Here is a 144,179-nt window from a genome sequence, read left to right as displayed (position 1 = left end):
CTAGGGTAAAACCACAGCCCGAGAGATGGCGTCGTTTCAAGAGGAGGTCAAGAATGCATCTGTCTTTCAGTGGAACGCAAGAGGGCTTAAGTCACGCATGGCCGACTTTAGACAGTTTATCTTTACGCACCAATTCACCATTATCGTGATATGCGAGCCAAACTTGTCAGCTCCCATCAGACTGTCCGGGTATGAGTGCTTTATGTCCTCTACCCACAGAGAGTGCAGCAAGATTGTTGTGTTTATACGCCGTGACTTGACTTATGTGCATCACCCAGTGCCTCCTGACGAAGTGAATCAATATGTTTGCTTGACAGTGAAGCAGAAAAAGCTCACGTTTACAATTCTTGGCGCCTACTTATGTCCAACAAGTCGCCTGGATTGTGAGCGCTTACAGGGAATTTTGACATCGACTCCATAGCCGTGGGTGATCATTGGCGACTTTAATGCCCACCATTACCTATGGGGAAGCTCCAAAGTGAACTCTAGAGGCAGAACATTGGTGTCCTTTGCCTCTGAACGCAAACTTTGCCTGTCAAATGATGGAAGCCCCACTTATCTGCGTGGATCAGTGTATAGTAGCTGCTTGGACCTTACCTTCGTTTCACGTTCGTTTTCGAGAAGAGTGCACTGGTTTTCGGATTTAGAAACGCGAGGTAGCGACCACATCCCAACTTATTTGAAGATTGAAGGTCTGGCTAGCTCCAGGTCCCCCAGAGCCGTCCAGTGCACCGATTGGCCTAAATACAAAATAATCATGGAAGACTGCTGTCGGGACGGTACCTCCTGCAACCTAGAAGGCGCGATAAAGGATGCCATAGAAACAACCACGCATTAGCCTTTGAAGAATTCTGCCCGCACCAATTTCGACATCGAACTCGAGAAACTTCGAGCAATTCGCCGTCGTGCGGAACGAAGATATAGACGCACGAAGTTCATTCATGACTTGAGATTGGCTAGACGAATACAAAAGAAAATACAGCGTCACATGAACAAGCTGGCTTCTCGACAATGGGTATCCTTTTGCGAGTCCCTGGATCCGCGAAAACCTTTATCTTTCTGCAGAAAGATAGCAATCTTTCTGCAGAAAGATTGCTGGCGAGGCAAATTCCGATGGAACGGGAACGGGGACGCTCGACCACCCACTGTTCTCACGCGATCCCCGCATGGAGTGCCCGTTTTCTATGGAAGAACTAGAAGCTGCGCTAGCTTTGTGCAGGCGTTCTTCAGCGCCAGGACCTGACGGCATTACGTACCGTGCCCTGTGTAACCTAGGAGACCAAGCTCGGAAGGCACTCTTGCTCCTATACAACGACTCCTGGCAGACGGGTACGGTTCCGCAGGAATAGAAGTCAAGTCGCCTCATTCCACTTCTCAAAGCTGGCAAGTCGCCTTTGGACATTTCCTCATACCGTCCTATCGCACTTGCAAGTTGCGTTGGAAAAACAATGGAAAGAATGATTTTAACACGTCTGGAATGGTACTTAGAGTACTATGAAATCTACCCAGACTCTATGACCGGATTCAGGTGTGGCCGTTCGTCTACAGACAACGTCGTTGACTTGGTAACATTTGCGCAACACCAGAAGGCCTGTAAACGATTATCTGCTGCTCTGTTTCTAGACGTTAAAGGGGCTTACGATAATGTCACCCATGAAGCCATCCTCGGCGCGTTAGAAGCAGTAGGACTTGGTGGTAAGATATATATGTGGGTGCGCAGCTACTTACAGAGAAGATCATTCTACGTGCACACTGAAAATGGCCCGACATCCGAGCATTACGGTAGCCGAGGAGTGCCTCAAGGCGGAGTGCTTAGCCCGACGCTTTTCAATCTAACCCTCATTGGATTAGTTGACAACCTGCCAAGCACTGTACAACTTTCCATCTATGCGGACGACATCTGCATTTGGGCATCAGGTGTAACACGACTTCAGCTTCGCGCTCGGCTTCAGAAGGCAGCCACAATGACATCTTGCTACCTTCGTCAACAAGGACTTCAAATTTCAAACCCAATCACGACGCACATTGCCGTTGAGACAATGCGTACGCATCTCAGACACTATGATAGGACCCCTTCCCACCACCTGGCGAGCCTCACTGCTGAAAGGACCTGCTCGACATTTAGCGCTACTGTCAGTGCACATCGTGCATCGTTTACTTCAGGGTACGCACCTGCGGCCAAGCCAGTGCTTCCTCCGTGGTGTTTGGGCCGTCCACAAGTACATATAACGATTCCAGGACTACAGAAGCAATCAGATGTATCGGCCCCTGCTCTAAAACAACTGAGCGTACTCCTCTTGCATGAAAAGTACAGAAACCACGTGCACATCTATACCGATGGATCGACTACGTCGTCCAGTTCTGGTGGTGCGGTGGCTATACCAACGCGAGGAATAACACTGCGATTCAAGACATCGCATGACACGACCTCAACGGCAGCAGAACTAACGGCTCTGCGTCACGCACTAGAATTCATTGACTCTGAAAGACCTACAAAATGGGCTTTGTTTTCAGACTCAAAACCGGCATTACAGTGCGTGCAGTCAGTTCTTCGACGCGGCTGTCATGAACAGTTGACATACGAAACAGTGAAACTTCACCATCACGTCCAACAAAAAAGCCACGAGGTTGTATTTCAATGGGTACCTGGTCATTGTGGAATCAGTGGCAATGATTCCGCAGACAACGCTGCTCGCACATCACACCAAGAAGAGCTCCGCGTTCCAATTCCACTTTCGAGGACAGACGCCGCAAGGCAGCTTCGACACCTGGCACGCAGTCTCTCACTGACCGAGTGGAACTCGCCAAACTTACGATTAACACGACTGCATCAATTAAACCCGTCACTGCAACTCCGACCTCCATTCGGACTTCCTCTACGTGAAGCTTCACTTCTCTGTCGCCTTTGGTTAGGAGTTGCCTTCACAAAGGCATACTCTACATTAATTGGAGTGACCGACAGTGCAGCATGCGAGGTCTGCGGCACCGACGAAACTATTGACCACCTGCTGTGCCACTGTCCACGATATGCTCAAGAAAGACAAGATCTTGCTAACGCGTTAAAAAAACTGGACGATCGGACGCTTTCCGTGCAGGTGCTGCTGGAACACTGCCCCCATCGCTCGTCGGCCCATAAAGCGGTGAAGGCACTTTTGTGCTTCTTGAGGACGACGGGCTTGTGTCAACGTCTGTGACTATTAGTGCACTAACACACGCGTCAGCGAACTAACCGCTCATTTCTCTTCTTTCCTTCCCTCCTCTCTCTCCCTGTCATCTTTGTGTTCCCTCTTCCCATTCCCCCGGTGTAGGGTAGCCAACCGGACGTTATCCTGGTTAACCTCCCTGCCTTCTGCCTTTCTCTTATTTCCTTCCTGCTGCAAGCCCAAAGAACTCCCCTAGTGGCGCCCTTTAGAATAACCTTTCTTTCGCCTGAGCCGTCGATGAGGCAATGCTGAAAAGCGCATCACACGGCTACCACATATTACTTTTGCGCATGCGTTGAAGCGCGAGCTGCCGCCGCTAGTGCACAGAGATGCAGTTCAGCCACCACTCGCGTGCTCCATTTATTTCTGGAACACCTGTACATCGTAAAGAAGCCTATTTTCAACATACTGACCTAGCTCAAACAGAAAACTCGACACACGGTATCCGCGGATATTTTGATGCTTCAGGAGACAGACCCACCGCGATTAGTTGACGACATGTCTGGCGCAACTGGGGTCAAGCCCAGCGCCGTCTCCTCGCCGTCGCAGGACTACAACGACGACGTAGGAACCATGTTGAAGCCGCGTCCGGTCGTCTTACTCAAAAACCGAAGGACTGAGACTCTCTACTCGACAACCATACACGCTAGGATGCAAGCCCTTTCCTCTCGCCTCGACGTGCGACTCGTTCCGGAGAACGCGGTATCGTACCACCGATGCACCCCAGCTGAAGCACACTGCAGGTACGCGACCACTGGGGAAGGCAGCGGTAGTGCACTTCACACACGTGAACACCGGGAAAGGCGACCGACGATGCTGCTGACAGATTCCAAGAAGAACCGCTGAATGCAACCGTTCCGCTGAAAGCTGGAATCTTGACTTGGCTGTGATCGATAGGCCGTGTTTGTGTGGAAATTTAAAGCGAAACTTTCTAGGCGAACACTCCCGCACCTTGCTCACAGTGGTTGCTGCTGATGCCTTACCGATATCTCGCACACAAATTAGAGTAACACAAATAAAAGACTGCATAAATATTTAAAAAAAAGAAATACTACCACCAAGGTGGGATCGAACCAATTTTCGGCACAATAGCTCGTTGTTTTACCCATTAAGCCATAGCCGAACTTTATTTTTGCGTTGAAAGGCACACGCATACTGCTTTCGTGCCAAAGCTAAGCAGCTGTTTCAGACAATTACCACGTGCGTCAAGTTGCACAGCACGTGTGCGTCCGCCAGTTTTTATTTTGGCCACAGGGGATAGCTTGAATTAGACGAGAATAAAAGATTCGTGGGGCCGCAACAGTCATATGGGGACAGATTACCAGCGAAGCTGTTAACTGCATAAAGTACGAAATCATACATTTTTTTTTTTCATACGGCACCACACTGCGCCGACACAAGCGCCGCCGCTGTCACCAGACTTCCCATGCATCTGCCGCAACCACTGCTGCAGCCGCGCCGGCACCTCCGAAGCGCGTGACGCTATAACGAGAGAAGCGCAGGCAACCCCCTCCCCCCCTACCCGCCTCTATTGCAACGCCATAAAGAATAGGCACTCATTTTGTAGTGAAAGGTTGAGATTAGATGAAAATAAATACAACAATGATTTTCACATACATACACTACATACATACATACATACATCATACATACATACATACATACATACATACATACATACATACATACATACATACATACATACATACATACATACATACATACATACATACATACATACATACATACATACATACATACATACATACATACATACATACATACATACATACATACATACATACATACATACATACATACATACATACATACATACATACATACATACATACATACATACATACATACATACATACATACATACATACATACATACATACATACATACATACATACATACATACATACATACATACATACATACATACATACATACATACATACATACATACATACATACATACATACATACATACATACATACACGTTCAGCTAATCGGGTAGTGCAGGGGGTCAGTGACATCAAAGTGTGGCCTGCCGTAGTTGGTGTCCTCACCTTTGCAGCATACCCCCCCCCCCCCCCCCACGTGCCTGCCGGACTACCACTGCCTAATATGCAGCTTCAAAACTGTTCAGAACCATGGTATACTCTGCGTCGTACAAAGCAGGCAACACTATGAAGGTTAGAGAGGCTTCCTTCAGCTGTCGCATTCGCCATCAAGAAATGGTGCGTCGCAGTTGAAAGTAAGATAGCGATCAATAAAACTTGTTGGACGAGTTCGTTCGTGATGCTGAAGCTACTGCGACAAAGACAGGCTATTATGAGACAGCATTGACACGTACGAGCGCATGTAAGATATAGGTATGCGTCATCTAATTCGATGTAACATTAAGTTTCACTTTCATATTGCGAAATATGATTAAGTCATTCACTACATTAAAGGCAATGCATATCTGACACTAAACTAGTCAGCAAGCAGATATGCATGTTTATGCGATACCTGTGGCGACAGCACACCGCTGGCGCCTAAGACCGGAAGCTTACCGGATTCTTACAGGAAGCACAAATGTGTATAAATTATAGATGGTTCGATGTACCCTTCGGTCCACAAGTTGTAGTTGTAATACACGAAGCAATTATTTAGTTGAAGGCACCGCACATAAAAAACAATTGTTCTGCTAAACACGCGGAGTGAGACTCATATGACTGCGCACTTGCATAGTGTCCGCAGCGTTGCCTGCGATGAAGATGAGAGCATAGTTTTATTTTCTACCAAGGCAGCAGCGCAGGAAAGACGAGGATGCAAGAAAGTAAACCAGATGGCACGAGCACTGAACTGAGCTTCATTGCTGATGAACCGACATTTATACGCACAATATGATGGGTTTTGTGAACAAAAGAAAAAAAATGTGTATGAAAAAGAGACAAATAAAGACATGTGATAGCATCTTTGGGCAGTCGTCGTCTAGCGTTGCACGCGTTGAAATTTCATTTGCTTGAGCTGCGCAGGAAATGAAGTTCTTTATCCATAAGCGCAGTGTGCCATTCACTGGGTGCACGTTAAAGATCCCCAAGTGGTCAAAATTTCCGGAGACTCCCACAGCGGCGTGCCTCATAATCATATCGTGGCTTCGGCAGGTAAAACCCCAGAATCAAATAAAATCCAAAATCGCAAGTGAAATGGTGTTGGTACAATTGTATCATAGCTTTAAGGTTTCTTCCTCTTCTAAAATTTCGCGCGTAGTTTTACTGTGGTTTCTGCTCACGATCGTTGATTTTTTTTTTCAAAATGTGGCACGCAGCCACAGTCCCTGCAGAGGATAAATGGCCTGGAGATAAATTTTTTCTCAATCTCTCAAGCTGCTTTGAGGTAGCTTTACTGCAGGCTGCCGCCATCATGTACACTTTGCTAGTAAAATAAAGCAATCCAATCCAAAGTGTGGTCTACGTTGTATTTGCACTTTCTGATGCGATCGTTGAGATAACAGCTTTTTTTTATCAAACGTGCACTTTTTTTACAAGACAGTGGGATGGAGTTACGAGATTTTTGCAGCAGCTGACAAACATCTGACGGTGTTGCCCGAGGTTGCACTAAGGAACACCGTGAGGTGTTTGTCAGATAGGAGGTGTGTCGCATTCCTGTCTGGTTTTTTAGCGCTCACATGTGCCGATAATTATGTGCGTAAAGTTAGGTTGATTAGTTATATTGATAATGCACACAGAGCACGTGCATATACCTTCTACGTATATTTGGCATTTTTTTCCTTTGTTTGAACTCCTGCAATGTATTTGTTCACATTTGCATGTTGTAGGAAACTCTGGAAGCAAGTTATGCAGCATTGTGACAGGCGCTTGCTAACATCTTCTCTCAACAAGAACGTGAAGTACATTAAGCCATGTTTTGGCTCACGCACTCGTACGTAAATTAATTTCTGCATGTGTTCGGTAATAAGAAATTGTCTATTAGTCCGTTTAACTATATGGTAAACGTGTTCTGTGTAGAGCTTGCATGTGCTATACGTCTATTTTTATCGTTAAAAGATGTTTATTTTTTTTAATCTCTCGGGGCATGTCGCCCACTTCTACTTTTTAATCTCGATTACTCTCAGAGGCGGACAATTACGTGCATTAAAATTAAAAATGAATGTATCACTTCAGAGCAGAATTTTGGTAATCATATTTTAAACTAATTAGTTCATGACATCAATTTGAGATAAACGTTCACAAAGCTTGCGATGAAGCGCATTTCTGCTCCGTACATTTTTGAGCTTGAATGCATAAAAAAGGCGTTTTGTTAGAAAAAAATGGCGGGAGGGGGGTCAACCTTGTGTCGATGGCAAAGAACAGGTCGACGTACATGGTAGTGCAACTTATGTGACGATTAAATGTTGATCTCTTGATATTCTATCTCGTTTTCATGTTCATTATTCACTCATTTCGTATATTATTCGCATTGTATTTCGCACGCAATTACGTCGCCCTTTTCTTCTTTAGTGTCGACACATGCTTGAGCCATTCATCCTTATTCGGACCAATACCCACCAGAAAGCGATATACGACAGCTTGCTGTTTTACCATTTGAAGAGCGAAACAATTCACCAATTCTAGGCACGTCGTCGAAAACACCACAGGTATTGCCTTTTATATAGAATATAGTTTTTTATTATTATTAACCGTTTTTTTTTCTTTCTTATTTTGAAAAAGAGGCCAAGTGGGCCGATCCCGGAGATACTAAAGACTATGGTGCAATGTGGTACGTTTTGTTTTTCGATACTAGAGCTAATTACGCCCGCACCGTTAATTTTATCTACTCTTCGACTAATTCTCCCTTCTTGCGGGCACTGGCGAAGCCGTTCTCTAGCCACCATTGCCTCGCGGGAACCCTGTTTAGCCAAAGCGAAGTCACTCCTTTTTTTTTTTTTCAATATGAGTTGTACGGCGGCTTCGCCTCAGCATACCTCTGTCTACGGCGGTGCACCCTTTACAGGAATAACTTCGACTATATTGGCGTTAATTATTACCGCACCACTTTTTAGTGCCACGAGCACCGAGCGACACTCTTTGTTTATTGCGCAGCAACTTCCGGTTAGGGACCGACTTCCGGTTTGTCACAGAGGTGGGAAGAAATTAAAAACAAATCATAGACAAATAAAAACAGGTAGATATCGATAGTTCTACCTATGGTTGATGATAGATATGACATCACAGCACAGGTTTAATGCAGTAAAGAGCTAATTAAGTGTCAGGAAAAATTAGAAACAATTAAGGGAACTCTAATTGCCGTACATCAAAGCACACAATCGTACACTTTAGATACCTACCGCATCAGTACAGGTTCCCGTGAAACTCCAAGACCAGAGGTGACGTCACGTTTAAAGCAGGGTTACCCGATCATTACTAATAAAAATAAAAACAAGCTAATTAGAGCTACACACACCCTGACACAGATTGAACGCCTGCCTAACACAGCGGAGGAGTGACGTCAGTCCCTCTTCACTCGTATCTCCTCTCCCGGCGCGCACTTGCTTCTTCGCTCACTCGTGCGCACCAGCTGCGCTCTGGCGCTCGTTACATGCTCTCACGTCAGCGGCGCAATGGCGCGTAAGGTGCGCTTCGTGCGCCGTCCGCTGGGGGGCTACGCGTCGCGCCCTCCTTCGCTCCCTCGCCCGCTCCTCTGTGTGCGTGGCGGTTTCCCGATCGTTCCGTTCACCTTGGAAGTAGACGACGAGGACGCCGAGCCTGGTGCAGTGTAGTGTAGTTTACATCTAACCCAAACACTACACCAGGGTACACCAACGCCGAGGTGCGAGTGCCACTAGCAGACACCTAAGTCAAGCATTATAGGGTCATTTCTCAATTTTGTTTTCTACTCTGCAAACTAATTACCGCTTCTTGTCTCTTTGACACCTCCGCTTTGATATTTTTTTGCGACTCGCTGCGAGGCCCTGGAGTATCGAAAGAGCCGTTTTTTTTTTCTGGAAGTGGTTACAACACATTGGGATCTCAGATACGCCAACCCGGACTGAGGTACCTTGTCTCCAAAAGGTAAATGAAACACTACATTTCTACTGCAAGTTTGATAGGGCTTATCTCAAAACGTCTGCTTCTTTCAAAATTAGTTCTAAGTGGAAGTGTCTAGTGAAATCACTGCCTTTATTTCGGGTATTGCAATATGTGCGCAAAAGTAACCACTCAGAAAGCTGATTAGTGATTGTTTATTAATTAGGCAATTATAAATTTCGATTTCGAGTGTAATTAACGTCCGCTGTGTTAAGAAATCCAGTTCAATGAGAGAAATTGTGTTATATGCATCTGCGATTTTTTTAATTCTGTTAACATTAGAAAATAAAACATTACGTGTTTTCTCTGCGGTTGCGTGGAAAGTACGTTCAAGAAATGTGATTACTGGAACGGCAATAATAATCGCTTCGCGGGTACTGTGGCTTACCTCGGTCATCAAACCTGCTGTGGAGCCTCAGCCACGGTTTGACCCTGAACGCAGTGGCTGGTTTCCCATAATGGCAGAATGCAAAAAAACAGCAAGAAAATGCTTCTCTACCGAATTTAGTCGCATGTTTAAAGACACTAAAGAGAGACACTGGGTCAGAATAAATTGATAAAGTGCTCTTGAAGACCTCTACTTTCATCAATTTCGTGGTAATAGGTTGATTATTTGAAGAGATACCCACGAAACATAAAACTTCCAGAAAACTTCTTGAAATGACTTGAAAGGCGTGTAGACATCTCGGTATATTATGAAATGTTGAATAAACATTTGTGGCAATAGGTTTTTGAAAGCGTTTTCAAAACGTCCACTTCGAAGAGCATATTTGGTTATTGTTGTTACAAATGGCTGTTGTTGTTAGTTCTCTTATAAATTATTGCGATTACTGATGTCGAAATCACTCACAAATGGAAATAAAGGTCTAAAAAAGTCCCAAGAACTTCCTTCAAGAAGTTTTCTAGACATTTATAACGTGGCGTTATAGCCCACAGGGTGTTATCTAGAAGTACACAGCTAAATAACGTTTCAACTGACACCTCCCTTAGACGTTTCGCTTATCCATTAAAAAAGTGTTTTAGACGTTCTTTAGCTGTTTCTGTGTTTCCTGGGAAAATGACAGTAAAAATTCAGAGCCCTTCCACTACTGTGAAGATGGAAGCCAGCGAAGCTGTGACTGGTCTCGAATAGTGAATATTGCCCCTACGATCAGAATGGGAGTATCGTCGTTGGGCATCACCCTACCGAACATGTCTATTATGAACGTTCCAGTTGCCCAAGCAAAAAATGAGCTTGGCAGGAAATCGGGCAGACGCTCATGGCCAGTTAAGGAGACGAAGGCCCGATCTCAGCCATCTCGGTCGGGCCGGGCTCGGTTCTTGCACGTGGTAAATTTTTTTGGCCGGCACTCGGCATTCGGCCAACGTCATGGACGGTGGTTATTTCATTGTGACCGTGGTTGGCCGCCATACGGGCCGCCGACTTCCACACGACGGTCACAATGTAACTTGTCCACGGCCAGCATTCTTTTTACGGTATCTATATGTAGGCTTTTTTTACTAATATGCACTGAGTGCTTTTTTTTCTTATTATGCCGATTTTTAAGGCCCCTGGCGCAGATACCAAATATACCGCTACTTCAACAGTTACCTCAACTGCAGACATTAAATTCTGGATAAGTTGCAAGTGCAGCAGCATTTTATTGAATGAGTCGCGCTAATTATATCTTTAATTATAATCGAGGCCATCAGCGCGCAGGACCTATTCAATCGGAACCAATTTTGTAACCAGCACCAATTTCGAGATATACGAAGTCAAAGTCAGCAAAATGAGTTGGTGTCCTCATTACCCTTTAGCATTGCATATATTCGCAGTCGGAGTCATGAGGGAGGTTCGAGAACAAAGAAGCTCGAGAACAAGTTAAGGACCGCACAAAGAGCGATGGAACGAAAAATCTTAGGACTAACGTTAAGAGACAGGAAGAGAGCGGTGTGGATCAGAGAACAAACGCGGATAGCCGATATTCTAGTTCACATTAAGCGGGAGAAATGGAGATGGGCAGGCCATGTAATGCGTAGGATGGATAACCGGTGGACCATTATGGTTACAGAATTGATACCAAGAGAAGGGAAGCGCAGTCGAGGACGGCAGAAAACCAGGTGGGATGATGAAGTTAGGAAATTCGCAGGCGCAAGTTGGAATACGCTAGCGCAAGACAGGGCTAATTGGAGATCGCAGGGAGAGGCCTTCGTCCTGCCGTGGACATAATATAGGCTGATGATGATGATGATGATGATGATGATGATGATGATGATGATGATGATGATGATGGTGGTGGTGGTGGTGGTGGTGGTGGTGGTGGTGGTGGTGGTGATGATGATTATATTCGCAGTGCAGCAAGAAAATGCAGATGACACCAAGGCATTTTTGCCCCATACTTTGACGTATATCTTGAAAGTTGTACTAGTTACAAAAGTGGTTTCAACTGAATAGACCCTGTATGTTAACGGGGTCATTTCTACCATTGCAACATGTGCACTAAAGTTAATGATTAAAAATATGATTAGCACGATTTTGTCAATTAGCAACTTATGCACTACTACTCATTTAGAAAGTAATGTCCACCTGTTAAATGCAACCCAGATGAAGAAACGGAATGCTGCTATCTTCAACAAGAGTTAAAAAGTTGTCACAGTTTCACCCGAAAGGCGAAGCATCAATTGCGATAGCAAATTAGTAGAGAGCTATACAGAGTAAGGATAGTAGTTTTATCAGCTGTATAAACTTAGACATGCAGCAGCACCAGCAACTCGCGGAACTGTTGTCGATGCCGTCGGCGTTTTGCCCGCGTTCGCACCGAACGCGCGCGGCGTTGGTGACTGTTGCCGGTGCCTCTGCGGGCGGCTCGGAGGTTTTCGACGAGATCAGAATGGGCACTCGTCGAGATGCGTCGGAAAACTTACCCACCTTCTCGCCTCGCAACGTTTTTTATATAAATACGCATTTGGTGCCGCAGCTAAACGTCGCCTCCCCTCCCTTTCTCCCTCCCGTCCCCCCACGGCCTTTCGCGCGACGGAAAAAGTCGCGTTTGCTCTCTATCTCTCTCTCTCTCTCTCTATATATATATATATATATATATATATATATATATATATATAGGTGATTGTAAAGGAGGAAAGAGACGCTGAATTCTGCAGCCCTTTAGGGAGCACGGCGCAGAACGCGCGTTTGCTCTCCGACGTGCGTTCGCTCCCCGTGAAAGCGCACGTCCCTCGCGCCCTTTCACTCGCACATGCAGCGTCCGGAGCGCGGCGACGATTTCATCGCCGTTGGCGTCATACGGAACTTCACGGCGACGGCGACGCCGACGGCAGAAATCCGCTTTGGAGTGTCCATATAATTGCTATCGCAATAGAAGAAGATAGTTTGACATAAGAAAGGACACCCTATATAATTAGCTATTCAATTCATGCATACACGTTTATGTTCTGAAGCGCGCTATATATAGAAGGCGAGCGATTTGTAGACTAATTCTCACTACAGTTGATTTTTGTCGACTTTTATTGAACTATTTAGACACAAACACAACAGAAACAGGAATACTTTGTAGTGAAAGGCTTTAATAGTAGGTTAGTGGTTGTAACAAACATAAAATGTTAATTAATCAATGACAGTCTTGTATGGGTACTTGAAAATGTCCTTCCTTGAATTGCGTAAGCCCATTTACCAAAAAAACTGTGCAGCCAGGTCACTGGACTGATTCTGTTCTGATCCTGCTCTGGTATCTGAAATAAAGACATGTACTACGTAAGTTTCAGAAATGGGACATGTATAACTTTTGTTTCGGTGTTGAATATCGGACCAGATGCTTCGTGGCCTCTCAATAACTCTTTAATATGAACAGGTTCTGACAAATCTAAGATTTTTTCATGACAAAACCTAAATACGCATCGCACATGCATGCCCAGTCTCACATTATTTAGCCTCAAAACAACCGTCGCGAAAATCTGACGCTAGCGAGGCGAAATTCACCTTTCTTCAAATTACCTTAGGCGGGTCACCCCGACAGCAACCTACGTATACATACACAGTGCGCACGTCTTATACAGGGGGTCCCAACTATCATGCACCAAGATTTAAAAATATGCAAATACCACGTAGCTGGACAGAACCAAGGTAATATCGTTTGCCGTCGCTTGGAGATAGATACTCAGATTATTTTTGCATTCCGCCTAATCACATAATTAGTCTTAATTAATTTACCTTCTCAAATATTATAATTACATAAAAAGTGTCAATGAAAAAATTGTAGAGCAACATGAAAAACTCCCGATACAGCTTTCTGTTTCTCAATGCGTGTTACATAAAAGCGTTTTTCTGAGTGTGAAAGAAGCCCCCGAATACGCGCAAAGTGCCTCGTGTGGCGAATCGCGCGGCAATTTTGCATGTATTCGCGGGCTTCTTTCAAGCTCAGTAAAACCCTTTTATGTAACACGTATTGAGCATCAGAAAGCTGTATCGGGAGTTTTTCATGTTGCTCTACAATTTTATCATTGACACTTTTTATCTAACTATATTATTTGCGAAGTTAAAATAATTAAGACTAATTACGTGATTAGGCGGAATCCAAAAATAATCTGAGTATCTTGAAGCGACGGCAAACATTACCTTGGTTCTGTCCGGCTATGTGGCATTTGTATATTTTAAATCTTGGTGCATGATAGTTGGGCCCCCTTGTATAGTACGCTACGGGCACTGCATGTACACGTCGGTGCTCAATGCATATCACGACGCACCTGAAGTCGCTTAATTCGCGTGCACGACAAGCTTTGGCATGCAAACTCTTGCACATTGACTGCAGCTCCAGAAACCACAAGACATGACATTTTGGTCGCGCTGTTGAAATGTCACTTTCAACAGATCGAAAAGCGCAGACGAGCTCTCGAAACAAAGAAACGTAGCCTTACGCGCTCTCCTTCCAAATTAACGCTACAAAAGATAGCTAATAGCATAAAAAATACGTGCTACTTATGAGTGAACGTGGATGACCGTAGGATGGGAAAATCCGTAGGCTGGAAATGTCCATTTTTCGAGAACAAGAAGCCCAGCGCCATAGTAACCGTACGAAGCTGCGCCGTTCAAGCAGCCACTGAACGTCTCTTCCCGCCAAAAGCTCCCCTGAACAGCCACCATCTACACGCCTGCCTCTTGCCGGTTTCTTCCTCATGAATACTGCCTGAACCGACTGCCACAGACGGTTGAGGCGACTTCTTACTCTCTATTCTTTCCGCGCCCCAATCCACCCCCACCCCCGCCGGAAGTCCGCGCCGAATAGGCGGTGACTTCTATTCGGGCGCCGACTAGGCGGCGGGCGGGGCATCCTATATGATCGGCCAGCAGCGTCAGGCCAGCGTGAAGCCGACGTCTCCGGCCAGCCAAAACTTTCGTGCTCGGCATTACGCAGCCCTACGCATCCGGGCCAGGATCCGTGGCCAAGATAGCGCCGACGGGGTCGGCAACATAAGTCGGCCTTTTTACGGCCCAAACTCTTCAAGCCGACATGCTCGACTCCCAGCTATCTGCCGAGCATCGCCCGATGGTCGGCCCTCGGCCAATTTCACTTGGGTGAGAAACTCGCGTTGAAACCTGGCCGTCACACCGGGGAAATTTGCGCTAGCGTTGCCGAGGCGTGCACCACTGTTGTCGGGTTCCTGGAGGTCCAGACGACGCTGACGTTTGGCCTCAACGTCGCGCTCCCTCAACTCGGGGTTTGCGGCTCTTCGCTGACGTTTCGCCTGGGCTACGGAATGTCTCAAGCTTGAATTGGCATGTCGACAAGTCCTTTCCCGAGCGCGTTCGCGGCGGCGTTGCTGAAACGCGTTAGAACACGTCGTCAGCTGCTCATGAACTGCTCATACCCACGTAAACGCGGCCTCCCTATTACGACGACAGAAGAGAAGAAAAATTATAGGCTGGAAGCATAGAGAAAGAAAAAAACTTTTTTTTATTTCTCTATGCTGGAAGGATTAACGGCAACGCAGCCCGCTGTGGAAGCAGACGACGACGACGAACGCGGGAGAAGCTGCGAAAGACGACGACGCTCGAGCCAATGCTGATGATGATAGCTTTTTTTTCCTACACGCGGACACGATCCTGGAGGAACTAGCCCCTAACAGCTTCGGTGTACAACTTTATTTTTGAATTTCGCGCCGGAACCCCGGTAGGTCAGTGTGACGTCACCGTTTTAGAAGTACATATCGCATTTCGGCCGTTGATTTTGGGTAACAGCTTTCTGAAACTTCGTTCAATCCTTGGCTCTTTTAGAATAGAACGTTGTCAATTTTCACCGATAAATAATTTAACCGGGCCAGAGCAAACAGCGTCAAAATCCATGACGTCACGCAAACTGGTGTGGGAATTGTAATGCGGCGGCGCCACGGTCTTCCGTCTTGACGTTCACCAAAGTATACTCCGGTGACGCCAGAGACGTCGACTCAAGAAGTTTTTTAGATGTTTTTGTCGGAAAATGTGCGACATGCTTGGGCGTGCGTGTGAAAGTGAAAAAGATTTAAAATTCGCGTGCCCGACGCGCAGCGTTACATTCCGTGCCACTTTAACAAGCCATATGCAATCCGTTAACGTCGCATCATATAGCCATTCGCTGCTTTCCCCCTTTGGGTGAACAAGCAGAAAACGCCTGCAGGGTTATTTCATTCCTTTCCGATTTTTTCACTTGATGAGTCTGTCACGACAGTCGAAGTTTAGAAAAAAGAAAAAAATGTCACAGTTTCGCCCTAAGGGCAAAGCAATGAATGCGATAGCAACACAGCAATGTCATACGAAGTAAGGTGAGCGGCTTTGGTAGCAATATGAATTGTAGTAAACATGAGCTGATTAAGTAAGCAGGTGTGCTGCGGCGTAAGTAGACCGACATGAAGAGAGACTCGATGACCACGAGAAGGCGCGTGTGAAACGGTGGTGTTGATGAGAAGCGCTTCCCGTGGGCAGCGCGTGCGAAGGGACACACCTGTAGCGCTGCACTGCCGATCCGGGCAGCATTGCGTGTGTAGCGTGCGTTGGAAAATGTGGCCCGACTATTACGAACTGAATGAACAAGCGTGGTGTGAGCGCGCACAAACACGAAGAGATCACACTGAATGACAGCAGACAACGACTGTCAAAACGCTGGCAGCAAGCATACGCTGCAGCGGGCGAAGGTACGTGCGGTCTATTGCTTCAACGGAAACTGAGCGGCGAATGCACTTAAAGGTCAGAGCCGTGTGGAGATAAGAGACGGTGCGAGCGAGCGACGAGCGCGGTTGTTGGCAGAGAAGTGCGCCCCCCCCCCCCCCCCTTGCTCCCTCGGCGCTGGCTTCCTGCTTCCTTGCTTGCGCGTGGGAGATTGAGTGCGTTCGCTCTCCGTGATAGCGCGCGTCTCCGCACGCTTCCTCTCGGGCATACGGCGCGCGGCGAAGATTTTATACTTGATGAGTCTGTCACGACAGTCGAAGTTTAGAAAAAAGAAAAAGAAAACGGCCGGGCGCACACGTGCGCGCCCGTTCAGCGTCTTTATCATAGCCGTGCTTTCCTTTCCCTTTGCGTGAACAAGCGGTGAAGAAGCCGGAATTGCGATACCAGCTATCGTCACCAACAGATCTGGCCGCGCGCAGTCGCAAACGTGCGCTCCGTTTGAGCGAACTGCTATCTGCACTTGGACCGCACCACGGGGTCGCGCTGAAGTTTCCGCGAGCGATTCAAAGGGCCGTGCTCATGCTAGCAAGCGTTCGCTCGCCAGTGCTCATGCTTCTCTTCCCAAGTCTTTTGCTCACGTTCAAGACTTGACCAGCGCCTGCAGATACGGTGCAGTTCCCTACGGTACGTATACGTTTACCTGCTACAACTTGCACGCCACTTTTGTTTTGGCGGGCCCGTGCTGGCACGAAGTTTAGACTCGAATATATTTGCATGCACGGTATGTAGCAGAACGTTCTGCTGTGATCTGCGAGGTAAAGCTGGAGTTTCACATAAGTGGTTGAATGATTACAGAAAGTCTAGCTGCGTGTGGCCTTCAAGATGGCAGCAGCATGCTGCATTGCGTAGTATACCGGGGCTTTGCTCTCTTGGCTTCTCCTCTGTGTAGCTTCCAGCACGCTAGCAGGCAGGAAAATAGTCTTGCATTGGCGTGGTAACTTCACTTATAGTTGGAGGATTGGAAAAATTTTTGTGGCATGAGATTTGTGAGACGACGTCCTTTAATAGTGAGGTCATTCTACGATTGGTTCAGTGTTTAGGGTCCCTTTAGGAAGAGAATGGTTTTATTGACATGTGGTACAATACCGCAGTGATATTGTAAGAGACACTCGGAAGGAGCAGTTGCCGGCCTTGATTGTCAGGCTAAGCCCACCTGTTGCTACAAACCACCAACACCACTACTTGAATAAAAGGAGCATACTCTTGTCAGAGATTTGTTTGCAAACCATCTAACTGCTAATGACCTACTGCAAGTCCTGTGTGGATCAAACCATTTGCCAGTATAATTTCACTCTACAGTAGCTTTTTTCATATCATATCTGCAACGTAATTCTGAACGTCATCGTACAGCATAAGATTTTGTGAGAAAATATTGCTTAAATTTATAAAGTAAATGTGACCGAGGAAAAAACAACGGCACATAAGTTGCTATTTGTAATACCGAATGGCACATCTTTATTGTAAATCAAGTGCGGCTTACTCACTTTTTTCTTCACTGTTCTATTACAGAGCAAACTTCTGTGGGCAGCCAGCGGTATCCAAGAGGGAAGGGACCTGGATTGCTGTGGTTACTGCAGCTACGTCTTATTTTCTGTGGCAACCTTTTCTATTGTATTAAAAAATTTTGTAAAATAATTCTGCATGTCCCTTAATTTATTTGTCAATAAAGCCACTTTCTCACAAGGTGAGGTAATTTTTTTCTGCATGTTATGTTCATTTGCTTTGGATGTGTATTGCACATTTGATATACGTTAAACAATTTATTGCAATAGGTTATTATAAATAATATAATGTAATGCTTCAATTTAATATTCAGTTCTATATCGTAACATGTGTACTATGAAGTTAGCATACGGATGCATGGTATGCTGAAGTGGCCATTAATTTTCCTTACCACGTCACTGTAGAATGACAATCTTATATGCTGCTTTAAAGACAGCTATAAAACTCTGCATATTGTTTCTGAAGCCATTATACGTTATGACTTCGGAAACAATATGCAGGCTTTTATAGCTTAATTAAGAATTTTGTTAGATGTCCCCAGAATTATGTTACAATTTATAACAAAATTCTGGGAATGTCTAATAAAATTCTTGACTTGTTCTTGTCAAGAAGTTTATTAGCCAACTTTTAGCGTAATGTTAGCAGGGCTTACTGAAGTATCTGTAGACGTCCACGGCTAGAAAATGTCTTGACCAGGATAGCTACTAGACTTTTGAATTATCCGTTCAAGGCATCTTTTAGACATGAAATAGCTGCTTGTGTGTTTCGTGGGGAGTGGCTTTTTTTCGTATAAAGGGAGGGTAATTTAGTAACGCGATAGCGCTTAGGGTCCCATGTCGCAGAAAAACCGGCGTCGGCAACCGGCGTGTGATCGCGGGTGGCAGAGAAAATCATCCAACCACATCGACCGCGCAGGTCCTCCACGTGGTGCAAGGTTTCGGTGAACAAAAATTGAATTTCTCACAGTGAAATCCGTCAGAAAAATGGTAAAGTACGACTTTACCATTAGGCGTCGGATTCGCCGTGAGATTGTTTACCAATCGGCGACGGATTGTAATTTGAATGTACGAGAAAACCTAATTCTGCTACGAGGAAACTCAAACACAAACCCCTTTTCCAGCATTTCTACCAGACCTGCGCGCGTCGGGGCAATAGAAAACAATTAATACAATAATAGAAAAGGTGCTATTAGACCACTTATACTGCCCCTGGAAAAACGACTTTCCAGCAATGCATTTCAGTTTAAAAGTGAAGCCGACTATAAGGGGATCGGTGTCAGCCTTGGGGCACTCTAACGTAAAATGATTCCAAACTGTTTTGATTCCAATTTCTGCAATCAGCCTCTACGATTGGTCAAAACATTTTCGGGCCACTCCCTAACTTCGCCTGTCTGTCACGCGACGTCACGAAAACCGCGATAGCTCCCCATCTGATAAAAAGTCTATACACTGATTATACATGATTAAACCGCACAAAAGAAAAATAATCATTCCTGATTCGACGCCTTTTCACCATTAGCCCTCTGCTATTGGTCCAATGTTTTCTGGCTATGCCCACTTCGCCTGTCTGTCACGCGACCTCACAAAACCGTGAAAACTCACCACGTCAAAGCAACAAAATGCATTAATATACCAAACAAAACTGAATTTTTTTTAATCGCCACAGACTGCCCCGTTCCGAAAGGAATAGAAGAAGGCTGCCTTGGTCTTTGTAAGCTGGCTTTCCCACGTTCAGTGTTGCAGTGAATGAAGCCTACTTGCCGTATGCGAACGATGCGATGCGAACGGGTCCCGATAACGCTATCGCGTTCTACTCTTAAAGGCGAAGCTTAAGCGTCCTCCATTTTTTTTCTTTAGTGTCGTTCTAAGTAACCCTAAGAGGTGGTAATAAATACTGAAACCCCATGGCATATTTTATAGCCCGCGTGCTGCTTTGGGCGGTAAGCACCCTAATTTGATTGATGCCAATTCCTTTCTCACACCAAAGTGCACTGTGCATTCATTGGTGCACTGACACAGTGCCTCTCGCGCATGACCACGGTTCAAAAAAATGTTTCCCTTCAGCAAATCCTCGATAAGTGAAAGCTGGTTTGTCATTAGAATGCACTCTGTAATTAACCATCCACAACACAGATACAGGTGTACAATAATGGCCTTAGTGCAGTTCAGAGAACACTTCTAGGTGGTGGCTCTGCTAGTTTGAATGTTTAGAACATACCTAAATGGAGTAAAAAGAGCACATCAAGGTGCTCAACATAATGTGCTGAACATGCTGTATGTACATACTCGAGTAAAGCTGCTTGTTGGTTGGTGAGTGGACCGGGAGCTGTGGCATTTTCATATGAACCTAGCTTTGTACTAAAAGTTGATAAGCTTACAGTGTTTTGGGAGAACAATGGATAAGCGTTGAAAAAAGATGTGCCATTGGTGAATTGTGTTTTGTTAACTCTGCTTGACAATAGCTTTTGTCCTGTCTTATGTTCATCTTTGCCTTCTTGAACCTCAACTTCAGAGTAACCTTAAACCAATGTTTTGAGAACCGACCTCAAAGGAACCAGTGCTGTGTGTTTCATCTCTGTGCCTCACTTCATCTTCGTTACATCCTGCACTGCTCCGTTAAAGTAAAATAAAGTTTTGCTGCAATGGAAAATTTTTCCATTTAGTTTTTATCAAATGTAGAGTTCCAGGAAAACAAATCACATCATCTCACCCTACGGGCAACCATGGTGGGATGCGAAAGCATCGCGGGGGGTGCACATCGAGTTTCCGTTTCGTTTCACTTGGCAACACAATCCAATGAAAGTTATAGTGAGAGAATGTATTGAGAAGAGAGGATACGTTTGTACGGGGTTGTTGCGTCTTTATTTAGACATCGTACGTTGCCTTGCCTTCGCCCGGAGCCAGGTGCAGACTCGTCGTGTTGTCGAGCAGACCTTGCACGTGTTCGCATTCTTCCTCGTCCACTGCCAACTCTGCATTTCCCCGCGTCGTAGTCATGGCTGCGTCGTCGTACACGACCGTATGGCTCATTGCGCTGAGTGCTATCCCGACTTGAACTTGATCTGCCACAGGCCACCTATAAAATTTTTGGAAACTGTTCGCTGAAACACCTTAATTGTATATAGAATTCACTCAGTAACCGAAATGATGCCAAGCTGGATTCACTCAAAATGAGAATAAATAGAAGTCTAGAAGTCATGCGCTAGCAGCGCTCATACTCGGACTCAAAGTACTAAAAAAATAAAAAAGAGTGCAGTTTGGCCGGGAAGGCGAAGCAGTATTAGTGATAGCAAAGTAGAAGACAATTACACGAAGGAAAATTCTTACCGTGTAAATCCGTGTAAGGATCGCACCCGTGTAAGCTCCGCACCCATAACTTGACAGCCAATATTAAAAAAAAAGACATCCAACTGAGAAGCAATCGCGTCCCGTGCGTTCATTCTGATCGGGCTCAACAGCGAATTGTCGCGCGCAGCGTACTTTCGCGCGTCGCTACTGGATGTCGAGAGGAGGCGATCGCGGAGGTTTACGGCGGGTTTCATACGCGTAGTTGGAAAAATGAGGTCACATGGCCCGGTCCCATGAAAGGCTCGTCAAAATCGCGAAGGAAAAGTGTGGCCCTTACACGAGTTATAGTGGCCATATAAATTGTAGTAAACATTCACCTAAAGTTAAAATAGTAAGCATAGTGGACATATAAGCATGGACCATGTAAACCTGTAAATACTTCACTAGATGACCTCGAGCACTCGCTTTTACAAAGCAAGCATTGTGAAGAAGGCCGGCAGCGGAGGCAAACGGTTCGTACAGCCGCGCGATTGACTGCAACTCCGAAAATTAGAGTCATCATCATCATCTGTCAATTTTTATGTCCACTACTGACGGCCTCTGTGAGTGATCTGCGATGACCTCTGTCTCTTAACTCTGCAACACTAAGGGCGCAGAAAAACAGCCCAGCAATGAAGACAGCAGGCATGAAGTAAGCAGCCATCCCTGGTTGCCCTTTATCATTGCATCCACCAACGATTACCAACAATTAGATATGGCACGCGGGCCCCATAAGCGTCAGCCGCGCACAGTCATTCACAGCTACGGCAGGGCTAGAGGAGAAGACGCGTGCTCTCCGTCCCATTCGCGTTTGATTACGTGACCTACAACTAACTCGAATATTGAGCGCGTGGGAAATAATGCCCATCAAGCCGCCCACCTTTTCGGCTCCCTGTTACGTGCTTTTTCCCGCACCCACAGGGTATGGGCCGCTCATGTATATGGCTTTTGGATTTAAGGCGGAACATCACGGCGACGATAACCGCGACAATTTGCCTGAAGTGTCGATTTAATTGCTTTCGCCATAAAGCCAGAAACAGAAAATTGTTAGCAGAGGGTATATATATATATATATATATATATATATATATATATACATGGGTAGGTTTGGGAAAGCTGGTCGGGCCCCGCCCCAGCCCCCCCCCCCCCCCCCCCCCGGGAAAATGAAAACTTTCCGCCTCTGATTGCACGAGTTCCTGCACTTCGATCGGAACGTTCACTACTTGCATGCCCCTTGATTCCGTACTGCCCGTTGCCGTGCGTTAGTCGACGAATGCTCATGAACGGGAGTCGCGGTGCGATGATCCGTTCTTCGACCGGCTTCAGCGCGGGGAGGTGCTCGGGTTTCGGCGGGTATCGGTAGCCGTTGCTCACGCTCATCACCGGAACCTTTCCCGACGTTAGAGCCTCCTTGCACGCGGAGCACACCGCGAACTGCAGGAAGTCGCCGGTGTTGTTGTTGAACTGGCGTCGAAGCACGCCGACGGCCGCGTTTTAAGCTGACGTTCGTTCTGGACGCTCCCGACCTGCTCCGCGGCGGTGGCGCTGCAACTAGCGCCGACGTTGACGTTGTTCATGGCGTTTCGCACATCGTTGCACAGAGAGAGAACGACGGAAGCACAGCGAACGTGCGCTTTATACTGCGCCGCGACACTTGCGCCGCCTACCGGCGTACCCTTAGAGAGAGAGGGAGAGAGTGAGAGAGAGAGAGTTATATGCAATGATTTGCTGCGCCGCACCTGTGGCGGAGAGGGGGAGAGGGGAGGAGAGCGCACACGACACCTGCGTAGATGAGAATGAGGGAGAGTTGCGCATGCGCAGTATGAGTGCGGACGCCGCAGAACGGACACTGCCCCGAGCATAAGATGCTCTCGCATCTAAAAAATACGGAGGTCAGATAACTCAGCAAAAGCGTACGCATTTGGCCTGGTTGTCTTACGACCATAGCAGGAACAGAAATTAAGTTAATTCACAGGACTTGAAGCGCTCTTGCGTGACCCTTCCTCAAGTCGTAATATTGCGCTGTTTCCACTAAACTCTGAAAAATTAGCGGGCACTTACTTACAGTGTCGAACCGAAATTTTTTTGCATTCCAGTTCAACAAAAATGGTTCAGTTCTCGTTCAACTCCGGAGCGAAAACATAATGGTTCAAACCGGTTCAAGTTACCTTGCATAACCGAATTACAAAAAGACAGCATATATTTATTTTGTAGAAAAGCTCAACAGTGCTGCCAAGTTGCACTGAAATGTGACGTGTGTTGTTCTAGTTAGCTAGTGTTCGCGTAGTTGGTAGATACAAAATAACTACGCAGATCCAACACCAATACTAGGAATCTACATGAAGCGAAGATTTAGTGAGAGAGAAAATCTAGTCAAGAAACGCAGACAGCCCTATAACCTTATACTCTTGTCTGCAGAGGGAAGGAAAATGGGGAGAAAAAGAGGGGTTTAAGGAGCGTTGATAAAGATGGGCAGAGGGATGCGACTATACACGTGCTGTTGTCAGAATCAAATGGCCCATTCACATCCTCGACTATATGCCGGTGTTAACTAAAATTCTAAGAGAGCCTTGACGGCTTGCTTCGTTTATACAGGTAAACTCGATATAATGAACTTCAATATAAAATTTTTGATGTAACGAAGTATTTAACTTTTTATATAAGTACTTGTCCATAGACCACCATGTATTTTGAATCTCAAATAACAAAGTGTGTTTATACACAATTTCAATGTAACGGAATTTCACTGCTAACGCGAAGAAATACCGGTACAATAAATGAAAACTTACGCGGACACACGTGGTCAAATGGTGGCGCTTAGCGCCACCCGACCGAGAGTGACTATCGAAGCGGAGCAGAGTCATATCTTCCGTGCAATAAGATCCTATCACTCCCCGCGCGCTGTATGCTTTAGGTACAAGTGAAAGGGTGCAAAGGGGAGCCGAGAAGGATGGTGACTTGATGAGCACCATCTTCCCGCACGAGCAAGGGGAAAGAGGTGAGAGGAGCGAGTAAGCACGCGCAAGGGCGGAGGGGGGGGGGGGTCGGGTTGGTGCGCTGCCTCCTTTTCAAGCGCGGCCATGCATGGTTGCCAGCGTGGCTGAGTGCATAGGCAGTCCGCGCGCTCTGTTTTAGAGATAATATGCCTCGTGTTGAAAGACTGGGAGAGTTGAGATGGCGTGGCATCGTGCGCTGTCTTCCCTCACGTTTAATCTCCAGTTTCGGAGCTACGTTGAAGCGAGAGGAAAACGAAGCATTCGCTCCCCACTGCCGGCGCCTGTCATGATAACGTCGCCCCACTGCGAGCGACAATATCAATCGCGGGAGCGGAGTGGATGCGAAAGCGTGGCTGCGTCGCTTCGTACCGCCAATGTGAAGATATCGTTTACACAACGTGCAACCGTATCTTCCGTCGCCGACTCTCAAATTTAAAAAAAAGTTATTTTTTTCCCATTCAAATTAGCTTTTTCCAATTAAGCGATAACTCAGAAAATTTTGCGGCTTCTTCTGTGTAAGGAAAATTTATCAGTGACGATTTATTTACAGAAACAATTGAATTACAATATAACAAAATTTCGATATAACGAAGCAAATCGCTGTTTCTACTGACATCGTTAAGTCCAGGTTTAGCTGTATTATGCCCGGCAATATGTGAATACGGGCCCAGGGCCCGCATTCACAAAAAGCTCTTACGCTAGAATTATTCGCAGGAGATATAATTTCAACCAATCCCGATGCTCAACATATTAGCGGAGGACAATGGGAAAGAGCATTCACGAACAAAACACTTGGTGAATTCGGCCCCCAGATCACATTCGGCAGAAGCACGGACGAGTACGGTTCCGACACCTGTGAGGCTGGCACTCTTTTCCAAAGTGAAGACTTGATGCCATAATGGACCAGACACAGATCGCCATTTGAAGCACAACATCGCGAAAACCAACCAACAGTCTTCTACCTCGTACAGGAGTGCACAGCCTCATTACCAGCAAGTTATACGCAATCGATGAGGTTAAGAGAGGAGCGAGACATCACAGAAAGAAGATCCTGGAGTGTCGTAGAATATTTCTACGCGACATTTTTGTCCAAACAATTCTAACTTGTCCTATACTAGTTCCCCTTTTCTCGACTATTTCTCCCCAGAGTGTCACCACAAGGAGGGCAGGCCATATTCGTTCACCGATAAAAAAGGTTTGCAACAACCCAGGATAACAGGCAAACAAAGCAGAGATTTAAAGATCGCATTGCAGAAGCGTATGTCTGAAGCAGTATGTCATTTCTATTGCCCCCACTATCGCCACCCATATATAGGAAGCTCTTTATTTCAGCAGTCATACATAAGTCTCCGACTAACGGAATACAATTTTACCGTTAACAATTTCAAATACTTACAAGTGTATTACTAACATGCCTGCCCCCTGATGCGACACGTTGAAAACTGTACTAACAGTGCTGCTACTTTTAAAATCACGGGAAGATGGTGTATTTACAGATTAGGTAGCATACTTGAGCCACAAGTGCAGCCAATGGCTGGATGAAAAGCTCCAGAGAAGGGGGCCAGCCTGAACTGAAAACCGCAACTTTTTCTTGTCAGTTTCACTCCGGAGCAAAAAAAAAAATTGTAACATTCCATATTGGTTACCCCCCAGTTAAAAATTTCAAAATTTCCGGTTTTTCGTTCAGTGCTGGTTCCATACTGTGCTTACTCAAGCTCACAAATATATTTTTTTCTCGGGTAGACACATGCACCGACTACTCACTCAAACTCAAAGACTTGCACTTACGCCAACTTGTTCACATATCAGGAACGACTTCATTCATCAGTGAATGTGTACGAATGGGTGGTTTAAGTCAGTTACACACATATGTCTGAAGCGGAACATTTCATCATGAGTCAGAATGTAAACATATTAGGTCTGTCGATTCACCTGCACCACTGTGAACCATTTCACGGTGGGACACGAGAAGTTCAGAAATTGTAAAGCCCGACTTCAGTGATACGGGCATAACACAACACTCGAAACAAATGTCGAGGTGACGATGGGGTGCAGGCCGCGTAATGTGCGCCGTCCACATAAGTTTGAGTGGTCCCGAATTGCAGGTATGGTCGGTTTCTGACACGTAAACAACACATCCCACGTTGCATAGACTCGGCAGATGCACGTAAGCATGGTTTCAACAGCGTTTAAACCCTGTGCTGTGCCATCTGCTGAGGTGTTGCTTTGCACTTGCATGTCGTCCGCACTGTATAGGGAGGGTGCAGGAAAATCGTTAAGCAGCCCTGCACCTTTCGAAGTGAATGGCATGGTTCAGTGGGCACCATTACTGCACCGCTGAAACGAATGGCAGTGTGCGGCACCTCGTGAACTGGTTCAGGTGGCACAAGCGAATAAGCAGGCTTATTACATCTTTTCTACAAGACTACGAGCAACATGAGAACAAGGTGAAAGCAGGAGCCAACGTTTCGACAAGTGGACTTGTCCTTTTCAAGGTCTGTTTAAGGCCTTGTCTTTTTCATGGCCTTGAAAAAGACAAGTCCACTTGTCGAAACGGTGGTTCCTGCTTTCACCTTGTTCTCATGTTGCTCGTAGTCTTGAATTTCCTTCTCCCACCTTCCCAGAGTTTCCCCATCTTTTCTACAAGGAACTACCAAAGTGTTCAAAATATTCACGTTGAAAGTCTGGTGTGTGGAAAAAAGAAATCTAATGCAACTGGTCAAACTGATGGGCCATTAGGTTGAATATAGTAATTTATGAAATCACATCGCACCTCGAAACAAGTTACTGATCGAACAACATGACAAGCTACAGCTTCAAAGTGACCAGCAGATATATATATTTAAAGAATTAAGCGTAAAAGAATGTGCTCCTGATTTGTTTCAGACGCAGACATTCAGAAACTGCATTCCAAGGCACTAGCTGTCCCTTGGAATAGTTTCTAACCCTGCCTTACAGCATGCATTAACACTGTACAGCAGTGCTCAAACCATTTGAACAAGGCTTAAGGAGCTCAGAAGAATGGATATGTAACATTTACATGCCTCCTGAAGCTTTGGCCAAGGCTTTGTATCCTTCACCCAGTCATTCTCACTTCTAAAACAGTGGCTTGCTCCACTGCAACAGCATCAAGTGTGCCATCATAAACACAGTCATTAAAGGCAGGTTGAGGTAATTGATAGAAGTGTCACTGCATGATTAAACAACGCAGTACCGATCAGGAGCCTGGTGAAAAGCATCTATAAATAAATGACTTCGTGTAGTTGGGTGCAGATACTGGCAACATTCCCGTCATAGCCATGGCAGCTACTTCGTTGTCACAAGGGAATGCTTGAAATTTCACAATGTCACCATGCAGTGACGTCACAAAAAAGCCCCACCGAGAACATGGCATGGCATGCGTACATCTTGTCAGCATTCTGTCAGCATCTGCCGAGTATCCATGGCATTACAGCCATTGCTGTATTTTAGTTGCAAGTACAAGCTGTTGGTTGCACAGCTGCTTAGAAATAATTTATTGAAACTTTTGCGAAATCAATATCAACAACACAGTATATAAAAATTCCTACAACTACAGTAAACATGTTGTAGGATTAATATGGGCAAACCAAAAGTATAGTATTTACAATTTTACATCATGAGCGCATTTCATAGAGATTGTAAGCAGTATGATTCAAAAGAAGATTAAATAAAAAATTTGCTTTGTAGGACATGGAAATACTGAAGTGCTTTTAAAGTGAAAATGTCGGCATTCATCTTTTCTGAAAAGACCGAATGAAGAATAATAAGGGGTCAGATGTTTCAGATACGAGTCTCTGGAAATCGATACATTTGTGTAAGAGCCATGGTCAAATGCTTTCTTGTACCCAATGAATAAAATTATCGGTCACTCATTAAATTTTACAAATTTCATTACGTCAGCAGAAGGAAGCTTTGACTATGGCCATTCTCACACTATGCACATATTTGTACAGTATTTAAACATATTCAGACATATTGCCAAACATGTAAGCTTCATGCATGATGTTTCTAAAATACTGCCAAAGAACCCTAAAAGAAATCAGCAAATCGGTGTTGTGAAAATTCTTAAGGATGAGGGAATTTCATGCAAGGGTAAAATTGACAGCCACCCAAGAGTGGCACAAAGCTACAAACAAAATCTATACCGGTGTCTCTGAAAGTTTTGCAGTTGAAGCAAAATATGTCCTAGCCAGGGGCTAAAACTAGGAACCAACACTTTCCATTTATTATTGCGACAGAAATTATATGGACACTCCAGGTGAATTACCGCCGATGTTCTGTATAAAGTCCAAGTGTGATAACATCGAGGCCGCACACCGTATGCCATTGGTATGCGTGAACGCTTGTGAGGGTGAGCTAAGAAGGATGGTGGCTTTATGCGGCAGTGTTCTCTCGTGCTTGCAAGGGAGGACAGCGGGGAGGAAGTACACTGTCTGCTCACATGCGCAAGGGAGGGAGACGGGGGATGTGCGTGAGCTAGGAGAGGTGTGAAAAGGGCAGGTTAATGCCCATCACCCCTTCTACTCCAGCTGCGGTGGCTGAGCGCAGCCACGCACATCCTATCTTGGAGGCAATCTGCAATGTGTTCGAAGGCTAGCCGACCTCAGATAGCTGATGGCTACGTGTGTGTTGTGTTCTAGTGCACCTAGTTTGCGTTCAAGCAAGACGTAGCACAAAGGGTAACTTCCTCACCACTGCTGCCACTCTTCATCAAGCCAGCATTCTGACAGCAAGTGTCCACAGTCATCGAATGAGTTGTGCTCGTGTTTGCCTGTGTGCGTGTGACAACGGGCTTAGTAAGTAGTTAGTAAGCAGTTAGTAAGCAAATGTTTACAGCAGTTTAAGCAGGTGATAAAATGACTAAGCTAACTTTATATAGCTGTCTAATAATTTGCTATCGCAATCAATGCTTCGCCAGTTGGGCCAAACTGTGACATTTTGTTTGTTTAGTTTGTCCTCAAAAACATCAGGCATTAGAAATGGGAGTGGTTAGAAAGAAATCAAAGAAATTTAAAAGAAAGGGAACTATAGTACAGCCTTATATCGATGCGTAACAGCAAGCAGTTTTAGAAATTGCGCCCCCAAGCAGCTTTGTGCACCCGAAAACCCAGATACCTCTGTACGTATGCCTTTTTATTCTTTTGTATTCTCGTTGCATTGTTTCGTATAGCCAATGGCATCACCTACCATTAGGTCCCTTACTCCTAAAGCGTCCTAATACGGGACCTAAATATACAAAATTAACTGTGATTAATTTGCAAGAGCAAAAGAACACTAAGTATAACGGTGAATGCTTGCAACACAAAATTTCCCCTAGATATATAATATACTAGCTAATGTCAGACAAGAGTCAGATATCGTTGATAGTTTGTTCGGGAAAGTGGTCATAATCTAAGGCAGTGCAAGGCTACACGAATAGATAAAATTACAAGTAATTACAGAATTTGGCATCAGCTTTACAATGGTGGTCGATGCGAATGCAGAAACACTGAGGTCCAAGAATTAGTTTGCCAGCGGTAGCCATATAAATAATTTGGCTTCGCTCCAAGATCTGTGAACCTTCCAGCTAACTCACATAGTCCAGCTACTGACCGTGCACAGCCATTGGTCCCAGGTTCAATACCAGAACTAGGGCAAACTTTTCTTGCAACTGCAAAGCTTTCCTTGTGCTATTTTGTACTACTCTCGTGTTGGTAGCCATTTTCCTGATTCAGAAACAAACTAATGTGTGATATGGAAACACAACCTAGCAGATAGTTTAAGCTCTCCTGGCAGTGGCGGCATTCCAGACACTTCAATACACATGCAAAAAGAAAAAGAAAAGTTTTATTCACTTAAAAAAAAAGAAAAGATTTATTCACTTGACAGTGAATAAATTTGGCTGTACAAAAATTCAATTTGAATGAACAAAAATAGACAACTCAGTTCGAATACACAAGGCTCACCAGGACACAGAGAAATTAAAACACAGGTAGCATTCCGCGAAATTGGAAACACAGATGTACAGCACTAGCAGGTGCATACGAAATTGATGTCAGCTATGTCAACCTTAAATTCTGTCACCATTGTGCTTTTGCAATATACATACAATGAAGGTTGGCAAACTCATGCATAAATACTACTTATCGCACCAAATAAGGTATGTCAGCTTGGACTTAACTCACTGGTCTTCAGACCTTTGACATGGGCAAAGACCATGCACTCTGTGGTCCAGCCAATCTTATCACTTGCTCCAGAGACTCCAATTGAACAAGCCACCCTTTCAATACTTCTGTAAATTCCTTGTGAAGCTCCGCATTAGCTTTTGAATTTTCATGATGTGGTACATAGCAGACTCATGTTAAACAAATCAGGCTAAGACAATTTTTTAATGAGATAAGTATTCGAAGGATACCTCATGCAGTTTTCGGTATCTATCTGTCCATGTCTAACACATTTCTTTCAAACTTGGGTCACTGAGTATGTGAAACTCTGTTACGTGCCACTTGATATGTGCCGCTCATCGTAATATAATCATCGTAACATATAAAACACATCACCGATCACACACCCATCATAAGGTAGATTGTTAGTCACATTAACGTTGCCAATAATCTACAAAGGACGGATGCATCACCAATTTTTTAGATATAAGCAACAATCTGTGAGCATTTGGCTGGTTTCCCATAGACCCAGTGCGAGAAAAATTAGTTTAAAATGAACCGCAAATTTGGATACGCCCAATTTGAACAGCCGTCACTGAGGCCAGCAACTGAGCACCCCCAGATTGGCAGACTTCGAGGAGGCAACTCCCCTAGCTAAACAATGAGAAAATGGTGTTTGAAAAGTTAAACATTTCCCGCAAGCTAGGCGAAATATCAGTTTTTTGATATTGCTCAGATGTGCCCAGTGCGGGCAAGCAGCAATTTGGCAAGCACATATACACTTTATGCCATGCAAATACAACAATGTTACCTCTTAAATCTGGCTTTTGGTTGTAATGCTGTTTTATTTATTAGGTATTTTGTGTCACGCGCATTTGAGTGCATTAGGAGTAGGAGATATTGAGTTCTTTGAATAGCTTCTGTTTAAGATGACCATCCGATAAGGTGAACAGTTATCCACGGCCCCCTCAGTCTACTATACGTCAATCTGCAAACTGAAGGTTGCCGAGATATTTGCCGTTGATCCTCCCTGCTAACACTTCCAAGTCCAATAGCTTGAATACTTCTTCTAAGCATGCAGTGAATACATAGCATTGGAGCAAATGTGTCTCCTTGCCTGACCCCTTTCTTGATAGGCAATGTTCTGCTTTCCTTGTGAAAAAGCAAGGTAGCTGTGGAGTCTTTATAGATATTTTCCGAGATATTCACATATACCTTCTGTACTCTGATTATGCATTGCCTCCATGAATGCTGGTATCTCTACTGAATCAAATGCCTTTTCATAATCTATGAAAGCCATATAGAGAGGTTGACTGTACTCCGCAGATTTCTCGATTACCGGATTGATGACATGGATATGATCCATCGTAGAATATCCCTTCCTGAAGCCAGCCCGTTCTCTTGGTTGATTGAAGTGCTGCCCTGATTCTATCGGAAATTATCTTGGTGAATATTTTATGCAATATTGAAAGCAAGCTAATGGGTCTATCATTCTTCAGTTCTTTAACGTCTCCCTTCTTATGGATTAGTATAATGTTGGCGTTCTTCCAGCTCTCCAGTACACTTGAAGTTGTGAGGCATTGCGTATAAAGGGCCGCAAGCTTTTCAAGCATGATATCTCCTCCATCTTTGATTAAATCTACTGTTATTCCATCTTCTCCAGCAGCTTTTCCCCTGGTCATGTCTTTCAAGGCCCTTCTAACTTCATCACTAGCTTAGAAAGAGCCTCTGTATCCGGTTCATCACTATTTCGAATGAAAGTAGCTTGGCTGTGTTGGGCACTGAACAGGTGAGTATAAAATTCTTCCGCTGCTTTTACGATGTCATCGAAATTGCTGATGATATTACCGTGCTCATCTTTCAGTGCATACATCTTGCCTTGTCCTATGCCAAGCTTTCTTCTTACTGATTTAATGCTGCGTCCACATTTTACGGCTTCCTCAATCTTTCCCACATTATAATTTCGAATATCCCTTACTTTCTTCTTGTTTATCACCTTTGACCGCTCAGCGAATTCTATTTCATCTCTTGAGTTAGATACTTTCATGCTTTGTCGTTTCTTTATTAGGTCCTTTGATAGTTGGGAAAGCTTACCTACTGGTTGCCTTGGTACCTTACCTCCCATTCCAAATGCTGCTTTTGAAATCAGCCTACTTATGGCTTGATTCATTACCTTTTGTTATCCTCATCTTCCTCTTCTAAAGCGGCATATTTGTTTATGAGCACCAGCCTGAATTAGTCTGCTTTTACCCTTACTGTGTCTAGGTTGGCCTGTTTCTTCTTGACTAGTCTTGCTCTTTCTCTCTTCAAAGTGTGAGCAATCTTAGACCCCTCTAACGTCTGATAACTGCCTTTTACCCTACCTAACACTTCTGAATCCTACACTATGCTGGAATAGGTAGAGAGTATGAAATATATTTCATTTCTTGTTTCTCCATTAGGGCTTTTCCAGGTCCACTTCCTGTTGCCACGCTTCCTGAAGAAGGTATTTATTATTTGAAGCCTATTCCTTTCCACAAATTCTACCAATATCTCTTCTATAGTGTTCCTAGGATCGATGTCCTGTTCAGGAACACTGGGGATGAACTGCAACAGATGATTAAGGATGTTAACTGAGAAAGTGCAAGAGTAGGGTGGAAGATTAACATGCAGAAGACAAAGGTAATGTTGAATAGCCTGGCAAGGAAACAAGAATTCATGATTGCCAGTCAGACTCTAGTCTGTACGCGAGTACGTTTATCTAGGTGAGTTACTCACCATCATCATCAACCTATATTTATGTCCACTGCAGGACGAAGGCCCTGTGATCTCCAATTACTCCTTTCTTGCGCTAGCTGATTCCAACTTGCACCTGCGAATTTCCTGACTTCATCACTCCACCTAGTTTTCTGCCGTCCTCGACTGTGCTTCCCTTCTCTTGGTATCCATTCTGTAACCCTAATGGTCCACCAGTCATCCATTCGACACATTACATGGTCTGCCCAGCTCCACTTTTTCCGCTTAATGTCAACTAGAATATTGCCTATGCTCGTTTGTTCTGTGATCCTCACCGCTCTCTTCCCGCCTCTTATTGTTAGGCCTAAAAGTTTTCGTTCCATCGCTCTTTGTGTGGTCCTTAACTTGTTCTCAAGCTTCTTTGCTAACCTCCAAGTTTCTGCCCCATATGTTAGCACCGGTAGAATGCAATGATTGTGCACTTTTCTTTTACCACTCACAGGGGACCCTGATCATGAGAAGTAAACTTACAGAAGAATAAAACTGGGTTAAAGCGCATACGACAGGAATTACAAAATCCTGACTGGGAGCTTACCACTTTCCTTGAAAAGAAAAGTGTACAATGATTGCATTCTGCCAGTGCTAATATATGGGGCAGAAACTTGGAGGTTAACAAAGAAGCTCGAGAACAAGTTAAGGACCACAGAAAGATCGATGGAACGAAAAAATGTTAGGTGTACCATTAAGAGACAGAAAGAAAGCGGTTTAAATAAGAAAGCAATCGGGGATAGCCAATATTCCAGTTGACATTAGGAGAAAAAATGGAGTTGGACAGGCTATGTAATGCATAGGGCAAATAACCGCTGGACCATTAGTTACAGAATGGGTGCCAAGGAAAGGGGAGCGCAGTTGAAGGCAGAAATTTCGGTGGAGTGATGAAACTATGCAGGCCAAAGTTGGAATCAGCTAGCGCAAGACCGGAGTAACTGGAGGTCGCTGGGTGAGGCCTTTGTCCAGCCGTGGACATAAACATAGGCTGATGATGATGATGAATCTACTGCACATAAATTAGGAATGCACTGAACTTCTGGGAATTTAGTGCAGATTGTTCTAGTAGTTGTCCGCAGGTACTGTGCAGTTACCTCATGGCATTTAATGACACAGCACCACCAGTGGTGAGAGCTTCCTCCATGGCATGTGAACAAGACAATACCCCAGAGGAGAAGTGCTGGGACACAGAGTGGTTTCAGATAACTTGCATGTTTTGGAAGTTACTTTTTAGCTATAAATTCTCAGAAAGCTGCTACCTGGGCATCTGAATGCGTGCTTGAGAGATGAAGAAGCAGAAATATAGTGACAATGGGAAATTCACAGCGTGGAATCTGAATGAAACAATGTCTACATAACTCCGACTGGATTATGTCACAGAAAATATGTGGCGAAATAAAATCTGTAACTGTTCTTTGAGTGGTTTTGCATTGCTGTTGTGGAGAGCTTAGCATACGGAAAAACTTGTGATGTAAAGTTGCCAGAGGCACTTTTGAGACTTCACTGGAAAAGACTATAGCAGTCCACAAACATACTTTTGCTCTCAGCAGCTCCAAGGAAAGTAACACGTGACCATCTAGCCACTCTCAGCAGGGTGCAGGTTTGTTGCCTTGGAGTCACACTGTTGTTTAATTGGGATTAGCATTCTTTGGAAACTTGACACACTTTGTGGTACAATGCCCATTTCAAGCCAACTTGCTCCACTGAGTATGCCTGAATAGAAAATTGGGGCCATTGGGTATGTGGAACTGGGCATGTGAAGCAGCCGAGCGTGAGGAATAGATGAACAGAATAAGACCAGAGGGCACATTGAGTGAGGAGCAATGAACTATGGAGAAGTGACGATGCTGGAAACAGAAAATTGAAGCAGTTCGCTACACAGAAGTGAACCATTTGACAATATGCTGTGTCTCTGCATTGGTTCAATGCTAATCGCATTAATGTTGACATTTATTGCGAGGTGGCTTCTGCCGGAATTTTTTGGCTCTGATCTCATACTACTCCAACGTCCTGACTAATGTTGAACACTTCTTTGTGCCATAGGATGCACGGACAGCCACGTAAAATTCAATTAAAGTTGAGAGCACAGTATCGCTGATGCCCATCGTGGTATTGTGGACATGAGTACCGAAAACTAGCTGTCGCCAACTAGCAAAAGTATGTTTGTGGACTGCTATAGTCTTTTCCTGTGAAGTCTCAAAAGTGCCTCTGGCAACTTTACATCACAAGTTTTTCCGTATGCTAAGCTCTCCGCAACAGTAATGCAAAACTACTCAAAGAACAGCTATACATTTTATTTCGCCACATATTTTCTGTGACATAATCCAGTCTAAGTGAATTAGTTGAATTAGTGAATGTCTTCCTTTCATGAGTGGTAATGTGAAATATGATGTTCATTGTATTCTTGTTTTGACTGGCACTTGCAGCTTGTCGTACAAAGTCTGAGTGTGACAGAGGGCAATGCAGATTGTATAGGCATATAATCAAGCTTTGGCAGTTTTGGTTCCGGCCTCGAAAAAGCGACATGTGTTTTGAAAAACACTTAGAAAATCTAATGCAAGAGGACCAAGACACAAATGGAACATGTCACAGTTGACAGGCACACTTCATGGTGCTGAAAGTAAAGTCTAAATGTTTAATGCCAGATTTAGCAGCACAATCATATGCGTTGATATCGAAAACCAGCAATAAGCTGTACATGTGGCAGTCTTTTCAGTGCTTCAGGCTTACAAAGTCAATAACAGTAAACGTCGGAAAACTACAACAAAATACCATTGCAGCATATGCCCTAGATATATCTGGAGAAGAGTTGCCTGGTTCACATGCCATAAATTAAGTCTCCACCATAGGTGGCACTGTTCACTAATGTGCTAGCAGTGCCGTACGACAGGCCTGCAGTGCCAAGACTACCACCACCTTGGACTGCGGCACAAACAATTCTAAAAGCGAAGCTTTTTTGATTAGCCCTACCAGAATTTGCTGATCATGGTTGCGGCTGTCTTGACAAATAGCTCAATAAAGGACAGCACCCATGTAATGATTCAATAAGTTCACAGCATGTCTCTTTATCGAGATGTGCCATTTCGTATTGACAGTTCACCATAGTTCGCTTAAACAGACTCCCACAGTGAACAGGATCTGCATGATTTTAGTTGCTTTTGCACATGGTGATTTCAAGCCACTGAACTTGTGACATGCCAAATGGCTTTGTACAACTGCTTTGATGCTTACACAACGACTAAGACACACCAAGCACTGGTTACTGTACTTAGATGACACCATGCCAACAGCCCACTCTAATGCTTTCCTGAAATAGTCCATAGAAAGGACACACTGTATGAAGTCTTCTTGCTAGATTGAGCAGACGGCTGCGACATAAAAGGCTGGTGGGTGTTGGCTGCTTCAGGAAATGCAATACTGATCCTCCGATGCCCATATTTTTCAAAACTATGCACAGATTTTCACTTAGCAAGTTCTCGTTTTTCATGACAGAGAGGAGGCAGAGCTTAGATTGGAGTGCCACTTGCAGAAAACCATTATGCTGACATACTGCAAATCCTCATTTATTCAATATCTGTTTCTTTGGAAACTCAGATAATGTGTAAAATTTCTGCTGTGCTGTAATTACTAATGCAAATTTCACCAAGCTGATTTATTAATGTCTAAGAAACCACCACGCAGATTATTCATTAGCTTGGGCTACGAGGCGTGTGGCGCTGTAGCAGGTGCTCTCGGCACTGGCAGGCATATATGTGGCACCTTAAACAACAATACAATGCCTGAGTACATTCACTCAGCATCACGCTCTGTCTGTAGCGAATTTGAATGAAAACACTGTGGTGTCACAGCACAGATGTTACTGTGACAATAGCGTGCCCACGTCCTTCACCGGGCAGCTGAATTTTGGGTGCTTAAGGATACACGCACATTATTTCTTTCAGATGCCTAGAATTCACAAGAATAAAGTAAGCGAACGCCACGAACACCTTCATTTCTTGGGCAGATAAGAGCTGATGAGGCAACGCCTTTGGTATCAATGAGAACAGCTGTCACTTCGTGCGATGCAAAAAGGATCTCCCAAAACGAAATTGGGCATCGCAAATACACGTTCTCACATCCTTTTACATCAAGCAAAGCCCAAGCAAAAAACGTGCCAATACTAGTGTGATTGAGGGTGTGATGATTATCAGTGGCACTCAGAGCATCACCCACGAAACACTGTGGTGGCATGAGCCACCACATTTGTGTTTACTATTCTAGTTTATGCTGCTTTAATTAAGATACAGATTCTATTCCCTAACTGTGTTTAAATAAACATGCCACTGATTCATATTCTATGTCGCTCTGTATTTTTTTTTCTCTACTTACATGCCACCAACCGAGTGGATGTATCTGTCTCAAAGCTTACCCTCTCATTTATACTTCAACTGTAAAACACCTGGCCTTCTTGAAAACTGACCACACTTGCACATTCTTAAAATAGTTTACACCTATAGCATTTATTTTCTTCCACAATGATTATCACCGTCTGTTTGTGTGTATTTCCTTTACAGTTGAACCGGAATAACAAAGAACATGGATACAACAAATTGTAACAATACAATTCTAAAATTTCTTGAAAATATCGGCATGTAACAAATAGTTGCTTATAATGACTATCAGACATAAAGAGGCTATTTTCATGTCAGATGCGACTTATTATAAAGGAATTCGACTGTATTTAACCCTCTGTGCTCACTACTTTCCTGTCAATAACACTGGCACTCTGAGACGCATGCGGCATACCCGAATGGAAAAGTACAGGGCACACAGTGTTAGAAAAATGCACGCAATACTCACGACGATAGACCCTATTCGCAAGTGCACTTTTCTGCAAAGCACATCCGCCCAACTAATGGTGGCAGTAGTCACCATTTTAATGAAGTACTAGCTGCATATGCTGGGGCTTGCCTCTTGCGCATGTTTTCATCACGAGAACCACATCTACATTTTCCATGTCATAATACAAGCAAACTGTGCTTGTACATGCTGCCTGCAAAAAATCAATGCACTGCCATGCAAGCAGGAAACAAGTAGGAAAAAATGTGGAAGCAATATATTATTCTTATTAGGTGCTGCCCAACTTCATAATGCTGCGAAAAAGTTTTTCAAAACTTAGCAGGGCTTCCACGACTGTGGCAATTCGTTGCTGCCATAGTGCGGCACCTTATAATCCCGAAAGCCGTTTTCTTGGCATACAAAAGTGTCTTCACTTTTTTTTGAACTGATCGAGGTTTGAACAGCGCGAATAAAACAAGGACACGAAGAAACAAATACCACAAACAAGCGCTGACTGCCAACTGGAAGTTTATTTGAAAATCATCAGCCATTTATACTTTTTTAGCATAGGCATGCGTACAGCAGTCATATAAACATCCGCAATATCAGCAAGATCATAACCTATCATGCAAAAAAGCTATTTCTTTCTCCGACAATGCGAGAGAGGGAAAACTTAACACATTTGTCTCCTTTCTTTTCGAATATGATATGCCTCTATGATTTCTCTTTCCTTCTTACTTTGTTTGTTTGGTATTTGTTTCTTCGTGTCCTTGTTTTATTCGCGCTGTTCAAACCTCAGTTCAAAATCATGAACAAACTAGCCCTCATCAAGACCTTACTACTGTCTCCACTTGTCCTTCTACAAGTGGCATGTCACAATTTTAAGCTAAAGCCTCCAGCTTAAAGGCATGAAAATTGCAGTTTGTTCGACTGCACTAATTTTAGAGCTTCTAATGGGTGAATCAAGAGCAAACTGCAAAACAACCACAGTATTAGCTTACCAGAGCATTAATACGAGACAGAAGATGCCAGAAGCAAATGCCAGAAGGTGCCAGAAGAACTATACGGTCGTTTTTATTTTGATTATTTTTACACAGCACTCTATATCAAACATGCACGTGACCTAAGGGAGGTGCGAATGGATCACTGTGCTAATCGCCTCACAACTGTCAAACTATGCTCTCGATGCTGAGAATTGCACCCAATTTACCGCGGCCCCCTGAAGTTCATCATATCGAGATTTCCCTGCACATCCTATATTTGCTGTGAACAAACGTATGCTAGGTGTTGATATTGGTGAGAAACATTCTTGATTTTGTTATAAGCGAAAATTTGTTATATCTATGCTTATCTGCTATACATGATACTTCCTTATATCCATGGTCATTATGGAGACATTTGAATGTACAGTCCATCATTCCCACGGCAGCTGAACAATCGCAGCATCATTTTCTCTGTGGTAAAGTTTAGCAAGAATCTTTGTGCATTTCCATTAGCAGTATTCGGCAGTCAGCAACACGTGCTCCGCCAATTGCAGATGGCTAACAAAAATAGACCTGGACGCCCTGATTGGAGACTGCGGTGTCAGCGCTTCGCGCAGTCAGAGGTGGAGTGTGGGCGCCTGTTGCGTTGCGCCGTTGGTGTCGGCTGGCCGTGACTGGCGATTGCCGCCAGCGTGCAGGCCATGCGAGCGCAGGTGCACCTTGACGTTGCTGCGCTGCGAGAAGGCGGCCGGGCAGAGCGGGCACCGGAAGGGTCGCTCCCCGGTGTGGGTGCGCAGGTGGCGCACCACGTGCGAACGGTGCGCGAAGCCACGGCTGCACAGGTGGCACCGAAACGGCCGCTCGCCCGTGTGCACCCGCTCGTGCAGCACCAGGCTGCCCCGGTGCCGCGATGCGTACGGGCAGAAGCGACACTGGTGCCGCAAGATTCCCGGTGGCAACCCTTCACCGCCTCCCAGGGACAGCCGAGGCCTTTGTGTCAATGCGGGTGGGCCTGCTGCATGTGGGAGTGCAAAGGTCAATTAATTTTTTTTATGCCTTTCAAAGTGCATGTTTACTGTTAATTTTCTGTAGCTATTGCAATCAAGCCCTCAGATCTCCTTACTCTCGCTCATTTCAGAGTGAGGGCCTCAAATTAGGCAGCCTAGATGCCACGTGGTAGCATAAAAGAGCTTATTCGCCAGTTGCCTGCTCCTAAAATTGGGCATACTTAAGGAGGGGCATACTCTTGAAATGCAACACTGGCAATGTTGTTTTATTTCCGTTTGCATGACAACTGATGGATCAGGTACTGGCCTATGGCTGTAGATCCTGTAACCTGCGTGTATATATATGTACTCCTGATGAACATTTCAATAAAACTGGCTTGAACTGAAAAAAAAAAAAGGAAGGTTACCCATAACCTCTTTATGCTGCTTAAGGACGTGTGAATATTCGAAATTTTGGATATGGATCAAATAGTCCCTGTTGGTCAATTCGTATTCGGTTTCCAAATTCACTAGTCGATGTTGTCAAATATTTTTGGTGTTTTTTTTCGAATACATAACGAATAACAACTCTTATACGAGTCTCGAGGCCAAGCTAACAATGGATGCAAAAGCTGTTCCAAGTGATTTTGCTGCAGGAGAGCTGTGGTTGTTGTGTAAGGGCACCTGTTCGAGTAACGCACAGGGCACATAACTCTTGCTCAATAATTTTCAGTCACTCAGGCTTTTTGACAGTGCACTGATTCGCACCCTTTTTGTGATACAAATGTAATAAATGCATTTTTCTTTCACATCTGCCTTTTGGTTTTATTGCTGCTTCATTTATTATTTTGTGCTGTGGGTATTTGGCACACCAAGAACTACAGATTTTGAGTTTTGTGGACAACTTCTGCCAAGACGATTATCTGATAAGATAAACAGATTTTCACAGTGCCTTCAGGTTTGTCTTAACAGTTCTACTACATAGTCACGACAGGCAAATGGTTATCAACAACCACATGTACATCACTTTCGGTTTTACGGCCATAAATGACGTGTAGGCCTAGTGTACGTTTATGCTGCAGTAACTAATCTCATTTTTATTTCCCCCTCTTAAGTTGTTGCATTTGTACTGTTCTCAATGTACTCCCTCTACAATAGTGCCCTCTCAGAATGTAACATTTTCGATAATATACAACGAAATAAATAAATGATTGAACAGATAAATAAAAGTTGCAGTTGTCTTGATACACTTGCCTACCTGTTTCTGAGAGCCTCGCACTCATGGCATTGGTGACAGGCACAGAAGACAGGGTGTCCTGTTCCTCCAGATCCGTCGATGACAGGTACACTGGCAGGGAATGAAGATCAATGCCATGAAGCATTGGCTGTTCCCGTGTATCTGGCTCCAGGCCCAATCCTTGAAGTTTGGAAAAAAAAATAAAGGTAATAAGCTGCAAATGCAGGAGTATGCCACCCCCCACCACAAAAGCTGTACAATATAGCATGCCTCAAAAGTCACCACCAGCCGTGAATTCTTTTTCTTTAGCTCTGACAAAATGACAAATTACAGGTACAGAAAACACAATCAACAAGAACAACCAGAGAAAAGGCAAAGTTGAAAGCAACAATACGAATGTAGTAAGTCCAGTACAAACTATTGTGCACATGAACTTCTTGCACGGTAACCCTACAACCTAGAGTCTACCCCCCGGATAAAGCCTAAAAATGCTGAACTCAGTATTACATTGCACATCTTATTAGCCCATTTCACTATGCTAAGTCGCATAGTGAGAAGATCCTGGCATACCTGGGCATTGTTTCTTTTAGGTGTGCCTATTATCCTGAAAAATTTTGTGTTTAGACCACACCTTTTGATAGGCTATCAATCTGGTACTGGTCTGTATAAATAACTGTTGAAAATTGCAAAATCAAAAGAAATCTCAACTACAAAGTTTCTTACTCAAACTCAGTAATAAATAATACTACAATTCTGTAAAGCGCCCCTATAAGACATCTTAAGCAGCCAAAATTGATGTGTTAGACACTCATCTCCTATATATCACTAATTTATGAGTAGGGCTTTTGAAAAAAAAACCTCATAAGCATTGTAACGATTCCACATAGGCTGTAGACTCATATATCGTGAATGACCACTTCAGGTGCTCCTAATAAATGCAGTACACTGCATTAGTCTTTATAGCAGAGTTATGGAATAGTAAACTTTGGGCTTTAAGTTTTTTGTAATGTGCTCATTCTTGACACTTTTCTTAAAAGCTATGAGGTTTTAAATCTGATTTCCGGTTCCTGCATTGCTAGAATTTACCTTCCCTCCCAAATGCAACATATATATCCAATGGCTGTCCAATGAGACTATTTCTTACATGTATTTGAATCAGGAATTCAGAGTTGGCACCTAGCTACCACTTAAACATGTAAAAATCATGGAGTATAGTCCAGAAAATATAATTTACCACGTGCAAAGGTTTTGAACACGCTTACTGTGGCCGGATTTAGTGAGGTCCCAATATCTGTGCATCGCGATCCACTGACGAGTCATTCACGATGCCATTGTTCTCGGGGTCCCGAAAAACATAGCTACTATGCCTTGCAGCAATATTTTCACCAATTAATTACAAAGATACCGCTCCCGCACTATAGGAGACACTCGCCCATTCTCAGCTGCACAGGGGACTGCTACGACCTGCCATTGATGCTGCAGTAAATGTGTCAAAGGCCAACTACAACAAAATTTCGGAACTTTGGAAGAGTTTGGCTACCAATATCATAGATATAAAGAAAAATGTTATGTTTGAAGTACCAGTGGATGCGCCACAAAACGCTAGCTAAAGTAGATGTTCTGGATAGCAAAACTGAAAAAACGTCCACCATACCGCTTGCCAGAAATTAAGCACGACCCGGAACATCAAAAGCCCGTGTAACCCCTTGGTGTGATCTTCGAGATCAGCTGGCACCAAATGCCCGCTAAAATGTCTGCAGTGATGTGCGGAACTTGTGTCATATCCGCTAACCCCCAGGTACACGTCTCGTCTGCTTAGGTGCTACATTTAAAGGCTGTTCATTAGAAAATTGGACTATCACCAGCCCTGCAGCTATGCCAAGATTGCTTCAATAGTATAAACTACTAATTTATTACCAATTTAGCAAAACATAATTTTGTTGTAGTTGGCCTTCAACACTGCTGTTAAGTAGTTGGAACATACCTCTTTGTACTTCATCAGGTAAAGTTCAATTTTATACAATACTTCATTCTGCTCTTGGTGCAGTTAGTGCTAGAGAGTTCTACAATGCAATCTCATTGCACTGAAGTACCTATCTAAAACCATGACATGTCAATTATACTGCACATTTGTCATAAAAGTAAAGGCGAGTTGTGGAGATCTAGAAGTGAGGCAATGCAATGATGCAGAAGACATTAAAACATTCTTGTCTTTTAATATTTCTCATGCTACCATCAACATACATTATTCCCTTGTGAAGAAATGGCCATGCATTTAGTCTAGACCTTCAGTATTTCAACAAAGTTTCACTTATATGAAAAAAGTAAGCTGGTAAGAAATCCAACATGGATGCTATCTTTCTCATGCTACATAATGTGTTCACGGGGTATTTCAGACAGTTTAGTTCAGTGGTGTATTATAAACAAGTGTAAATTCAAACATAGAGCACTGAAGTTATGATTAGAGGTAAGCAAATAAAAATTTAGTTTTGAATGAGAAACATGTCATGCATTGCAAAAGAAGATGGGGGGGGGGGGGGGGGGGACATTGCTTAGAAAGACAGCAGTCAGCAAGGTGTTCAGAAGAAGTCAGCTACTATTGGTGCACATTCATGTCAAACATCTTCATCAGGGAATGCAATAGCCATGAAACCTGTCTGCCCTTATGCTCCGTTTCATACATAGCAGGTCAGTCCATGCAGGCTACTCAAGTAATGGGATCATAGCAATCTCACTCCATGAGTTTTGAAGTGCAGTTGTGTTTGATCTGCAACAATTTCTATGGAAAAACTTATACAACTTCCAGAAATAAGGTAAAGTCAAACAGAATTTTATTTGTTTTATTTATTTATCACATGCTCGATACACCTTTGTGTATCGAGCATGTGATGTAGGACTAGGTTTTGGTCACAAGTGCAAGTGGTGTGCTGCAACCGCTGGTTAAAATAACGTACCGGTCTGCTCGTTCGGTGGTAAATAGGTAGAGATCTACGATTCATTTCATTCAGTGTTTACGCCATATTTTGCGACATATGAGTACGAGACTAAATGTTACAGTCAATTACACGATGAATACCTATGGTGTTGTTTCATATTGTGAAGCGTTGTTTTTGGGCCAATTTGGTATTAGTGAATGCAATGAGTAATTAGTGAATGCAATCATAGCATTGCCCGCAATGTATGAAACGGAGTATGGATTACCAAATCTGAAAGCAAGCTGCAACCTGCGGTTACAACCACTCCTATTTCCGGACCACAAAATAAAGCAAGTGACAGACGTGTTCCGGAAACGGCAAATAATAGAGATGACATTCATCCACCGAGGAACTCTAAATTGCGAGCACTTAGAAGCTGTGCACCCACACACATAAAATCAACCACAATCTTCCTCATGTCGAGACAGCATGTACCAGCACCACATCTTCAATGAATGAACACCTGAAAATACGGAACAAAAGAAATGCAATTTCAGAACTCTGACGAGGTTTCATTTTCTAAAGTACAGTGGCAGGAACACTAGAGACTAAGATTAGTTCAAGTCACAGCAATAGATTATTCTAGTGTGTCCAGAGTGTGATATTCACAGACTAGACCTTTCGCAGAGGAAATGATATAAACAGTGAAGAGGATTGGTAGCACAATAGTACAAATATTTTACCCAACCAGGCGACTTAACATGGCTGGTTTATAGTTGGAAAATTGCAGGCAACGCCTGATAATAAAAAGAAAGTTGATTACATTGCATCGACAACATGCAGCTGGGCTAATTTTATTAGATTTTCATCGCAGAAGAATTCACCGATGCTGCCACTTAACACCACTCTGTAAGTGTAGGAGCATGGCAGCCTCCATGACTGGGTTCTTTAAACTATGCAACAGTGTACAACAGAGCATGACCTCAGAGATTTCTGGCACAGCTATGTCACAGATCCTACCAGTGGTGTCCAAAACAAAGTAGTTATGGTGTCGCTTACAGTGCCTGCAATACACAAAACAATTCGCCTTCAAGACTGGTTTCCATTACTCTGAAGGAGCCATTATTGGGGGGTACAACGTGGACACCACCTGCTGTTGAGGGTGGTTTGAATAGCATAAGAATTGTGCCGTACCATTTAGTCGCAGTTTTCTCTGCAACAAAAGTCATCTGCAGAATGAAACAAGAACCTGCAAGGTTTCCGAAGGTATTCTAGCATTCTGGATGATTCAATACTTGAGTTACATAAATTTTCTATGCTGACCGCAATGCTACTGGTACACTAAAATTTACAAGCAGAAACAAAGTCGAAGCCAGGACAATTAAGGCACATCAGTTATTGTACACAATGGTGAAAGAGCCACAGCAGCTTGTTCATCATATCACCAATTGTCTACAATACAACAAACAATAATCAACACTATACTTTGTTGCCGAAATAGTTTTAAAATTTAAGTCAATAAAGGGTAAGTAACTGTAGAGTACTTACACACAGCTGATAATGGTAGAACACAAAATGCAACAGAGTACGTCTTGCATCTGACTATGTAAAACAATGCTTGAGTGTGTTTGTGTGTCCAGTGGTAGTTAGCTTTCTTTGTATCAGCGTAGATGCAAGAGTGTGTTTATTTCTGTGTGCCATGGTACATTTGTTTACAGTAAAAATGTGGATCAAATCCAAATACCCAAATTTTTTTTCTGGCCTAATTATAGATTCATAACGTCACAACTTGATCTCTCCCTCTCAAGAGGGTGCATATAAAAGGAAACAAGTCATAGCCTATCAATTCCTCTAATAATCACCACCTTTGTGTAAGCATTTGCAGAAAGAACAGTTGATTATTCAGACAAGTAGGAATAAATTTAAGCACATTTCTACTCATACGATTGAAGCTCATAGTACCAACACTTCAATTAAGCAAAGTGATTTTGTTTTACTGAAAGACATTGTAACATGTTACTAATGACCGCTGCAGGCACTGTTCAGTGGTTCTGAAAAAATATTTTTTTTTAAATTGCACAGAAAGAATTAGGCATAATTTTCAACATCAAGTGATAGCTTGCCAGGGTAATCTACTCAGCTCACAATCAAATCAGACCAAGGTGACAACCAGACACGTCACAGTGCTGGACACATCAGATCTTGACTCCCAGCATTTAGTATTTATTATTATTTTAAGGTAACCCTAAAGGCTCTCTTCCGAAGGTATTGCGTAGGGTGGGAGGAGAGTCACAAAATCAGGTAACACATAAACACAAACAGAATTGTCAGCAAGGAAATATGTACACCAGACCTCACAAGAAAATGAACAATAAATTACAAGCAATAGCAAATTTCTCATTAAAGTGTATTAGAAGTGGCAGACACAGAAATACAAATATACAAAAATAAGAAAAGAAAAAAAGAAAGCAGGGAATACAAGAAGTGCATCAGCACTGAAACAGGCATTGCTCACAAGCTTATGAAATTTATGGGGGTCAGTGACTATGTAGGGGGGGGGGGGTGACCAATTATTCGAATTGGTTATCGCTCTAGATTGAAGGAATGGATGAAATGGACATGAGTGACATGAGAAGCACTTTATCTTGCCGGAACTGATCATGTCAAGAGACGATTACAGAAGGTGTTTCAAAGAAATCTTCACTGAAGCAAGTCGTGACAGTAAAGCTTATGAAAAAGTGAGAGCCAAGCAATCTGTCGGCAGCGTACAATATTCTCGAGTTCAGCACGCCTTTTTCACTGCCGTTATACTTGAGTGTCACGAATAATCAGAACAAATGAATCGAACAGAACGGTTTTGCAGGAATTGAATGTCGTCAGTTAGATATGCATAGGTCAGGGTACCGAACAGCTGACATATGCTAGTATGCGCAAGTGTGAAGGCGTGTATGCTAGTATGCGCAAGTGCGTATTTCATGTTTTCAGCAAGAAGAGTGAATGATTTGCTGAAGCTAGAGTGTGCTCAATGTGCGTTTTCCATGTTAAATTTAAATTTAGATGAGCACCGAGATATTTGTAGGAAGGCACATGCTCTATTACCTTCTTGCCTTTCTCGTTTCAGCGGCTGAAAATGCATCTATCCAAAGTGGGGGGAAGTGGGTAATGAAGGTTGTCGCTTCAAAGAGACGCTAAAAAGAAAAATAAGTTGACCTGTCTTGGTACAACACCTTTCTATAATACCAAAAGGCACTCTTGCCATGAGAACACGGAAGCCAGAAAATATGCAAGAATAAAAGGCCGGTGGCAAGACATTCTTAAGGTTCCCACAACCCTGCTAGCCGTGACGTTTTCAATCAAGTCTTTTCAGGTCTCATTAATATTTTTGTCTGCAAAGATGGACTGCAGTGTACTCTAACAGAGCCAAAGACCAAACTTGACAAGTTTGCAGAATGTTTACCGCACTACAACAGCTCGAATATGAGCGAATACGTCACACTGCCATATCGACCCTGGGGTCTCAGCGCAAATTTTTAAAGAACATGAACTTTCACATTCAGTTCTTTTAGTTCATTCATTGTTTTCGCAGTACATGTACGGTGCCACTGAACCGTCCTGCACGGTCTTTAACGTATATGGATAGCGCGAATCGTATGAGTGATATTTCGCATTTGACACCAATGGTTGTTGAGAGGTGCTGCCACCTCTACGCAGTTGCCAAAAGTCATGTGAAATTGTGTTTCGGCTCACTGGGGTGCAACTTGTTTACCTCCAAGCGCACGCTCTCGCATGCTCACAAGTTCCCGAGTGTCATCTACTACCTCCAAGGCATACCTGGAGGAGATGGTATCATTTTTTACAGCCACCGCTATCATGTTTCCGGCATACTAGATATAGCCCTGCAAGGCCGGAGTTCACAGATACTAAGTTTTCTTTCTCTTTGCCTTTGGTTCGTGCAGCCGTGATTTTGATGTGGCTGCACGCGGCACCTCTTCTTGCGGCGACTACTCAAGTGTTTCTTACACTCATTTCTGACGCATTTCTTCTTCTCATAAGATGTGTTCTTGAGACAAATTGATAGCCATAAATGTTGCTAGACATTTTTCTCCAGTCTTACTGTATTTGTGTGTATACGGTTGGTTGGTGTGAGTAAAGTGTTCTTGAGACAAAATATTGCTCGCAATAAGATTTTGCGTTATTCATGAGCTTTTAACCATTTCCTACCGCTGGAAACTACAATAAAGAAAATGACCATGGGGGCATGGTTCTTGTGAAAAACTTCGACCCTCGAAGCGTTAATAATTGCATCAACCTATCGCAGTGAAATTATGAAAAATATAGTTTCGAAAGAACACCTTGTCAGCATAAGTGAATTTAGTGTTTCTATTCATAGTGTTCCTTTAATTTCAGCCAAACAGATCAGCCCTCAATGAATCTTCAGCAAGTTAACAAGTGCCTTCTATTGCCTTGTTTTCGCACCAGTTGTTGCAGCATTTACAGTGGTGCCTTAATTTGAACTTGATAAAACTTTTTTACCAGGAATCAGCAACAGCCTCTTGCAGCTTCTGTGTTTGACATTTAAAAGCTGTTCGATAATTGCAAGTCATTCATTGTAGCAAGCCATGGAATTTATATTGCAGCACGAACATTGCTCAGCAAATTGAGCAGCAACTAAACTGTGTGGAAAATGAGAGTGCAACAAAAATATAAAAAAACAGAAGCTGCTCTGTAGCCAGTTTCTAAGCATAGAGTAATCCAAAGTGTACATGTTGGAATCTGAATTATGCCACTGTTGGAAATGTAGGTGAATCTGTGAACCAAACAACCAACTGCAGTAGGTTCTGAATTGTTCCCGTTTGACTTTGTGTTGATAGCACACTACATTACCCACAGCCTGCTAGCCAAAGGATCGTGTAAAGCACTGTAATTTTTAAGGTGGCTGCCATCTCAGCTTACATCACAACATGCTGGTAGCACCGTCATCCTCATCATCAGTTTGTCTGTAGTGACATTGACCACAACAAAGATCTCTGTCAGCAACCCTACCATAGTTCTGGTGCCTTGGCACAACATTGTCACTCGTCAACAGGTCTCTATGATTTTATTTGTGCCTTCCGCTACAGAGCCAGTTTTCAACCTCTATCGCCTGGCCTAGGCCATAGAGCGGGGAGCCAGCGCTCCACTAGTCTGCAAGGGAGTGCCAGACAGAGGGAACAAGTTGCCAGTATGCTTGGGAATCGAACAGCGCAAACAACGACATGTAGTAAGGATGACCAACACAGCATCGTGTCTGTCGTCCTCACTACATCCCATCTCTTGCGCTGTTCAATTCCCTTCTAACCATGCACCAACTAGCCCAGTTCAGCACACTTCCGCTTGTATCCTCCTTCATGAGCCAGACATCAATGCTTTCGCCCACGCAGTAAGTGAGTCAGATTACTCGCCGCCAAGAGAGGTATACGTTCGGTCGGCCAACGCACACGCAGATTGATAAAGTAGCTCCTTTCACCACTCTGCCTGTACAGTGCAGTGGTGGCGATGCTGCTTTTGGTATCTGTTGCACCAGAAAACAGCCCTGCATACTTTTGAAGACTTCCTACAGAGAGTCACTATCAAGTTTTCACAGTTAAGGGTGTCCCGGTTGTAGTACAGGTAGTGTTAACAGATTTCCCAGCATTCTGCCACCAGCATTAGATCTGGCACGTTGATGGGGTGTAGTAGATGTACTATCTACGTCAAATGAAGTGCAAGTAGTGGAGCACATGGCTGAAGCATAGCCATCCGGTCATCACCACCGACAGGTGCGCACATCCAGTTTGGCTGCACTGCGTGACGATGCTCTCCCAATACTGCAATATTTTTGTTTCTGTTCTGTTTATTTTTTATTTGAAAGCGAGAAAATAAAAATCGATGACAACAGCAACTAAACTACTGCAGTATAGGGCGAGTATTATCACAAAGTGCAGCAAAACCAGATGCACTATCGGCGTCAAATGAAATGTGAACAGCACCGCTCGTGGTACAGTTTGCATCCATCTAACACTCATCACATGAGATGGATTTGCTCATCCAGTATGCTTGCAGGGGGCAAAGGTGCACGTCCTACTGTGACATATTTACCTTCTGTTTTCTTTGATATTCCTTATCTCGATTACAAATAAAGGAGAACTAGAACAGAAAAAAAGATATTGAAGTCAGCGTCATCGTACAGTACGGTCAAACCCCGGGACGACACGTACTATGCCTTCAGTTTATGCTGCGGCCGTGCACACCGTTCGCGTTTCATTTGACGCCGATAGTACAGCCCTTGAAGTAGGGGCATATATAGACACACATAGATCAGTGAAAGTGTTTTGACTAGTTCAGTGGCTCTAATCACAGACAAGAACTCTGCAGGGATGGAATGTTGCTCAGCAGCCGTCGTTCTATCTACGATCACAATGCAAAGTGCACTGAAGAAAATGTGTACACTAGAGGATAGAAAAATGGTGCCAGAGTGCATGGCGCAATCCATGCCAAAACAATCGAAACGGTAGAGGGAGAGAGGAATCGCGTTGCAGCTGACTCGCGACTCCGAGTGCACGGCTTCTTACAACTACTTTACGAGGTGCGAAAGATACACAATAACACATTTTCTTTCTCCTTCATCTACATCCTTTAAGATCAGAGAATAAGCCATCCACTATTTTTACAACAAAACGAGAAAACATGGACACACACACGAGAGAAGCAAGTGCAGCCATTCCAGTTGTTATGTACCGCCTCACTGTTTACACCGGAACACGTGCTTTTTTTCTGGACTCGAAATCGGGTGAAGAAAGCAGGTGCTCAACCACGATTACCAGCTCTTTTCAGAAACAGGCAGCTAATTCAAAGAGGTAAAGTCCCTTTGTATTGCAGGCACGTGTCAAACGATCACAGCAAACGCGTGCATCTAGTATTTTACTTGTGAAATAGGTCATCAACATCACAACAGGGCTTCGCGAACTTGCGCACTTATGCCGCGCAGCGCACGACACTGGGAGCACGCGTCACTTCACCGAAGCCGTCACTTGCTTTCCTTGCGTCGTAGGTCAGCCACATTTTTTTCGAGTAGTTTCCGTTGAACCGCATTTATCGCCCATTGAGCTCTCACCTGGCAGAGCGATCACAGGCTACACACTCACAAACACGCCAGCGACGTCGGCGCGCACACACGAGCGAATAGATGGACTGTCCAAAGTGAACAGGTTGGATGAACTACTAGCTCTGCTTTGGCAAAACTTGCAACAGTTTAACACCCATCACGACCCGCCATCCACACACCGAGCGAGTTTGTGACACCGCACTGCACGGTAACGCCACAGCACATGACCCAGCAACAAATTGAAAACGAGCATCAGGGTGTGAGCAGAGCGCAGCGTTGAGCTAGTAGGCAGTAGAGTCAAGGGCAGGGCTCCACAACGCGCAAAAAAACATTCATATTACGCGTCGTTTCACTACATGACATGCACACCAAAACATCGACTTTTCCTCCTTCCACAGTGCACCAAAACAACTTTCACTACAACGGGGGACGCAATAACACAAAGCCGTAGATCATACAAATCACGAGGATGCTTGAAGATGTACAGCAGCAAGCGCTACAATGCTGAAGGAAAAGAAAAGCAATAAAAGAAGGCGCCGTTGATTGGCGATCATGAGGTTTGATTTTATTTGTTGCAAAATCATTAAGTTGAGTGTTTTTAGGGGCCACATCGACAAAAGTGGCAAAGTTGGCTTGTTGGTTGATCATCTTGGAATGGCATCAACTGCAACGCAACAAGAACAAGAGCACAAGAAGGGACGAAGCACACGCACAAGTTTCTTGTGTCTTTGTTCTTGCTGCGCGGCACTTCCAACACATGTGGGGTCGAAGGCTATGCCCCAGCGACGACTCTTTGTGGGTTGCTCCATGGAGGTAAAAAATACTTTTTCCTTCCTCCATGGGTTGCTCTGTGCAACAAACGTTAATCTCGAAGGCCATGCTTTTCCAAACTGTATTTGCAAAAAATTGCAGCCGAAATATGTCATGGACTGCATGGACATATGAAGTCGTATATAGCAGGGTTGTGGCAAGTTGACTCTACTACCCGCTGGCTTAACGCTGCGCTCTGCGCCCCATGGAGGTAAAAAATACTTCCTCCATGCTGCGCCCCCTTGACCCTGCCGCTCGTTTTCAATTTGTTGCTCGATCATGCGCGGTGTCGCTTATTTGCTGTGTGTGTGGATAGTGTTTCGTGATGGCCGTTGAACTGGGTGAACTGTTGCAAGTTTTACATGCTGACGCTTAGGTATGTCCTTTTTCCAAAGTCTGGATGCATGCGTCGTTTCGCAAGTGCCTGCACTACAAAGTGGCTTTACCGCTTTTAGTAAACTCTGCCTGCTTCTGAAGATGGTGCATGAGCGCTTGCTTTCTCACCCATGTGCGAGTATAAAAATACATGTGTTCTGACGTAAACAGTGAGAGTGTACACAACAACTGGGTGGTCGCGCTTAAATTTACTTCTCTCATGAGTGTGTGTCCTTGTTTTCTCGTTTCGTTCTAAAACTAGCGGCTCGCTTATTCTCTCATTTTAAAGACTGTATGACGAAGGAAAAAAAAAAAAAGAGAAAAAAAGGGTGTTGTGTATTTTTCGCTCCTCGTAAAGTAGTAGTGGTGGGAAGCCTTGCATACGGCGTCACAAGGCAGCCGCAACGCAGACCCTCTTTTACTCTACCGTTTCGATTGTTTCGGTTCTAGGCACTATAGTTTCGGCATGGAACGGGCGCCATGCACTCCGAGTTACCTATTTTTCTATTCTCTAGTGTACATATTTTATTCACTGCACTTTCTGTTGTGATCGTAGATGTAAAGATGTATGCAGAGCAACACTTGCCTTCCTTTGCGAAGTTCTTGCCTACCACAACGGTGAGTACCGCTGAACTTTTCACAACACCCGCCTTGGTGGCTTAGCGGCTGTGGCATTGCGCTGCTAAGCACGAGGTCGCGGGATCAAATCCCGGCCGGGGAGGCCGCGTTTCGATGAGGGCGAAATGCAAAAACGCCCGTGTACGACACGTTAAAGAACACCAGGTGGTCAAAATTAATCCGGAGTCCCCCACTCATAATCATATTGTGGTTTTGACGCGTAAAACACCAGAATTTAATTCTGAACTAGTCACTGTGCTTTTACTGACCTATGTATGCCTCTATACTTCCCAACTTCAAGGGCTGTACATCCATTGCACTCCATCAACGTGCCAGGTCTAGCGCTGGTGGCGGAATGTAGGGGCATGTGCAAAGATTACCTGTGCCTCAACCTGGACGACCCAAATCCGCAAAAGCGTAATAGTTACTCAATATGAAGTCTCCGAAAGGACGTGTGCCTGCCTTCTAGTACAACAGATGCCGCCAGCATCATTGGCACCGTTGAACTGCACAGGCCAAAGAAGCTCAGTACAAAGAAGATCAGTACAGGCTGCCTCGGCCGACCAAATGGCCACCTCTCCTGGTCCGAAGTCATCTGGCCCTCTTACTGCATGAGCAAGATCAAGCGTCAGTGGTTCGCCCATGAAGGAAGATATCAGGAACTTGTTCCCTCTGTCTGAGCACAACCTTGCGGACTAGCAGAACTATGCTTGTGAAGTCTTCTAGGTTGACCTGTTGATGCTGCCTCTGCTCTATGGCCTAGGCAAGGTGCTGCAAGTTTAAGACTGCCTCCATCGCAAGTACAGCCACCCGTTGAAGAGTGACAATGTCCTGCAGAGACTTCGGTGGTGTTGCTGATCGAGGACCATGCATCTTTAGCATGGTCAGTGCCACTACAGGCAAGCTGTGACTCTTCCATGTAGACCACTGAGATGTGGTGACACTAGGCCCCATCATGGCAGCCACCAGGGGCCAAGATTTGCAGTGATGAATGACGCTGTCACAGTGTAGGTACGTTCACCGCTGCAAGTTCTGGAACTTGTAAGTAACAACCAATTTCTGACAAAACAATGAAGTGTACACTCTTTGTCACACACATACGGATTGCCCACACAAGAGCAGGATATTCTCGCTCAATAGTGGCATACTTCGTTTCTCGTTGAAGTAGTTTTTTTACTGGCATATGAAATAGGGTGCAGAATTCCTTCAGGTTCTTACTTCAGTACAGCTTCCAGTGCAGTGTCTGATGCATTTGTACGAAGTTTAAACTTCTTTGAAAAGTCAGGTGCTTGGAGTATTGTTTGCTGCAATGGTGCAATATTGAGTTTCTAAAACGCTATCTCTCCTTTTGGTATCCAGTACACATTCTTTGGTGCTTGTTTTCGTGTAAGTTCTGTTAACGGCTGAGCTATTAGAGCATATTGCTCAATGAATTGACGGCAATAACCAGCTAGACCAAGGAAAGCCCGGACATGGTTTTTGGTGCGAGGTTGTTCCGCTGGGGGGGCATTGGTTCAATCGCACTGAAACCTATCACATGTCCAAGAAATGTAATTTTTTTTGCCCTGATCTGGCACTTCTCTGGCTTTATTCGTGAGCTCACATTCCTTGAACCTTTTTAGCATCATTTCTAGTTTAACCATGTATTCCTCCGAAGTGTCAGCCGCCACTAGAATGTTGTCAGTGTAGTGCTGGACATTTGGAATTCCTTCTAGTACATTCCTTATTAAATTAGTAAAAATTGCTGATGCAGTTTCAATGCCAAAAGGCATGAAATGGAACTGTTTGTGACTTGATATTGTTGAAAATGCCGTTTCCTTGTTAGACTGTTCAGTGAGAGGGACTTGCCAATATCCTATGACCAGATCGAACTGTGAGAAGTAGCGCATTGTGTTGCTTCGGCAAAAACCATATCAGTTTGTGGCATTGGCTCTGCATCTAGAATAAGCATGTTGTTCAACTGACGAATGTCATATCAGCCATTGGACTTTTTCATGAGTACCAGAAGAGAATTAAATGGAGATGACAACCTTTTGATGACACCAAGTTCTAACATCTACTGGATTTCATTGACTTCTTTCAAAGCAAAAGGGATGGGATACTGTGAATTGTCAAGAGGGACTGCTGGTTGTTGTAAGCTGCAATGTACCACAGCTCTCGCTCCAGGCATGCTTTGAAAAACTTCTCCGTATTGTTGCAGCAATTCGTTAATCTGCTGCTGTGGTAAATTCCTTCGACAATGGCACACTTATAATGTTATTTCACCCTTTGACATTGAATGTTAGGAGTGCATTGGGGGATCCCGAATCTTCGACAGCCACACAGCTAGCTGCAAAAGTTGTTTTTTGTGTCGGTTCACGATCTTTGTATGCCTTCAGCATATTCACATGGAACAGCTGTTTCTCATGTTCAAGGTCTAACATATAATCGTCATCTTGTCTTGCGACAACACGAAAAGGGCTTTTCCAATGTAGCAAGTCTGTTGTGGCTCATGGGTAGAAGAATGAGTGCCTTCTCTCCCACCTTTAGCTGGTGGTGTGAAGCGTGTAAGTCGTAGTGCCTCTTTTGACTTTTGCGCCTCCTGGAGTTTCTCATAGCAAGCCTTGTTGTCGTATCCAGCTTTTCTCTTAACTGTGGAATATATTTGTAAGTGGTCATCACTTCATTTTTGAGGTTGTCATTCGTTCATAGTTCCTTCATCACGGGGACAGGGCCACGTACATAATGTCCATGTAGTAAATCGAAGTGCGAGAAGCCCAGGCTCTACTGTGGCATCTTGCAAAAAGCAACAGAGCCAAGTAACTTTCCTAGAATTGAAGCTTTTCTTGGCCGATCATTCTTAAGATCTGCCTGAGGGTGCCATTGAAATGTTTGATCAACCCATTGCTCATTAAGTGGTGAGGAGCTGTTTGCATCTGTTTGATTGACATTAAGTCATTGATCTCTTCTATCATTAAACCTGACGTGAATGACGAGCTTCAATCACAGAATATTTTGCGTCGAAAACCAACCTGTGAGAAAATCTGTATTATTCTCTCCAAAATAGATACCAATCAATTTTATCCAAAGTAACCGCATCTGCATACCTCATAGTGAAGTCTACTACTGTCAGGACATATCACTTACCACTATAAGGTATGGAGGTGACAAGGGACCGACTATGTCGAAGGCTACCCTTTCGAAGGGCGATTTTCCTGCTTTGCCCTTTGGCACGGTTTACTGGCACATACACTGGAACTTGCAAATCTCTTGACATCTTCTTGGATTCCGGATCAATAGAACGCTTCTGGAATCTGATCAGTATTTCGTTTTGTGCCTTGGTTTCCAGCTAGTGCACTTTCATGTGCAGTCTTGAAGACCTGCTAACGTAACGCCGAGGGAATAACTACTTCCTTGAATCCAATACCAGTTGACAGTTCATATCGTTTATATAAAACTTCCTTTGAGCGATAGAATTTTCATTTTCTTCCTTCACGGTCAAATTGGCTAATCTTCTGAAAGCAGATTTTCAGACTGGCATTCTCCCTTTGTGCCTTTTTAAGGTCTTCCTTGGTCACACCGTTCTTCTAAAAGCTAGTCTTTGACATGTTTGTATTCTTCAGGCCTTTAGCAGCTTCGGCGAGCACGTCCTCCTCTAGTAGATCAGACGGGTCTGAAAAGTGTGCTTGATGTACACCCCTTGGTACCTTTGTTTCAGCAAACTTCCATGTAGAGTCAGTATCACCTGGTTCACAGGCTCCTGTAATGTTCCCCAGAATTACATCATAAATAGGTGATTACATACGGCTCACCAACGTCTCTCCTGTAATATAAGGGGACAACAGGTGACCCGGGATCATGGCCTATTGCTCGCAGGTGAAGGACACTTGTGAGACTAGGCTACAGCTTGCCACGACTGTATTGCTGCCTGTGTGTCATAGAACTGAAACTCTATATCCAGTTACCACTTCCCCTGCCACAAGCATATTACTGGGATGGTTATTTTTCTTGTATCTGTCATTTAAAGTCTCCCTTCAGTAGAGTGGGGGGCCCTTATAGGGTGGAGACCAGTATTCACCTTCTTTGCGGTGATCCCGCGGGTGCTGTCATGTTTAATCACGTGGTGACACGTCAATTGCTTGTCTCAGGTGCCTCCGTTGCTTCAGTGTTTACAATGTATGTACATGACGCCCCGATAGGCTGAGGAAACCTCGGTTTCGGGAGATATCGTAGACACTGGCAGGGTGGACAACATGAAGCTTTGGCGACAGCTTCAGGGGAAATGTAAGTGCTATTGGAGTTCATTAAAGGAATACGGACACAAAATCTGAAAGTTTTACGAAAATGCTGAAAATGAATCCTCAGTGTGTGATTACACCGAAAAGAAGTGGTCACTTAGCTCATTTTTGAGCCAATGGCTTTATTTTTGGTGTTTTTGTGAGCGCGGGCCTCGCCGCCCGACCCGCAGGAGTTGGAAGGCGTGACGTCATGACACCCTCGTTGGATAGCCAGCCGGCCAGCCGCGGTCATTCGAAGTGCGCCGACGCCATCATCGCGAGCATGGATTCGAGTTCTGGCGCCTCTACCAGCGATGAGTACACGTCTGAAGACGAGGACCATTCCAACTTGACAAGAAATATTACCACTTACGATTACGAGCCTTCCGCGTCAAGCGACAAAGAAGAGCAGGCGGCCGTGGAAGTGCCGGTCAGGTTTTCGTGAACCGTAGCGCGAAGATTTCACTCTGAACCAGACATTTGTGCAAGAATTATTTGTCATTTCCTCTGTAAACTTGCTTTTTCAAGAGCGCACGCAGGCGAGGCAGCTGCGGGGTACTTCAGCACTGCGTGGATGACTGAATAGTAGTTTATGCCATTGGCGTGAGCAACTGCTGTGAGGTATCAGTACGTCCCTAACTCTCACGCCCACTTCGCCAGCCACCCGACAGATGGCAGCACCTGTCTGGCGTTCTCCCCAGTTTTTTTCTTCTTTTAGCCTGTGGAGAAGCAGAGCTGCTGTGTGTGTGTCTGTCCCGCGGTCATGTAGGACTGATCTCGTGAGTCGCGCTCGCTAGCCTTGTATTGTTTTACAATGCTTTACCAATATTTTTAAAGACATTACTGCCTTCGTGCCCAGCCTCGGGCATCTCACCCCAGCCTCGCCCTGACACTGCTCAAGAAGGTTGCAAGTGAACGAAAACAGTATCGACATCTTTTCACCTCCTCTTTTCAAACGCGCCACTGATCATTTCTGTCTTGCGTTTTTGTGAGAAGACCGATGGCAAAGCGTCAGGCTTTAGGCGTTGCCTTTTGAGCGGCATGCCAAGGCTTTTCAGCACAGCCAGGCTGGTCACATAATCACGTCGACGAAGTGGTGCGCACAAATGAAGTCATTTTTTAGAGGTCTCCAGGCTGGGCGTGATGGCTGACAGGCAGGTATCCAAAGTTTACGCACCTTCTTGTTTCTGGGAAACGTGCGTCGACGTGTCATGACCGACGATGCTGTTATAACAGCAATGTCTGGGCATTTCCTTGCGCCTCGACAAATGCGTCACTACCGAACGACGACCGCAGGAAGGTGCATGTAAGACGCACCACCTGCATGGAGCGCCGACGGGGATAATGTTTCAGACGGACCGCGTGCGAAGGTTGCCCAAAGGGGTTAAACAAACCCTTCAAGGGACTGACACCTCCGGAAACACTGCAAAGGCTGTGGCCAACCTAGGCCGAGCGCGCACGCGGGGGTGGGTGTTATGACGTCAAATTTCAGCTTCTGCCGGTGGCTGCTTGGAGACAAGGTGCAATAGAAAATTGCAAAAAAAGATGTTCCTCGTTCTTTTTTTCAAAGCAGCTTGTTGTATTTGTCATTTTCAACAGTTCAGCTTTTGTTACGACGCAAAAAACCACCCGCCAACTTTTGTGTCTGTATCCATTTAAGGGATGCAGGTCCAAACGGCACAAGCAGTGTATATAATGCTTGTTCTAAAAGCGAGGCTAAAAATGTATTCCAAGCTATCCAAACTTTCCGCTAATGAATTAAATCAGGATTAATGTGTCTGCTCTTTGTTATTTATTTGGCAAATACTTTGCAGCAGCAGCTTGTCACCCTTCCGACTCGGTGAACTTCATCGGTGTGGATCTGATTGTTTTCTGCCTAATTCCTCACGGGTGTGCTCAGTTGCAATAGATTTGTTCTTGCTGCACACAAGGCTTGGAACGTAGCTGTTCTGTACTTTGTAATGGCTTATAGCAAAGACGTATTATCGCTAGTAACTTGCTTACTCCTGTGGACCCTCGCGAAACGTGCATCTTCGACCATTTGTGTGCTGTCGGTGTAGTTGCTGTCACCCATGCTTTGGCGCATTAATTCAAGTGTGTGCCCATTCACATATTCTTAATACGTTGGCAATAGAGTGTCTGAAGTTTGCGTGCGAGTTGGGATAGATGTATGTAGATAATGTGTACGAAACTTACCATGCCAGGAAGTGGCGCTACTCGCTTTGTCATTGTTTAACGCGTGGTACTCACTCTTGCCTACGTTCTGGGGTCGAAGTCTTCTTTTTTTTTTTTTCAGGTTAGCGATACAATGCTGGCAGATGAGTCAAATTTGTTTATCCACGAGGAGTGTCGTGCATTGACAATGGCCAGCAGCAGAGACTGTCCATATGTAACAACGGTCTGGGAACTTGGTCACACAGATTCATTCCATTCCTTAATATTTTTGCAGCCAACTACTGCACATGTCTTCAATCCACCGCTCCACATTGCGCAGCATGAATGGAGCACAGTGTGTGAGCGAAAACCTAGTTGCATTTTCGACAGCTGATGGTACAGAAACAGTTATGATTTCGTATTCGTGCACTTCCACTGAAGCAATGTGCGCCGCACTGCCAAAAGTGCCATCTTGTTTCTCGAGAACAAGCTGCTCCGTGATAAGGGTCAATAGTGCACACCCAAGAGATGCTCGGGCGGAACAATTATTGGCTTTGTTCACCAGGCTAAACCCGCCCGTTGCTACAGGCCACCACCAGCATTCACACACGATCATACATATATGTGCTGCCTTTCACATTCCCTTTTTTTTCTCTACAATTAAACAAATTTTTATGGCTGTTCTGCAAATATATATATTATTCTGAGTGTATTTCGGCCATTTATTTAATGTGTCGATTCAATCAAACAGGAAAAAAACTGGCATTTTGATAACGTTTTTTCTAAAATAGCCTCGGGTGGTTAAGGGTTCAAGATACATGAACTCAAAGCAAATAAGTCTAGCTGCAACACAGTTGCCTTGCTTCATTGACAACCTCAGGCGCTACAACAATATATTTTACGGTTTCACACCTACCATATTTTCCGGTCTATAAGTTGCACTTTTGTATAAGATGCGCCCCCCTCAAACCGGCATCTTTTCCGGAAAAAAAAGTATATAAGCTGCACCGGCGTATAAGGCGCACCTCTTTGTTTGGTAAGTGCTTAAAAAAAATCGTGACGTTTCCTTCCGTGAATGCAGGTCACACACAAGTGTATGGGTGCCATATATTTCTGCTCCAGGTGCATTTCTGCTGTCGTGGTTGCCGCGATGTTCCGTATGAAGTCCAAGGGCGATAACATCGTCCCCGCACGTGAAACGCTGTATGTGCGAGTGAAAGTGTCCGACGGTGAGCCGAATCGCGCACAAGGGAGGAAAGTGGGAAGGCAGTGCAGGAGGGAGGGTGGGGGGGGGGGTTGTACTCTGGTAGCAACTGCGTAGTTTGCGCAGCGGCGCGCACCGTATCTTGACAGCGATCTGCAGATGCGACGAATTCGGGGTCAACCGACTCGCGGTCGGCCTGCCGCTGCTTGCGTTGCTGCTCCATCCTTCTCGCACGGCGCTCGGGAACTCGGTCACGAGAAGAACCAGGCACCTCGATAGCGCGCACAGAACACGCAGCAATTACGTCAACCAGCGCGCTTCGCGTGGCCATAACATCGAATCCGATTTTGACTGGCAGTTTTCCCGGGGAAAAAAAGTACCTAAGTTGCACCATTCTATAAGATGCACCGACAAAAAATTCTGAAAAAAAAATGCGTCTTGTACACCGGAAGGTACCGTACTTACCTACCAAAGTGTACAAAATGCCCGAGTCTTTGGTATAATACACCACTCGTAATGCATAACTAAATGGATGAAAATTAGCTGGTAACCTAAAGAAACCATGGTGAACCTTCACTAATTCACAAACAGGTAGCTTCACACTCAGGTGACTCATGAAACAGTATGCTGTGCCAAGAATCTTAGTTGAACAAAGGTGGTAATGGTCATGTGCAATGCCTCGAGGAATTTCATGCAGCAGTACGACAATACCTGCTTTCCTGTTTTTGCTCGTGCCACATCAACCGATTAATCGCGATTACATTATTAATAGAAAAATTGGAGACTTAGAATTGCCTCGCACAAAAGTCTCTCGGATTACCCGGGAGACTCCCGGATTTGGACCATTTCTTCTGGTTGTACAGTTGACAGAAAAATCTCCCGGAAATTGCTGTTGTGTCCTGTTCCCGCGTCCAGCGCTTTGTCAGGCCACATTAGAAAAAAAAAAATCCAACACAATCTAATCCGGTTAGAAGTTCATCGCGCAAGACATTGTTAAGAAAGTAGTAGGGAAACCTTATACATGCGCTATTTCGTTAACCGCAGAGCCAATCCTTATGCTGACGGGGTTGTTGGGTGCCCTAGTGGTCCTAGTCTCAATCATCTAGCCAGCGAATGCCGCCTTCCACAACTAGCAACACTAGACTCTCCTTCAGTTCTCCTCGGCGTCAGCCGCTCTGACATTGCATAGGCCTACGGTCAGTCATGACTTTAAAAGCAAGGAGCGCTAGCGCAAAAAGTATCTTCAAGTATTTTTAATGTAGTGCTCAGCCGAAGTGACGCTGGATATTTTGTTGATACCACACAGCAATACAGAGTGCGAGCAGTAATTTAACATGGTGAAAAATACGAGGACGCAGCGCCGCTCGTCCATGTGCCGCTCGTTCAGGACGCTGGAAAATGTCAACCTCGCAAAATGTGAAAGAAATGGAATTTCTTACAATCAATCATTATCTGAAGAATTTTTGAACACCTGTCGTGGTTGCTTAGTGGCTTTAGCATTACGCTGCTAACCACGAGTTCACGGGATCAAACCTCGGCCGCGGTGGCCGCATTTCGTTGGCGGCGAAATGCAAAACGCCTGTGCACCTTATATTTAGGTGCACGTAAAAGAACTCCCAGGTGGTCGAAATTAATCCGGAGTTCCCCCACTACGGCGTGCCTCATAATCAGATGGTGGTTGTCAGACGCAAGATCCGAGAATTTAATTAAATTGTAAAGGATGTTTGAAGGCAAAATTAGCAACAACGAAATGCTTGCAAAAGTGAGACCTTGATGTTCATGTGGTCATTTGTATATCTGTAAATAAAATTGTAAGGAAGTTCTTCTGGGAGCACTTGAAAATATTGACATTGGGGGAGGGGGGGGGGTTGTATAACCGACTGACCCCCCCCCCCCCGCCCGGTCGGAAGATCTCCCGGAGGATTTAGTTTCTCCGAACTTGGCAGGTATGCAGAAGACACTACTGGTAATAAAATCACATCTAGTGCTTGTTGAACAGGTGCTGCAGTGGTACAGTTGACTTGCCAAGGGGGAGCCGAGCCCTTCCTTGAAAAATGAAGGGATTGACCTCCCCCCACTACCCCCCCCCCTCCAGGCACCCTCTGACTTGGCTGAAGCACTGCTTTATGTATTGTGCTTATTAAATCCTTCTGAAGAGGCCTTGCATCACTTTCGTCTCCTGGCATCCTTCCGGACGGCACAAATTCGACATCATCTATTTGGTCCATAGCTTTGGTCATGGGCTGCGCAATTCTACCAGACGTTTCATCCTGCCTCGACCCTTTTTCTGAGCAAAGTTTCACCTCATGTTTGTCTTGACGGCATTTTATGCAAAAGTTTTCGTTTTAGCTCGACAATTTGGAGATGTGTGGCCTGCCCTACCACACAAGAAGCACTTTGAAGTTGTGCCAACACCTTCCTGGCAAACTTTTTGACTTGAAGTACTATTCATTTCAGAATCCTCCTTGAGTTATCCAAATTTCTTTGTTTTTGGGCATCCATAAATTGATCAACTGCCTCTGTGGCAGCACACAAGGTGCGGCAATCCTGCTCGAGGAAAAATGCCACAAGTTTTTTTATTGCAGTTTTCTAGGAACTGTTCCATGATGACCAACTCGGCAAGGCCTTGGAACATTTGAGGTGCCTCTAATAGCTCTGACCACCTATTGAAGTATCCTCTCATCCTAGCTACACGCTGCGTAGCTATCTCTACGCTCTGTGGTTCGTAGGCGCGGAAACATTCGCGGTAATCTATCGCCGGGAAATAAAAACGTTGCAGCAAAGCTATTTTGACTTTATCATAATCGACATAGTCTTGCCGAGACAGTCTGCCAAAGTGCAATGGCCCACTGCGATTTCTCCCAGTCTTGGCTGGTAGAGACGCACTCAGATCCTTTCAGGTAAGCGTCCAAGTTGTCTCGGGCGTGTTCAAATTGTGGGAAAAACTTGCGTGCATTAGTTGTTTGTGAACAAACTGCTTGTGCAGTTTCACTGGCTTCTACATGCGTTCTGTCCTCTTGGGCTGCGCCAATTTCAGCGAGCTTGATGCGTACTTAAAGGCTGCGCTCCTCCGCTTCTGCTCGAGCTTGTTCCAACGACGCACAATTGGCAGCAAGCCGCTCATGCGCCACTGCCCTCTTAATGCGATGGCACTTTTCTTTGTCTGTTATCTACTCTCTTAGCTCTGGCCCTGACAACCCCCGAGTTCAATTAATTCGCGGGTGTCCATAGCCTTGATTGTGTGCTTGTATGACAGGGAACAGCTTCATCCTGTTGTGCGGATGCCATTATGGCATGGTGTGGGTATGTTTACCGCTGCAAGTTGTAAGTAAGAGCCAATTTCGGACAAAACAATGCAGTGTACGCTCTCTGTCACACACACACAGGCACATTTTATAAGTCTTCCAGGACATAGCACATTAACAAAATAGGAACTAGAAACATGCTAGATATAAATTCATAAATTAATTCCAAACTACGCAAGTCAGACATCAAAGTTCACACGTTGCCCTAATTAGAGATGGAGTGTCAGAGCATATCAAAGGCTGGAATGATGCAGGTGGCGAGCATCCGCTGCGACTAGGGCCTTCCACTGAGACAGGCGGTCAGGAGATGTGGCAGGACTGGGTAGGAGCGTAGGCCAGGAAGGTAGGCCACGAGCATAAAGGCTGTGGTAGATGCTCTGCTGGTTGACCCGCAGACGTACATCAGCTTCAGGCATGGAGTCGTAAGCTAACGGACAATTTACGCGACGAAAATTGTCCGTCAGGACTGCCACCTGCGTTTCAACGACAGGTGCCTCAATAGCAACGTGGTTCCCAAAAGCCTGCACTGCCGGCCACTGGTCGACACACCCTACGGACGCAAGCTCGCAAGAGACTTCAGCAGGGGTTCCTTAAAGGCCCGAATTCAGGAGAACAAGCAGCTAATCATCCAGGCAAGACGTAAAGTTTATGCACCCGAGGCATATCTCCGCATGAAACTACACGCTGCCGACTTCAGTGAGGTTCTCGAAGCAAGAGCAAGGGCGGAAACTCTTGAACGAGAGAAATGCACGCATGCCCATGACAAGAAACTGTCCGTTTTGCTACCCAGTCTTCCGCAACGACACACTGAGGCCACCAGCATACAGAACCTGTCTCGGAAACAGCTGTCTCGGGACCATGTGAGTGTTCTTTCAAAAGGGATGAACTTTGCTGTAGCACCGCGGGTGATTCCAAAACGTGACATTATCGTAGAAACGGAGGAATGCTTTCCATCACATGAAAGATACTGCGGCTGTAGCCCTTGCTCGTAGCCGCATTGTGAACATATTGGCTAATTCCAGAACGCCTCGTTCAAATCTTACTAGTAGTGAATGTCCTGCACTTGAGGATCTGAGGTCCGACCCTTCTGTCGTGGTCCTGGAAGCCGATAAGGGTAAAGGCATTGTTGTCATGGACCGAAAGGACTATGAAGGAAAAATGCAAGAAATTTTGGATGATCCTTTGCACTTTGAAAAGATGCAGCACGATCCTACTTTAAGTACTGAAAGACAATTAGTGGACTACTTACGTAGGCTAAAAACGAAAGGAATGGTGGACCAGTCGTTATACCGCCGTCTCTTCTCGTTTGATGGTGCAACGCCGAGAGCGTACGGACTGCCAAAAGTTCACAAAGATGGCTGTCCCCTGAGACCTATTGTATCTTTTGTGGGATCTCCGACACACAACTTGTCAAAGTTCTTAGTTGAAATTTTAAATCCTCTTGCGGAGGGAAACACGTTCACGGTTAAGAATTCCAAAGAATTCGTTACCGCGATACGTCAGCAGCAGCTGAGTGACGCGGATGTTATGGCGTCTTTTGATGTCACGTCTTTATTCACCAATGTGCCGATAAAACTGGCTACCGATGTAATCGAGAAACGCCTACAAGATGTTTGTACTTTGACAAGTCGAACTTCGCTGACTGTAGAGGATATCATGATTTTACTGAGGTTTTGCTTAAAGCAAACATATTTCACTTTTGGCGGAACTGTCTACCACCAAATAGAAGGTGTCCCGATGGGCAGCCCTGTGTCGGTAATCGTGGCAGATCTTTTGATGCAACACGTGGAAACTTTATGTCTGTCCACCTTGCCCTTCCCTGTGAAAATGTACTGCCGTTATGTAGATGACACTTTCGTCATTGTAGAAAAGCACAATCTGCAGGCTATGCATGATGCACTCAATAGTGTTCATCCTGCCATTCAATTCACTTGTGAAATGGAAGATGGTGACACTTTGGCGTTTCTAGATGTGCTGGTGCGTCAGAACGAGGGCGGTTCATTGGCGACATCCGTATACCGCAAACCTTGCGACAGTGGCAATGTGCTGAGTTTTTACTCGCACCACACTGCGGAGCACAAATATGCTGTTGCCCGTACACTTCTGTCACGTTGCGACGCGCTGTCGTCGACACAGACCCTGAGGAAGCATGAAGAAACTAATGTTGCCACTGTCCTGAATAAACGGAGCTACCCTCAGCGGTTTGTCGATGACACGCGGCGCCACATGCAAAGACCTCGCGAGAGCAGGGCTAATAATGAAAATTCTGTTGTGTGCATCCTGTATGTCTGCGGCGTGTCAGAATCTGTGCGTGGGGCCTTGCGACCTCTGAGCGTTAGGACTGTGTTTAAACCCATGCACACACTGGCTAATGTGTTCCCAAAACCAAAGGACTGCACCCCCTCCGACGAACAAAGCAGAGTTGTGTACAAAGTTAACTGTATGGACTGTGATGCCTGCTACATCGGTGAGACCGGGCGACGACGTCATACTCGCATCAAGGAACACGCCAGGGACGTCACCAAAGCCACACATTCAACACGTGCCAAGATGGAATTAGTCGACCACTGCCTGACGAAAGGAGACGTGTTCGATTTCGATAATGTGACGACGCTGGCACGGGAACAACGATGGGGCCCAAAGAAATTCATCGAATCATGGTTCATCCGTCATAATCAAAATGCATGCAACAGTAATCGTGGTCCTTTGCCGGATGTTTACGGCAAGATATAAGTTGATGTACTCTTTCATGGGACGCCATTTGTGTACTGACGATGCCTCCCGCATAGGTGGCGAAACGTCTATGTTTTGTTATTGTTTTATTGCTGAGTAAAGCCAGTGAAGCTATACGTTTGACTATTTAATTGACTCCTATGGCATCTGCAAGTCCTGCAATGGGAGACTGTAAATAGTATATACATCGTGGACCTGATTACCAGTACAGGCAAAAAGATAGAAAGCTGCAGGCAGAATGTCAAGGGCCACCTCGTCGGCAATGGTTGCAAGATGACTACATTTCTGTCCGAGTCTCATCTGATTTTGCTGTGGGGGCTATCTATGAATGGCCACTTACACTGCAGGGATTTGCTTCTACATTTGATGGAAGCCATTGATCAGCGCTACCCAATGTGATCGAGTACTTCCAGCAGGCACTATATTCCACAAGTTGCTCCAAGGCAACTTGTGCAGCGACCAATGTGACATTTTGACAGAGCTCACAAATGCGTTCCGCTCTTAAGTGAACTGTGTTAAATCTCTGTGCTGTCATTACACTGCACTATGGTGGAAAAAGGCAGAGAAAATAAATGATATATTTTTAGACATGCACTGCTGGCCATGCAGGATCGAGTTGTTGCAGTGCTTCTTCAGTTAGTGAAGAGCATGCAGGAAGCACTTTGTCTGCTCATAATGCAGCCACAATCTTTCTCAATTCAAAGGGAAAAGCGAGAGGATATTGTGCCCATGCAAACTTGGTTTCCTAAGTATTGGGCTACCATTGTGGTGCACATTTTGCAGTGGAGGGCCTGCTGTACTTTGATGAGCTCATTAGTTCCACGCATATTTGCTGTGAAGTGAAAGTAGTGGGTGGAGGACGGTAGTGTGTTCTTTAGAGAAATCTTTAGTGTGTCAGTTATTTAACAAGTGTTATGATGAACACTCTGACAATGACAGTGTTGCCAGCATGTTGTTTTGTGAAAGTAAGCTGAGCTGTTAGCCGCCACAGCAATTATATAACTTTGCACAATGCTGTGGCATGTAATTCTGCAACTTGGTTCTGTTTTGTAGATGTAGAGTAGATGCCGCTTAAGAGGCTGCAGATAAATTAAAAATTACACGTTACTGCGAACTCATTGTATAGTAATATATTAATTCGCAGGTTATATGGCAGTTCTTGTCCATAACTGGGCAGTGCATACGCAGTGTGTGCTTATGTGGCACGTACTCCTCCCGTCGTCGATGGCCCTGGCACTGCAAAGCGACAGACCTTATGTTAGGTGCATCCCAGTGACACTGACGACAAAAAAAATCATCGCATATCCACGAAGTGAATGATGATGAGTGGGCGAAGCACCGGGGGATCATTTGGGTAACCGTGAATCCCCGTACATGCGAGAGCACGGGAAGCGGTGGCAAAACACCGAAACCTCTCTACCTGAGGTTGGTGGTGCCGATGCTTGGTTCAAGCACTACGCCGGCAAGTGGCGGCAAAACGCCGGAAGCGTTCTCTACTCTACTGTTTTGCTGTAGCAGCTTCGCGAGCCCTCAGCTCCGGGTCCGCTTGCCGGCATTGCCGTTTTGCTGCAGCTTCACGAGCCCTAGACTCCGGGTCCACTGGTTGTCTGTGTCGCCGTGCTGCAGCAGCTTTGCGAGCCCTCGACTCTGCTTGCAGTTGAGCCGCCACTCTCGCCTTTTCATCCATAGCGGGCGTGCCATTATCAGAAGCGACTGTTATCCATGGCTGAAGAGAGAAAGAGCGCGCGTCGGGAAAGAACGCCCTTGTGCACCGCAGCGCCCCTAGCGGACTGCATGCAAACCAGAGCTATGGACGAGACAGAAAGAGAGCGCGCGTTGGGAGCGAACGCCCTTGTGCACCGCAGTGCCCCTAGCAGTCTCCATGCAAGCCAGAGCTATGGACAACGAGGGAGGGACAAGGCTCGGCCCTAAGGTGCTTCGCCCCTAAAAACTTGCGCTTCGTCATTATGAACTCTGTATTGCCCGCTATGACCCCTTTTGGATGGAAGTTTAAGCAGCAGTTAAACGGAGCAAACCATGTCATCCTTCATGGTATCCAGGCAAAAGCCAATTTAGAAGCAAGGTTCCCCAGCAAGAAGCCGCTAGAGATGTTCTTAAGAAGAAGTTCTAGAGATCAGGCTTCTAAAGAAGAAGTTGCTAGAGATCAGGCAAAGCCATATTCAGAAGCAAGATTCCCTAGTGAAAAGTCCCCAGTTTTTTCTGACCATGTGGACCTTCCTGCAAAGTTGGTGTATGATTTCTTGCGGGACATAACTTCTGTCCAGTTTTGTAGCTTGCTGCAGCTGTGGGCACTCAGTCGGTACACTTGCGCACTGCATGACATGAAGTCGTGCTGATGGATGCTGTGCTATTTCTTTCCACATGCACACTTTCAGCGGCTTTGGCAGCCGGCATACTTTATCACCAATAGTGACTGTTCCGGAATCTGGCTCCTAGTATGGCTGATGGCACCTTAAAAAACAAAACAAAAAACATTCTCTTGCTACAGTTTCATGTTCACTGACCTCAGAAAGTTGACACTAAATAATTGAGAAAACATTTGTCATGGCTGCTTTCAATTCTCCACTTATAGGTGCAGAGTCTTCAAGAAAACACACACTCAATTTATATGATAGCAGGTTCAAGCTGTGTGGTATACATGTTTGCTTCTGGTTTATCTCTCTTCGACATTTCTTCTGCTTTCATTTTTTTATTTTGTCATTTCATCCTCATTTTGGAGACTCCCAGAGGGCCACCTGGTGTTGTAATTGCCTGGTTTTTTCGCAACAAACCCTTTAATTTCTGCCTTACACGTTAGGCTCTCATGCCCACATCATTGCCATGATTTATCTTGAGATGTCATGTCCCGCCCTATTGACATCAGCTTTTACCTTGCCCAGAATTTAACCAAAAGAAATGGTTCAAATCAGATGTCCTCAAGTTACTTTTTTGTAGCTTTTTTGTCAGCAGTCCATTCCCTAATTGATTGGGACGAATAAAGCATTCATTCACTCAATCGACAACATGCAACTGTCTACTTTAAACCAGATGCATGTGACAATGGTTTAATGATCTCCTTTTTGTGAGCAGTTTTGAAAGATATAATCGCCAGTGATGCCGAAAAATGTCTGTGAAGTTCATTTTAACTGCAATGAGATTGCGCTGCTAGTCAGGATGAAGGATCAGCACAATGAACTGTGATACCAATAGCTTTATTCATATGTTTAAGTAAACAAAAGAGTTCTTTGTTTCGAAGGGAATCATACACTGAACAGTGCGGGACTTCTTTCTGTAGAGATTCTCTCTGCTTTATAGTATTGCAGTTGATAGGCAATAATGACTGGTCTTTAGTCAGTGCTACTGATGTCAGTGCATGCCGTCTTTTGCGCTATTCGATTCCCTGCATCATGCACCAACCAGCCCAGTTCAGCACTCACTCTTGCATTTCTTTGTGTGGCTTGAGAGATGCTGACTCCTAAGCCTTCCCAGTATAATAGCTTGGAATGTTTCTTCCAAGCATGCAGTGAATAGCATTGGAGAGATTGTGTCTGCTTGCTTGAATGCCTTTCTTGATAGGTAATCTTCCACTGTTCTTTTCGAGAAGCAAGATGGCTGTGGAATCTTTGTAGATGTTTCCCAAGATATCCACGTATATACATCTTCTGTAATCTTTGATTACGCAATGCCTCCATGACTGCTGGTACATGTACTGAATCAAATGCCTTTTCACAATTTATGGAATCCATATAGAGAGGTTGAGTGTACTCTGCAGTATTGTCAATTACCTGATTGATCACATGGATGTGATCAATTGTAGAATGTCCCTTCCTGAAGCCAGCCTGTTCTCTTGGCTGATAGAAGTCAAGTGTTACCTTGATTCCATTTGAAGTTATTATCTTTGTGAACATTTTATACAATACTGACTGCAAGCTAATGGGCGTATATAATTATTCAATTCTTGCAACGTCTCCCTTCTCATGTATTAGTAAAATGTTGGCATTCTTCCATGTGATGCTATACAAAGACTGGGTTGGTTTGTATTGCCGAGTTTTATGTAGGAATCTTAGGGGGGGGCATACTCATTCTGGGAGATTTACATAGAATGGGCAAGCGCCCAATGGCAAATACTTAGTGGCTAAATCAAGGAATTCTTTAAAGTAAATCAAATAAAATTAATCAAAGAATTCATTAAATATAAATCACCCTTCCTATAATAGATCGGTGTGCTTTAGAGATTCCTGTAAGCTGACATATCTTCTCGTTTTATGTGCAAAGTTAATTTTTCGTTACACAGGACGCAAGGGGAGGTGGGGGGGGCTACTCAAGCTGCTAAAATGCAGCTTTTTCCCATTATCCTCACCATTTAGGTACATCTTGTTATGTACTGGTGTGCCAATATGGTGAAATAAAGCAACCTCAATCAACTAAAGTGAAAATACATGGCCACCATAAAAGGGTTTTATAGGCATGTTTGCTGTTACCTTCCTTCAGTGTCTATAGCACCTAGTGACATCCAGTGTCCCTAGTTGGCAGTAAACGGCCAGAAACTGACAAACTGCAAAGTGGGACAAGAGCCAAAGAAAGCTGCCCCTTCAAAACTTGCCTCTACCCTAACCATGTTTCTTCAAAAATTTTATTGTTTGCTGACAACTGCATTGTATGCCGTATAATTTCATGTGACACTGACTGGGCTGTTCTTCAATCCAGCCTAGACGTGATTAATGGGTTGTGCTCATCATGGGTAATGCCACTTAAATTTTATAAGACTAAATTTGTCTCTTTCACTAACTGTACAAGCCCAATTCTAAATACTTACTTGATTAACAAGTAGTTAATAAAGCATGCGCCTTCCTACAAATATCTCGGTGTTCATTTAACGTTAAATTTAACATGGAAAATGCACATTGAGCACACCCTAGCTTCAACAAACCGTTCTCTTGGCTTGCTGTAACGGAACATGAAACACGCTCCTTCACACTTGGGCAGACTAACAAACATGTCAGCTGTTTGGTACCCTGACTACGCATGTGGTCAGCGTCCCGAACACTCAAGCATAACGGCACTAAAAGGGCGTGCTGAACTCGGAGAACCTTGCACGCTGCTGACAAATTGCTCGGCTCTAACTTTTTTTGTATGCTTTACAATCACGACTTGCTTTTTGTAGATTTCTTTGAAACACCTTCTGTAATCTTTTCCTGACGCAGCCATTCCTGCAATATAAAGCGCTTCTCATGTCACATGCGCCATTTCATCCAGTCCTTCATATTTTAAACAATAATCGATTGGAATAATTTGTCACCCTGCATAGTCACTGTTGCTGACCCCCATAAATTTCATAAGCCTGTAAGCGACACCTGTTGTCACTCGTGATGCATTTTCTGCATTTCCTGCATTTTTTTTCTTATATTTTTTTATGCAAATTGTACAGCTCTATTGAGCATTATCTTTGTATATAATTGTATTACTGTATCTGCTGCTTGTAATGCACTTTAATAAAAAATTTGCTCTTGCTTAACATGTAATTTCTTGTGCCATCTGATGTATTGCCTTGCCTGCGAATATGTTTGTATTTATGTATTACCTGGTTTATGACCCCCCCACCGTATGTAATACCCTCGGAATAGAGCCTATAGAGGTACTTTGCAATAATAAGTAATAATAAATAATAAATGCTGGAGGCAAGGTGTGACGTGCTCAGCCCTGTGACATTTCAGCTTGTCGCCTTGGTCTGCATTGGTTGTGAGCTGAGTAGATTACCCTGGGAACCTATCGATTGATGTTGAAAATTATCCCGCATTCTTTCCGTGCAATATTAAAAACTATTTTTTCCAGAACCATTGGGCAACGCCTACAGAGTTCATTGTAGCTTGTTCTCTCAAGAGGTTGCTTCTAGCGTACTTGTTCCATACATAGTATGAATTATCCAGAGTGACAGCTTCAATGTTATTTTGTCTTTCATTAACAGAAAACGAGTTTGCTTAATTGAAGAGGTGGTACTATGAGCTTCATTCGTATGGGTAAAAATGTACTCAAATTTATTCTTACTTGTCCGAATAATCAACTGTTTTTTCTACAAGTGCTTACAAAAAGGTGGTGATTATTAGAGGAATTGACAAAGTGTGGCTTGTTTTGTAATAGGTGCTCCCTCATGTGGAGGAGAGATCAAGTTGTGATGTAATCAATCTATAATGGCTAAAAAAACAAATTTGGAAAGTTCGACTTGATCCACATTTTTATTGTAAACAAATGTAACGTGACATGCACAAATAAGCACACTCTTGCATGTACGCTGATACAAAAAAAGCTAACTATCACTGGACACTCAAACACACGCAAGCATTGTTTTACAATGTCAGATGCAAGACATGTACTGTGTTGCACTTCGCGTTGTAACATAAACAGCTGTGTGCAAGTACTCTACAGTTACTTGCACGGTCATACTTTTTTGCACTATTTATTGTAACTGTTTCTGCAACAGAAGGTACTTTTGATTAAGCTGTTTGGTGCATTGTAGACTACCTGTGATAACGTGAAAAAGATAGTGTAGCTCTTTCACCATTGTGTACAGTAACTATTGTGCCTTGTCTTGGCTTTGACTTTGTTTCTGCTTCCAATGTTTAGTCCTGTACCAGTATTGCATTATAGTCTGCATAGCAGTATTCATGTAAGGCAATTTTTGAATATCTCCAGAATGCTAGAGTATGTTTTGTAAACCTCGCAGTGATTGTTTCATTGTAAAGATGACTTGTTGCAGAGAAAATGTGATGATGAAAATGAAAGGAGAACGCACTATTCTTATGCTATACAAGTCACCCTCAATCACCCAGGTGTCCACATTACACTCCACAATTAATGGCTCCTTCAGGGTAACGGAAACTAATCTTGAAGGCCATGCTTGAGCATATTGCAGGCAATGTAAGCGACATCGTAAGCACCATGTTTTGGACACCACCGGTAGGATCTGTGAAATAGCTGTGAAATCTAATAAAATTGGCCAAGCTGTTTTCTTTTTTTGTTGTTGATTAAGTGTAATCAACTCTCTTTTCAATCTCAGGTGATGATAATCTTTCAACTTCTTGCCATACTTGTTAAGTCATGGGGTAGGGTACGATATGTTCATAGTAGCACTATCATTGCTATCCAATGTACAAGAAAATTGCGATAAAGGGGACGACATGATTCTTATTCTATTGAAATCACCTTAACACAAACGTGTCACTCAATCAGGCTGCTAACATCACCAGAAGCTCACAACAACACACGTTACACTGAAAGAAAAGATTAGCTTCGTAACCTGTACGTACACTGCTCGTTACAACTACATGAAAGCCATGGACAATGGAGCCAATGAAAGCATACGGGAAATTCAGTGCTTTATAATGATAATGTATAGGCAATTAGGAAAAGGAAAGTGAGAGTAAGTGAAAAGACAAATTATAGTTGGCGAGAGCTGAACTCACTGGCACGTTGCACGTGCACTGCTTTACCAATTGAGCTACGAAAACAGGTGTTTCTCTGTCCACTCTATTGTGTATGTGTTCTAGATCTAGCACTGGGAGTGTGATAGAACGCCACTTACAGACACGGCAGTGGAAATGGAATGTCCTCTCAGTGGCAGGCGTCGTGTACAATAAAAATTTTAGGAGCTGGCAGCTGGCCAGTGAAACCTCGTATGTGACCTCATGGCAAGAAGGGTTCCATATTCGAAGCTCTCGTTACGCAATGAGCGAGAACAAGAAGCTGTAGGGCTTGATCTTCTTTATTTATAGTCACACAAAGCCAACTGAAGATGATAGTAATACAAGTACACCAAAAGGCAAAAGAAAAGAAAGAAATTAATTTATTTTTGCATTCCCACATGCAGACTGCCCACCAGCTTCAACGCAGAAGCCTCAGCTGTCCCTGGAAGGCGGTCCGGGGTCGTCACCAAGGCCCTTGTGGCACCAGTGTCGCTTGTGCGCACATATGCTTCGAAGTGGTGAACCAACCTGGTGACGCACGAACGGGTGCACACCGGTGAGCGACCCTATCAGTGCCCTCACTGCCCGACCGCTTTCACCCAGAGCGGCAGTCTCAATGTCCACCTCCGCTTGCATGGCCAGCCGACACCAGTGGCACGACGCAAGAGGCTTCCCCGCTCTGCCTTTGACTGCATGAGACTTGACACCATAGTCATTCCTGCAAGTGCTCTCACGAGGCTGTGATTATTCTGGAGGAGTTGACAGAACATGACTTGTTTTGTAATAGCTGCTCCCTATTGTTCGTAGAGGGAGATCCAAGTTGTGACCTTATCAGGTTACGAGTTTTTTTGTAGTGCTCATTGTAACTGCTTCTGCAACAGGAGGTACTGTTGATTATGTTGTTTGGTGCATTGCAGACTACCTGTGGTGTTGTGAGCAAGCTGTGTAGCTCATTCACAATTGTGTACAACAGCTTTCATGCTTTGTCATGGCTTTATCCTTGTTTCTGCTTGCAATGTTTATGCCTGTGCCAGTATTGCATTGCAATCAGCATGGGAATATTCATGTAAGGGAAGTATTGAATTCGTCCAGAATGCTAGAGTACATTCTGGAAACCTCGCGGTGCTTGTTTCATTTTAAATAGGACTTTTTACCGACAAAACTGTGGCTAAAGGGGATGAATATCGGTTCATGTTGCCGATCTTTGTTTACTTGTGTTTACGAAATTACATCATGTGACACACATGCACGCTACATCTACAATAATCTTTATAATATCAGATGTTCATTATGACTCTTTAATTTTAAACCGTGCATGTTAAGTCGTGCGATAGGGTGCAACATTTTCACAGTGGCGAAACCGATCTGATGCAATGCTTAGGCAACTTTTTGCACTTACAAAAGCTCTGTTCTTCGTCAACCTAATCCTCTGGACAATAAGGAGTAATCTATTCTCTGACAATGGTTAAAAGGTCACTAAAGGAAAATAGGAAGTTTAGATAAATTGACAGATTATTTTTCTAAAAGTGTATCATTTTGTTTCTGTGTGCATATATGTCACTTTTTTGCATAAGCTCCTGAAGGTCCGTCCCTCTGCTGGTCGTCAATTTAAACCCTCTGTGTCAGAATGGACGAGTTGACGTGATCTCTACCTCACCTACCTCTCTAATGCTCTTTATGAATCAACCAGTGTTGATGTCACATAAAATGTACAATATTCCACAGCAGGTGGAACCATTCTGATTTTCTATTTTTGTAATTTTCCTACTTACAAAAGCTGTTCTCGCTATGAATTACTAATTCATCATTAGAGAAGCCTAATCTTCCAATCTAGCTTGGCGTAATATTTTCCCTTACTTTGCCTTTAAACTTGACTTTTAGTATTCCTCTCACTGTGACAGTGCTTTAGAAAGCTAATTTGTTTATGGTTCTGAAATTGCGTTTTTCTTCTTACAATGGTTTCAGGTGTTCACTTGTTGAAGAAGGCTCGGTGCTGATTCACGCCGTCTCGACATGAGGAAGCTTGTGGTTTTATTATGTGTGCATGCATAGCTTTTTAAGTGCTCGCAATTTTTGTTCTGCTCGGGGCATGACTTCTCGTCTCTTTCCTATCCGTTTCGGGCACTTGTCTGCCACTTGCTTTCTTTTGTTGTCCTTAAATAGTAGTGATAACTTCAATTTGCAGGCTGTTCCTTGATGTGGTGCAATACTCCGTTTCATACATAGCAGGCAGTACTATGAATATACTATGAGTTCTCACTGACCGCATTCCGGGCCGAAAAATTGTGCGTCACGTATGAAACAAAAACAAGGTATGCATTGTGTAATTCAACATAACATTTGGTAGGATGTGTCGCATCGTACTTTTGGACCACTGAGTGGCACGTTATTACAACCAGCAGAACGCTGCTTGCACGGGCAACCAAAACTTGGTATGTCGCATACTGGACGCACAAAGGTGCACAGTTGAATGCAATTCGACCTAACTTTGCACTTTAAGGTATTTTGTAGAAAGTGTTGTAGATGAATAACAGCGCCCTTCAATATGCATGGAGTGAGACTTGTATAACCGCACTACTCGTATGGCTTCCATGGCCTTGCCTGCTAGGTATGAAAGGGAGCACAACGACAGGTGGGTTTCATTGCTCTCGAGTTTCCTAGTGAAAATGTTTTGCATGAATGCACCCTGTCAGTGACTGACTGCTGCTGAACACATTGCTGTCTGTTGTCTTTCTAAGCAATGCACTCCCCCCCTTTTATTTCCGCAGTGTATGAGAAGTTAAATCAGAACAACATTTTTATTGGCATTGCTTTGTTTGCCTACCTCTAGCCATAACTTCAGGGCTCTATGTTTATATTTGCACTGAACGCACCAGTGAAGTAAGTTGTCTGAAATATCCCATGAACTACTATGTAGGATGAGAGAAGGCAGCAACCACGTAGGATTGTTCACCAACCTAATTTTTATACTAATGAAACTTTGTTACTATATTGAAATTCTAGACTAAATAAGGAGCAAGTTCTTTATGAGTAAACAATACGTGTTTATAGCAGCATGTAAACAGGTATAAAATCAAAATAATTGGTTTTGGTAGACTGCTTCAGGATTAAATGACATTAGGTAGGGACAATTTGTTAAATGCGTTGCGTTCTCCATAAAGACATTGAAGGCCTATTGAGCTGAATAAGCAACAAGATGTGTGTGGGTGGAATTAGTACTGAGCTATGCAGGTGAGGAAAATGTCGATATAGTTAGATTTCTTTGTCTGAAAGCTAGACACTAAGGTGAGGTTGATTGGTTCCGAAAAAGAAGACGGAAGGACAAGCGGGCTGCTAACATATACAAACAGGTACGATTCACATAGAGAATAGTCAGGCTGCTAGCATCAAATAGATTTCACCAGAAGCACACTAAAACGAACATTATACTGCAAGAAAAAATTAGCTGCATAACCTGTGCACTCCTCGTTAAAACTACACGAAAGCCACAGAGAGCATAGGGGAAATTAAGTGGTTTAAAATCGTAATGTAGAAATAGTTAGGAAAAGGAAAATGAGAGTGGATGAAAAGACAAATTACGGTTGGTGAAAGCAGAACCCACTGGCACGTTACACGTGCAGTGCTCTACCAATTGAGCTACGACAAGAGGTATCTTCCAGTCCACTCTATTGTGTATGTGTTCTAGATCTAGCACTGGGAGTGTAATAGAACGCCACTTACAGACACGGCAGTGCATATGGAACGTCCTCCAAGTGGCAGGCGTCATGTAAAATAAAAATTTGAGAAGCTGGCAGCTGGCCACTGAAGCCTCTTATGCGACCTCGTGGTATGAAGGGTTCCATATTCGATGCCCTCGGTAAGCAATGAGCGAGATCAAGATCTGAAGGGCTCAAACTTTTAGCTGTGGAGCACTGTAGGGGCCCGGGATGTCGTTGCTCGTCGGTGGGCATCACGCACAACACAAGGTCTACGTAAGACACAAAATTCCCATAATATTCCTTGAGAAATGGATAAAATTAAACCAAAAAATATAAAACAATATAAACGAAGGAAAACAATGAAATGATGCATTCATTAATGCAAATTAATAAAAAATCGATCGAAAATTCCAAGCTGATACTGAAACTAGTCAAGAGGGTGCCTCAGCCTCACAAGTAGAAAGATTCTGCTAGGGCGCACTCAAAGAGAGCCGTTCCCGCACTCCGGGATGCTCTTTCCTGCCATGTACACCGAACAGCAAGCACACTTGGAGCAACAGCGGGCACTCGCCCGTGAAACACAGCGTCGACGCAGGGCTGATCGAGCGGTGCACACCCCAAAAGCTGAAGTTGCTCGCCAGCGCAGGCAAGCTAATCCCAATATCGTGAAAAGAATAGCTAAACACAAGGAAAACACTGGTGAATCACTGCTTCGCACTTCCCCAGCTTTCACGTCGAGTGGAACTGCATTACCGCCGAGTTTACCACTTTTTATTTACAGTCGCACAAAGCCAACTGAAGATGTATAGTAATACAAGTACACCAAAAGGCAAAATAAAAGAAAGAAATTAATTTACCTTTGCATTCCCACATGCAGACTGCCCACCAGCTTCAACGCAGAGGCCTCAGCTGTCCCTGAAAGGCGGTTCGAAGTCGTCAGCGAGGCCCTTGCGGCACCAGTGTCGCTGGTGCCCATACGCTTCGAAGTGGCGAACCAACCTGGTGACGCACGAGCGGGTGCACACCGGCGAGCGACCGTATCAGTGCCCTCATTGCCCGGCCGCTTTCACCCAGAGCAGCAGTCTCAATGTCCACCTCCGCTTGCATGGCCAGCCGACACCAGCGGCACGACGCAACAGGCTTCCCCGCAACAGGCTTCCCCGCCCTACCTTTGACCGCACGACGCATTGACACCGCAGTCATTCCTGCAAGTGCTCTCACAACGCTGTGATTATTCGGGACGAGTTGACAGAACATTACTTGTTTTTCATGTCTTTGACCTTGTTTCTGCTTGTAATGTTTAGTCCTGTACCAGTATTGCTTTATAGTCAGTATGGAAATATTTATGCAAGGCAAGTATTGAATCAATCCAGAAATCTAGAGTACGTTCTGGAAACCTCGCAATGTTTCATTTTAAATAGGACTTGTTGCCGACAAAACTGCATCTTAAAGGGGTAACACAATTCTTATGCTATTCAAGTTATCCTCAATCACCCCGGTGTCCACATTGCACTCCCCAATTAATGACTACCTCAGAGTAATCAACACTAATGTTGAAGGCCATGCATTTGGTATTGCAGGCACTGGAAGCGACATCATAGTTACCTTGTTTTGGACACCACTCAGGGGGTCTGTGACAGAGCTGTGCAGCAGTCTTAGATCTCATGCTCTGTTGTACCACCTGCCCGGTTTAAGTGAGAAAGAAGCGTACTCAGAGAGGGTGCCGTGGTTCCACAAATAGTGTTGGCTGTGTGGTGCAAAGTGGCAGTATTGGTGATGTCTTCTGTATGAAAATGCAATAAAATTTCACAAACTAGATTTTTCTGTTGATGCAATGCAATGAACTTTCTTTATAATACCAGACGTTGATTATGATTCTTTAACTTTAAAACATACATTTTAAGTCGTGGGATAGGGTACAACATTTTCACAGTAGCACAACCAATCCGATCCAATGTTTAGACAATTTCTTGCACTTACGAAAGTTCTGTTCTCCATCAACTTGATGCACTGGGCACTAAGCAATAATCAGTTCTCGGGCTATTTTTCTAAAAGTGTATCATTGCTTTCTGTGTGCGTATAGTCAACGACCGATTTTCCAGACACCCAATTTTTCGGACATGCCCGATAATTCGGACGCCGTCGAGGCACTGCCACGTACCCAATAGAGTCAATGTTTAACAACATAGAAAATTTCAGTCGCAAAAAACCTTCGTCGTCTATTTTTCCTGACTTTTGTGCCAGTACCGCAGGCCCGAAACGGCATTAATCGAAACCACCACCCCCATTTTGATTATCTCGCCTCCTCGAACCAGCGCTCTCGCATGCAGATTCGCTGTCAGCCGTAGCCACGTCAAACCACGTTGAAGTGCTACTTCTACATTCGCTACCAAGCTTTCTGTTCGGTGCCGTGTTTGTCATTTGAAAAAATTCGCTGCTGTTCGCAATGGCACCGACTCCCCTTTGTATACCTTGCCATTGTCTTCAAAACTTTTAAAGCACGGTGCATTGTATAATGACGGTTCCCGAAAGACAGCTTCGCCTCAATACAACATTGTTATGCAGTGAAGCATTGCGGTGAAACATTAAGAGTGAGCAGGGGCCATTGTCTCGGGACACGGTGTGTATTCCTTAATTATACACATGCGCACTCGCCCCATGTATATTTCTACAGTACGAGCTCAAAACATGCCTAAGAAGTGTACTGGCAGGTCTTCATAGCTATTTCGGACGTGCCTGTGGCAATTTGAGCGCTTGGGGCCAGTAAAAGGCATGCATTCATTTTTTGGGACCGTCCGATTTTTCGGACGTTTTCGCGACCCCTAGGGAGTCCAAAAAATCGGACGCTGACTGTGTATGTACTTTTTTGCATAGAAGACAGCCCTTGCAAGTGCCGCTGCTGCTAATCAATTTAAACCATCCGTGCCAGAACGGTCGAGTTGACGTAATCTCCACGTCGCCTACCTCTATAGTGCTCTGTATGAATCAACCAGTGTTGACATCACATGTAAGTAGGAAAATAGTCCAATAGTCCACAGCACATGGCGCCATTCTGACTTTCTATTTTTGTAATTTTCCTACTTACAAAAGCTGTTCTCGCTATGAATGACAAATTCGTCAATACAGAAGCCTAATCTTGCAATCTAGTTTGACATAATATTTTCCCTTAGTTTCCCTTTAAACTTGGCTTTAAGTATTCCTCTCACTGTGACAGTGCTTTAGAAAGGTAATTTTCTTCATGGTTTTGAAATTGCATTTTTCTTGTTCCGTGGTTTCAGGTGTTCACTCGTTGAAGAAGGCTCGGTGCTGATTCACGTCGCCTCGACATGAGGGCGATTGTGGTTGTTATTATGCGCGCGTGTATAGCTTTTCAAGTGCTCGCAATTTTTGTCCTGCTCGGTGGATGATTTATGTCTTTCCTATGGCGTTTTGGGAACATGTCTGCCACTTGCTTTCTTTTGTCCTTAAATAGGAGTGGTTGTAACTTGAATTCATAGCATGCTTCCACATGTGATACTATGCTCCGTATCATACATATCCAGCAGTGTTATGAAGGCTTGAAATACCTCTCACTGACAGCATTCCGAGACAAAAAGTTGTGCTTCACATATGAAAAAAAACAAAGGTATGCATTGTGTAAATTAAAGTAACATTTAGTATGATGCAGTTATGTAAAAAAAATATGCTCTAATGATTAGTGGAAGGCATCGTAGATTTGGACCTATTTGTCATCGAGTGAGCAAAATGGCATGTTATTGGAACCTCTAGCACGCTGCTTGCACTTGAAACCAAAACATGGTATGTAGCATACTGGAAACTTAACAGTGTGCAATTAAATCCAATTTGACATAACTTTACTTCTACACATTGCAGTTTATGCTATTTCGTAGAAAGTGTCGCAGATGAAGACAAATGCCTTTTAATGTACATAGAATGAGACTTGTATAACCACACAACTTGCATAGCTGCCACAGCCTTACCTGCAAGGTATGAGACGGAGCAATATGACAAGTGGGTATCATTGCTGTCGTGTTTCCTGGTGAACATGTTTGGCATGAATTTACTCTATCAGTGACTGACTGCTGCTCAACACATTGCTGTCTGTTGTCTTTCTACGCAATGAACCCCCTCCCCCCCCCCTTTTTTTTCCCCCGCTATGTATGAGAAGTTTTTAAGTCGGACCATTTTTATCGGCATTGCCTTGTTTTCCTGCCTCTAGCCATAGCTTGAGGCCTCTATATTTATATTTGCACTATATTTGCATAATGCACCAGTGAACGAAGTTGTCTGAAATATCCCATGAACTCCTACGTAGAATGAAAAAAGGCAGCTAGCATGTAGGATTGTTCACCAACCTAATTTTTATACTCATGAAACTTGGTTGAAATATTGAAGTTCTAGACTAAATATGGAGTTAGTTCTTTACAAGTAAACAATATATGTTTATAGCTGCATGAAACACATATTAAAACAGTATTATTTGTTTTGGTAGACTGCTCCACGGTTCGATGACATTAAGTCATTGAACGTTATTAAACGCATTCTTATTAAGTTATTAAACCCATTGCATTCTCCATAAAGACCTTGAAGGCCTATTGACCTTAATATGGAACGAGATATGTGTGTGGGTGGAATTAGTACTGAGCTATGCAGGTGAGGTAAATTATGATATAGTAGTTACAAAATTTTTCGCCTGAAAGCTAGACGCAAAGGTGAGGTTGATTGGTTCAGAAATACAAGACGGAATGGCAACCGGGCTGCTATTATATACAGACAGGTACGATTCAGATGGAGAATAGTCGGGCTGCTAACATCAAATGCATTTCACCAGAAACACACCAAAACACGCATTACACTGCAAGATTAGCTTCATAACCTGTACACTGATCGTTAGAAAGCCACGGACAACAAAGCCACAGAAAGCATAGGGGAAATTAAGTGCTTTATAATTGTAATGTTGAAATACTAATTAGGAATAGGAAAATGAGAGTTTGTGCAGAGACAAATTATGTTTGGTGAGAGCTGAACCCACTGGCATGTGACACATGCAGTGCTCTAGCAATTGAACTACGACACCAGGTGTCTCCCAGTTGACTCTATTGTGTATGTCGTCTAGATCTAGCACTGGGAGTGTAAGAGAAGGCCGCTTACAGACATGGCAGTGGATGTGGAGCATTCTTTCAGTTGCAGGCGTTGTGTAGAACCAAATTTGAGGAGCTGGCAGCTGGCCACTGAAAGCTCGTATGCAACCTCGTGGCATGAAGGGTTCCATATTCGAGGCCTTCGTTATGCAATGACGAGATCAAGAAGATCTGAAGGGCTCAATTTTTTCTTTAATTTACAGTCACACAAAGCCAACTGAAGGTGTATAGTAATACAAGTACACCAAGAGGCAAAATAAGAGAAATTAATTTACCTTTGCATTCCCACATGCAGACTGCCCACCAGCTTCAACGCAGAGGCCTCAGCTGTCCCTGAAAGGCGGTCCGAAGTCGTCAGCGAGGCCCTTGCGGCACCAGTGTCGCTTGTGCCCTTACGCATCGAAGTGGCGAAACAGCCTAGTGCAACACGAGCGGGTGCACACGGGAGAGCGACCATTTCGATGCCACCTATGCAAGCGCGAGTTCGTGCAGCGCTCGCACGTGGTGCGCCACATCCGCACGCACACCGGAGAGCGACCCTATCAGTGCCCGCTCTGCCCGGCCGCTTTCACCCAGAGCGGCAGTGTCAAGGTTCACCTCCGCTTGCATGGCCAGCCGACACCAGCGGCACGACGCAACAAGGTTCCCTGCCCTGCCTTTGACCGCACGAGTCATTGACACTGCAATCATTCCTACAAGTGCTCTCATGAGGCTGCAATTATTCGGGAGGAGTTGACAGAACATGACTTGTTTTGTGATAGGTGCTCCCTATTGTTCATAGGGAGAGATCGTGTTGTGACCTTATCAGTTTTGATTGCCAAGGAAGGACATTTGGGTGAGTTGGATTTGTTTAGTGATGTCAGTAATCATGCTAGTTGCTATTCTATGATCAAACTTCTTAATGCAGAAACAATAAACAGGACAGAGGGTGTACAAGAGGGTCTTCCCTTCTGTTCTGCTCATTGTTTCCACACTAAGTTTGATATTGGATTTGATCCACATGTTTGCTTTAAAGAAATTAACATGGCATACAGAAATATACAACAGGCATCCACCTATGCTGAAGCACTGAAAGGTAACTATTACTCAACACACGAAACACACGTAAGCAAGGTCTTGCCATGTCGGTTGTGAAACAGCACTTATATGCATGTCTGCTAACTCTGTTGCAGTTTCAGTTGCAACATTAACAGCTGCATGTGAATGCTCTGCAGTCACTTGCAATTTTTGCAAGTTCTTCTGTAGTGCTCATTGCAACTGCTTCTGCAACAGGAGGCACTTTGATTATGTGGTTTGGTGCATTGTAGAGTACCTGTGATGTGTGAGCTGTGTAGCTCTTTCACAGTTTTGTACAATAGCTTTTGTGCTTTGTCAAGGCTCTATCCTTGTTTCTGCTTGTAATGTTAAGTCCTGTACCAGTATTGCATTGCAGTCAGCATGGGAATATTCATGTAAGGAAAGTATTGAATCCGTCCAGAATGCTAGAGTACATTCTGGAAACCTCGCAGTGCTTGTTTCATTTTAATAGGACTTGTTGCCGACAAAATTGCGGCTTAAAGGGATCACTCAATCACCCCGGTGTCCACATTGCACTCAATTAATGACTACCTCAGAGTAATCAAAACTAATGTTCAAGGCCATGCATTTACATATTGCAGGCACCGGAAGCATCATCATAGTTGCCTTGTTTTGGACACCACTCATGGGGTCTGTGACATAGCTGTGCAGCAGTCTGGAAGTCATGCTCTGTCGTACAGACCTGCCTGGTTTAAGAAAGAAGCGTACTCAGAGAGGGTGCCGTGCTTCCAGAAATAGCGTCAGCTGTGTGGTGCAAAGTGGCAGTATTGGTGAAGTCTTCTGTATGAAAATGCAATAAAATTTCACAAACTAGATTTTTTTGTCGATGCAATGTAATGAACATTCTTTATAATATAAGATGTTGATCATGGTTCTTTAACTTTAAACCATATGTGTTAAGTTCTGGGATAGGGTACAACATTTTCACAGTAGCACAACCAATCCGATCCACTGTTTAGACAATTTCTCGCACTTACGAAAGTTCTGTTCTCAATCAACTTGATGCTCTGGACACTAAGCAATAATCAGTTTCCTGACACGAGTTAAAATGTAACTAAAGGCTATGAAGTTTACGTAGATCGACAGATTATTTTTCTAGAAATGTATAACTTGCCTTCCGGGTGCATACAGTCAACGACCGATTTTCCGGACGCCCAATAATTCGGATGCCGTCGAGCACCACCACGTACCCCGTAGAGTCAATTTGTAAAAACGTCACTGCCACATACCCCATAGAGTCACTGCATAAAAACACCTGAAATTTCGGACGCAAAATACTTTCGCCATTCGTTGTCCCTGACTTTTCTGCCATGACCCCAGGCCCGAAACGGTAATAATCGAAGCCATCATCGCCGCCATTTTGATTATCTCGCCTCCTCGAACTGGCGCTCTCGCACGCAGATGCGCTGGCAGCCGTAGCCACCACCGCGGCAATGCTACTTCGACGTTCGCTACCAAGCTTTCTATTTGGTGTCATGTTTATCATTGAAAAATTTGCCGCTATTAGCAATGGCGCCGACTCCGCTTTCGTAATCCTTGCCATTGTGCTTGGAAACTTCAAAAGCACGGCGCGTTGCATAATGCCAGTTCTTGAAAGTCAGCTTTGCCTCGATACAACAGTGTGACACAGTGAAGCATACGCGACGTATTGCAGTGAAACATTAAGAGTGAGAAGGGGCGATCGTCACGGAATACAATATGTATTCCTTAATTACACACGCGTGTACTCTCCGCATGTATACAGTGGAATCTCGATGATACGATCACGGCTAATGCGAATTTCCAGATGATACGGATTTTTCTGCGGTCCCGGCCGAGCCCCATTACTTTGCAACGTGTTAGAAAACGGTTACGAATCTATTTTCAACCCGCGTCGGTTGATACGAATAAACGCCGCCCCACCGACGGCCGCGAAAGAGAACAGCGCGCAGTCACGCACTTTCTCCCTTTCTCTTTTGGTGCGGAGGCGCAGACGCGACGCCGGACAGTGCGGAGGCCGCGACTGGGCGCGAAGAGTTCGAAGCGGTGGCGCTTTTGTTGCTTTTGTGCTTTTGTGCCATCGGACGGAGTGAGTGAGTGAGTGAGTGAAATAACTTTATTGAGGTCCAGAGAAGACGCAGGGGACACCCCGCGCCACCCGGATAGTCCCACGTAGGGACCGGCAAGCCAAGCTTGACGGCCCGATCGCGGGCACTCTGAACGGCCAGGGTTTGGTCGTTGAGTTCGGGGCTGCCCAAAAGCGCAGCCCACCTATCCTCGCTGAAGGCGGAGCCGATGGCTTCACACTCCCACAACACATGGTTAAATGTTGCCGTTAGTCCACAGGCAGGGCAGTCCGCACCGGGATACCTTTCAGGATATATCGGACGGAGTGGCTGCGGTGCTTCATGCCGCGTTCTTTGTGTTTGCGCCATTTTGCCTAGTCGCAGCGAGCTATGTCTACCAAGATATGATCTCGGCTGATTCGCATGGCCGTACGGCGAGGCGCGGGAGCCTCCGTTGGCGCAGTCTTCCGTCGGCTGCGTTATTGGTGCCGATGGCACAGGGCGATTGTCGGTTTCGCTGCTGGTGTCACACGGTGCAAGATATCGTGGCACTGTAATCCACGGTAGCGCGGCTCGTTCAGTCCGGTGCTCCTCCGCTTTTCCCGCCAATCACCGTATTTTTCTTGCTGTAGGAGTGCTTCCGTATTCTGAAGGCATGCTTCGTCCAAAGTTTATTCGCCATCGTCGCTCCATCACTGACCTGGGAGCTCTCAGTAATCCGAATTCTGTGTGTCAAGTGAAGACGCCAGCGTGGTTTACGAAGCAGACAACTGCGGTTGCCATCTTGCCCCTTGCCAGAGCAGCAACCAATGGAGAGACGCCTTTCAGCACGGCAGCCAATCGGAGGCCCGCTTTCATCGGAGGGCCCGTGTGGCTACCTATCGTAGACCCGCGCTTCTTTTATGTTTGTGCGTTTGTTACAAGATGGCGACGACGGACGAATTGAGATGCGGAACGGCGAAACTTTGAGCTTTCGAATGATACCAATATGGCGGCGCTCGGTGGCGGGAAATACGAGTTATGGCTCCGTGAACTGCGGTGATTTTGCGCCATTTAAAGCTGTTTTCTCGCCCTGCGCACTGACGAATTAAACTTTTTCGGGCACTTTTATTGCGTTTTCAGCCAAACCATTTTGATGCAGCGTAGATTAGGCGTTGCAGATACCCAAACGCGTGGTTTAAAAAAATCTATTTTTCTCGCGATTTTCGTGATCGGATCCCCGCGTCCCCCCTTAATTTAGCTAGTTATAATTGTGTTTTGATGATACGAATTTCGGCTAATATGAATATTTTTCGTGACCCCATGAGATTTGTATCATCGAGATTCCACTGTAATTGCACAGCACGAGCTCCAATACGCCTGATAAGTGTTCTGGCCTTCATAGCTATTTCGGAAGTGCCTGTGGCAATTTGAGCCTTAGGGCAGTAAAAGGCTTGCATTAGTTTTTTCTCACATTTTGACGACCCCTAGGGAGTACGAAAAAGCGCATGTTGACTGTATATGTCACTTTATTGCATAGAAGATAGCCCTTAAAGATCCCGCTGCTGCTGGTCAATTTAAACCGTCCATGCCAGAACGGACGAGTCGACGTAGTCTCCACGTCACCTACCTCTATAGTGCTCTGTAGGAATCAACCAGTGTCGACATAACATCACTCCAGAGCAAGTGGTGCCATTCTGATTTTCTAGTTTTGTAATTTTTCTTCTTAGCAAAACTATTCTCGTTATGAATGACAAATTCATCATTACAGTAGCCTAATCTTTCAATCTAGCTTGGCGTGATATTTTCCCTTACTTTGCCTTTAAGTATTCCTCTCACTGTGACAGTGCTTTAGAAAGCTAATTTGCTTCATGGTTCTGAAATTGCATTTTTCTTGTTCTATGGTTTCAGGTGTTCACTTGTTGAAGAAGGCTCGGTGCTAATTCATGTCAGTCTCGACATGAAGGAGATTGTGGTTGTTACTATATGTGTGTGCACAGCTTTTCAAGTGCTCGCAGTTTTTGTCCTGCTTGGGGGGTGATTTATCGTCTTTTTCCTATGGCGTTTTGGGCACATGTTTGCCACTTGCTTTCTTTTGGTGTTCTTAAATAGGAGTGGTAACTTGAATTTGCAGCCTGCTTCTAGTTGTGGTACAGTGCTCCAGTTCCTACATAGCGGGCAGTGCTATGAAGGCTGAGACCTCACACATAAAATAAAGACAAAGGCATGCATTGGGTAATTCAGCGTAACATTTAGTATGATGCGTTCATATAAAAACATATGCTGTAATGATTACGTGGGAAGCATTGTAGATTTGGACCTATTTGTCACCGTATGGGCAGAGTGGCATGTTATTGGAACCAGCAGCACGCTGCTTTCACATGAAACCAAAACGTGGTATAGTCGCATACTGGAAACATAATGGCACACAATTAAATGCAATTTGACCTAACTTTACTTCTACACATTGCAGTTTAAGGTATTCTGTAGAAAGTGTCGCAGATGAATAACAATGCCTTTTAATGTACATAGAGTGAGACTTGTATAACCGCACAACTTGCATAGCTTCCACAGCCTTGCCTGCAAGGCATGAGACGGAGCAATATGACAAGTGGGTATCATTGCTGTCGTGTTTCCTGGTGAACATGTTTGGCATGAATTTACTCTATCAGTGACTGACTGCTGCTCAACACATTGCTGTCTGTTGTCTTTCTAAGCAATGCACCCCGCCCCCCTTTTTTTTCCCCCGCTATGTATGAGAAGTTTTTAAGTCGGACCATTTATATCGGCATTGCCTTGTTTTCCTGCCTCTAGCCATAGCTTGAGGCCTCTATATTTATATTTGCACTATGTTTGCATAATGCACCAGTGAACGAAGTTGTCTGAAATATTCCATGAACTCCTACGTAGAATGAGAAAAGGCAGCTAGCATGTAGGATTGTTCACCAACCTAATTTTTATACTCGTGAAACTTGGTTGCAATATTGAAGTTCTAGACTAAATATGGAGTCAGTTATTTACAAGTAAACATGTTTATAGCAGCATGACTTATTTAAAAGCTGTTATTGGCTTTGGTAGACTGCGCCAGGCATTGATGATATTGGGTAGGGACGATTTATTAAATGCGTTGCATTCTCCATAACGACGTTGAAGGTTTATTGACCTGAATATGCGACGATATGTGTGTGTGGGTGGAATTAGTATTGAGCTATGCAGGTGAGAAAAATTGTGATATAGTTACACGATTTTTCTTCTGAAAGCTAGATGCAAAGGTGAGGTTGATTGGTTCAGAAATAGAAGACGGAATGATGACCAAGCTGCTAATATATACAGACAGGTACGATTCACATGGAGAATAGGCTGCTAACATCAAATGGATTTCACCAGAAGCACACCAAAACACACATTACTGCAAGAAAAGATTAGCTTCATGACATGTACACTGCTCGTTAGAAAGCCATGGACAACGAAGCCACAGAAAGCATAGGGGGAATTAAGTGCTTTTTAATTGTAATGTTGAAATACTAATTAGGAATAGGAAAATACGAGTAAGTGAAAAGACGAATTATGGTTGGTGAGAGCTGAACTCACTGTCACGTTGCACATGCAGTGCCCTACCAATTGAGCTATGAGGTGTTTTCCAGTTGACTCTATCGTGTATATCTTTGCACTGGGAGTGTAAGAGAACACCACTCACAGACATGGCAGTGGATATGGAGCGTCCTTTTATGTGCAGGCGTCATATAGAATAAAAATTTTAGAAGCTAGCAGCTGACCACTGAAACCTTGTATGAAACCTCGTGGCATGAAGGGTTTCATGTTCGAGGCTCTTGCTATGCAGTGAGCGAGAGCAAGAAGATCTGAAGGTCTCGATCTTTGTTATTTGCAGTCACACAAAGCTAACTGAAGATGTATACTTACTAATACAAGCACACGAAAAGGCAAAAGAAACGGAAGAAATTAATTTACCTTTGCATTCCCACATGTAGATAGCCCACCGGCTTCAACGCAGAGGCCTCAGCTGTCCCTGGAAGGCGGTCCGGGATCGTCAGCGAGGCCCTTGCGGCACCAGTGTCGCTTCTGCCCTTACGCATCGAAGTGGCGAAGCAGCCTGGTGCTGCATGAGCGAGTGCACACGGGCGAGCGGCCATTTCGGTGCCACCTCTGCAGCCGCGCGTTCGCGAGCCGCGGAGACATGGTGCGCCACCTGCGTACGCACACTGGTGAGCGACCCTTTCGGTGCCCGCTCTGCCCGGCCACTTTCACCCAGCACGGCAACGTCAATGTCCATCTCCGCTCGCATGGCCAGCCGACACCAGCGGCACGACGGAACAGACTTCACCACCCTGCCTTTGACCGCATGACGCATTGACACCGCAGTCATTCCTGCAAGTGCTCTCACGAGGCTGCGATTATTTGGGAGGAGTTGAGAGAACATGACTTGTTTTGTTATAGGTGCTCCCTATTGTTCATAGGGAGAGATCATGTTGTCACCTTATCAGGCTATGATTGCCATACAAGGACATTTGGTTGCGTTGGATTTGTGTTGTCATGTCAGTAATCACGCTAGTTGATGTTCTATGATCAGGCTTCGTAGTGCAGAAACAATAAACAGGACAGAGGGTGTACAAGAGGGTGTTCCCCTCTGTCCTGTTCATTGTTTCCACACTAAGTTTGATATTGGATTTTATCCACATGTTTGCTTTAAAGAAATTTAACATGGCACACAGAAACATACCACAAGTATACCTACGCTGAAGGATCATCATCATCATCAGCCTATATTTTATGTCCACTGCAGGACGAAGGCCTCTCCCTGCGATCTCCAATTACCCCTGTCTTGCGCTAGCGTATTCCAACTTGCGCCTGCAAATTTCCTAACTTCATCATCCCATCTGGTTTTCTGCCGACCTCGACTGCGCTTCCCTTCTCTTGGTATCCATTCTGTAACCCTAATGGTCCACTGGTTATCCATCCTACGCATTACATGGGCTGCCCAGCTCCATTTCTTCCGCTTAATGTCAACTAGAATATCGGCTATCCCCGTTTGTTCTCTGATCCACACCGCTCTCTTCCTGTCTCTTAACGTTAGTCCTAAGATTTTTCGTTCCATCGCTCTTTGTGCGGTCCTTAACGTGTTTTCGAGCTTCTTTGTTAACCTCCAAGTTTCTGCCCCATATGTTATCACCGGTAGAATGCAATGATTGTACACTTTTCTTTTCAACGACAGTGGTAAGCTCCCAGTCAGGATTTGGTAATGCCTGCCGTATGCACTCCAACCCAATTTTATTCTTCTGTAAATTTCTTTCTCGTGATCAGGGTCCCCTGTGAGTAATTGACCTAGATAAACGTACTCCTTTACAGACTCTAGAGGCTGACTGGCGATCCTGAATTCTTGTTCCCTTGCCAGGCTATTGAACATTTCTTTGTCTTCTGCATATTCATCTTCAACCCAATTCTTACACTTTCTCGATTAAGGTCCTCAATCATTTGTTGTAATTCGTCTCCATTGTTGCTGAATAGGACAATGTCATCTGCAAACCGAAGGTTGCTGAGATATTCGCCGTTGATCCTCACTCCTAAGCCTTCCCAGTCTAAGAGCTTGAATACTTCTTCTAAGCATGCAGTGAATAGCATTGGAGAGATTGTGTCTCCTTGCCTGACCCCTTTCTTGATAGGTAATTTTCTACTTTTCTTGTGGAGAACCAAGGTAGCTGTGGAATCCTTGTAGATGTTTGCTAAGATATTCACGTATGCCTCCTGTACTTTTTGATTACGCAATGCCTCTATGACTGCTGGTATCTCTACTGAATCAAATGCCTTTTCATAATCTATGAAAGCCATGTAGAGAGGTTGATTGTACTCCGCAGATTTCTCGATTACCTGATTTATGACATGGATATGATCCATCGTAGAATATCCCTTCCTGAAGCCAGCCTGTTCTCTTGGTTGGCTGAAGTCAAGTGTTGCCCTGATTCTATTGGAAATTATCTTGGTGAATATTTTATACAATACTGAAAGCAAGCTAATGGGTCTATAATTCTTCAGTTCTTTAACGTCTCCCTTCTTATGGATTAGTATAATGTTGGCGTTCTTCCAGCTTTCTGGTACACATGAAGTTGTGAGGCATTGCGTATAAAGGGCCGCAAGCTTTTCAAGCATGATATCTCCTCCATCTTTGATTAAATCTACTGTTATTCCTTCTTCTCCAGCAGCTTTGCCCCTGGTCATGTCATTCAGGGCCCTTCTAACTTCAGTGCTAGTTATAGAAGGAGCCTCTGTATCCGGTTCATCACTATTTTGAATGAAAGTACCTTGGCTGTTTTGGGCACTGTACAGGTCAGTATAGAATTCTTCCGCTGCTTTTACTATGTCATAGAAATTGCTGATGATATTACCATGCTTATCTTTCAGTGCATAGATCTTGCCTTGTCCGATGCCAAGCTTTCTTCTTACTGATTTAATGCTGCGTCCATATTTTACGGCTTCCTCAATCTTTCCCACGTTATAATTTCGAATATCCCGTACTTTTTTCTTGTTGATTAGTTTTGACAGTTCAGCGAATTCTATCTGATCTCTTGAGTTAGACATTTTCATCTTCTGTCGTTTCTTTATTAGGTCCTTTGTTTCTTGGGAGAGCTTACCTACTGGTTGCCTTGGTGCCCTACCTCCTACTTCAATGGCTGCTTCTGAGATCAACCTAGTTACGGTTTCATTCATTACCTCTATGTTGTCTTTATCTTCCTTTTCTAAAGCTGCATATTTGTTTGCAAGCACCAGCCTGAATTGGTCTGCTTTTACCCTTACTGCCTCTAGGTTGGCCTGTTTCCTCTTGACTAATTTCACTCTCTCTCTCTTCAAATTGAGAGAAATCCTAGACCTCACTAACGTATGGTCACTGCTGAAGCAATGCGGTACGCTGAAGCAATGGAAGGTAATTTCCGCTGGACACATGAAGCACATGCAAGCATTGTTTTGCCATGTCGGTTGCAAAACAGCACTTATATGCATCTGTTTACTCTGTTGCAGTTACTTGCACTTTTGCAATTTTCTTGTAGCACTCATTGTAACTGTTTCTGCAACAGAAGGTACTTTTGATTATTTTGTTTGGTGCATTAGTAGACTACCTTTGATATTATGAGCAAACTGTGTGGCTCTTTCACAGGTTGTGTACAATAGCGTTTGTGCTTTGTCATGGCTTTGACCTTGTTTCTGCTTGTAATGTTACGTCCTGTACCAGTATTGCATTGCAGTCAGCATGGGAATATTCATGTAAGGAAAGTATTGAATCCGTCCAGAATGCTAGAGTACATTCTTGAAGCCACGCAGTGCTTGTTTCATTTTAAATAGGACTTGTTGCCGACAAAACTACGGCTTGAAGGGATCACTATATCACCCCGATGTCCGCATTGCCACGGCCGCTGGATACAAGCGCACACGGTGCGGCCTGCCGCGCGCTCTGAAAACTGCGTGAGGGGGCTTAGTTTTCCGCGCCACCGCCGCGGCGCCACCGGAGGGGGACGGTTGTTGAGAGTGCGCGTGGAATGAAATGCGCCGCGCACTGCTGTAGTTTTGCTTGGGCGCGTGCGCCGTTCCACCCGCGCAAAATATTCGTTTAAAAGCCACCTAAAGCACACAATTGTTCATTACCACTCTTGCTTTACGACAGCTGCCGCTGTTGGGGAATTTTCGGGCTTGCCCTGCATCTCCGAGATGAGACTTCTCGCACCGATCGCTGTTCGAAGAAGTAATCACGAAGTAATCAAGAATTTTCCCGGTATCCAATAGAATCTCAGCTAGCGGTTCTAGAGGTGTTTCACCTTGCCTAACAGACCAAGTTCTCCATTTGTGTCTTAATATGTTTGGCTATTCGCGTTTAATGATTACAATCAGATTAAAAAAAATACTTCGCAAACAGCTGCAATTTCGAAAACTTATTCGTTCCTGCAGTTGCCTCTAAACCCGCTGATAGTACATATGATGAAATATCACGTACCACAGCCAAACACTAATGCTTCTCATGTGTGTGCGACCATCTCGCAGAAGTGAATTCGCGTCACCTAAAAGAATATCTTCCGCAAGATAACTCTCATTCCACACATAATTCCAACAGTGAATATGAAATACGGACAAACGACACGAAGTGAATTTATTGAATGCCAAGTTCGCGCTCTTCCCTGCCCATGTTTCTTGTCTTTTGGGCTGCGCATGTTATTATAAAAACATCAAGCCCATTGACTCGCGTCAGAGTCTCAAGACTTTTCTTGATAGTGGTTTTTGTACCAGCTTTAAAAGACGCTCAACCGTTGCATCTACGTTGCCAGCCCAGTTGCAGAGCAAAGGTCGAAGTAACTTCCTCAAAAGCATTTCAGAAAGTTTCTTGGAATGCTCCGGATCGTTCGCTTCGCACATCAAGGCGAGACATCGGGTGAAGTGCGGCAGCAGTGCTGAGAGGAGCAACGTGCATAGCTTTCCGCTCCTTCTCACCTCCACAGATTTCATTACTTTGTTGATAAAGTTGCACGTCAGCTGGCAGATGCCGATGAGTTGAGGTGTCGGGTACTTTAGATGCCCGCTGTCCAGGTTTTTCATCAACCCATAAACTGCCTCCGTCGGTTTTGACACTTGCAGGAGTTTCTTGCATTGATGGCATAAGAGCTGTGAAATTCAAAAAATTAAGAACAATCAATAAAGCAATGAGCGGCATTATTTTTGTAAAATTGAGGAATGAGCCATGAAGGCTTTTTTTTTCGCTAGAACAAGAACTATTTTTGTTTTGCTTAACAAATGTGTCTGACAAAAAAAAAACAAGGATGCCAATTGCAGCTCACGTAGTTGAACGAACCAGTTCTTTCAGATCGCGTAGCCGCGAATGTTTTAATATTCAAGTTCATACCTTTTCATCACAGGCACGGGCGAGGTAGCCGGCCAAAAAGGCAATTGGAGCAATTTCGAGCTCATCTTGCGCCTGTGACCAGTAGTTCACGCACTCGAGCTCGCCTGAAAGCTCCCTAGCAGCATGTTTGATTTCAACTGGGTAACTAGGAACATCATTGTCTTGGCTCGGCAGGCTGACGACAGCGTTGGACTCAGAACTGGACGGTGCGTTGCCTGTCTTTGCCGCATGCAGGATCCCAACCTACAGAAAAAAGTGAGCAATGTTATGGTTCCCTAGTATTTAATTATAACAGTTCTAACCTTTAGAAGTTTCTCCACGGAGAAGACAGCTGCCCGAGCATCGACTCTGTCGTTGCCCCCGTTGAACTGCCTCAGACAGCTGAAGAATGATTCCACGGGGTCACTGTTAAATCCCCGAGTCAGAACGTACCGGAACCTGGGGACAGTCGATACAGCAGAAGGAGTCAGTGAAATTACAATTGAAGCAGGGAGAAATTTAATGCTTACAAGAGAAAAACTTACTTGGCATGATCTAGAAGGTATTCTATTACTGCCACTGTAGACCTAGTTGTCAGCAACGTCGCCTCGTAAGTCTCCTTTGTGATCTTCTGCTTTGATCGGCCGCCAGAAAGCTGTAAATCCTCAATATAGTTGATAAAATCCACTTCCAGCCATAAAAGCCTTTCGTCGTCTGTCGCGTAGAAGGGCTCCTCCTGCTGACCACGCAGCTTTAAACCTCCAATGTCGTGAGTGGCGTACCATTTAGCTACCATTTCCATAAAAAAGATGGTGGCGAGGCAGTCCTGGAATTCTGCCGCGTCAGGATGGCACTTCGGGTTTTCTTGGAGGAATTTTAACGTAGCTATAATAACTTGCGAAAAGATTTGCTTCGCTCTTAGCACTTTCTGTTTTTCCAAGTTATTTGGTTCAACATGAGCACGGGTGAGGAATCTTACAGGCTTCACCAGCAGCTGAGACTGTATTTCGAACAGCTTTTTCATGTAGACACCGCCTTTGATTAGCTGATCCCCGTCTAATAGGTCTCTTTCCAGAAAATTGTTCCGGAGATTCTTGATCAGATGGTTTTGATCAAAAGAAAGGAAGAGCGGATCACCTGCACGCACTGGGTGGGTCACCACGTGGGAAAGCGTGCCGTCGTCGGAAAGGCTTTTGAACAGCGAGACATTTGTTTGGTGGTTGTCGGTCACAACCCGCACAATCCGGAATCCCGCTTCCTCAGTAAGTTTCATCACCTCTGCTGTGATGTTACTCAGTTGCTCGCCCTTCAAACACCGAGTAAAAAAATAGCCAACAGGTATGACATATGGGGTTGAAAGTCCTCTGAGGATAAAGCACAGAAGGCGGTTTGCAACCCGAGGTGCTGCCATTGCATCTTGCTCTGAGCCAGGCCCCATGTCGACAAGGCCAAAAATTTTGTCCACTTGGCGATCATATATAACTTTTTGTTGTATTGACATTTCGTCAATAATAAGGGAGCACATTCGCTCCTGCTCCACAACCAAGCCTTCTCTTTCCAAACGCAGGCGCTCTTTGATCAACGGGGTTATCCCAACCTCGCCTGTTGATTTACCCACGTACTTCTGCAACGTGGTGCGACAGGGAAGCTTGAAGAGAGCCCTCGACCGGACGTGACTGTAGCCTTTGTTAGAGCAAGCCTTCCAGAGAACACACTCCCTCAGGATAGCCTCGCTATATGCTGGATTTTTCGCATGAAAGTTAACTACTTGATTTTGAATGAACAAAGCCGCTTTCTCGCCTTGTTCGGCAGCTGTTAAGACGGTCAAAAACTGCTGAATTTCTTTACTCTCACCGTACGCTCTCAGGCGCACGTGCGCTTCATCGTAGCCGTCTTGAAGCGTCTGCAGCGCCTTTTTGAGGCGAGAAAGTTTCATCTCGAGCCGATGAATGGTTTTCTTTGACTTCTCCATCATGCCGTCAATGTCCAGATCGGTTTGCGATGCACCATCCAACAACAAAGTGTTCTGGTCACTATTTTCTCTTGCAGTTTCAGTCGCGAGTTCAATAACGCAACCGTGATTTTCGCCTTCCGATTGATTTATCGCGCAGCAATCCCCACTGTCACTGGTCACAACATCACTTTGTTCATCTGGCAAGCTTAGCGACACACATTTTCGGGGATTTTTCCTACTTCTTTGTGTATTGTCCCTTCTCATGTATGCCGGATAATTAGGAAAAACTGAAGGAACTGCAGTCGGAAGCAAGACCCTATACTTTGTTGTCTTGCGGTAATCATCTTCTTTAAAATGCAGGGAACATACCAGTGATGAGTCGTTAGGCTCCCACTTGCTTGCTTTGCCACTGGAACCTTGCCGTGAGATGTTGTGCAGCCACTGGGATCGTCGTCCTGCATCTGACGGAAACTCGTGGTAGCGGATGCCTGGATTCTTCTTCGCGTTGCTTGTGCACCGTGGCACACAACAGTTACGCGGCATAGTGCCGCATGCGCAGTACTTCCCAGGAACAATACCCGAGAGCGTACACAAGCTGCTGGCAGGCAAATAAAAGCTCCGCTGCGAAATCGTGGTCCTCCAAATGACTGATTTGCTGCGGCAGCGTCCGCGAGAGCGCCACCGGTACGCTTTTTCCCGCGTTTACCCGTCCCCGCCGCGTAGCGCCCAACAGCGGCCGCATATGCAACTACGGCTCCTCACGCTCTCTCTCACAGGGAGCCGCCTGGCGCGGCAGGCCGCACCGTGTGCGCTTGCATCCAGCGGCCGTGGCATTGCACTCAATTAATGACTACCTCAGAGTAATCAAAACTAATGTTCAAGGCGATGCATTTCCGTATTGCAGGCACCGGAAGCATCATCATAGTTGCCATGTTTTGGACACCACTCATGGGGTCTGTGACAGAGCTGTGCAGCAGTCTTGGAAGTCATACTCTGTTGTACAGACCTGCCTGGTTTAAGTAAGAAAGAAGCGTACTCAGAGAGGGTGCCGTGCTTCCACAAATAGCATCAACTGTGTGGTGCAAAATGGCAGTATTGGTGAAGTCTTCTGTATGAAAATGCAATAAAATTTCATTGACTAGATTTTTTTGTTGATGCAATGTAATGAACTTTCTTTATAATATCAGATGTTGATTATGGTTCTTTAACTTTAAATCATATGTGTTAAGTTCTGGGATAGGGTGCAACATTTTCATAGTAGCGCACAACCAATCCGATCCAATGTTTAGACAATTTCTCGCACTTACGAAAGTTCTATTCTGAATCAACTTGGTGCTCTGGACACTAAGCAATAATCAGTTTCCTGACATGAGTTAAAATGTCACTAAAGGCTATGAAGTTTACGTAGATCGACAGATTATTTTTCTGGAAATGTATAATTGCTTTCTGTGTGCATATAGTCAACGACCGATTTTGTGGATGCCCGATTTTTCCGACATGCCCAATAATTCGGATGCCGTCGAGGCACTGCCACGTACCCCATAGAGTCTTTGTATAAAAACATCTGAAATTTCGGGCGCAAAAAACCTTCGCCATTCGTTTTTCCTGACTTTTTGCCATGACTGCCGGCCAGAAACGGCAGTAATTGAAGCTGCCACCACCGCCATTTTGATTATCTCGCCTCGAACCGGCACTCGCACACTGATTCGCTGGCAGCCATAGCCACCACTGCGGCAATGCTACTTCGACGTTCGCTACCGAGCTTTCTGTTCGGTGCCGTGTTTGTCATTCGAAAAATTTCGCCACTCTTAGCAATGGCACTGACTCTGCCTTTGTAATCCTCGCCATTGTCTTGGAAAATTGAAAAGCATGGTGCATTGCATAAAGCCGGTTCCCGAAATCAGCTTCGCCTCGTTACAACAGTGGTACGCAGTGAAGCATATGTGAAGTATCATGGTGAAACATTAAGAGTGAGAAGGGGCAATCGTCACGGGACACGATGTGTATTGCTTAATTATACACGCTTGCACTCGCCGTTTCCTTCGACAGTACGAGCTACAATACACCTAATAAGTATACTGGCAGGCCTTCATAGCTATTTTGGACGTGCCTGTGGCAATAATTTGAGCTCTTGGGGGCAGTAAAAGGAATGCATTCGTTTTTTAGGACGTTTTCGCGACCCCTAGGGAGTCCGAAAAATCGGACGTTGACTGTATATGTCACTTTAGTAGGGTTTCCACTTGGGCTTGTTGGTTTTCCATTAAGATTGTGTTCCTTCTTTTGTCCATGTTGTTTGCGTGCAATGCTACACGTTCTTAATACGTCACTTTGTTGCACAGAAGATAGCCCTTGAAGGACCCGCTGCTGCTGGTCAATTTAAACTGTCCGTGCCAGAATGGACGAGTTGACGTAATATCCACGTCCCCTACCTCTATAGCGCTGTGTATGAATCAACCAGTGTTGGCGTCACATAAGAGGTACAATAGTCCACAGCAAGTGGCACTATTCTGATTTTCTATTTTTATAATTTTTCTACTTAAAAAGCTGTTCTCGCTATGAATGACGAATTCATCATTACAGTAGCCTAATCTTCTATCTAGCTTGATGTAATATTTTGCCTTACTTTCCCATTAAACTTGGCTTTTGGTATTCCTCTCACTGTGACATTGCTTTGGAACGGTAATTTTCTTCATGGTTCTGAAATTGCATTTTTCTTGTTCCATGGTTTCAGGTATTCACTCGTTGAAGAAGGCTCGGTGCTGATTCATGTCGTCTCGACATGAGGGAGATTGTGATTGCTATTATGTGTGCGTGCACAGCTTTTTAAGAGCTCGCAATTGTTGTCCTGCTGAAGGGATGATTTCTTGTCGCTTTTCTATGGCGTTTTCGGCACATGTCTGCCGCTTGCTTTCTTTTGTCCTTAAATAGGAATGGTTGTGACTTGAATTCATAGCCTGCTTCCACATGTGGTACAATGCTCCGTTTCATACATAGCCGGCAGTTCTATGAAGGCTAGAAAGACCTCTCATTGACAGAATTGTGGGCCAGAAAATTGTGCTTCACCTATGAAACAAGAACAAAACTATGCTTTGTGTAATTCAATGCAACATTTAGTACCATAAGGTTATGTCAAAAAACATATGCTGTAATGATTACATGGAACGCATCGTAGATTTGGACCCATTTGTCACCGGGTGAGCAGGATGGCATGTTATTGGAACCAGTAGCATGCTGCTTGCACTTGCAACCAAAACATCGTATGTTGATACTGGAAACATAACGGTGTGCAATTAAATCCAATTTGACATAACTTTACTTCTACACATTGCAGTTTATGCTGTTTCATAGAAAGGTGTCGCAGATGAATAACAACACCTTTCAATGTGCAGGGATTGAGACTTGTATAACCACACAACTTGCATAGCTTCTCGAACCTTACCTGCTAGGCATGAGACGGAGCAATATGACAAGTGGGTTTCATTTCTCTCGAGTTGCCCTGTGAACATGTTTTGCATGAATGAACTCTATCAGTGACTGACCGCTGCTGAACACATTGCTGTCTGTTGTCTTTCTAAGCAATGCACCCCCCCCCCTTTTTTTTCCCCTGCAATGTATGCTGCAGTAGAACCTTCATGCTGGCTAATTGGTTCGTACTTGAAGGAAGGTTAAAACTGCGCGAAAAAACGCGGACAAGTGGAAGGAACACACAAAGCACCACGAGCGCAGACTGCCAACTGTTTATTCTTGGTAATCAAACCATAGGCCATTTCAAGCGAGAACCCAGGCACGTGACCACATCGTCGCTCACACATGTGCTGATAACATGTTTTTTGTGTTCCTTCCGCTTGTCCTCATTTATTCACGCAGTTTTAACCTTCCTTCCTTTATGCAATGTATGAGAAGGTTTTAAATCAGAACAACATTTTTATCGGCACAGCCTTGTTTGCTTGCCTCAAGCCATAACTTCAGGGCTCTATATATATATTTGCACTCATCTAACGCACCAGTGAACCAAGTTGTCTGAAATATCCCATGATCCCCTATGTAGAATGAGAGAAGGCAGCTACCATGTAGGATTGTTCACCAACGTAATTTTTATACTAGTAAAACTTTGTTGGTATATCGAATTTCTAGGCTGAATATGGAGTAAGGTCTTCACAAGTTAACAATATGTTTATAATTGCATGACAGATATAAAAACTATTACTGGCTTTGGTAGACTGCGCCAGGCGTCATTGACATTGAGTAGGGATGTTTTATTAAACGTGTTGCGTTATCCATAACGACGTTGAAGGTTTGTTGACCTGAATATGCGACTAGATGTGTGTGTGGGTGGAATTAGTATTGAGCTGCATACTGATCGTTACAACTACATGAAAGCCATATAAAATGAAGCCATGGAAAGCATAGGAGAAATTAATTCCTTTGTAATTGTTATAATATAAATAATTAGGAAAAGGAAAATGAGAGTGGATGAGTACACATTACGGTTGGTGAGAGCTGAAACCACTGGCATGTTACAAATGCAGTGCTCTACCAATTGAGCTACAACAGGTGTCTCCCAATCAACTCTATTGTGTATGTCTTCTAGATCTAGCACTGGGAGTGTAAGAGAATGCCACTTACAGACATGGCAGTAGATATGGAGCATCCTTTCAGTTGCAGGCGTCATGTAGAATAAAAATTTTAGAAGCTGGCAGCTGGCCACTGAAAGCTCATATGCAACCTCGTGGCATGAAGGGTTTCATATTCGAGGCCCTCGTTATTCAATGAACAAGAGCCAGAAGATCTGAAGGGCTCAATTTTTTTTTTGCTTACAATCACACAAAGCCAACTGCCAATGTATAGTAATACAAATACGCCGAAAGACAAAAGAAAAAAAATTTGACCTTTGCATTCCCACATGTAGCTGGCCCACCGGCTTCAACGCAGAGGCCTCAGCTGTCCCTGGGAGGTGGGGCAGAGTCGCCAGCGAGGCCCTTGCAGCACCAGTGTCGCCTATGCCCATACGAATCGAAGTGGCGAAGCAGCCTGGTGCAGCACGAGCGGGTGCACACGGGCGAGAGGCCGTTTCGGTGCCACCTATGCAACCGTGGGTTTGTGCATCGCTCGCATGTGGTGCGCCACATCCGCACACACACTGGCGAGCGACCCTTCCAGTGCCCGCTCTGCCCGGCCACCTTCGCACAGCGCAGCAATGTCAAGGTGCACCTGCGCTCGCACTCTCCACAGGAGGTAGCATCAATCACTTCGCACAGCTGGCTGAAACCAGCAGTGTGATGCAGCAGGCACTCACACATGTTTCTGCATCTAAATAAACAAAAATATTCCACCTTTGACTCCGCGAGGCGTTGATACTATAATCTTAGACCGTGTAGGTCGATTTTTGTTAGCCATGCGCCGTTGGCACAGCGCGTGTTGTTGAAAGAAGACTACTAGTGTAAGAGCGAAAAGTTTTCTAATCAGTTTACTAGAGCTAAATCTACTCTGCAATCAATTATTTACCATGGGCGTGAAGGGCCAAGGACAGTGCATGAGGAGGTGACGGCGACAAGAACTTTAACTGGTCCTGAGAAACTGTGGCCAGGGGGAGCGAAGGCTCCCTCAGGTGAAGTCGGTGGCTCCGCCCTGCGATGGCACAGGGAGGCGAAATCTCGTTGCAATGTCGTGGGCCCTCTGGACTGCCTGGAGCTGGATGTGGGGGTGGTTGCTTCTGAGGTATTCCTCCCACCGTTCCTTTGTGGCAAGTCTCACGCCTTCTCGCATATCTGCGTGACACTGAAGGCATTGACATGTATCAAATTCTGGATAGCGAGACAGACGCGTAGGTGGAGAAATTGCCAAATTAGACGGCCAGACTAATGCTGGAAACACTTTAATTAATAATAATAATATAAATTTTTTCTTTCACAAAGCAATGAACCCCTCATTGACGTGCGAGGCTACACAGAAAGGATAGACCCTTACGCTCGTGTGCCTGCTAGCCCACCACCGAAGTGTAAGGAATAGAAGAGGGAGAAAGTGAGGCACAAAAACACACAGAGAAAGCGGACGAGGAGTAGATATCGGGCGAGGGACCTTCACAGGTCATTGGATGCAGATATATGGCGACTGTACAGAGAACCAACATTCGAACTTTAATGCAGACGGCTTCCATTAATTTGACCGTGACGGGACCAACGAAACTGCTCGAATTTTCAGGCGGGTTGAATTAAACAAAATGGCAGAAAAAACGCTGAAACACGCCGTTAATTCACTTGGCAGTATTGTCTCTAAAGTTAGCTTCGCCGCAATACAGTCGTATTATGCGGTGAAGCATGCTAATTGGGAGGGGGGGAAGGTGCCACATCTACAAGACAGCACGTGCTCTTAAAAAATATGGCTGCGGCTTAGCTCAGCTGACCCTGGATATGCAAAGCGAACGCTTGGTTTAGCATGGTTAAGTCTTGGTTTCACTTGTTTAACCTTTGATTTAGCTGTAATTCTACGTATGTATACACTCATCGTTAAGCCAGATGTGACGGTTATGCCTAGGTCAGGTGCTCCAGTGAAGCATTTCTCCGGGCGATATCCGCGGGGTGGTCAGACGCCGCTTACCGACGACGGCTCAAAGCCTCCCGCGCAACGCTCAGAGAAAACGGCCCGGCCTCGCTCTCATCCTTGGCCAAGCTCGCACTGACTAGGCGAGCGCAGCTGCTGGTCATGTGGTCAGGCGGCGACCCAGCTGCGGAGAGTGCATGCACCAAGTCGGTGGCAGAGCTCGGCGTGGCGAGTCACGTGATGCGTTGCCAAGGCTACGGTGCAGCTGCTGTCAAGTGAAGGTCAAATTGCTGGCAATGGCGAAACTTGGATCGACTAGGTTAGTAAAGCTTTCGCTTTAATATACACACGCGCATGCGCCGCCTGCGGTCACAGTACGAATGCCGAGACGCCTAATAAGCTTACTGACAAGCCTTCAGAGTTTTAGACAGATCCCTGCTCTTTTGTTGGCTTTAAACGTCCCCTCAACTTTCCTTGTTTTCTTCATTTTACAGTCTTCCTTTTCGCTAGCTTTCCCAAAACACATTTTTCTCCGTTCCTCGGTGCATGGCATGTGCGTGCGCATATAATTAAGGAACGCGTGCCAGGCCTTTAATTGCTAGGCCCCTAGGTATTATTAAGAAACGCATTGTTGGTGAAATGAAGGCTCGAATCACCGCAGCAACGTCAGAAATAGCTCTGAATGACTTCCAGTATGCTTATTAGGCATCTATCTGGTGTGTTCAGAGACAACGGATGTGCGCCTGTATAATTAACGAGCGTGGTGCTATATCCTGTGACATTTTTGGTATGCTTCACCACCTTAAATTTCTTATGCGTCACTGCATAACACACCTCTATTGCGGCGAAGCTGACCACTGAAGTTCGAATTATTTGGCGAAGCCCAATTTTGTGGCTGAAATAATGGAAGTTTGGGCGCACAGGCGACGGGCGGGACCTTCGGTCAGGATTGAATTAACTGAAAAATCGAATTAACTGGAATCACATTAATGCAATTCTACTGTATAATGAATGTGGATGTAACATTTTATTGGATAGAACAAAGTAAATAGAAAATGTTTCTTGCTGATATCAGCATGTAGTGAACGCATGCTCATAATTAATATTGAATATAGCAAAAGTATTTTTATGTTGGGAGCCCCTTCATTACAAGAATGTTCTACTTTACACATAATTGTTGCAATCTTCATGTTTGTGCCATTATTACAGCTCATCTTTCTAAATTTTTGAGCAATCGTATTTTGTAATGTGTGAGGGCAATAAGTCTGCTCATATTACATATTAATCCCTGCTAATTGTTGCACTTATAGCGCAAAATTGTTAATGTTGCGTTTGTAGCACTGTATTTTGTTGAAAATGATAAATTTGCAATCTCGTTTGAAGCCAACTTCAGGATGAAGTTTATACAAACGCATGTACTGTCCTTCATTACGGAGCTGGCTGGATAGCCGTGCTTCGAGCAACCATAGACACCAACACCAGATTTCCCCCTAGTGAGTTTTGTTAGAAACTCTATGTGTAAGGGCATGTTGCATGAACATGCAGCATTACATCAGTGTGGCATAACAGCTGCAAGTGCCAGTACTTCAGCTGTGAGGACTGTTATTTGGCGTAGAAACATTCAATTGCATTGGGCCTCTTGTCATGACCACATATGTTTCTTTTGTGTTTTTCCTATTCAGCTGTAGCATAGCAAGCAGTGAAAGCAGTAGACTGCAGGTCTTGTTTCATTTTGGCCTATAGCCTAGCAGTGGAGGTTTAGATTAAGTTTCACTTTATTTCTCGCTCAGTACTGCAATGTGACCAAGGAAGTGACACTTAAGAAGAAGCTATAGCTGGGTGGTTCCAATTTAAATACATGGGAAAGGAGAAATCGTTTTTCTCGGCAACCGCTGCGCCGAATTTGATGAAGTTTGTTAAAGCTCATTTAAGTTTAAAAGAAAAAGTTAAAATCTAGTGACTATTGGAATCGAATTTTTTATTTATGCCATCGATCTTTTTATAAAAGGCGTTGAAAATTGCAAGAATTAGAAAAACGAAACTGTCAAGGTTGCGACTCTGTAACTCGGCAATGGAAAATCATATCAATTCTATAAACTGTAACTAATAATACATATAAAGCAAACAAAATTGATATAATATGCATCCCTGTGAAGTGTATTCCAAATTTGTGAATAGGAATAGTAGACAGTGTAACAGATCCATATCAGTTGTAAATTAATATACAAATTTTGCCCGCTTTAGATACTCTAACTGGTGCAGTTTAGAAAACTGCAATATCTGTTTTTTTTTCAATGCAGAGCTATCAGTTTGTAAACGTCGTGCTTCAATTTTTTTTCGAACACCAATATTTGGCAATCCTTTATTTGAAAAATTCTGTTTCCTACAGTAACTAAACTGGCGCAGCATAGCCGTAGCCGCTTTTGCGCCAGTAAATCCAATTTAACTAATTACAGTAAGTAAACTTTCTCTCCCAGTTCCAAAAAAAAAAATCGAAACCTCTCCCCTCTCGGGAACAGGGGGGCACAGCGGAGCTTGTCTGTAAAGCCATAAACCTATCCCTTGCGAAATGTTGGGTTGTGGTTGATCAAGGGTTGGGCATTTGGTTTGTTGTCATTCCGCTTTTGCTTCGGCTTGTCAAACTCGTTCATCGGTCTCGCGTTGTCGTTTCGCTTCCGCTTGCCGAAACTCGGGATTACTTCGGCGAACTCGCGCACGTTCACGGGCCCGCTCCTGGTGTCGTTCCTTGAAGGCTGCCTCCTCTTCGGTGGGAGCGGACCAAACGCGGCTGGCCTTGCACTGTCGAGAAACGGCGTGCGCGGAGGCGCCAGCTGTGGGTGAGGAGGATTTCCGGCCACCAGCTGCGGTGAGGAGGAGAACCTGTCAAGCGCCAGCGCGTAACTGTGGAGTTTTCGCGTACGACGATGGCCACACCGACAGCGACACGAGTCGGGCAATACAAGCTTCGCTTGAAAACAGCGCGCGAGGAGTGGAGAACCTGCAAAGCAGCTGTGGGTGGGGAGGGTTTCCGGCCGCCAGCTGCCGGTGAGGTGGACTTGGTTTTTCTCGTACGACGACAGCCACACCGACGGTGCGAGTCGGGCAATACAAGCTTCGCTTGAAAAAATTCATTCGGTGCAGGGGTTATCTCAAGAAAGCATTTCTGCGTTATACATGTATTTAAATAGGCGGCAATGAGAGTTGGACCTGAGCTAAAGCTTCCTCTTAAAGTGAATGCAACCGTTCGCATACATAGTGCTGACAAACTTTGTTATTAGCCACATTAAGATATTTCATATTTGCACATCATGCTATTTTTTAAAGAAAAAGTATGTGAAAATAAGCGAAGAATCTGCTTTATGCTTGACGTACACATGCCACCTCTATTTGCCTTTTATAGGTGTACTTTGAGCTTGCTACTGCAGTTTTCAGTGCTCAGGATCATGTGTTGTTCTAGCGTGGTATATCGAAATAGTTGCCGTGCCAATTAAGAAAGCTTGACATTGTGTGCGGTTCCCAGCATGAGGAGCATAGTTTGACGGTTGTGAGGCGTCTTGGCGCAGCGATCCATGCAAGCGTGTGCAAGCAAGTTGCATATGCATGTGCAGCTGCCCTGGATCACGTGCCTGCAGGTAAGATTATGTGGGATGTCCAAATAAAAATAAAAGCAATCATGACGTCGCCATTCATTCTTCTGCCTCCTGTCTCGTATTGATGCTCTGGTAAGCTAAGGCGTCAGTTGTTTTGCAGTTTGCTCTTGACTCGCACCTTTGAAGCTCTGAAATTTGTACGATCGAGCAAACTGAATTTTCATTGTTTTAAGCTGGATGCTTTAGTTTAAGAATGCATGTTCTACTTATTGTACGAAAAGTGGCAACATAGCAGTAGGTCAGGGAAGCGGCCTTCAAGATTAACGGGTTCCGCGATACTACGACGCAATGCCAGTCTTGAAAGCCGCATTATGCTTGTTAGAACTTTTTTGTAGCATTATGAAGTTGGAAAACACCTAATAATTATTTTTATGCTTCCGCATCATTTCCTGCCTCCGTTACTACCCTGAGCTAATATATAGTGCCAAAGCAGAGCCCTTTGTACCAATGGCGCACCGACGGGGTGGGAGTTCGGGGGTTGTAACCCCCCCCCCCCCCCCCCCCCCCCCTTTTGTTTAACCCCTTTTCTTTCCTTGCACGTTTGAGTACTGCAACTAAGATGTAAGACGTGCAATCGTCTGCACACTCGCAAAAAGCGCATTTTTTGACAATTTCCCGTGAAGAAATTGAAGTTAGTGCTGTTTAGATAGTATTGGCAAACTGTCTACCCCCCCTGGCAGAGATCCTGGGTGCGCTACTGCTTCGTACATTTAACTTTTTCGAACTTTCAGTGTTAAGCCCCATCGGTTAAGTAAATCTTTAGGCAGCCGTCGTTAAGGGAGATGTGATGTAGACACTACTTATGTGGCGTATCTCAATAGCTGTTCATCACGACGTACTAAAATGTTGACGATTTCGTTCTTTCTAGGGCATGATTTTCTCTTGTGGCATGTTTTTCTCCCACACAGTTTCTCCCAGACACTTCATAATTGTAAAGCTAGCTTTCTTGCAAGGCAGTCTGCCCGACTGGTAGAGGTGTGCTTATTATTTTTTTCTAACAGAAGAAATTTCGTTGGTTGCGGGAAATTGAATTGGGGGTAATCTGCTCTAAAGAAATTGAAAATGTGGTACCCGACACGTGTATGGCACGATCTTGATTTGCATGTACCTCAGAGCATATATATTCTGATGTAGCAAAAATGTCCAAGAATGTCGCCAGATTTTTCGGGCCTGGGCGATTATTGGGATTTCTAGAGGCACCTCCACCTGCCCATAGTACCGATCGATGTATTATGGTAATAGACGAGGCAACGTCAGGTTTCCGCCCCCCACACCCGCGCCGATTGCTCCCATAGCGGAGGTCGCTCGAGCGCGCCATTTTCACGATGGCGAGTGCGACCTCATCATCCTGAAAGGCTGGTACGCAGTGCTGTTGTGTTGGTTGCCAAAACAGCCTCGAAAACACGAAGCTTTGTGACCCACCCGTGAAGTTATACTGAGTTCCTCGGAAGTGGCACAAGAAGGACCGAAGACAAGCATGGATAACTGCAGCGCGCCGAGGCAAGTTGCGCACTTTCGTATTCACGTACGGTGTCGCGGCCGCTCGGTAAAAAAAAAAAAAATAATAAACTTTCGCCCTAAAGGCGAAGCATTGATTGCCATAGCAAATTGTTAGACATATGCGCAGTAAGGTAAGTAGTTTTATCAGCTGTATAAATGCCTGTAATAATTCGCTTAACAAGCATATGGTGTCTATTAACAAGCATGGTGTCGCGCGCACAGGCAAACGTGACCACATCTCACTGGATGACAGCGGACGCTTGCTGTCCAATGCTGGCGTGATAAAGAGCGACAGCAGCAGCGAGCGAATTCCCCTCTGTGCTGCATCTCGCTTCAATGCGACCTAAGTCCGCGAGAACACAGCGCCCACGAAGCCATCAACTTTCTCAGGTCGGCTAGCCTTCGAACCCATCGCAGATAACCTCCAAGATCGATCGACGCGCACGGCCGCACTCAGCCGTGCCATGGGCAGTCTTGCTTCACGCCCAGGGGCGTAGACGGGGGGGGGGGGGGGGTGTTGAACCCCCCCCCCCCCGAAATTTTTTGCGCAACACCCCCCCCCCCTTTCCCACCCTTTGTTCTCGTCGCTTCGCGCTGACATAATTCAAGAAACCGGTGCTACTATCACAATTTAATTCCTGGGCACTTCCGTTTGGGTTGGTAATTTACAGCGAATCATGTCTGCATATGGAAAACACTGTCACGGTGTTTGTAAAGGCTTTGACACTCTGTGAGGTTTTGGGCGAGAATGTGGCGGCCGCATTCTGAAGCAACAAATGCGGCAGCCGCATTTTAGATGAATGCGAAAATGCTCAAGGCCCGTTTAGATTTAGGTGCACGTTAAATACCCTAGGTGGTCGAAATTTCCGGTATACATTTCCGCCGCTTCCCTTCAGGTGCCGGTTAGGCCGCGCTCGCGCAGGATCTGCGATTGCGCCCTTACGGAAGGCTGGTATTAACTGTTGTGTTGTTCAATCCCAAACCAGCAATTACAGAAGGCTGGTAGTTGCTGTTGTGTTGTGGAATCCCAAACCAGCAATGTACACACGAAGGGGTTGATGCCAGCAGTGAAATTCCACCGACTCGCAACAGAATGCACGAAACAGACAGCCGACAAGCATGGATTACTGCTGTGCGCAGTACAGCGTAAGTAAACTTTTGTTGCAGGCGCTGACAGTTCTCGTCGGAGTTCACGCGTCCTGAGAAATTGATTATGTGCACTATGCACTGAACAAGACCGGAGTTCATTCCTGCATCACTAGTACACCAATCAGTCGAGATTCTGTGAGGTACAAGGCCGCTTCCTGCTTGCACTGGCGTAAGTGAAGCAGAAATGAGTTGCACGCACTACTTAAAATGCGTACACATGCCATATCTATGCTGTGCGGTGAAATATTCTGTACAATTCCGAATCTGTTGACGTAAAGGCAAATGACGGCTGCACGCTCGCATACAGCGGAAAACACAGGGGCCCATGCACTTACCGCAGGAAATGCAACCCTCTCGTATGAGGGAGCAGGGCGACGAAAGCTTCGAAAAAAAAAAAGCATTACACGTTTTTGCGCGTATTTAAGTTTTCTAGCGCAAAGACGCAGCGAACAAGCTATTGCTATGGGAGTAGGTATAACCTGGTCACACGTGCATTTTCACGTCCTTGACTTGTGAAACGCACTTCGTCCCGGCGAGGACAACGCCATCTAGGCTTAACGGAGATTAACAATTAATGATGTCTTCTCCGATCGGGCGAGTCGTCTCAATGATGCGTTTTCGAAGACTGGTCCATTCAGTGGCGCAATGAGAGAGACCGTTGCTCCAAACGCCCACTGTACCTGTCGTACTTAGTGTATTTCACTGAGTTTACTTTTTACTTAATTTCTTCAAAAGCACACGCACACGCGAGGGGGGGGGGGGGGGGTATGATAGACATAAAGACATGTATATCAATGTATTTGATATACATGTATAGAGTCTGCTTAAACTACCGATATTTATTATCAATCACGTCACGTACAGGAAAGCAGCAGCCTGCCCTCCCCCCCCCCCCCCCCCCCGAAAAAAATTCTGGCTACGCCCCTGTTCACGCCCTATCACGACGGCGAAATCTACTGACGAAAGCAAGCGCCGACACCATGCAGGCGACTCTTTCAAAGGTTTGAAACCAGCTCACAAAACTGTAAACATATACAGGGTGTCCTAACTGTCACGCAGCAAACTTTAAAAATATGCAAATGCCACAGAGCTGGACAAAACCAAGGTAATGTTGTTTGCCGTAGCTTGGAGAGATTATTTTTTTGCATTCCGCCTAATTACATAATTAGTGCTAAAAAAATAATAAGCTTCTCAAATATAATTAGATGAAAAGTGTCAATGAGAAAGTTGTGGAGCGAAATGAGAAACTCCCGGTACAGCTTTCTGTTGCTCAATACGTGCTACATAAAAGTGTTTTTCGGTAGCATGAAAGTTGGCCGCGAATACGCGCAAAATTGCTGCGCGACGGCCCGCTCGAGGCACTTTGTGCGTTGTCGATCGCGGGCTTCTTTCACACTCGGAAAAACACTTTTAAAGCGAAAGCTTTACCAGGGTCCTTCAATACTTTTCTCCTGGTCATGAAACTCCCGCGTAACGCTATGGGAGAGCTTCATATAGCGCCCGCAGTTGCGGCGCCGCGGCGCTGGCGTCGCTAGAAGGGCGACGGGGGGAAGGCGGCCGCTGCCGCCGGAAAGCGGAGTGTCGGCGCGGCGTGCTGTTGTGCGTGTTTGTTTTTTGTTTCGGCTGAACGTGTCTCTACATCTAGTGACATCGACACTTCTTAATTCACCATAGCAGTGATTCCTAACATTTGTTGTGAGCCAGGCTGCCGCTCCGGATACAAGGGTGTCGACGAAAAAGTCTCCCCATTCTGTTTACAAGCCAACCCGGAACTAGGCGACAGGTGAAAGCGAGCAATCCCGCGACAAGAGACTGCCGGCTTCTTGTTTGAATCGAAGTACTTTCGCGTGTGCGAAAAACATTTTGATGCCGGAGACATTGTTCGTGCGGACGTGTGTACAGTGAATGGAAACGTTGTGTCACTGCCACGCGATCGACCCAAACTGGTAGAAGGTAGATTGCGAGGATTTTCCAAGGCGTATCTGTGTACTTGTCTAAGCCCAAAGAACGTTCGCATGCTGGTACCGAAACGGCGCCCACCTGCAAAAAGGCTGCGAGCGGTATCTTCAAACTGCGCTGAAGCCGAAGTTGCGGCCGTCGCAACTGCAGACGTCACCGATGCAGCCGAAGAAGAAATTCACGGTAAGTCTGGTGCACACCTTTGGAGTATGCTACTTGCTCACTACGCAGGCAAACTGACATCACTCTCATTACGATATTCGTTCTTGGACACTCTTTGCAGATGAAGTACGAACTGTAAATCGCCTTGGCGGTGCTGATGCAGAGTGCATAACTGAGCACGCTGTTTGTTTTGACTCAGAGCTGCAAAGGGTGAAGGACCAACATCGCAATGTGAAGCAACAACTTCATTCGTGTCAGCGGAAGCTCGCAAAAGCGGAGGCTCAGGCAAATGAAAAACGTGGCATGCAGGAAACCATTCAGAAGCTATCGGTTCGCGAGATGCTCATTATAGATCAGTGCGTCATGAAGGCAAACATGAAGTCCACGAATTCAGTGCGGTAAGCCCCCATTCCTGATGTGTGTGTGTGTGTGTTTTTGTATAAATCGCGACAGTGTCTGTGTTTTAGAGGTTTAGTTGAAGCGCGGTATTTGCAATGAACGTGCTTACTTTTTGCTTAATGATCAAAACGAAAAAGTGATAGTGCTGACTAAAATGAAGATGGGCCACGCCCACTCTTAAAAATGCAAGATCTCTTTCAGCATGAAGAACCTATTGCTAACCAGGTAAACCTTTTAATAACACACACCAAAAGAACTTGCAGAGTAGCTGTGCACTGTATAGAAATGAGATAATGCTTGTCTAACCAGTTGATGCTAATGGGCATACACATCTCGTTTTAAATGCAGTGAAGATCTATTATGCTTTCTGGTGCTTAAAATTTGACACTCATGTCATTCACTGAGTGATAGTGCAAGATATTTGTGTTTCAGATTGATACCCTGGCAGTTCTTTTGGACGATATACTACTGGAGCCGGCTGAGTGCATGCAAGATATCAATCGTCCGGAGTCAACGAAGGACTGCATTTTGGACTGCCTTGGTGGCTAGATTGCAAGAAAGTTTGCTAAAATAAGCTGCAAGGACTGCCTCCAAACACTGAGGAGCACCTCCCGAAAGCCAAGTGCACTGACCGAAATAAAGACTAGGGGATTTTTGGAAGTGCCATCAGATCAGCTGCTTTGCCTTCTGCAAATTGTGGACGAGCACCTAGAAGTGTGCACCGTGGACAATACATATAGCCTGTGCCAATGTCTACATGAACATTGTTGAAGACATCCTGCTGGACGACCGTACTTCCTCGGCCAGTGTTGGCTGCGCAACACATTTTGTACGCACTATGGCTGAAGTTGTGGACTTTTTTTATTAGGTGCCGTTTGCATTTTTTTACACGCGAAAGGAACAGACTATTTCGTGCTGGTGCTCGTTCATCCTGTCCAGCCACAGGAGTGATGAAAGCAGTGACAAATTATTTTTCCTGGTGTTTTGTCTCATTCCCTCTATCCACAAACTTTTCTGCCAGTCTATCAAACGCAATCTTAATTGCAAGCATATGTGTACTAGTGCTTGCGACACTTTTGCATTCTTGACGCTTGCTAGTAATTACTCCCCTAATAATCGTATACCATGCCTTCCATTCCACCCTTTTACTAAGTAGACACTGTCCTGCAAGGGGTAGCGTGGTTATACCAAGTCAAAATGCTATCCACAAAGACCTGCGCAAACTTGTTTTCTGTTAGGGAGAAAAAATAATACAAAAAATTAGGCTCTAATTGGATTAAGAAAACGGAGTATAAAGACAAACAAAAGAAACATGCAAAAAATAATATACTTATTCAGTTTGATCGGTATGTGTAGTCTTGAAAGACCTAATGACGATGGAAGCTCCCAGCTGGTTTAAATCTGGGCTGGTATTTTTATAAAAAGACTTGGGGGGGGGGGGGGTGTTTTCAGTCGACTAAGTGAAACGCCAACCTTGAACTGATGGTCACTGCGACATTAAATGTGAATGGATGAAAAAAAAATACACTCGCGCAGGTTTGAACTGATCATGTTTAAATTTGTATGCGTAAATGCAAGAACTTTCGCATAGAAACCCCACATATTGCCTATACCTAGCATGCGCCGTTCACAGCGGCTGCTGCAATTAGTGCCAAGATGACTTTATTCAGACGTACCTGTTCTGCGCGCGACATTCCCATTGGCAGCTTCGTGATGCCTCAGAATAAACAGCCAATTAGCAGGAGAATAAGCGCTGCGGACCGCCAGCGCGTAGTAGGGCGCACCATAACTTATTGCGCAAGCAACGTTAATCTGTGGGTCAGCTAGGCTTAGTCATGGCGCACTGTATAATTTAGGCACGATTTTAATCACCTACACAGGAATCAAGAAACGTAGGTATAGGTACGAGCACAAGCGAAATTGCAACACTTGACCTTCACCTTGGGTGAACGATTGCTAACAATCAATGACTTGAAGTAATAAACAACTTGCATGCTATCGTATTTGGTTAAGAGTAAGCACTGCTATGCTCAGTTAGCGGACACAGTGAAATAAAAATGTGGGCGAGGTGTTTTTCATGGCAAACATTCACGCGAACGTGCAACTGCCCTTCCAAGCGCGGCAGATCGGTGCCCTTCTACTCACGGCGGCGCCTCTGGTGGCAGCTTTTGTCCCTATATGAAACTTCAGCAGGAGTTTCATGACCAGAAGAAAGTATTGAAGGACCCTGGCTTTACTCACGTAGTCGAGCCGAGTTTTGCCGTCGCAAGCAATTTGACCTTCATTTGACCGCAGCTGCGCCGTAGCCTTGGCAACGCATCACGTGACTCGCTGTGCTGAGTTTCGCCGCCGCCAGCTTGGCACATGCGCTCTCCGCAGCTGGGTCGCCACCTGACCACGTGAATCGCCGCGCGCCTGGCTAAGAGGAGCGCCGCGCTCGCCTAGCCAGTGCGAGCGACAGCAAACATTACCTTGGTTCTGTCCAGCTACATGGAATTTGCATATTTTTAAATCTTGGTGGATGATAGCTGGGACACACTGCATGTATATAACCCGTAAATTGTCAAACATAGTCCGTTTGCGGCGCATGACGGAACTTTTGCAGATATATTCCACTTCTACATACTAACGTGAAGTGGGAGTGTTCAAAACGCATTTTAGAATAAATAGGGCCCAGCATTCACTTTGCCTCTCGTAGACCGTCAGGCGTTATTAATAAATTAGTAAGGGATCATTGCAGAAACAGGTTTACAGTGGAGCAGATATAGGCTAGTTTCCAGCGGATCGCTGCGTGCGTAGACCAAGCGCGTAGACCAAAACTATCATCATCAGCAGTAGCTCAACGTCGTCTTCTTCCACAGCTGGCTGGTTGGCGCCCCTCGGCGCGAACGCGCTCGTGCCACTGCTCACGCGTTCGTCGTCATCTTCTTACACAGTTGGCTCCGTTGTGCAAAATAAGCTGAATATAGCCAATGGGTGTATCTCTTTGACTGATGACGTCAAGCACTGCATAGGCACGTTATCTCAGTTGCGTTCCGGCCGTGTGATGGGTAGGCCGCGTGTTGTGCGGACCGACGAACAGCAGCATGTCTACGAAGAACGACGGCGCGAGCAGAAGCGGGAATGGGCGTGAAGGCGGCGGGAGGCTGCTAACTCTGAGTCCATGTCTATGTCCATCGTAATTGTGGGTGATTTCGACGTAGACCTGTCTCGGCCAGACGGAAAGTGCTTCTTGGCGTTTCTGCTGGAAAGGTTCGGCATTCGGTGCTATACAAACATTGGTGGGCCTACCACACGTCATCGGTCCTGCATAGACGACGTTCGCGAATAACCTTTCCAGCGTCGTTACAGAATCCATGGCCGTCTACCATAGCGACCACAAAGCTATAGTAACCTTAGTGACAACATAATAAAAGACGGCAGAAAATGACAATTCATGCATGCGGTATGTGTCTTTATAAAATTGTAGCGGCAGCAGCATCGGCGTCGCATGATAATTACGTAGACGCAACGTCTGCACGAGGCACGAGCGGCTGGCACGCACCGGCACAGGCTAGCGTTCCGAGACAGATTAAAAATGCTGCGCTAAGTGATCGGTTTTCGGTTTTTCCTCACCTGCGAGAGCCCTGAGACTTCACCGGTCTACGTGGTCGCTCGTCGCCACAGTTTGGTGACCTCGGACGTGATGCTGCCATACGCTCCTGTGGTAGAGACGACCTTGGACCAGACCAACGCTACGAGAGCTCAAGGCCAGAACCCTTCTGAGGAACGCGGTGAGCCCTCCTGTTCGGCCATGGCCGTCCGCCTCCCACAGTACTGGGACAAATATCCTTCGGCGTGGTTTCTTGAGGCCGAATCGCAATTTCAAGTCGCTGGTATCCGCTCTCAAGCCTCAAAGTTCCATTATGCTGTTGCAGCGCTCTCGCCCGCCGCCACTGACGAAATAGCAGATTTGTTGAACGCCCCATTGTCCACCGCCGCCTATGACGATCTCAAGGCAGCCCTGCTACAGCGCACAGCAGCTTCACAGCGTTCTCGCATCCAGCAGCTTCTGTCCGCTGAAGAACTCGGCGACCGACGCCCTAGTCAACTTCTTCGCCGAATGAGGCAGCTGCTCGGAGACAACACGAGTACCATCGACGACACGCTGTCGCGCGAATTGTTTTTGCAACGACTCCCGGCTAACGTGCAGATAGTCCTGGCGACAGCCTCTACCAAGGATCTCACCAGACTTGTCACTTTGGCCGACAAAGTCATGGAAGTAGCCACCCCAACCATCGCAGCCACCACACCGTCTCCGGGTGACAATACAACCGCCCTACAAACCCTTCCCTGCTCTTCAGCAGCGCAATCTCCGCTCGACTCCTTGTGTGAGCGCCTGGAACGCATCATCTGTGCAGCAGCACATCGCCACACGTCATCTCGTCGCCCACGCAGCCGTAGTTTCAGTAAATCAAGACGCACGGGCACCCGCAATGAAACATCACCTACAACGTCTGGCGTTTGCTACTACCACCGCAGTTTTGAAAACGACGCTCGTTACTGTCGGCGTCCCTGCGCTTGGCAGGGAAACAGGCCGGCCGACCTCTAACGGCGACGAGTGGTCCGGCAGAACACACAAGTCCCCTTTTCTATATGGCGGACAGAGTTACGGGACAACGGTTCTTAGTCGACACAGGAGCTGACGTCAGCAATCTCCCCGCTCACCACTCCGCCCGAAAAGGGACACCTGTGTCGTTTTTGCAAGCCGTCAACGGCACCAGGATTCCAGATTTTCGTCACGCTCCGCCATGCTAAACCTTGGCCTTCGACGAGCGTTCCGCTGAATTTTCCTGGTTGCAGACGTCCGTCGTGCAGTCATTGGAGCAGACTTCTTGCACAACTACGGACTCCTTGTCGACGTTCAACGACGCCGTCTCATCGACTTCGTGACCCAGCTATCCGTTCCCGGCGTCCCATCATCAGGCACATCGCCGATCGCGCCTATTTCTGCCATGTTGGACGAACCTTTCGCCGCGCTCCTACGCGAATTTCCACCTTGACGCGCCTGCACTACTGGCCGCAACCGGTGCAACATGACGTGTGCCATCACATCGTCACCTCCGGCCCATCAGTCTATTTCCGACCCCGGCGTTTGTCCCCGGAGAAACTCACCATCGCTCGCGCGGAGTTCGAACACATGCTGCAACTTGGCATCATCCGCCCTTCCTCCAGTAATTGGGCATCACCACTTCACATGGTGCCTAAGAAGACCGGAGACTGGCGCCCATGCGGTGATTACCGGGCAAGTGCCTGATCGCTACCCTCTCCCGAACATTCAGGTCTTCACGGTAGCGTTGCACGGTGCGACGACCTTTTCTAAGATCGATCTCGTTCGCGCTTATCATCAACTACCGGTCGCTGAACAAGCCGTTCCCAAGACCGCTCCACCACACCCTTCGGTCTTTTTGAATTTCTCCGCATGCCTTTCGGCTTACGGAACGCGGGCCAGTCCTTTCAGCGTTTCATAGATTCCGTCACCCGAGGCCTGCCTTTCGTTTTTGCACATCGTTTTTGCAAACATTGACGACCTTCTCGTCGCAAGCTCTTCCGCAGAAGAACATCTTCACCACTTGCGCTTGTTGTTCTCGCGCCTTGCCAGTCAAGGAATTCTCATTGACGCCGCCAAGAGCGAATTCGATCAACCCGAACTCGAGTTCCTCGGTCATATCGTCAATGCTAACGGCATTCGACCACTGCCGTCCAAGTTTCGCGTCATCGAAGACCTTCCCCGACCGACCACAATCACCAAGCTTCGCCAATTTCTCGGATTCGTCAATTTCTACCGCCGATTCATCCCCGATTGCGCACGACTTATGGCTCCGCTAGACGCTCTGCTGGTGAACAAGCGTAAACAAGTGCTTCAGTGGACTGAAGAGGCCGCCGACGCTTTCACAAGAGTCAAGTCTGCCCTCGCCGACGCCGCGCTGCTTAGGCACCCAAAGCCAGACGCGCCGACTGCCATCATGACCGACGCTTCAAACACCGCCGTTGGTGCCGTTCTGCAGCAATTCATCGGCAATGCGTGGCATCCACTTGCCTTTTACTCCAAGAAACTGGAGCCTGCGCAGTCCCGCTACAGCGTTTTCGGCCATGAATTACTCGCCGTTTACCTGGCTATCAAACATTTTCGCCATTTCCTAGAAGGCCGTGCATTTACTATCTTGACAGACCACAAGCCCCTTGTGCATGCAATGAACCGTTCGGCGTCCTGTTACTCGCCCCGCTAGAGTCGACACCTTTCCTACATCTCCTAGTTTACAACAACGTTCCGATACATCAAGGGCACCGACATCGTTCCAGCCGACGTTCTAAGTCGTGCCAATGCCGTTTCCACGTTGACGTCGGAGCCTTTCATCATCGATGTCGACTTACTCGCCAGTCAACAGCGTGAGGACAACAGCCTTTTACAGCCACGACACATCTACCTTTCGCAATTCATTGCTCCTATCAACACTGGCCTGGCGCTCTTTGGCCATACCTGGCCCTTGCGTCATTAAACACCATACATCATCGACAGCGTGAGGACACCGAACTTCGTACACTCCAGAATTCGTCAACGTCCCTGAAATTGGAGGACGTTGTTGTGACTCCAGATGGTACGTCCGTCATCTGCGACACTTCTACCGACACACCTAGACCATACATTCCGGCATCCCTTCGCAGACGTATATTTGACACCATGCACAACCTGTCGCATCCTGGCATACGCGTGACACAGAAGCTCCTTTCCAGTCGTTTTGTTTGGCCTCGGCTAAACGCGCAAGTTCCCGATTGGGTTCGCAGCTGTTTGTCGTCTCAACGCTCCAAGATCCAGCGTCACCCCATTCCGCCTGCGAAGTCTTCTTCCACCGGATGCTCGTTTTGACACCGTACGCCTGGACCTCGTCGGCCCTCGCACCTTCGAAAGGTTACTGCTACCTGCTCACAAGCATCGACCGCTGTACACGGTGGCCAGAAGCTACACCTATATCTGACATCTCAGCACCCACTGTTGCCGCAGCTTTCGTGTCTGCATGGATTGCAAGGTTCGGCTGCCCATCCACAATAGTCACCGATCGCGGTCGGCAGTTTGACTCGGCACTCTTCAACGAGCTACTCAAACTACTCGGAACGACACGTTTTCGCACGACTGCTTACCACCCGCAGTCCAATGGACTTGTTCAACGTTTTCACAGGCATCTCAAGGCATCCCTTATGGCGCATGAATCGCCGGAGAAGTGGGTTCTACATTTTCCTCTCGTCTTACTTGGCATCAGAGCCGCACTCAAGAGCGACCTAGGTTGCTCCTGTGCTGAGCTAGTCTACGGCACTCACCTACGCCTTCCATGCGATTTCTTTGTCGTCACCGGCAAAACACCTATGCCACCACCTGCCGACTACGTTGCCGAACTGCAAGCGTTCTTCAGCCAGATGCACCCCGTGCCTACACGTTCGCAAGAAGCAAGGTCTCCGTACGTTTCTCCCGCACTCACCTCTGCTACCCACGTTTTCGTTCGTAACTGTGCCATGCGGAAGCTTTTGCAGCCACACTACTCCGGGTCATATCGTGTTCTCGAGCGTCGTCCGACGACTTTTGTCATGAACGTCAACGGCCGATCAGACAGAATCCGCCTTTTGCATGTTCCTGTGCTGCCCTCTGCCGCACGTTGCTGGAAACGTTTTGGTAGGGTGCCGGTGATTTCGGCGGTTGATTTTTGCACCTGCGCCCATGTTGAGTGCACGTCGGTTGTGCTTTTTGTGGATCGCGAATAATTATTAATGGCTTCTCCAGGGCAGCATGTCATTCCTGGACGCAATGCAGCACTCACCGACTGCTGGGTGAGCAGGCCTGAGTGCACTGTTGTGCATGCAGTGCGGCCGATAGAGGCACACCGAGTTCCGTCTGCCGACGCGGCTGCCTTGGAGTTTATTGTCGCTGATCTCTGCACTTGGAGCTCGCTTTTTGTATTCTTTTTACACATTCTTTGGAAATTTAGCATATTCAAGAAGTCTTCGAGCGAAGCCTTCCACGTCGGATTTATCAAAGCGGTGAAGCTTGTTTACATTGACATCTACAGCCACAGATCGTTGTTAGCGTCAAATATTGGAGCGAAGGTACATCGCTGGTATGAAATGTTAAAATGTAGCAAAACATACATATCTGTGTCAGCATAACAACACGTACAAACCCACCCATCTACGTAGCGAAAGCGACCGGCAGCCTATACGGGTACGGTGACGTACAGGTGTTCGCACAGCTAGCGCTGTGTCGCCGCTTGCCGCTTACTGTGTACGCGCCGTGTGAAGGGAAGAGACGTTGATTTAAAATCAGTAAGGCCAGAGACGAACAATAAATTCAGTTTCCTTCGGCCTAACTGCTTATATTTCAGTTCAGGTGCACCGGTAGCAGGTGCAAGAACTCGACGGCGCCTGGCCTAACCATCGCTGAACATGATCAACATTGGCTCACACTTCATGTTCTCGGCATGGGAGGGATGAAGCTTGTGCATTTCAACTCCGTATATATAAGGCATCTTTGACTAGTCATATATACATATGTGTGTGTTATACGATCATATATGCAATCGAAGGCGATGTGGATATATCGCGTTGTCGGTTCGACGGCCGGTCGCGCGGGGTTCGGTCGAACGATGGTCGGCACGCTGATTTTGTCGGTGCCGTCGACAAGAAAGCCCATCACAGTGCAACTCGCGCTCGTCGGCTGCGTCGTTGTCGGCCTGGTATGATAAGATAGTCTCGGCGACCCAGGCCACTCGTTGGCGTGAGCGTCTTGTCGGTCTCGTATCGACCCAGTATTACCGCGCCTTAAACGAGTACGTGAACTCAGGCGCGCGCTGCCGCCACCAGCAAGTGAGGGCCAACTCTGCAAGAAGACTTCGCCAGCAACTTGATGATTTTAAGAGTCGCCCAAGTGTAGCGCAGGGGTTTTCCGTGAAATTTGCCAGCCATCAATGAAAGGCGGCAACTACGTGGCTCAGGGTGCATCCGGAGTGGTCCGGACGACACACTGGTCGCTTTCTATTTTAAATTGGAGTTGCAGTTACGCTGCGAACGTTTTCGGCACCGCGTTGACGTCGCGGTACCAGTAGAGTTTCAACGCTGTACACTGCTCGAGTGTTTGCAGTAGCGCGCGTCCGAGCGGTTTTTTTTTTTTTTTTCCCGGGGGATCTTTCCTCGAGACAGGGCCGCGCGGCCGCGGCCCTGTCTCGCGCCCTGTCTGCGCCCTGTCCGCGCCCCTTCTGCGCCCTGTCTCGTGCTGGCACGCGGTGCGTGCCAGCACGAGCGGCTGGCACGCACCGGCACAGGCTAGCGTTCCGAGACAGATTAAAAATGCTACGCTAAGTGATCGGTTGTCGGTTTTTCCTCTCCCGCGAGAGCCCCGTCTACGTGGTCGCTCGTCGCCACAAAATCAATATAGTTTATCACCATATATATATATAGCTCCGCTGGTCATCCACCTTCACAGAGTAGAATGGCACTGATTTTTTTTTCGTGCCTCATCCAAGCAGCGGCAACAGTACCGGAGTGCTCCAAAGCCTCCCCGACGCATGAAAAGCGCTCGGTTGCGAGTGTCCCGGCGCGGTAGAACCGGCCGCGCTCTTCGCTAAACTTATGCTCCCTCCTTGCGAATGGGAAGGCCGGAACAAAACCTGCCAGCGCGCGCTATGTAGGAGGCCATGGTGCGACCACTCTGCCTCAACTTTTCCACAAATGTGGCGCTATCAAAAGGCATAGTAGCACCGTCTGGCAGATGTAGTCTCGTCTATAACCGAAATTTCGAACACCACTCCGTGTTTCTGGCTGGACCTGCGCACCCGATGCAGCGAGCTATCATGGTGGCCATGAACAAAGTTGCTGACATGTTGTCTAGGCAGGAAACGGCAACTTTGGCGACGAAGCGGAGCTGGTTAGACCTATCAGCCTAATCATTGCAATCGGCAAAACGGCTGTTGACAAGCTGTCGCGGGAAGCTCTCCGCCAATGCGTTCGCACTTGTAGACCTTATCGGTGACCGAGTGTAGGATCAGACGCTCGGGCTAGCATGACGGCCGTGGTAGGAGAGTACAGAGCGCAGTACGCGTAAGAAAAGCCTGTCGGTGGCTTGGGCTTTTCGAACCACATTCTGCAAGCCAACGTATTGATCCCGCGTGGTCACACGTATTGCACGATTGCGTCTTCGCAGTGGTGTAAAACGCTTGCAGGTGTTTTACCGTGGTTACCGTGTCTCGTATAGCACGACAAGACGCCCATGGGCCATAAAAATCTGCAGGAGCCCCTCATGGCCTTCTGGAGGCATTCCGCTTTCGTTTCTTTTACAGCTAAGCTGTATATGACTAGGATCCCGTGATTTCTTTGTCTCCGCCGACAGAAAACTCGACCAATCACAGCAGATGGCGCGCGCCGCGTGCGCCGCTGGGTTTCTTGCAGCACTACCAGATTGCGCTCCCCTCTGCTCATCCGCGGCGGCACCGGCCGTGCGGGGAAAACAGAAGATAGGGTTGATCCCGCTTTTATAGGGATCGGTAGAACACGAAAGTGACGCGCGTCTTCACAGAAGCTGTTGCATGCTTGCTTTGTGAACTCACGGTGCGCTGCAGCGAAAAGCGCACGATTTGCGGGTCGGCGACCGCGTTGCAGGTTTGCTTGGCGCGCGGCGTTCTGTTGGCGAACGGCGTCGTGCTGCCGAGTGGCTTCGGCGAAGGTACGAACATTTGGGTCCGGCGCCGTAGTGTCTTGGGCAGCCAGTTGAGTTACGACACGCTCAGCTTCAGGAATGCGAGTGGCAGAGAGCACATCGTGTGCTGCGAACGTGCGAAGGCGTTCTGCTTCAACCTGGCGTGTCTTTCGCCGGACCAAAGCGAGATTTGCTCGTCGACGCCGTTGCCTTTCTGCTCCCTTGAGCACAGCATTTTTTCAAGCGAAGCTTGTTATAAGGTACCCATTTCGGTGGCGTCCATGTACGCAAAAGAAGAATGGCTGCGGCTTAACTCAGCTAACCATGGATACGCAAAGCGAAAGCTTGGTTTAGCCTGGTTAAGTCTTGGTTTCACTTGGTTAACCTTTGATTTAGCTGTAATTATTATAATTAGGTATACACTCATTATACTTAGGCATACACTTATTATACTTAGGTATACAAGCGTTTTGCGAGCCGAACGGCTCGCTCTTCCTCAGTCTCCGACGCTTCGCGCGCATGACATTCCGGACCCTCTCCAGTGAAGCAGTTCGCCGGGCGATATCCGCGGGGGGGGGGGGGGGGGGTCAGACGCCGCTTGCCGACGACGGCTCAAAGCCTCCCGCTCCCGCGCAACGCTCAGAGAAGGCGGCCCGGCCTCGCTCTCATCCATGGCCAAGCTCGCACTGACTAGGCGAGCGCGGCGCTCCTCAGCCAGGCGCGCGGCGAGTCACGTGGTCAGGCGGTGACCCAGCTACGGAGAGCGCATGCGCCAAGCTGGCGGCGGCGGCGGCGAAGCTCAGCGTGGCGAGTCAAGCAATGCGTTGCCAAGGCTACGGCGCAGCTGCGGTCCAATGAAGATCAAATTACTGGCGTCGGCAAAACTCGGCTCTACTAGGTTAGTAAAGCATTCGCTTTAAAACTCAGCTCCACCGGCGGCTCGCCGGCGCCGGAGCTGATTAATTAGGCACGGTGCCAGCTACGTAGGCGTGCGCTCACGCCACGTGCGCAGCCTATCAGAGCCGTTTCACTTCCGCCGGGGAGGGAAATGGCAGGAAAGGGTTTCGCGCTCGCTTCGTTTCTGTTCAGTTTAGTCTCAGAAAACCGATGGGACGGGCACACATTTTTATTATTATTACAAAAATAAAAAAAAAACATTGCGCATACCCCCGAACAATAGGCAGTTCTCGCCGAGCGCCGACACGAGATCGCCTGTGATAGGGCGCGTGGTCGATGGGCCGATCCTACGGTGCGAACCGCTGAAGCTGCGCACTCCGCGAACGCCGAGCAGATCACCTGACCTTCCCTTGGTCACGGTCAAGTTACTCACAAGTTAGATAACCGCCAAACACGAGGTGCACCCAGTACAAGCTTCGCTCACCCCCATTTTCCGGTAGGGGAAGGGTTAACCTTTTAGTTTGTGACATCGCAAGCGAAGCAGTAGGCGGCGTGTATTTACCCTTTTTGCGGAGCAGTTTGTTTCAGAGAAACGAGATGGCGCTCACGGCGGCCCGCCATACCTCTCCTCAGCGAGCGCGCACGAATACGAAACCATTACCGCTTCTACTTTGCTTCTGTGCGATCAGCTGTCGGAAATGCAACTGAGTTTTCGCTAACACTCTGTGCCGCAATCATGGTAGATTGAATCATGTGGATTGAAGACGTGTGCAATAGTTGGCTGCAAAAATAGTGACTAGCACGTTAAGGAATATAATGAATTTGTGTGGCCAAGTTCACCGACCGCTGCTGCAACTGTCCGATCGTGTTACCGGCACTTCGTGATGCACGGCTTTCCTCGAGGATACAGAAATTTGCTCATCCGCCAGCCTTGTATCGCTAACCTTCAAAGAAAGGGCTTCATCCCCAGAACTTCGCCAAGAGTGAGTACCACTCGTTAAACAATGACAAAGGGAGTAGCGCCGCTTCCTGTCATAGTAAGTTTCGCGCACGCTATCTATACAGATCTGTCCCAAAGGCAGGAAAACTTCCGCTCACTCTATCGCACACGTATCAAGAATAAGTGAATGGGCGCACACTTGAATATATGCGCACTGTATACGCACAATAAATGATGGACTACACCTATGGCGCACGAATGGTCGAAGCTGAATGTTTCGTGACGGTCCACAAGAGTAAGCGAGTTACTAGCTGTAATATATATTTGCTACAAGGTATTACAATGTACAAAACAGCTACGTTTCAAGCCTTGTACGCAGCAAGAACAAATCTATCGGAACTAAGCACACCCGCGACCGATTAGACAGAAAATAATCAGATGGTGGCCGCACCGAGGAACTTTACGGAGTCAGAAACTGACTAGCCACTCCTTCAAAATATTTGCCGAATAAAGAACATAGAGCAAAACACACTAATCCTGACTGAATTCATAGTCGGAAAGCTTGAATAGCTTGAAATACATATTTAGCCCTGCTTTTAGAACAAGCACTATATACGGTGCTTGTGCCGTTTGAACATAGCTTAATCAGCTCCGAAACGCTTTTGCATATTCTCTGAAGCTGTAATCAAAGCTTCGTGTAGTCCACCTAGTCACCGTCTACGATATCTCCGAAAACAGAGGTTTTCTAAGCCGCGCCGGCGTCATACACTTTCATGTAAACAAGGAGACAACGGACGCAGTTGAGGCAAGTAATGGACGCGTCACCACGTGATCAAACATGGCAGCGCCGATGGGATCGCCGCGAAAAGGGTCAATAAGCACTGCTGATGCATGTTGAAGCTACACTTCGTAGGCGACGAGGCGTTATACAGGCTATTCAGATGCGAAAGAGAAACCATGTGCGGTAACTGCGTCGTCACCTCAGCAGAAGGCCTGAACCGCCTACACCACGTTGGAGACTCCGCTGCGAGTCTCACTGTCGGCGCTCGTTAGTGTCATGATGCAGTACTTCTCTTCACCGTCCTAGATGGCGGCGCCATTCCTGTCAAGAGAGCATATTTTACGCGTTCGCGCTGACGTCACATCCGTTACAGGGAGCTGACAGTGGACCCCGGCAAATAACATTTTCGAGTTAAAAAAGAAGAACCAGTAAGCTCGCCTTCGCCATAGCTTTCGCCGCAGGCATTTCCTGGTAAAGATTAGGGTTGCATACGCTGCAGTCGCCGCTTCCCGGCAACTGCAGCATACGAAGCAGGGAGTGACGTCACTACACTTTCATATGTAAAAGAAGAACCCGCCTAGCATATGATTTCATTTGTGTTGTGATAGCGCTATGGAAATGCCACGCATTGTTCCGAAGAGCAGCTTGAACACGACGAGCGGCGACGGGAACAGCAACGTCAATATGCACAACGCCATCGTGCTCAGGCTCGGCAGGACCCATTTCGAGGCTACGTCACATTGGTGTATCAGATCAGGTGATACCACAGCTTCGCTTGCCAACCACCTTCCGAGCGTGGATTTGAGCTTATTTTTTAAAAAGTGAAGCTTTATATGCCTAGGCGAAATTGTATATGGCTAGGCGAAATCGTCTGTGTACAGAACACTATCATCATCAGCATTGGCTCTAGCGTCGTCGTCTTCCGCAGCTGGCTCGTTGGTGCCCCTCGGGTTGCGCTCGTGCTCGTGCTCGGCACGCGCTCTTGCCACTGCTCCCGCGTTCGTCGTCGTCGTCTTCTTCCACAGCTGGCTGCGTTGCCGCTCATCATTCCAGCGTAGAATTTCACTTCTGTCGTCGTAATTGGGAAGCCGAGTTTGCGGGGGTATGATCGAACCATTTCTTAAGGGTGTATGAACCATTCATTGTCTTACGTAACGGGCATAATTAATTTTTAAGCAATTTAATTTTGAAGAATCGCAAGTGGCAATGGCGGGCGGATGCTGCTAACCATGCCGCTGAGCAAACTCGAGACATCGAACGCAAGTGACATCGGCGACTGGTGGTGGTGGTAAACATTTATTAAAGTATTATTTACAGAGAGGTTGTTCGGAAAACCAGCCCTTAGTGGGCGAGTTAACTTACAATATTAGGTGGAGTCCCTATTCAGGAACCCTGTTGGTCGTGGCCGCTGCCCTGACACGCCGGACCATGGCCTGTTGGGCCGGAAGGCCCGGGCAGCCGAGCAAGGCCGCCTCCCAGTCCTCTCGAGTTGGGTTGGGGTTCGGGGTTAAAGAAGGATTGAGTTGGCATGCCCATACCATTTGGTAGGTGTCAGCCACCTCCCCACAGTACTGGTAGAGGCCGGAAAAGGAAGAGTCAAATTGTTTGAGCACTGCCGGGCAAAGTAGCGCATTTGTGAATAGGCGAAGAAGAATTCTCTCGTCCGCCTTCTTGAGCCCTTTGCAGAGTGCAGGAAGTGGCGGTGAGATTCCCGATAATGGGTACTTATGTCTTTAAAAGTGAGAAGAGGAGGATTATATTCTGGATCAGAGTGGTCATCGGTGGAGGAGGCAGTTGCCCGGGGATTGAGTGCGCGGGCGGCAGCGTGCACGGGCTGCCTCATTTCCTGTGAGGACCTGATGGTCGGGGGTCCAGATAAGTGAATGGGGCGAGGGGTCTGTAAGCCTGCTGCTAGAAAAGAACGAGTTTTTTCTTTAATTATAGATCGGCAAGCTTGAAACCGGCATTTTGCAGCCTTTTCATCCTGTTGAAGGAAACGGCTGCAGAGGAAAGCTTAAGCGACGGCTAGCGTATTTGGTCAATGGTCCTTGCTTGACAGGCAAAGCACAATAGGATAATTGGTCGGCGGCGGATGCCCGTCGCGTTGACGGCGCCGAGATGAGCAGGCGCACGGCTCATGACACTGCCAGATTAAAACCGGCACGCGGATGGGCGATTTGTGGCAGCAAGGCGTGACGCGTCAACGACCCTTGCCGGTTGTGGCGCGCGGTTCAGAAATTCATTCGGAGACACGCTTTCAAGTGGTGTCAAACGTGACGGACGCGATTACAGTTGACCAGATGTACTTGCGGACCGACTGGCTCTGAGAAAAGACGGGGCGGCGCATGACGACGGAAGACCGTTGCCAATCGGCCGTAGCGAAAGGCTTCTTCGAGCAAGCATTTACTGAACAGAGCTTTCATTGACAAAGGACCCGTAGCTACTACGGTATCGGTTTTTCGTATAGGTACGAGCGGAGAAGGGGTCACAGCAAAGGTCAATCGCTGCAGCTTCCAGGTGCCGCCTGTTCTTTAGATTTTGTTTTACCCATTGTGTTGGGCGCTGTGGCGTGGCCAGGGAGCACGCATGCTATGCATGTCACCCCCCCCCCCCTTTTTTTTTGGTACGTGGTTGTTATTTGTTTGCTGTTTTGAGGGAGAGGGAGAAAGATACCGTAAAAGGCAGTAGAGGAAAGGGCGCTTGGAAGAAGCGCAATGCTGGAAGCGCCGGCGAACAAGACTATCCTAGCACAGGATTCGTGATTGGTGCGTCGGCGGACCACTCACAGCCACTCCGTGGCAATTGGGTGGTAAATGCTTGGGGCGGGGCACCGAAGGGTAGAAAACGAGGCCCCGCTGCCCCGTCCAAGCGTTCTGGACAAAACTTCGGTGCTATGCACCATCGACTATGTCGATATAGGGTCGCCCTATGTGTACCAGTTCCGTCTTGTATGTGTTTTGTATTTGTTCTTGTAAATAATTGTAAATAGAAAGTTTTTCTTTTCTCTCGTCATCTGTGTCTACTTCGATCGAGCAGAAGCATCCAGCGAACCAGTCGCCGCTACCGTTAGTGGCAGTACATCCTCTACTTGCGTAAACCGGCTCTGGCGGTGCGTCTCGGACGCCCAAGTAGAAGAGTGGTAAAGAAGAACCTGAACTTTACTGGGTCACTTACCCGCGGACAAGGTCGAAGGATTTGGGCAGCTCGGGGTGAGCGGACATACTGCTAAATTGTGACACTGAGTCTTTTTGGGGGTGAACTTGGGTTTTCGCGGGGCAGGCGCCCTGTCAGGCTTTCTTGCCTTTTCGCCGGTACCCCCTAGGCAACTGTATGTGTGTGTATATATACGCATATGTATGTATATATTTTATTGTGTGTGTTGTTCATATGCTGTACAATACTCTTTTACTTTCTTTTTTTCGGGTATGCGTTTGTGCTGAGTAGACACTATAGCGACTGCCGTGTCCCGCCCTGAAGCGATTACGCTTCCGCGGGCACGAATACTACTTTGTATTTTCTTAGAATAAATATGTATGTATGTATGTATGTATGTATGTATGTATGTATGTATGTATGTATGTGTGTGTGTGTGTGTGTGCGTGTATGTATGTATGTATGTATGTATGTATGTATGTATGTATGTATGTATGTATGTATGTATGTATGTATGTATGTATGTATGTATGTATGTATGTATGTATGTATGTAATGGTTGCCTGAAATTAACTTCAAACTGCAAGTGACGTCGTTCTCTCCGTCGCATCCGAATGAACCTCATAATTGAGAAATAATTTAATGAACCCCCGGGATTAACCCAGTGATAAACATTGGGGCCGCACGTTTCAGCTTCGCTGGTTAACTATGTTGACGGTGCGGAAGGGCCGACGAATTTTTTTTAAGACAATGTACCCTTATATGACTTCACACGGGTTTGTTTTATACAACAACATATATCCGAGGTATACCTGGGATATATCGTCATCTTGTAAACACTTCCAGAAAAAGAACGGTTGATCAGGTGACTTGGAACGAACATCAGAATAGTATCAAATGATACCTCTCCATGCCGAGAACATGTAGCAATAGTCAGCAACTAAAGATATAATTAAACATGACTAATATACCGTAAACGTGGTGGGATGTTAGTGCCCGTATCGTTGTCCCCCTCTGCCGTGCCGGCGTCAATTGTCATCTAAATTAATTGCCGCGCCCTCAGCAAGATGACACGAAGGGCGCGGGCTCAGTATACGTATTGTAGAGTTCGGTACGATGCCCAGCTGGCTGGCATCGAGGCGCCCTGGAGTTCGGCACGGAAGATCGTTGGGTCAGAGAAGCGGGCAGAGTGGAGCAGCCGAACGCGTGAGTATCATAGTATTTGAGGGATTCGTAACGGCAGCATGTTGCCTCGTCGCAACACAGCTGTCGACGCTGAAGACAGGATGCGCGCTGAGGCTGCGTGCGCTCCACGGGGCACTCAGAGTGCCGACGTACGTGAAGCTCATATCGCCAAAGCATGCGACAGCCATGTGAAGAAGACGGCCGAAGTTCGCGAGGCCCGTCTCGCCCAAATGCGTGATTCTCGGGCTGTCTGCCAGGGGCAGCAGGACGTCGCGCAGTGTTTGGAGGCCCAGAAGTGGAGCAGAGTTGCCCAAGACAGACGCGTGGCTACCGAGACCTCTGAAGGATACAACGAGTGTATCCTATGTTGCAGGGTGGTCAAGGAGACCCAATGAAAGCTAGTAGACATAATTGCGCCCGTATTACGATACGATTAAGATACGAAATAAGTTAATAAAGGTCGAACGTAAGACAGAGACAGAATACACATATAAAGATTTAATCGTGGAACTATTTAAACCACCATGTACGTCGACCTTGTGTTCTTTAGATCGGCTCTGGTTTACCCTTTTCCTAATTTTTTCTTGCGGTTGGCCGCGTGCATGCTTAAACGAACATCGCATTTAACGAAGGTGTTTTTGTGGTCGATGCGATTTCATTATAACGAGGTTCGACTGTACTATGACATAGAAAATGTACATCTGATTTTTGTGATGAGACCATGTGGAAAAGGCAACCCCAGGATGTACAGTTGGCACCTTTCATTTCAACGATGACTAGTGCTGCCATTAGTTAAGCAAATGTGCAGTACAGGGAAGCACATTTTCAGAATGGATGAGAGAAGTCCCGATTATCATAAGTACTGCGTGCGTTTCTTTAACACTGCGTGGCGTGTACTTTGCTAGGTAGGGACGTCATGTGTGTCTCGGCGTGTTATAGTATTCTTGACAGGAATGTAGCGGACGCAGAGCGTTAAAGTTGAATTTCAATATAATAGGTTACATCCGACGTAAAGACATATTCGTTATGGCCGATATTCATTATACGCCTATGTTTGTTACATGCTGATCTTGTAGAAAAAAATTAGAATTACTCTGCGGTATCTCAATAAAACCATCTTCGTTATTGTTGAGCTTCTTCTATAAAGGAAATACGCAGAATGCTGATAATGATAGTAATTGTGGCTCAAAATATAGATGCGCTGATGGCGTAAACAATTTTAAGAATATTAAAGTATGCTCAGTCTTCGTGATTTCTCAATATTCTTTTATAGCTAAAATAGAAATTGGAGGGTAAGCATTAGGGCAGAGACGTCCATAAGGTTGGTGGGACATAAGGGAAAGAAAGCAGTGACATAGAACAGGAACCAGTGGCGCATTTAATTAAACACATTGAGGGAATAGAATCTCATACAAAATTAAACCAGCATAAACTTGAATAATGCATATGGGTGTGGTGGCTCATGCCATTCCAGTGAAGCTCACAGTACCACCCCTAAACGTTACACCTTCGAGCTCACTAACAATGGTACGTTTAGTTTCTGTAAATAAAAAAATTAATAAAAAGGAGGATGTTTTCGAGTTTCAAATGTTAACTATCGTAGTGTTGACAGCAAAGCTGTTCAGTTGGAAGTTCTTTTTACTTACGCATGACGCCGACGTTATAGTGCTGACTGAAACGTGGTTAGGCGTAGACGTATATGATAGTGAATATGTCCCAAATAACACAAGATATTTAGGAAAGATCATGAAAAAAGAGGTGGAGGAGTGGCTGTATTAAATTATTTAAACCATCGTTAGACCAACTAGCCCAACAGAAGGTTCTTCTGAGGGAGTATCGTAATCGTCGGTGAATTTTTTGCACCACTTAAAAGAATATATTCATTGTTATGTCAAAACAGAAGACAGAATAACTATGGCCGGTGATTTCAATTTCACAAACATTGATTAGTGCACTTTTTCAATCCAATTATTTAATGTCATGGCGAGTGAAATGCTGGATCTAGTCTTTAATTTTGATCTCATGCAGGGTGTAAGTGAACCTACAAGAATCCAGCACGATTCTGCATCCATTTTATATATCTTCATTCCAAGTCTTAACACTACAGCAAACACCTTCATCGGTGCTGCTACCGGTACAAGGCCCTTTTATTGTCAGTGGAATAGGTTTTTTTATATCGCTTCGATGCTTTCCGAATTTTCAACGGGCAGGTAATGAATCTATTATTGAGATGCTTGACTCTCATTGCGACGATTTCAAAGACAATCCATGCAGTATAAAAGATTTGTGGCTTATTTTCACGAACATTGTTTGTGAATGTGTTCAGCGTTTCGTTCCAAAGATATTCAAGAAGTCCTGTAAAGGCAATACTTGGATCAGAAAAGAAACGTTATGCATTTGCACCGGAAGATAAAACGCCCGAAGAAACAGGAAAAACGATTTGTCGCTTGCATAGCTCCAATTATTGAAGAGGTGTTGCGCAAATTGAAACATCAGATTGCACTTGACAAACAAAGGTATATGTTGGTACTAAACTCCCGTTATTTATTACGAACGTTGCCTAAAATTTTGGAGGGTGATTACTCCAAATTATACATCTACTGATATGTTTTTAATAGATGGTACCTGCGTACGGGATGATATAACAGCGTGTGTTGCCTTTCATAACGACGTTTCATTCGTATCCTGTACGATCGATTTATGGGATGCCGTGTATTGTATTTTATGCCCATGAGCGTGTACAGCGCATGTTTAATATTACACCCCTAGAAATAAGGCGAAAATATCGCGATTACCTATTCTTGTATAAACTAATTCATAACACTTTTCCTGTCCACGGTTACTGTCGGCTGTAACGTTCTGCGTGCCTCGCCTAAACTTGCGTAATCCTAGCATTTTCTCCGTTAACTCCTCTCGCACCTCTAACGCTATAACACTGTCTTGTGACACAACAAAATACCTTGAGTTACGATGTGGATATTGTCAGCTCTTGAATTTGCTCATTATCTGATTTCTGTTATTAATGTAATTCAAGTTTTTGTTGGATTTTACCACTGTACTTTCAGGTTCTATGTTTTGCTTGTTGTTTTTATTTTCTGTTCTTTTGTGTAACACAAGTGCACCAGTGGCGTAGCCAGAAATTTTGTTCGGGGGGGGGGGGGGGGGGGAGGCTCACGTTGCAGCGCGGCCTCCTCCTGGTGGACGTGCTGGTGGACGTGCTGGGTACGCGTCTATGTACTCTGACCCCCCGGATCTGGAAGCGGACCACCTACGCAAAAGCCGACGACTTCAAAGACTGCCTCCGGAATACGGCCTTCAAGATCTGCCGAGGATGTCGACCACAACCGCAACCCAGACACAGGAGACATACGGTACGGGACAGCCTCCTGTGTCGCTGGTTCTCCACACGCCCCGCTGGCCACGGCCGTTCCATGGTGAGCCTTTTGCGGACGTGGAAGACTGGCTCGATGACTTTGATCGTGTGGCCGAGGTTAATGATTGGGATGAATGGAAGAAGCTAAGGAACGTGTACTTCGCCCTAGAGGACTCTGCCCGAACATGGTTCGCTAACCACGAGCTATCCATCACCACCTGGCAAGAATTTCAACTGCAGATACGCGATATGTACAGCAGTCCCGCAAGAAAAGAGCGAGCAGAGCAAGCCCTTCAGAGTAGGGTTCAAAAGCCTAATGAAAGCGTAGCCATGTTCGTAGAGGACATGTCGCGGCTTTTCAAGCGTGCTGACCCTGGCATGACAGAAGCGAAGAATGTCCGCCTGCTGATGCGAGCAGTGAAAGAGCAGCTGTTTGCAGGACTGATGCGAAGGCTTCCAGATACAGTAGCTGAGTTCGTCAGTGAGGCGACAACAATGAAGCGAGCCCTTCAGCAACGCTCCTCGGTCTACGATCGCCAAATCACCCTGGGATCAGCATCTTCTCTCTCGTTGCCCTGTGACACCGATGCGCTTCGAGAGCTTGTGCGTAGTGTCGTGCGGGAGGAGCTCGATTGACTACAGGGAGTGCGATATCAGCCGACCGTAACGTCCCTCACAGATATAGTCCGCGAAGAAGTCCGCTAGGTGGCACAGCCATTCGTGCAAATCTGACCTGAAGCCGCCCCTGTACTGACTTATGCGCAAGCAGTGAGGCTACCTGCGCAGCCCGTGAACCACCGTAACCTGCCTTCTTCTGAAGAACCGCTGCGCCACTTCCAGGGTCAAGCTTCGCATACAACTATGTACTAGTCCACGAGCCCTCGAATCAATACGCGAATGTCAGACGTGTGGCACACACCTGACTATCAGCCACTCTGCTTCCACTGTGGTGAAGTGGGCCACTTGTACCGTGCCTGCAACTACCGACGAATAGGACTCCAGGGATATCACCCCGGTGCTCGTCGCCCACGTGAGAGACAGCGCCCGAGAGAAATCCAGCAATATCTGGCCAGTCAAGATTCGTCGCCATACGCGCAGTTCCCACCGTTTGAACAGTCCCTGCCAACGAGCCGATCTCCGTCTCCACAGAGGCGCCTGTCACGATCACCACCTCCTCGACGATCGGCGTCACCTAGCCGCTACACTACGTTCTCCGCTTCTGTGGGCAACCGGCCCGCTAGCCCAAGTCGGGGAAACTAAGAACAGCGACCTCGGGGGGTGGGGACGCTGTCCAACGCACTTCGAAAGATCCTCCGCTGCGACACCCCGACGACGACGTCACCGACGACGATAACGATGACGACAACGACGACTGTGTACCTTCGGCACCTTTCTTCGAAAACCGTAAACCTGTTTCAGCCGACATACTCGTTTCTGTAGCTAACCACCCGGTAACCGCTCTTGTCGATACTGGTGCCGATTATTCTGTTCTGAGCGGACAACTGGCTACTGCACTTCGCAAGGTGACGACACCGTGGCTCGGACCTAAGCTCCGTACAGCCGGCGGTCATGTTCTCACGCCGATCGGCAAATGCACTGCGAGGGTACGCATTCGTGAGGCCACGTTTGTCAATTCATTTATTATACTGGCAGAGTGCTCTAGGCAGGTCATTCTCGGCATGGACTTTCTTCAGTAGTACGGGATAATCATAAACATTCGCGAGTTGCTTGTCACTTTTTCCAGCGAACATGCAACGCATTCAGACTAGTATCACCCACAGTCCACGGTGTTTCGCGTTTCGGGTGACTGCGCTACTTTGCCACCACGGAGTACTATGTTGATCACTGTGGAAACAGACGACGATCCTCCCCATCTCGGAATCGCTGAAGGCAATCTGTCAGTCTTGTTGGCTCGACAGGTTTGCGTAGCCCGCGGCATCTTGCAGCTGTCGTCATGCACTGCTGAGATTTTACTGACCAATTTCAGTCGTGAATACCAGCACTTCGCCCCATGAACTACCATCGCCTATTTGGAGCCAGTCAGTGACTATCCTGCTTGTTTAACTGTAGGACAGAATGGTGCAGATGCTACCTGTGACGTACCGGCCAACAGCAAGATTGATGTGAATTATAAATTATCAGGTGAACAACAAGCTAGCATTCGGAGCCTTTTACAGTCTTTTGCGGACTGTTTCGCTTCAACATCGAAGGTCAACCAAACGCCTATTGCGAAACACTGAATTATTACAAATCCCGATGAAAGACCCGTGCGCCAACGTGCCTGCCGTGTTTCTCGTAAAGAGCAAGACGCCATCCGAAATCAAGTCCAACAAATGCTTACCGACGACATCATACAGCCCTCCACTAGTCCATGGGAGTCACCTGTAGTTCTGGTGAAAAAGAAAGACGGTACAATGCGTTTTGCGTCGACTATCGTAAGCTTAACAACGTTACGAAGAAGGACATTTATCCCCTTCCCCGCATCGACGATTCTTTGGACCGCCTTCGACATGCCCGGTACTTTTCATCGATGGACCTACGCAGCGGTTAGTGGCAAATATAGGTTGATGACCGTGACCGTGAGAAAACCGCCTTTATTACGCCTGATGGACTCTACGAATTCAAGGTCCTTTCTCTCGGATTGTGCTCTGCGCCTGCTACCTTTCAGCGCATGATGGACACGGTAGTATTAGGTCTCAAGTGGCTGTCATGCCTCGTCTATTTAGATGATATCGTTGTGTTTTCAGACACTTTTGAGCAGGACCTACAGTGCTTACAAGCAGTTATTGACGCAATTCGTGCTGCTGGCCTGTCCTTAAAGCCTGAAAATGCCATTTCGGGTATATATGACGAACACAAATCTTTAGGCCATGTTGTCAGCTACGCAGGCATTCGACCAGACCCCGACAAAACCATTGCTGTTGCTTCGTTTCCTACACCTGCGAACAAACACGAACTCCGCCGTTTTCTAGGGCTTTGCGCATATTATAGACGCTTCGTGGCTAACATTCAAGGATAGCCGAACCTTTGCAGCGGTTAACAAAGGATAGTGTTCCGTTTGTCTGGGAGCAGGACCAACAAGAGGCCTTCTGTGAACTCCAGAAACGTCTGCAAACACCTCCAGTTCTAGGACACTTTGACCAAGACAGTGACACCGAGTTGTACACGGATGCCAGCAACGTTGGCCTTGGTGCCGTCCTCGTACAGTGGCAATATGGAGCCGAGCGCGTCATTGCGTACGCAAGCCGCACTTTGTCTCCAGCTGAAAGGAACTATTCTCTACAGAGAAAGAATGCTTGGCTGTTGTGTGGGCAATTGCTAAGCTCCGCCCTTATTTGTACGGCCGATCGTTTCGAGTTGTGACAGATCACCATTCATTGTGCTGGCTCGCCAATATGAAGGATCGCTCTAGCCGTCTTGCACGCTGGAGTCTTCGCTTGCTAGAATACGACATGACGATCGTGTTCAAGTCCGGGTGTAAACACACCGACGCCGACTGCCTGTCGCGTGCTCCGCTTCAACCGTCGCCATTCGATGTTGATGAAGAGGACGCATTTCTTTCCATTGTCACAGTGTCAGACATCAGCAAGCAACAGCGCGATGATTCAGGACTCCGGCTTCTCATCGACTACCCTGAGAACCGTCTACCAGAGCCGCCTCGTATGTTCGTCCGAACGTTATCTTCGTATTTTCTCCGCGATGGTGTCCTCTACAAATTGGGTTTTCACTCGACCGCAACCGCCTGCCTCATTGTAGTGCCGTCCGCACTACGCGACGACATCCTGCGGGCCTCTCATGACGAGCCATCTTCGGGCCACTTGGGATTCGCACGGACGTTCTCACGCATACGCCAATAGTACTTCTGGTCTAACCTTCGCCGTGACGTCAAGCAATATGTGAAGACATTCCGCTACTTCCAGAGACGCAAAACACCACCCGTGCGTCCCGCTGGACTTCTCCATCCCGTTGATCCTCCACGGATCCCTTTTCAGGCAAGTTGGCATAGATTTGCTTGGAGCATTCCCCACGTCGAGGGCTGGTAACCGTTGGATTGCTCGACAGGTTTGCGTAGCCCGCGGGATCTTGCGGCTGTCGTCACGGACTGCTCAGATTTTAGTGACCAATTTCAGTCGTCAATACCAGCACTTCGCCCCACGAACTGCCATCGCCTATTTGGAGCCAGTCAGTGACTAACTTGGAGCCAGTCAGTGACGGACTTTAGAACTGTATCAGTTCTAAACCAGCAAAGGAGTGCATGCAGCTGATATAAAGAAACGTGCAGGCCATGAAATGAACAAGTTGAGGACAAATATTTTGATGAATCTTTGTCATTCAGGAACCTTGTTTACATTTTTGTACATATCCAATGGCCAGAGGAAAAACTCAATGACGCTGTCCTTCGTTGCAATAGATTGCGCAGGAGCAGCTGTTACCGGTGGTGTATTGTAATTATACCGATATTATAGTCGCAACAGTGAGTACATATAAAAAGCAGGAGTTCTGCAAGATATACATTTTAAATGCGAAGATAGAATTGAATATACAAATGCGAAGATACGACTTGATAAAGGGCAAAAAAGTGTAGCTGGAAACAAAGTTCACGGCTTGTATACACAAAACCTCGCAACACGATATTTAATTATACGTATAAGTCTCCAATAAATCTATGTAATTAAGCAAACGTCACTGTATCTAATGCTTCAAAAAAGACAACTAACCATGTTGCGCAGTCACAGTAAACTATACGCATTGAAAGACATACGATCCAGGCAAGAACAAAACTATGATCGCAAAATCATGATATGTACTTGGGCCATGCGGCGGTCGCGACAGCACCATATGGGTAGAATAGAGGAATAATACAAAAATCAGTACGAAAAGGTGTAATTTAACTGCCTGCAGAGCGGCAGTTAAATATTCTGCACGTATGAAGAAGCAGCCTGCAGCGTTTACTTTTGCATCAAGGCTTTTTTTGATAATTTCACCACAAATTTCTATAATTTGGTTTTGTACATCTGTGCTTAAATACGAGGCATTACTGGGGCAACTTTCCAAATGGTTCTTCAGATATGTATCTTCACAATCAGCTCGCACGCGAAGAACCGCTCTGAAAATACTAGTATTTTCAGTACGGGGGCTTTGCTTAAATCCATAGGACCACTGTCCCTATGGCCACGGAGAACCAAACCTTATAGCCCGCAAAAAAAGAACTGCCTCAAAATAGGCCGTTAACTTTCTTCTGTTTTCTCTTATTTTACTTTGCCTGCCCTGGATAATTCAGCTGATCGATCACATTGGGCGCGCTTCCTGAAAATGTTTGGAGAAAATTATCAGCTGCCAGCTGACAGTCACGGTGATATTTAGTATTTTTGTGTGTGTGGAAGATTGCGAGTGCGTCCTTACATTTATGGAACAGCTTGGACACGAGGGCTCCAGTGCGCGATGTTGGCCGAAGTTGATAGGAACATTAAACCCATAAAGTTCCAGAATTGAAAATCTAAAGCACGCCTTTGGAAATGTCAGTGCACCTCTCGCGTCAAAAGTTTATGAGAAGATTGAGAAATGTATATGCATAAAGTCTCGGAATTGAAATCCATGCGCTCCGTAGATTCCGCGGCCGCTGCGAGATGCCCGCAACGCGCCCGCTCGCTATCAAAAAGCGCTTGAAAGTTTGTGCTCGGATGGGGCTCCTTGCGTTATGTGACTCCAGGTGCAAGGGTGTTTCCGCGAAATCTAGCCCGAGTTCGCAATGTTCGCGCCGAAATGTCTTTTCGAGCGGGAAAAAGACATGGTACACAAAATTCAGAATGATTCCCGGCGTCGGTGGTTGTTATGGTCGGCGGTGTATGCAAGAACGAAAAAATTTCGGGAAGGGGCTGAAGTCCCATCAGCACCCCCCCTCGACCTCCCCTCCTGGCTACGCCTCTGAAGCGCACCAATACTAAGGCCTAGAGCTGTTCTAGGGCACTTTCAGAAATAAATGAAATGAAATAACCTGTTCAAAACTGCATTCCTGCCGACAATGGTCATCTTCTATCATTCGGCTTGTCTTTAACCCTTATATTTTATCTGAAAATAGAGTGTTAAATATTTTTGTTAGATTTTGATGTAAAGAAATCCCCGGCCTAGATTACATTCCACGTGCCTTTCTAAAGCATAACGCGGAATGTTGTTCAAGTACTTATGTGTGATATTCAGAAGATTGCTTGAGGAATGTGGTTTACTAGATGACTGGAGAGTCGTCAGAATTAAAACTTTATATAAATGTGGTGAGAAAAAATGTACACTAAATAATCGTCCAATCTCACTCATTTCTACAGCATGTAAGTTACTTAAACATATTATTCACAAACATATATCTGACTTTCTGGAAGAACATAACGTAATGTCAAAAGTTCAGCATGGCTTCAGAACGGGGTACTCGACATGTACGCAGATGGTAGAGACAATTCATGATTTTTCAACGACAATTATCGAAGGCAAACAAGCTTATTTCTGGGCTTTCGCAAGGCTTTCGACACGGCTTTTCACAGAAAGCTAATTCATCAATTAAAAATTAAAGTGATTATAATAAAATTTTGTAATAAAATATTACGAGCTAATGCCTGGATCGAGGCTTACTTGTCAGACCGGCGTCAAGTTGTTTCTTTGAACAATGCCCACTCTCAGAGCATTCCGGCTCAGGGATCTAAGGAACATTCCCCAGGGATCCCAGGGATCGGTTCTTGGATCGCTTTTGTTTTTTATATTTATCATTTATTTTGTCCGTAGATCTTTGTGCCCCTATTAAGTTATATGCTGAGGACTGTGTGCTCTATGAAAAACGTAATATTATTGAGTATCAAATCGCGTTAAATAACGCTCTTCAAAAAGTAAAATGTTAGTGTGACATGTGGCAAATGGTGACACATTTTGATACAGCAGTATACTATATTAGAATAACACTGAAAAAAAAACCCCTCTTCGTTACCAGTATGTTGCTACTAATTACGCGCTTTCTGATGCCACATGATGCAAGTATCTGGGACTCTAGGTTTACAATAAGCTTTCTTGGAGAGAACATATTGATACCGTCTCTGCTGATGCTCTTCGTAAAATGTTCTTAAGCTACACCTGAAACTCGGTTCCTTGCTTATAATGCTGCTGTATGACCAATCTTAGAATATGCTGCGATAATCTAGGACCCCTACACTAAGACCAGTATTTACGAATCAGAAAGAGTTAAAAAAGCAGCGATATTTATCTAGAATTCCTATGGCCGTACATCCATCGCGGGCGTAAGAAAAACCATCTTGTACTAATAGGAATCACATTTGTCGCTGGAAATTCTTTTTCTAGTTAATCAATGGCCCCTACAGTATCGACACCTCGCAGATAATTAGTTATTCCAGTGATTTCGCTCCGCGCATGCGAAATTTTCTCTCAGTAAAATCAATGTTAACGACAACTAACTCTTACAAATATTCCTATTTTCCTGGTACTATAACCGACCGAAACAACCTTTCCAATAATGTAGATTTCATAAAAAAATTGGTGTCATTATTTGAGGAGCATATTCAGTAATTAGTGTTTTTCTGTGTTGGAGTCTACTCGGTGATTGGAACTCATATGTTGAAATTAATAATCTGTTATGGTCTTGTGCGTGATGACATTGATGAAGTATTTTCTGCTGTGTATACTTGTTCTTGAAGCCCTAATTTGTCTGTATTTTTGTTTTGTCTCAATATGTTATTGTACAAACACGTATACCCACCTGCGATGGTCTTGTGTTCAAGATAGGAATATTCATTAGTAAATAAGTAGGTAAGAAAAGTCTCGTGTTTCCCCCACAGAAATAGAGTGGAATTTTTTTTTAAAAAGAGACCGGCGAAACGCAGTAACGGGGCAGAACAAAGCCCCGCAAATGTTCACATTTTGCTCTGCATTTAGTGACAAACTTGCATATAAACATTGCTGTAGATTGCTCAAAATATTACACCGGTGCTTGAAGCATGATAATAATTTCTTTACTCAATAAGATAAAAAGGTGTCTTGTACGTTCAGCCATCTTTAAAACATGCATTTATTTTCCGACATAGTAGGCATCAGTGATATGACAAGGGACTGGAAGTTTCTCGGAGCGGCAGGTTTACTGCTGCAAAGACTCGTGCAAACCCTACAGTCAGCCACCGCAAGACGTCGCAGGTGTACACGCCTTTGGTCTGTGGATGAGTATGGAACATGAAAAGTGTTTCTTATCGGATGTCAGCAGACAAAAAAAAAAAAAAAAAGAAAAATCAGGGAAGTTTGCACTCGCGGTCGCACTTAGGCACAGCGAAGCTTACTGGCTGCTAGTGCTAGGTATTAACTTCGGTTGCTGTTAGGATGTTAACTTGGTTTAACTTAACTACGTATGTAGGAAGGTATTCTCGAGCAATAATTTTTGGAGGTACCTTCCCTTTCGCGACATTTTGCGTGACTAGCGCTGGACGCGTCCGCGCCTACGAGCGACAGCACTCCTGGCATGCCACAAACGCAGGCAGGCTAACCAAGGTTTGCACAGTGCCAAGAACGCTGCTGCTTGCCAACGCCGGACGCGTTGGAGGCTAGCCGCTCGATATCAATCGGCCAGCTTCGTTGTTTCTTGGTGCAAGCTTTCGCCTTTTTTTTTCTCCTGGCTCAGCGCGCCGCGGAGAGAAGAGAGGCGGGGGTCGGGAAGGCAGGGAGCTCGCGGTCCTCCTCCGAGTTGCCATGGCTACGGCGCGGTAGTTTCTTGGCACGCACCACAAATTACGGCTGGCTTAAACAGCTTCGCTGTTTAAAAACAAAACTATTTCGCATGGATCCAAGAACAGGTCAGTTTTTCTGGGGGTTAGTTGACTGCCAAAAACATGTATGGTACGATTAATTCCTTGTTTTATCTCAGGAAGCACACCATCGCCACGGCATCGATGAAATGATGTACGCCAGATTCTAGTGGAGGTTTGCTTGTGATTTTATTTACCACGAGAGTTTACTAAGGAGATTTTAAATAAACTTCTGCAGTGGAAATGTTCTGAAAGGGAAGCCGGAGTGCCACCATTTTATAAGGGGAGCCATAGGGACACGTGTACTTTTTCCCGGGACTGCATTTCACCCGATAACAACTTAAAGTTACCGCTCAGCGTGAGACTTACCTGCATGATTTGAAACTTGCTTGCTGTTTGTTGTGTAATTTTTCTGGACTGTGTTATCAGATTGTATACGCGACACGAATTGTGTAGTACTTCCTGGAGGGCACGCGGCACCAGCAATTGCACTGGAACGTTCGACGAGTCACGCAATTGAGTCACGTATAAAAGCCGACGCGCTTGACCCGCACATCAGATTTCGGTGATCGCCCACTGTGCTTGCCGCTATTGTAGCGCTTTGAGTGCCAGTTGTATGATGGGCGCAGGTTCGCCCCAATAAAGAGTTAACGATTTGAAGTCACGGCGTACGCCGTCAGGACAATGGCTTACAGTGAAGAAGAGTAAGCACTTTCGTCACGCTTCGTACGAGTTAAAGGGGCCCTGCAACATCTTTTTATCAATGTCGGGAAGAGCACTTCACGGGAAAGCGCACAACTTTAGACATATCTTGGAGGCAAAAGGTATTCCAATGGTGTTCAGCAGAAGCAGAGTTATCGGCATTCAAAAGTCGTCCTTCGTCTCCTCTGTGGCGCTCCCGCTTATCCTTTAGCGGCTTGCCCTGCAAATGCTGCGGCGGTGCAGGGTGGTGCCCGCAATGCTCCGCACACTGAACGTCTTGAGGGCGCGCAGTTTAAATTTTGAATTAGATGTTCACGGGGGTGCCACTACTTCCGGTTTTGCACCCACGAGACGCTAAAGGTCCCTGGTTAAAAAATTTACGGTCACTTAAGTATCCTTACGTGATTTGAATGCGAAAGCGTTTTGACTTCTCTAATTAATTCGTTAGGTGCATGATACGTGACGCCATACAATGTCATGTGTCCTTCACAATTCTACCCTAATCCACCTTGCACTGATTTGTACCAGCCTTAGTCCACCTTAACCCACTTTAATCCACCTTAATCCATTTCAATTCCCCTTATTCTACTTTAATTCACCTTTATTCATTTTATTTCACCTTAATTCACTTTACTCCACCTTAAGTCACCTTCCTCTAACTTATTCTAATTTTAATTATGTGTTGCTACTGACGTAATACAAGACGCTGATGATGCCACTGATGATGATGGTCTTTGGTGCCACTCGTTGCCTACAACGCCGGATTACCGCACACTGACGCCGCAGTTTAGCGTTAACCGTCAGCAAACCGGGGCTAAAGTGAAGCGCGTCTCCCACAGATTCCCCCACTGTGAAAAATGACAAAACGACACGTTCGCGCTGCGCGTCTACATTCGTTCAAGTGATTCTACGTATATATGCACTAATTCTACACACACAATTCGTGGGGCCGCAACATTTATATGGGGACAGATTACCAGCGAAGCTATTTTGGCTGCACACATGGGCGTCATACTCGTACATTATGAAATGATGCATTTTTTTTTCATACGGCTCCACACTACGCCGACACAAGCGCCGACCGCGGTCATGACACCTCCTATGCTGCAGCCGCGCCGCCACCTTCATGACGTTACAACCACAGAAGCGCAGGCCACGTTCACAGGCGCCGTCACCACAACCGCTGCTGCAGCCGCGCCGGCACCTCCGACGCGCGGGATGTTATGGGTAGAGTGTACTAGACAATGGTCTTCTAGTACACTCTAGTTATGGGGCTCGCGCTCTGCAGCTTCGAGCTGAGCAAGTGGCGCC

The 144,179-nt window shown here is 45.7% G+C and overlaps 4 protein-coding genes across 7 annotated transcripts; 3 read left to right on the top strand and 1 right to left on the bottom strand.

Moving 5' to 3' along the window:
• Window positions 1–39,647: 39,647 nt before the first annotated feature.
• Window positions 39,648–48,040, bottom strand: LOC119466495 (zinc finger protein 319). The gene is made up of 3 exons (XM_037727007.2): window positions 47,935–48,040; window positions 41,275–41,433; window positions 39,648–40,045 (listed from the first exon to the last, which is right to left on the bottom strand). The coding sequence occupies exons 1-3, from the start codon at window positions 48,038–48,040 to the stop codon at window positions 39,648–39,650; spliced, it is 663 nt and encodes a 220-aa protein (XP_037582935.2).
• A 4,307-nt stretch (window positions 48,041–52,347) lies between these two features.
• Window positions 52,348–79,984, top strand: LOC125940821 (uncharacterized). 4 transcript variants are annotated; one of them, XM_049657415.1, is made up of 4 exons: window positions 52,348–52,477; window positions 53,033–53,094; window positions 74,611–74,762; window positions 78,782–79,984. In XM_049657415.1, the coding sequence occupies exons 2-4, from the start codon at window positions 53,041–53,043 to the stop codon at window positions 79,077–79,079; spliced, it is 504 nt and encodes a 167-aa protein (XP_049513372.1). In that variant the 5' UTR covers window positions 52,348–52,477; window positions 53,033–53,040; the 3' UTR covers window positions 79,080–79,984. The 4 variants fall into 4 exon arrangements, with proteins under 4 accessions (XP_049513372.1, XP_049513371.1, XP_049513370.1 ...); XM_049657414.1 differs by having other exon boundaries at window positions 52,348–52,481; XM_049657413.1 differs by having other exon boundaries at window positions 52,361–52,442.
• Window positions 79,985–90,116: 10,132 nt separating this feature from the next.
• Window positions 90,117–102,314, top strand: LOC119466493 (zinc finger protein 436; the record flags this gene model as incomplete). Its single annotated transcript, XM_049658040.1, has 3 exons — window positions 90,117–90,415; window positions 94,601–94,609; window positions 102,006–102,314. Coding segments are annotated over 3 exons (558 nt in total), but the record flags the coding sequence as incomplete, so codon positions are not given.
• A 13,183-nt stretch (window positions 102,315–115,497) lies between these two features.
• On the top strand, window positions 115,498–116,925 carry LOC119431778 (uncharacterized). The gene is made up of 2 exons (XM_049658039.1): window positions 115,498–115,518; window positions 116,113–116,925. Exons 1-2 carry the CDS (start codon window positions 115,498–115,500, stop codon window positions 116,923–116,925), a joined length of 834 nt encoding a protein of 277 aa, XP_049513996.1.
• Window positions 116,926–144,179: the final 27,254 nt, after the last annotated feature.

This window comes from Dermacentor silvarum, chromosome 10 (genome assembly GCF_013339745.2).
Source record: "Dermacentor silvarum isolate Dsil-2018 chromosome 10, BIME_Dsil_1.4, whole genome shotgun sequence".
Lineage (NCBI taxonomy): Eukaryota > Metazoa > Arthropoda > Arachnida > Ixodida > Ixodidae > Dermacentor > Dermacentor silvarum.
The sequence above is the reverse complement of the archived record's forward strand: the minus strand, read 5'-3'. Positions and strand labels throughout refer to the sequence as shown.

Bases quoted from the DNA above. Each gene is read 5' to 3' on its own strand.
- LOC119431778 (XM_049658039.1), top strand. From the start codon at position 115,498: ATGTCTATGTCCATCGTAATT. The intron at 115,519-116,112 runs GTGGGTGATTTC...GAACGCGGTGAG, and splicing joins TGTCTATGTCCATCGTAATT to CCCTCCTGTTCGGCCATGGC.
- LOC119466495 (XM_037727007.2), bottom strand. From the start codon at position 48,040: ATGATAGCGGTGGCTGTAAAAAATGATACCATCTCCTCCAGGTATGCC. The intron at 41,434-47,934 runs GTAAACAAGTTG...CCAAACTTCAAG, and splicing joins GCGAGAGCGTGCGCTTGGAG to GATTGGGCCTGGAGCCAGAT. The intron at 40,046-41,274 runs GTAGGCAAGTGT...TCCCACATGCAG, and splicing joins TGCGAGGCTCTCAGAAACAG to CAGGCCCACCCGCATTGACA.
- LOC125940821 (XM_049657412.1), top strand. From the start codon at position 52,957: ATGCACTCCGAGTTACCTATTTTTCTATTCTCTAGTGTACATATTTTA. The intron at 53,095-74,610 runs GTGAGTACCGCT...TCCCACATGCAG, and splicing joins AGTTCTTGCCTACCACAACG to ACTGCCCACCAGCTTCAACG. The intron at 74,763-78,781 runs GTGAGCGACCCT...TCCCACATGCAG, and splicing joins GCACGAACGGGTGCACACCG to ACTGCCCACCAGCTTCAACG.